General features: G+C 35.6%; 1 protein-coding gene across 1 annotated transcript; it reads right to left on the reverse strand.

Moving 5' to 3' along the window:
• Window positions 1-8125: 8125 nt before the first annotated feature.
• Window positions 8126-98616, reverse strand: LOC150099464 (acyl-CoA Delta-9 desaturase-like). Its single transcript, XM_090404365.1, has 5 exons — window positions 98605-98616; window positions 43859-44036; window positions 34438-34568; window positions 18843-19048; window positions 8126-8549 (listed from the first exon to the last, which is right to left on the reverse strand). The coding sequence occupies exons 2-5, from the start codon at window positions 44031-44033 to the stop codon at window positions 8126-8128; spliced, it is 936 nt and encodes a 311-aa protein (XP_090260491.1). The 5' UTR covers window positions 44034-44036; window positions 98605-98616.
• Window positions 98617-144179: the final 45563 nt, after the last annotated feature.

A 144179-nucleotide genomic window follows, 5' to 3' on the forward strand; every position in this document is an offset into this window, starting at 1 on the left:
ACCAGGGGAAAATTCTGGTCTTGAAATTCACGCTTGCTCTTGTTATCATTCAGGGAGTGAGAGGTGTGATTGAAGTCTGATTAGCGGAATAATGAATTACTAACCATTTAGACTATATATTTAGAAATTTTGTACATTTAATCATACAAATACAACATTTATTTTACAAATGATATTCTGTCTTTTTTTTAATTTAGCTACTTGAATACAAATTTTACCCTACGGTTCTTCTTTATGAACTGGTCAATAACATCCTCATAAAAAGATGGTTGTAACTTAATTTTCCCAAGCAATACGCACTCTTGTAAAGGCTGGCTGAAGCTCACTGGCTAAAGCTACGTTGACTGCGTATGGCCTGTGTTAAGCAACAGGGTGAGACGACGTGAAATTGGTATTCGCGCGCATGAAATCACAGTGCTGCAGCGAGGACCTGGAAGCTCTCACAATCGAGCAAGCCAATGTAGCTTTGACTAGACGAGCAAGCATCGGCCTTCGATACACAACGCAAAGCTCAATTATTGCCGCGCAAGCTTAAGACGTCTTCTGTCTACAAAAATAAAAGCCTAAATGGAATGCTTATAAATGCATGCATTTATTAACAAATAAATATTACTTCTTTCTCAATTAATGAGCTTGCGCAGCAAGCATGGAGAATTCGCCACTGTTGCACATTCACTGTTGTGCAGAATCCAGATTGCTGTGTTATAAGAATGTGAAGAATGATCTTATATCCAACCTAATACCATCCTTCTTGAACTACAAAAGATAACATTTTATTTTTTTCTCTCTCTCTCTAATTCGGTATTTTCTCGGTTTCTTCATCCCCGTCATCATGTATTGTGATCCTTCTGGACCTTAAGTCCATATCCTTAAAGAACATGTCCTTTTTAAGAATATCTAACCCACAGCAAATTTATTGGCTTTTTTTGTCTTTTTTATCATACTCATCCTGATTTGGAGACTGACATTATCGCCTTATTATCCAATAACTTGGATAACACCAAGGTCTCTCTAGAAGAGGGGCATTGGTATCATCTGGGGATCTCTTCTACCTTAGTCCTTCTTTCTAAGGCAGAACACTCCATGACTTAGCTAGGTGATAAATATTGCAATGTGTATCTCCGCAATGAAAAATAACGCATTTCTTTTTTATTCCAGTCTGCTAGCGTACTGTGCTTCGCGCAGATAGGTTACAAACCATCTTCCGATTACACTTACACCAAATGTTATTCTTACAATTTCTGTCGTAGATTTCAGCTAAGACTATTTATTGATTGGTTTTTATCATCAGCAAATTTACTGTTTTCTGGGATAGTCCCCGAAGAAAAAAATCTTGCTACCTTCGTATAAGACTGTCTAATTCACCTTCAAGTGAAAAGTCTTGAAAAAAAAAATTCTTCGCGTCCTAGACAGGATTCGAATCCGGGTCTTTCCAACCAAAGAGCATCGTCAAAACCAAATACGCTACGGAAGCTCTGGGATTTACATCAAATAAAAAAAAAAAATTTTAAAAATGAGGGTCGTTGGTGAGATCCTTATTCTTTCAGTCCTCATAAACAGTCAGTTGAAATTTAGACTTTTCTTAAGTTTGGAAATCTTTTATTGTTTCATCACGTTTCTGTAATGGCCTTTATTGTACTTTTCTTTTATTGCTTTCTTTTGCATTCTTTTATTTTTCTAGAATCTTCCTTTCAGAGACACAGTCCTGCATTGACAAGGTCAGATCATAAGTCGCACTAATGCGTTTATAAGAAAACTGAGTTCAAATAACTGTCTGATATTAAAGTCTGAACTTCAACCAGGCCTTCAGGTTTTGAAGGGCAATGTAACGTGTTCATTTCTTTAGTGAGCAAGTCACGTTACCAGTCGAGTAGGCCAATGTTAACGGGTTTGCATGAATTGCCTCCAGGTCTTAATGTAATCTAGGATGTAAGTGCTTTGTTTCTGTGCACGAAGAGAAAAAAAAAAACATTGATTATTTTGATGATCAACCCGACTTGCTTCAGAGAAACATTAATAAACGGTATGTAATTTATTTTATACTAAATGAAATAATTGAATCTCAATTATACCTTTCGTGGAACAGTTCGTCACAGTTCGATTAGATTTAAATAAACGAAGTGCGGGGAGAGAGAGAGAGAGAGAATGTCCACTAAATTTGAAGTAATTTAACACAATCTTCTTCTTCTTCTTCTTCTCTCTTTCCTCCTTCCCTCCCAACCCTTTCTTACCAATTCAGTGTTAACGGTATGACAACAAAGTTGTTTTGGTTAAACCTGTGCGGTTATTATTATTATTAGGTAACTTACATCACGAAAGCTTGAAAACCTATAGCACAATAATACCCTGAGAGAACTGAACATTTTTATTACACACATGAGGGAGAGCATGGCCCGAAAAGCGGGCCATGCTCTCCCTTGCTTTACTATCAAATTATATGTTTGGAGAATGGATATACTAGCCACTCCGCCAAACAGGCTGTGATTGGAAACAGATGTATTTAAATAGGAAGCATAGCACAGCACTGTTCCGGCATTGGATTTCTGACAGTATAACCATAACCTAAACAATATTGCGAATTTTCTTCCTTTTGTGTAATTCCCTACAATTTACTAATAGAAGAGTAGAACTTCGACATAATTAGTGAGTAACCATCTCAATCAGAGTGCATTTATGGACTCTATCAAAGTTTCTGTCTACTTCTCTCTATTTATCTGTGGTCTGTCATGACTATCCAACAGTTAATCATAGGATTATAATGGTGTTAAATTATTCTAATTGTTTTTACAGTTTGCGATAGCCCAGGTTTAAATAGCGGAAGACATCTTGACTTTTATTTCGTTTTCTTTTTATTCTGTTATTTAAACAGTCTTGTATAAATGTACCCAGATATTGAAATTAGGGGATGAAGATATTTCTAATCAAGATCCTTCATCTTTGTTTCAAGAAGAGTGTCATTAATTTTAAACTTAATAAGCTGTTCAGAGTTTCGTATCAATGTTCAGAGATGCATAGATGTAATATATTTTTATATGAATTCTAATATCTTAACGTGTCCTTCTAGTATGAGTAATAACAGAAAAGTGTCTCTTTTCAGGTGTATAAGAACATGACAAACTTCACGAATATTAAATTGTTATTCCATTAATTATTTGAATTACGATTTCATGTTTTCTCGCTACACGAAACAATTTATTCCATTAAGAGAGTCAATAACCTTACAGAAATCCATTTGTAAGGACTTTATCTTTTGAACATGAGTAGACTTTATCTTTTGAACATTTAAGAAATCCTCGGATAATAACGGCATGCATTACATACAGTTCTATGAGATTTTCATGTAGAGGATCTTACTGTAAATTTTAAAGAAAATGACTAGAGGCTGAATCTCTTGAAATTTTCTACTTGATTAAAATTTCCCTTTGTGGAATGAGATTATTAATCCTTCTTTCGATGTCTTCTGTGCGTTCATATTTGTGAATTATAAATGCTAAGCAAAATTATTTTGATTCACTGCCTACTAAGTTTTAACTTTAAAACTCGGTGGGTAGTTACGCATAAACATTTACTTGATTCTGGTTTTTAGTGTCCAGATCTTGATTATAGTTCTCTTGGTCTGTGATTTTTGTCAGTTATCCCTAGGCAAAGATTTTAAATGAATGCTTGTCCATCAGTTTTAAACAGTTTAAGTGAAAGCGTTTAAATGTTAATCTACTTATGCAAAAAATGAGTAAAAAAAACTATTCTGACATATCAACCTTCATCTGGGAGTTGGACATTATTGAGCAAAGTTGACATCTTAAAATGCACTTGGATGAATGTATTTGTATAGAAAAGTTTCACTTTAAGTCTTCTTAATTCTTAAATAATAAAAATATTTCTGTTGATTCAAATATTTCTTTATTATGATTATATTAACCAATCAGAATTAATTAATTAATTAATATTAATCAAAAATAGCAGTTTTTATCACCAAGTTTTTTTTTCCATATGTCATGTCATCATTCAAATCATTATAAAGGTGCTATGACAATATTATTTCATTTAATAAATGAAAATAATCCAATACAGTTTGACAACTACACCGTGAATGCACAGTACTGGCTTCAGTATTATTACAAAGCTACATTTAATTGCCAATTGCTTCCTGCGCACTGCATTGTGGTGCACAGGAAAATATTATCTCTCGTAATAAAAATTGAAAATATTATCTCTCGTAATACTAATGAACAAAGACAATGTAGTCAATGAAGTGACTGACCCACACACACACACACACACACACACACACACACACACACACACACACACACACACACACACACACACACACACACACACAGACGTACTCAAAAATATTACCATATGTGCAATCTTTCCTATTCGATAAATAGTAAACACAGACAATCTGTTGAGCTTCTGCGGTTTGAATTCATGTAAAAAATAATATGCTGGAATCATGGAAACAATAAAAAAACTAGTACACATTAACTATACCAGATTTCACGTTCCTTTTTGGCTGCTTCTTCAAGGAAAATAATATATAGTATAAAGTAAAAAATGTTTAAACTGTAGCCTGCTACAACATTCATACAACAAAGGTGTAAAAGGTGTTAATAGTTGAACGATTATATGCATCTAGTAATATCATTCACGTGAAATATTATTACGATGAGATCATAATGTCCATCATAGCTTAGGTTCTCGTAGTTCACATGTTTGGAAGAGACTTGGTTTTATATCCTTAAAGTGTTAGTTGGGAATACTTAACATAGTATCTGTTAGTATATGTTATGTACGTAGTCGATGACACATGGTTAGTAGATTTAATAAACTGTCGAGTGTTTGTGGAGTATGTGTCGACTTAGGCAGATTGAAAATTCAGAGACCTTGCGTACTTCGTGTTGCTTCAATATCGTTATTATCAAAAAGTATTGAAATTATAGAGACATGTTCCGTCTGTAGTCCCAATTGGGAGGCTATAACAAAATGTTTATATATATATATATATATATATATATATAATACCACCAGTTTGTGATAGTTATATTGAGGAGCTCTAGTTCTGATTTTAGCATCTTACATTACGTGTATTTTTTTTTCCTTTTGAAGAAGAGTCATATAAGGACCGTGAAACAGGATTTTTTTCATGTGACTAATTCTAGCAGATCTATCTTTAACGGCTCATGGACTTGTATGCAATGATAGTTAACATAATACCTTTTTATCATAAAAGCACAAAAATTAACAAAAAAATCTGCACAACTGGGGCGGTATAAAGGTATATATGGCCTCATTTTCTACATAAAAAAAAAGCTAAACAATTGTTGGTTTTATAGAAGTTTTTGGAGTTTCTGTTTCTTAAGAATTTGTAGCAAATGTAGATACAATTTATAAACCCTGTTTGTACGTTATACTATCTACAGTAATGTGTTGGGGGGGGGGGGGGGACATGTCTCAAAGACATCCCTACTTTTTCATATTTTACTTGACTTAATAATATAACTTTGGATAATTTTTAAATGAATTCTAGTATGGATTTTTTGCTGACTTCAAATGTATCTTCCGTTTGTTTTAATTAATTTATTATTTTATTTCATTTTTTTATGTTCCTGGAATATAAACATCAAATTATACACAAGTCAAAATTTCAAAATTTAATCAAATTCGAGTTCTCATAAAGCATTTAATGTGATATCACCATACAGTGATTCTTATAAATATTAATGATATAATTACATCATAAAATTAGATCTATTATACTTTCGTTCTTTTAATAATTCTTCTACACCTCCATTGGCTTTTGAATATGCTAACTTAAGAAGGGTTTCTTTGGTAACAATGTAATTCACTGAGAAAATCACTGAGAAAATCACTGGGGAAATCACTGAGACCACGTCTTCAAAATTTTATAGATGAATAAAGATCTTAAAGATAATTTATTATTATTATTATTATTATTACATAACATCTCCAGGTAGTTCAAGATTCATCGAGGGAGGGCACCTGCTCTACAACTCTCCGTCTCCATCACTCGACTACCTTCATAAGCACACCAACGCCATCTACCGCTGACCACCACCACTATTTTCATAGACAATCACGAACATCCATGCCCACGGCGGGAATCGAACCTGCAGCCTTTTGGCTAGAGAGCGGATCTTGGTAATCAGGCCGGCGGATTTCCAGATTAAAATGCCAATTGCCTACTTTTCCGAGGTTCATATCTTGCTATCGTGATTCTTTTATTAAGACTTTACCGCAACTGACTCACTGCAGTAATGAACATAGCATTGAGTGTCATGGCTCAGATTGAATTAGAATTGAATTTATTGAATTAGTTCTAATTCAATACAGATTGAATTAGAACTAATACAATACTAACTAGCCAATTTGACAAGTATCCTTATCGAATCGGCTAATAGAGTTGAGTAAACAACAGCATAGTTTTAAATCATATCATTTTCAAAAAAAAAAAAAGGAATCATTTGTACCTCCATTAGACTCACCTGCCTATTACGCTCAAGTAATTTAGCTTCATATAAACCTAAATAAAACTCTAAAAATACAGCTTAGTCCTATTTACATTTATGCCAGTGTATCCTTAAGCCAGCTTGTCTGGATTGAGGGATAAAAAAACCTGAGTTTCTAGAAGGAAAAAAAAAAATCCCTGCAACACTATGAGACTGACTAACTCACCTTCATTTGAAAAAACTTTATAAAGGAGTTCTTTTGGTCCTGCAAAAATTCGAATTCACGTCTTTTCAAACTAAGAACATTATCTTTACCAATTGCGCCATAAAAAACCTCGTTGAGACAGATAATTTCAAATAATTCTGTGAGGCATACATTTTTAATCTTTGGTCTACAACCTAAATCGGTGTACAGTATATACTTTTAACGATTTTTGGTGACTCGGTTCAAAGTAACTACTCTTCCATTCCTTATAATCCTGTCAAATACAATCTGTGAAGAATATATTCCTAAGAAATTCCTGAAATTTTTCTCTGACTTGACCTGAACTTAAGCGAATGTTCGATTGAATTAAAATTGAGAATCTGAGCTGGCTATGCATCCGGTTTTGTACCAATGAACACTATTAAAACGTATAGTCAAAAAGTGCATCATTGCATACGGTGGTGTTTTCTAAATTGTTCGGGTTATCGAGCTCCAGTCATTGCGCTTTTGACAAACGCATCGATCAACTTACATATAAAGAAAGACCTTTTCCATATTAAAATAATTCCAGTGTGATTCACTGTGAGTACATTTTTGAGATCCAGACACTGATCTGAAGAAAACGGTTCGTAGTAAGAGTGTTTATTCAAGAGATGCCATTCCACTATCATCTAACCTTTGAGAGCAACACCATCACCAAAACATTATCTTTTGCAATTACGAGCCTGTGGACCACAATTTATCCACAAAATTTCCATCCAAAGGCGTCCTTCCCTAACATACTCAGACCTTTCACTTTGTTAATCAGAATGTTTGTTTTATTTATGTTATTATTATTATATTTTGAGAAATTAACCTAAAAAAACAACAACATAACTCTTAATCTGAAAATGCGATACCCTACAGCAGTTCGCATTTAAACTCGCTAAATTCTGCTGTTCGTATTATTATTATTATTATTATTATTATTTGACCCCTCCACGGAGTCCAAAGACTCATCCGGGGAGGGCTCCAGCTCTGCAACTCCGTCTCTAACACTCAATCACCAACTGACCACAACTACGCTAACGCCATCTACTGCCGACCACCAATAATATTTCCACAGACAATCACAAACATCCATGCCCACGGCGGGATTCGAACCCTCATCCTTTTGGCAGGAGAGTGGATACGCTACCCAGCAGTGATGGCAGATGGGGTATGTTCTGAATGGTATTTGAAATGGGAAGGTTCATCTGTTTATGGCAGCATAGATATTACACTTTTGGAAACGCACGCATAAGAATCATTGGATAAACAGTTGATACATCTGAAGTCAGGATAAAAATATGGTGTAGAATAACTATTAAAATTTATACAAATTTCACTAATTGCTGGTTAGAATATATTTGTACTGAAAGAACTAAGCATGGGATGTATTTGGGACATTTTTGTATCACGTTTTCAATCACCAAGAACCATCTCCTGTCCTTTCTTTCCTTTTCCTTATCGTTTCTTCCGAAGGTGTTCTCAAATCATAAGCTAAACCGATACATGCCATTAAATTAATAAATGCAGTCGGCAAACTTAACTTCATTCCAAATTCACTGGATCGGTAGTCGTAAGGGAAGGTATGATGATAATTATGAAATCCTTCACCTGCTGTGATTATCTGTACGACAGAGTTATCCGTAGGCTTGATAAATCGGTCGTAGGGTTTGTATCCCCATCGATGAGCGGCGCTGTTGATAGCCCACGTAGAATTCAACGTAAGGCAATAGCGAAGTATTCCTGATACGAAATATGCATTCCAATAAGATTCATTCCAACACCAGGCAGGAATGATAGTTGGCAATACGAAACTGCACAGTATCACCAGAGGTATATAAAATCTGGAAAGGAAACAAACTGGTTTCATTTTGTTATTTGAATATAGATAATTTTTAAAATAACCTAAAAATTTAAATTATTTTTTAAAATAAAAATTTAATTTATATTCTATTTTGAATATAATAATAAAAAATAATTCTTTTTAAACTTATTTCAAAAATTTTAAATTATATAATACACCTTTAAATATTTCATATCTAATAATATAATAAACGCTAGTAAAGCATTATTAACGATTGGGAGGAATAGTCCTTTTTAGGACTTTCAGGGTAACAAATGGCAATGCTGTAGCTAATGAAGTTTTAACTGAGGCTCGGCTATTGCCGTTACCCAGCCATGACTAAGAGCTTTTTAGCTCAATAACACTCCATCCACACAGATTTACTTCATTCAGATGACGGGATAAAGAGTCAAGGACTCAGTCCATCGCCCAGTTCTTTTAAGAACTTTAAGAACTATTAACGATTGGTTGGTTGCGGTCGGCGGTGATTAATACCCTTGGAGGGTAATGGATGGCAATGCTGTAGCCAATGAAGTTCTAACTGAAGCTTGGCTATTGCTGTTACCCTCCTTCCATGATCAGAGCTTTAATAGCTCAATAACACCTTATCCCTACACTGTCCTCTACAGATATCGGGGAAGATGAAAAGCATTCTTACTTCGCTCCTTTAAGCCAGTCCTTATAAGGATAAGGACTCCTATTAACGATCGGAACAAATTAATTCTGCTATAAAGGTAGCTTTCTCCTAGAAATCTGCCCGCAAGCCAGATCGTTTGCCTGAAGACATCATGTACTTGATCAGAGACAAACACAGAGCTAGGAAAAGATTCCGTAACACGTGTGCACCACAAGATAAAAATAAATCTAAACAGATTAAATGGGGCAGTAAGAGATGCACTCAAAGCTCATAGAGACCAAGTATGGGATGTAAAGTTATCCTCCATTTCACCTACTGATCATTCCATCTGGGGACTACTGAAAAAAAATCAAAAACAATGACAGATCCCTTCCCCCAATATTCTCTGACCAAGGCCTTGCTCACACAGATGTAGACAAAGCAGAAGTTATAGCATACAACTTAGAGGAGCAATGCAGGCCTTCATATGGAAACCTTGACTTTGACCACATATATAAGATTCACAGCAAGGTCAGACAATCACTCAAACTTCCGATCACCAGCACTGTCCATATTGCACCAACATCACCTGCTGAGATATATGACATTAGTAAAAAATTAAAGAACAAAAAAGCTCCTGGGCCAGACGGCATTACTAATCGGATGATTAAACTTCTTCCCCGAAAAGCAGTAGTGCACCTGACCAGTATAATAAATGCAATTTTAAGATTTCACAATTTTCCTTCTACCTGGAAACTGGCAGATGTAATTTCTATTCATAAGCCAGGCAAACGCCCACACCTACCGCAAAATTATCGTCCAATCAGTCTTATCTCTAATCTGGGTAAGGTTGCAGAGAAGATCATCCTCTCACAATTCCAAACCTCGGTAAATGACCTAAATATCCTCCCCAAAGAACAGTTTGGTTTTAAGCAACACCACAGTACTACCCAGCAAATCCACAGAATTGTCGAATACATCACCACCAGTTACAACTGGCGCCAGTGCACAGGCGCTGTTTTCCTAGACTTATCCAAAGCATTTGACAAAATCTGGCATTTTGGCCTCCTCCTCAAACTTATCTCAGCCGGTACCTCACTAAAAATGGTTCATTTAGTCCATTCATATCTTCAGAAAAGATCAATGAAAGTAAAAATCAACGGTTCTACATCCTCCCAGCGCCACATCTTTGCTGGAGTGCCGCAGGGATCTCTATTGGCTCCATTGCTGTTCTCTATATACATGTCAGACATCCCGCACAATCCGATGACTTCCATTTTGGCCCTGTATGCGGACGATACGGCAATACTAACCAGATATCTCAGACCCCATTTCATTACCAGAAAGCGTCAAGAAAACATTCTAAAGCTGGAGGGTTGGTTCTCTAAATGGAGATTGGAAGTCAACCCCCAGAAAAGCTCAGCGTTCTTTTCTCAAAAAGCCAATGTCTCCTGTAGGAGATGTGTTACTATTCAATACTAAAATTCCCTGGCAGACAGAAAGAAATTACCTGGGTGTAATTCTTGACAAAAAAGCTATCTTTCAATCAGCACACCAAGTCTGCGTGCACAAAGGCATCTAAAGCCATAGCTCAGATTTATCCGCTAATAAATAGAAATAGCAAGCTCAGCAACAGAATCAAATTGCAACTATACCAGATGACAATTCGTCCTATAATCACCTATGCCTCTCTGGCCTGGAGCCACACCTCTAATGCCAATATTATCAAAATACAGCGAGTGCAGAATAAGTGCTTGAGAATGATTCTGAACGCCCCGTGGTATGTTAGAAACAATCAAATCCACAGAGACACAAATATTACCTATATTTTCTCTTTTCTGCATCCAAGTTTTTCCTAAAGACGTCCACACATCCCAACGATTTGGTTCAGCAAGCTGCAGAATATGATCCAACGGATATATTCAAGACCAAAAGCTATATTAGCCTCCTTTAGTGATGCATAATCTCCATGCCCATTCAGGGCGAGCAATCTGCTCATCAATTTTACCTTCACTGCAACCACAACAGATAACAGGGAATATGAAAAGCATCTTGCTTCACCCCTAAAGACATAAATGTCAATTGTCAATTAACTATCGGTGTGATCCGATTGTAAGAGAACTGTGAATAGCGAGATGGTAAGGTATTGAGATTAGAAAGGGAGAGATTGAAAGTGGGAACGAAAAGACCTACCCTGTTTTTCTTTTCAGAGGTGTTTCATGATTCTCACAATGCACTGGCACCAACCCAACTCGAAACTTACTTTCTAACCCTCTGAAAAGTCCCTGAGGATAAATGGATTGGTGGATACTAGGTTTTATGGAGGGGTAAGAAATTAGAGTTGAGGCCAAGTGGGAACACAGCTCCCCCACTTCAACACTACGCGTTTTCTGATCTATGGAATTTTGCTTTGAGGTCTTCAGAATTATTTGTGGAGCACCTCACTAGTATTTCTAAGATCGGAAAGAACTCCATCCAGACGATTCGGTATGGAGAACATAAATGATATGTTACAGAAACTGAATAGAGATCAAGCGCTTGACCTGTTCAAGAAGATGTTGAAGAAGTTAGAGTCAGAGTGGCCAGGCTTTCTAAATTTGTATGCACAGACAAATGATCCCGAAGGTGAAGACCAGGACATGGAAGGTGAAATCACAACTGTCCCACCACCTAAGAATCCACAACAGACGGACTCCAAGGGGAACACACAAATAAAAGACGTAGGACCGTGGGGGACCACATGGAGAAATTATCAATCAACGCAGGATGTCCCGAGCAACAAGGGAAGAGTCCACCAGTTAATCTATGGCACAAGTAAAAGTGGACCACAGTATTCACAGATCCTCAGGGGACAAAATATTGCCTACTCCTTGGCTAAAAACAGAGATGAGGGGGAGTGAAAATCCAAGCTACCACTGTTACCGACTATAGACATGACCAAAATGATGGATAACTCTATGTTGATTTATCATACCTTCGCTTTAACTAGCAAGAGAAATCTTAAGGTGGTGCTCCGAAGGGTTGCTGAGAGCATCACCACTGATGAAGTCACTGCAGATCTCGTCAATCAGGGCCTGACGCCAAACAAAGTAATCAGGATGCTCAGAACCGATAAAAGAGCAATGCTACTAGTGCTGATCGAAATTAGCAACGTACAGAAGCGGATTTATGAGTCGACAGCTGTTTGCGGACTTAGAATAACAACTGAGCCGCTCAGGAAGAAAGCATCAACAGGGCAGTGCCATAGATGCCAAAAATTTGGCCATGCCTAAAAATTATACAAAGAAGAACACAGTGTCTGAAATGAGGCGAAAGTCATCAAACCAGCAGCTTCACCAAGCCAAGACTCACTCCAGCCGGATGCGCCAATTGCGGACGACCTCATCCTGCCAATTATAAAGGGTGCATTCTCCATCCAAAAAACTGTGGGGCAATAAGAACTCTCCAGCCACTCCCACTCTCAATGACATTCGAGGCAACCAGGATGGTCATCCTCCAACTGAAATAAGTCGAATTATGATAACCGAGGAAAGAAAGCAACCCCGCAACCACATCCAAACTACGCGGAGGCAGTACGATCTAAAAATACAGCATCTCATGAACAAACAAACCCCAACTAAACAGCAATATTAACTGCCTCACTAGCCACCATGATTCATGAATTCAGTAAAAACAGCCCATCACCAACCTTCACAAAGAGATTCCTTCAAGAAATCCACTCCTTTCTGAGAGCTCTCAGTTTTGAATAAAAACAAATTCCAACCTAACTCCCTCCTGATCACTGTTTGGAATGCCAATGCTCTGGTCAACAAGATTCTGGAGTTGCAAGAGTTTGCACACAAGCACAATCCTGACATAATATTAGTCAACGAAACCCATCTCAGAGCAGCTAATAATCCAAAACGTAGAAGTTATTCCATGTATAGAACATATAAATTCAGCGTCAGAGGTGGAGGCACCACCTATATCAAAAACTATCTAAGCCATAATGTGATAACCAACCTACAAACCATCAACTCGGAGGTAACCGGCATAGAAGTGCACCCCCATAATGCTGCAGACTCAAAATTTATGGAGCCTACAATTTGCCAAGCAACCCCCTAATGATATCAGATTTGGAATCCATCCTCGGCTCCGCAGATTCCATTATCATAGCAGGAGACCTAAACGCCAAGCATACAGCTTGGTTTAGCACCACAGTCAATAAAAATGGCAGCACATTACTCATAACACTCAACTCAGCTCTAGTTGCAGGACCCCCCCCCCCCACGAACTCACCCATCGTAGCCCTCTAGGCAGTTCAGATGTACTAGACATTGTCATTTCCAGAAACATCAGATATCAATTGATGATCAACGAGCTATCATCAGATCTTAACGCCATCCTGCTCAAACTAAGCACGCAAGATCAACTCTTCCCCCCCAAAAAAAACTCTTTGATAGATGGGACATAGCTAAGCTATCCAAAATTCTCCCGGAGCACATCGGACCAGTACCCATCATCCACAAAAAGGAGGAGACAGACGCAGCCGTGAATAACTTAACAAACCAAATCAACAAAGCAATAGCATCAGTCACCAAAACAACAGTTATCCACTTGACTAGTTGGATCCCAGAGGATATCAAGGACCTAATCAGAACTAAAAACAAAGCCAGGAAAAGATACCACAACACAAGAGCCCCGCAAGACAAAAAAAAATTCTAAACAACTTGAACAGTCATGTCAGAGATGCTCTTCCAAATCACAGAAATTAGCAATGCCTAACAGCACTCAACCGAGAGGATCATACAATCTGGAAATTCCTGAAATTCTTTCGTACCAAAAGACAGTCCCTATCACCCATGCAGGCTAAGCACGGAATTGCACACACAGATAAGGAAAAAGTCGAAGCTGTAGTGAACAACCTGGAAAAACAATGCAGCCCATCGCTCGAAAACCTAATTATTAACCTCATATACAAAGTTCATCAACAGGTTAAGCGCATCTTCAGACAAACAAAGGACAACTCAGAATGCATCACTCCCACTACTCCAGCAAAAAAAAAAAAAAAAAATAATAATAATAATAAATAAATAAATAAATAACAGCTTTTTTGGGGAAAAGATTCCATGGCAGACAGAAACCAAATATCTCGGAGTACAACTCGACAAAAAAAAAAAAAAAAAAAACTCTGATTTACCAGCCACATCAAACTCAGATTCTGAGACATCCAAAGCCATATCTCAACTGTACACCTTGATCATACGCAGCAGTAAACTAGACATAGAAAACAAGTTGCTAATATATCTGATGATAATACACCCTGTAATCACTTACGCCTACCCAGTATGGCGCCTTACCTCAAAATCATACATTCTAAAACTGCAGCGAATTTAAAATAAGTGCTTGCGGATGATTCTGGACGTCCCATGGTTTATTAAAAACATCCAGATCCATCGAGAGAGAAGAATTCCATACTTCTCGTCTTCATGATCTAGCTGAAACGTTCTTCACTAAGGCAAGCGCGCACCCAAACTCACTAATCAAACAGGCCTCCGAATATGATGAAGCAGTCTACTGCAAACATAAAAGACCCAAGTCAGTTCTACTCCCAGCTGAACTCCCACTGTCCCAAAAGACGAGCGTAAAGCTTAAAATCACCCTATTCCCAAATTTCCTTACACATCCAAAGGGGAATATGAAAAGTTTCATTTTTTAGATATTTCCCATTAGAATCACTAACTGATTGTTGATCTGCAGAAATATGTTTCAAAATCTCCTGTGAGCCAGTAAGCAGAGATTTATTAGAACTTATTGTACCCTTGGGAAAAAAAAAATCCTTCTTTTTACATCTCCCAAACAGTCCACTAACATCAGAGAGGTTCTAGTTCCGATTTAAGAGGTCAACGTACCATTTAATATATACTGCTGAGAACTTGTTTATAAAGATTGTAATAGAGCGACAGCGAAATCTGGCATACATAATTACTGCATTATATCATTTTCACTCGTAGTTTCCTCGTTCTTGGTGATAAATCTGAGCAAGGTAGCTAATGAGGACAATTCAAGTTTTTTAATTCAGTAACCCAATCAGTTTATCTATGAAGGTAATACTAAATTGTTGGGACAACATGACAACGACATCCACACACACACACACACACACACACACACACACACACACACACACACACACACACACACACACACACACACACACACACACACACACACACACTTATGTGTAAGTTATACAGATAGCTGTACTCGTCTAAGTGCAATCAGTGTGTTGCAAACAGTACACAGGTGTGTCGTCCTTGATCAAGACATTTTTGGGAAATAGATAATGATGTCATGATCAGCTAGGCCTTTTTATTTTTTATTTTTTCCAGCCAACATAGTAAATTTAAATAATACTAGATGGATTATATGCATTTTTTGTCAATACATTGAAATGATTCTTAAATGCAAAATAATGTACATTATACATTATACATTACATTAAAATATAAAAAATATTTCATGAAACAGTATAATTCCTCCTTATTAATTTTTGTAATTCATGATATAATGTTTCTCTAATATTTTAATAACATTTTTAATAATATTCTGTAATGTCCGAAAACTCTTGATGACGGAAATTTATTATGTTATGTAAAAATCAGACTTATTGACGTTAACACACCATTTCTCTTTGTATATTTATTATATAAAATATCTAATGGGATATTTAGAAAGTATTTATTTATAAAGTAAGAAAAAAAAAGATTTTGGATATTATTATTTTTTAAATATAAAACAAGTTGCAATATTAATTTATATAATATATTATTTAAAATGTAAATTAAAATAAATTAAATTGTATGTGTACATTTGAAAGCTATGTGAATGAAATGGAGAATGAAAGTCTTCATTCAGACTAGAATTATTTAAATTATTCAGAGGTGAAGAAATACAGTAATCCGACTATCAGAAGGATGTTTAGAAATTTCTTGTACAGTAATGTGAATACAGTAATTCAATTTCAAAATAATAAATTAACTTGTAGATTTTATTAATGCCTTGTTAGGAAAGCATATAATGTATATATTGATTATCAATAATTAATTAATGAGCAAAAATTAGCTTATTATTAATTCTTTCGTTTACAGAATACGAGCTTATATATTTCACAAAGCGTTCTTAAAACATTCCTAAACTTTAATGATCTATAAGTAGTGAAATATTATTGGATGTTGCATAATATAAAATATCATACTTATATTTCTAAAATTATCAAGGTCTTTTAATTTAAAAATGAAGCAATTTTATTAACATAGATTAATCTGAAATATCAAAGGCTTCCAATAGACTAAAAAAATACCATTGTTCTTTAGTTAATCTACCAAAATAATACCCTGATATGGAAGACTCACCTACTTCTCGTTATATTCGCAGTGCTTGAAGAATACCATTGGTAGGCCAATACCCTTGGAGTGTAATGGATAGCAATGCTGTAGCCAATGAAGCTCTAACTGAGGCTCGGCTATTGCTGTTACCCTCCTGCCATGATCAGAGCTTTAATAGCTCAATAACCTTATCCCTACACTGTCCTCTACAGATAACGGGGAAGAGGAAAAGCATTCTTGCTTCGCCCCTTTAAGCCAGTCCTTATAAGGACTAAGGCAGTGCTTGAATGGGTAGAGATAGATGAGATTGAATCAATCGACCGTGAGATGCGGTAATTGATTCATTCAATCCAATACCCTAGGAGGATAATGGATGGCAATGCTGTAGCCAGTGAAGTTCTAACTGAGGCTCGGCTATTGCTGTTACCCTCCTGCCATGATCAGAACTTTAATAGCTCAATAACATCTTATCCTTACACTGTCCTCTACAGATAACTGGGAAGATGAAAAGCATTCTTGCTTCGCCCCTTTAAGCGACTCCTTATAAGGACTATAAGGCAGTGCTTGAATACTAGATGATGTCAGTTATACAACAAATTGTGAAATACGCGAATTTATTTACTCTGTTTGCTTTCTTATTTTTACTTATTTCTTTACTCTCTATATATCATTTGTTGACCACTGTAAGTGTAATTATTGGTGCTGATTTATTTATTAAGAAACTCTAACTATGTTCAAAGAACAGAGATTGTTTATCAATTCTATCATCTCATCAGTCAATGTCAAGATCTCGCTGTTTAACGAGAAATGATCGTTCGGCTTTCCAATATCGCATTTCTTTCCGTACACAGATTCCCAGTATAAACTTTATACTCGATCGCAGGTGGCAAGGCAGTTATATCTCTATGAAATATACTGAAAGAATGCATAAGAACTAAGTAAGATTATACCGAATTTTTAATCGAGACGCAGGTTACACACCGACAGAACACCTATTGTAACACTTCTAAGTAAAGAAGACTGATTGAGAATCTTTAAAAATAAATGAACCGTGCATTGATTTTGATCAACATTTTATTCACCAATAACGCTTATTATTTAACCAGGGGTGGCTTGGTGCAAGGGCACTGCGGAACTGCAGCACCCACCCCCAATTTTTCTCGATATATAAATATGTTTATTAATTAATTTATATTTTCTTTCAATATTTAATTTTTATCATCAACAATTCTATACAATTCTCTTATTTTACATAAAAAATAATAAAAATCCATCTTGTAGCACTTAGAGGAGCGAAGGACGCTAGCAGCACTGCATTTACCACAGTGCCATATTGCTACGCGCTCAAACATATGTTCGTCATAGTGAGATGCGAGCTATTAGCGTAATGCGGCACTGTCCGTCGCGCAGTTCCATTGTAGATGATGTTTATATGCAGTTTGCGCCAATAGTAGAGTGTTCGTAGTGCTTATCGTGTTTACTCCGTCTTTTTAGATATTTGGACATTACAATTAAAGGATTTAATTGTAATGTCCAAATTTTGTAAATCCATTCCTTTAATTACAATTAAAGGAATGGATTTTATTTTTAAGTAATTTTCAATTAAACTGCATAATTTTATCTATAATAAACAATATTTTTTCATGTTAATTTTTACCATAATTTTGATATTTTATCCAAACACACGTATACACTGTACTTACAGTGTGTATGTATATTTCGAAAGTTGCAGCACTCCCCCAAGATTTCAAGCCACGAGCCTCCACTGTATTTAACTTAAAAATAAATTATTTTCTGGAGTTACTGTTCGAGTTTTTGAAATGTTACAAGTAAAGCTTCAAGTATGACTTTTGAAAGGGTATATATCGAAATTTGAACTGGGTATGATGGTCGAAGCAGTTAAGGTTTGAAGCTACTGCACTAAGTGTTTAATTGAATGTGTTCTAAAATCGGAAAATTCCAATTTACGGTGCAAAAACGTTTTTTTCACCTTCGTATGAGATCGGCAAACTCACCTTCAGTTTGAAAAGTCCTTACAAACTTTCTCACTTCGTAGACTGGATTCGACCCAGGTCTTTCTGAAAGAAAAGGAAACTGTTGAGGAATCCTTAGAGTGCTTTAGGGAGACACTTATATATAGTCAATTGAGAGCACTGTTGTAAGGCATGTGTAGTCGAAAGAACTGGCAGAAATGATTTGTTATATAAATGCTAGCGGTACAGAAAGAAAAGAATCTTCATGAAAGATATATTCAACAGTTAGGTTATGTAAAAAAGTGCTTTAAACTATAGAATTAAAAGTTCAAATTTACTTTCTTTGATATCGGATTATAGGATCAGCCTTGAGATCACTTAAGTCAACAGATTTTCCTTTCCTAAACACGTCTGGGTGCTTTCTAACCAGTAACCATCCGATGTGAGCATAGAAAAACCCCCGTGATGGATTATGGGGATCGGCATCCGTCTCTGAAAATTTGTGGTGAACTCGGTGATCCCTACACCAAGTAAAGATGTCATCCTGTGAGGAAAAGAATAATAAAGCATACGTTACATCACTGCGTTGAATAACATAAAAAGTTGCAATCTATAAGTCAGAGGTAAAAAGGACAAAATCGTTTTTTTTTTTTTTTGATTGGCATGTTAGAATAATCTTAGTTAATCGAACTATACTAAAACGGAAAGTGCGATTAATGTTATTGTTAATTATTTTAAGACAGTCGAATATTGACGTTAAGCATTTATTTGCAATACTTCGTTTCACTTAACGTGATGACTGATTGACAGAATTTTTAATCCTCCATCTACACACAGAGGCACTAACCACTACCTACACACAACACCATCTACCACCCACTAGTAGTATTTTATGTCTGTGAGTTGAGCAAGTTATCTGGCCATTACGCCTATGAAGAATGAAATAACTTTATCTCGCAGAACGTTACTGATTTGATGGGTGAAAGCATATATGCTTTTCATGTTCCTCCTTTGTCTGATAGGGAAGTTCTGTGAGTGGAGAGTTATTGATCTGAAGCTTGCTTGATCAGCGGGTTTGGATGATTGCTTGTCTTGGTGAAGAACCTTTCTGCTAGACCATGAAGGAGGGATGTGATGTAGGGAGTGTTGACTTCTCTGTGAATCTGGGAGTTTTTAATAAACCATGGGGCGTTCAGAATAATTTTCAGTCATTTATGGCATTTATTCTGTACCCCTCTGCAGCTTTTGAATATTTGTATCCGAGGTATGGTTCCATGCAGGAGATGCGTAAGTGATGACTGGGCGTATTACCATCCTGTATATGAGTAGTTTGTTCCGAGTATCCAGTTTGCTTCTTCTGTTGATCATGGAGTAGAGTTGCACGATTATTTTGGATATCTTCGAGTTTATGTGTTTTATGTGACTGGTGAATTGGAGTTTTTTGTCAAGGCATCACGCCGAGATATTTGACTTCAGTCTGCCATGGAATCTTGACTCCTAAAAGGTGTATGTCCTTATTCGTTTGGACCTTCCTTTTGGAGAACAGTATGGATGAGCTCATCTTGGGATTTGTTTTGATCCTCCAGTCTCTCAGCCACTTCTCCAGTGTATGAATACTGGTTTGGAGGCTTGTGATAGCCAGTTTGGGGCTGAGAGATCTTGCTAATAAAGCAGTATCATCTGCATAAAATGCAGTGATTGTGAAGCTTGGGTTATGAGGGATATCAGCTATGTAGATCGAAAACAGCTGGGGGGGGCAGAAGTGAGCCCTGCGGCACACTTGCCAGGATCTTGCGTCTGGTTGATAGAGTTTAATTTATTTTGACCTGCATGTATCTGTCTTTGAGGTATGTGTCAATTATTTTTACTAGATTAATTGGTATATTGAATTTAATGAGTTTGTAGAGAAGACCCTGATGCCACACCGTATCAAAAGCGTTTGCTGCATCTATAAAACCGTGGCTGTGTGGAGATTCCAGTTGAAACCTTTTGTGATATATTCGACCAGTCGGTGTATTTATTGTTCAGTGCAATGGTGTTTTCTGAATCCGAAGTGCTCGTCCGGAATAATTCCTAACTTATCCGTTGTCTGAAGCCTTGTAAGGATGACTTTTTCTGCTACCTTACCAAAGCTGGATAGAAGACTGATAAGTCTGTAGCTTTCGGGAGTTGAGAGTTCTTTCCAATCTTTTTGATTGGCGTGATTTCTGCCGTCTTCCATGTAATGGGAAAATACTTGAGGATGGCATTAATTATATTGACTAGATGCGCAATGGCTTTTCTGGGGAGTAGTTTGATTATTCTGTTTGTAGTTCCATCTAGACTTGGAGCCTTGTTGTTGTTCAAATGGGTTATGACACTTATAACTTCTGCTGGAGAAGTGGGTGTGATAGGTTCTGAGTTATCTTTTTGTTGTGTTATGACTTGCTTGAGTCGGCGGTGAATCTTGTAGATAAGATTGAATTTCAGATTTTCATAAGAGGGGATACGTTGAGTTTCCAAGCTATCAGCTAGAGCTTCTGCTTTTTCTTTGTCAGTGTGGGCTACTCCCTTCTTGATCTGAATTGGGGATATAAGTTGCCTTTCAGTGCGGAGGGTTCTCAAGAACTTCCAGATGGAGTTATCCTCTGGGTTCAGACGTAAGTTTGGTTTCCCTATTTTGGTTACGATGTCTTTGCAGTTCACGGACTTGTCTATTTAGATTATTCACAGTTGCTCTATCTTGTGGGGCTCTTTCTGGCTGTGTTTTTTAATATGATTAGATCCATGATTTCCTCGGGGATACGACTGAGCGGGTAAAAGACTGTAGTTTGAGTGCCTGACTTCATTGTTTTTTGATTTGACTGGTTAGGTTGTTTACAGCAAAGTCTATCTCCTCTTTATTGTGAATAACAGGAACTGGGCCAATGTGCTTTGGGAGAATTCTAGAGAGTTTTTCCAAAGGTATAAATGTGTGTGTGGTGGAGTGTGGTTGGAAGAGAGTTCGTTTAGTGTTTCCAGCTGATACTGGTATCCAATGTTTCTGAGGATGACTATGTCAAGTACATCTTAGCTTCCAGCTGGGCTGTGATTAGTGGGCTATGTAGGTCCGGCTATAACTATTGAGTTTGGGGTGGAGAAATGGTTTTTCTGGGGAGTAGTCATTGGGGAGTAGTTTGTCATTGATTGTGGAGCTGAATCAAGCTGTATGCTTGCTATTAAAGTCTCCAGCCATAATAATGGAGTCAGTAGAGCCGAAAATGGAATCCAAATAAGTTGCCAACAGTGGGATGCCGGGTGGGTTGTATGCGGTAGATGTTGATGCTGCTGGTATTGTTAGTGTGAACTTAAGTTAAGTTGGAGCTTGCTTGCTTATGTGGGGAAATCGGAGTTCGAGCTGCCTCTGCATTTGTCTTGGTAATGGATGAAGATCGCGTGCCTTCCTGTGCTGCTGAAGCTGAGGTATTTCGAACAGGAGGGCAACCTGCTTGGTTGCTTATAGTGTCATTACGTGGAGACGCAGGGTTCACTATTGCTGACCCATGATTTTTTGAGTGTAAAATGCACCCCGTTTAGTTTGCGGGGGTGAGGTCCTCTACAATTGGCACACTAGGCAGGTGTAGTCCTTGGCTTGGTGCAGAAGCTAGTCTGGTGTCTTTCACCATATTTTAGACATCTGTAGGCTGCTCTTCACAAATTTTGGGCATGCCCAAATTTTTGGCATCTATGGCAGGACCTGGCGATGCCCTTTTCCTTAGAGGCGCAGTAGTAATTTTGAGCCTGCAGATATCTGTCACTTCATATATCCTTTTTTGAGTGTTTCTGATTTCTACTAGTACTAAAGGCATTGGTCGTTTGTCAGATCTCAATATTCTGCTGACTTTGTTTGGGGTAAGTCCTTGAGTGATGCCCTCGGAAACACTTTGGGGACCACTTTTAGATTTTTCTTGCTTGCCAGTGTAAAGATGTGGAAAGGCAATTTGGAATTGTCCAGCATTTTTGTCATTTTGCGATAACCTGAGCCAGTAGCGGGATGAATCTTAACTCCCTCATCTATGTTGCTGGCCCTCGAGAAGTTGATGTTTTGTTCACCATGATCTTCAGTGGTTCTCCATCGTTTAGTTGCCTGTGCACCATGGGAGTCGATCTGTCGAGAGTTCTTTGGCGATGGGGCCGTTGTAAATGCGCTCTCTATATCCTCTCCTTCTTGATCATTGACCTGGGCGAATATGTCTATAAATCCCGGGAATTCTGCATCAAACCTTTTTAATAACTTCTTGAACAGGTCAAGCAACTGCTGTTTGCTGAAGGCTTGAACAATATCATCCGTGATATCCATACTTGGATAAGAATCGCCTTGGTAGATATGCCTCTTGTTCAGCTATGCCTGTTTTGGCAATCCTGTAAGCTCATAGCCTACTATCAGATCCTGTAGACTCATGCAGAAGTCTACTAGCGAAGTTTGTAATGCTAAATTTCCCCCTACTAAAAGGAGAAAGGAGTGTCAAGAACTCACTTGGCCACAGAATGAAAACCTACCTCCCTAAAATACCATAAATCCACCACTGGTCCTCGTTTCGGGTGGGACCTACAGCTATCAGACTTCGTGCATATTTAACGCATAGGGGAGACAGTAGGAATCATACTGTGTCAGCGCCAGTGCAATATGAGATTGCTGAAAAACCTTGTATGAAATCTAATCAGGCTCAATCTAAATTAATACGTCTGTTCTCGTCAAAAGTCGAAAGCAAAAATCAAGTAACTTGATTTTTGATATGCTTGATTTTTCATATTCCCCGTTACCTGAAGAGGACAGTGTAAGGATAGGGTATTATTGAGCTATATAAAGCTCTGATCATGGCAGGAGGGTAACAGCAATAGCTGAACCTCAGTTAGAACTTCATTGGCTACAGCATTGCCATCCATTAGCCTCTCTGGATATCAATTTTAGTCGCCTTGTACGACATGTATGAGCTACATTGGGGTTATTCTTATCCCGGCCACCATACAGCCAAGTAACTTTATCTCTCATTATAATTTAATGCTATTTCCAAGATTTAGATTTAATATTTAGGCGTATATTGAATATTAACTGAATTTTATGTCTAAATAGGTATTTAAAAAATAAAGAAAGAATTTTTTTAACGTTTTTTGAAATCTTAAAAATTGTTTATTACTAAAACTATAAAGTTAAATTAAAATACTATAACAAAAACATTTTATTTTCTAAATGTATACATAAACATAAAAGTAGAACGTTCAGCTTTGGAGTTTGTATTTGCAATTTTTTATATCTTGGCACAGACATTGACCATATAACTCACTCTCAAACAAAACAAGTGTTAAGATTTGGGACCACGAGATGGCGTAATCTGTCTGTCATAATTTCTTTCCGGAAAGTCTTGGTTCATTGATAGCATGAGCTCACATAAGTATGAAGAATGGCTACCCACCTGCCAAAAAAAAGTTAATTAGGACAAAAGGAATTCAACTCCCTTTAGGTAATAAATCGTTTGAGAGGATCTATTTATATTTATATATCCGTTTTGTATATGAAGTTCGTTTCTTAAAATATTTATAGAGCTTGTAGTAAGGCTATATTCAACGTCTTGGGGGGGGGGGGAGACATATCGGCAAACGGTTTTGGAAGTGTAGTCAGACGGGTTATGTTGCACTCTTCTGATTGTGTAATATAGGTATTAACTGCGAAAAGTAATTTGGACTATATGTGAAAAATAAAATTAAAAAAAACCTTGATGCGTGGGAATTCTCATGTAATCAGTGTAATCAATTAAAAGAAATATGTAAAAGCGTTGTTGGTTAAATCACGTACTGTTTGTTAATCTCTTACAGACGGGAAAGCAAATAATTGTTTGTAGCAACCAGCTTCTACAACCCACTGGTTGTAGAAGCTGGTTGCGTGATCTAATCTGTTATACCCGGTGTTGTATGATTACCGTTAATCTTATCATCTAGCTTGTTATAAGAAAAGAACAATATGTCGTCTGATAAGGGAATAAAAAGGGAAATGATACAACTTATCGAATGAGATTTTAAACTGGCAATGTTAAGAATACGAAAGAATTAGTCGAAATCTCGAGCTGTCATTAATGTACATTTAGCACAGCGATTAACGATGTGCAGTGAAAGTATCGTAGAATACAAATGAAATGTTTTACATTGAATGAAATTATATTTAAACATAATAAATGCATAATACTATTTGAAATGAGCTTACTATATTATCTATGGATTATGGTAATAAAAGAAGTCAAATGTTTAAAATGTTGCATATTTTCATTGTAATAATACAGTGTCTTTTGTTTCAAATACAAACAGATAATAACTGTCTCACGCAACATAATTTGTACCTTCATACAGGATTTTATAATCCAGTTTGAGATTCTTTTTGCAATCTTCCCCACATCACTTTTTCTGCATTTTCATCCCCCCCCCGGAGTTTAGCATTTTTCTGCACTATAATTGTTTCTAATAAATACAACGAATTTTAAATCCATGCAAGGATCTCAAAAAGAAACATGCGTACAGCGCCATCTATGTTACTTATTACAATATGGAAATGAGATTGATATTTATATGATTCATACCTAACAATTGAAGGAAGGGGTTGGACGCGTAGATCCTTTACCAGTCGGTTCTATTTAAGGAAAGTAGGATAAAAAATCAAAGATATGGAGACCAATTCATCTAAATTAATGTCTGAAGTATCGCCTTGAAAACTTCTAAAAAAAAAAAAGATTCCTTTTTATACAACGGTTCATTTGTCCGTGACTAGATTTTAAACAATAGAACGCAAGTGGGTCATACTTGAATTAGGGAGACGATATCAACGCACGGATCGGTTGGTCTGACACCAGCTAGGAACGGTAGAATGGATGGACGATAAGCTATGGGAACAGGAAAGAAAGAATGTTGTACAATAACGTTACCTTCGAAGACTCTGGAATTTAAAAAGACACTTAAGAGTGTATTAGCAGGAAGTCCTACAGTAGAGGATGTACTACAGCACTTTTGTATTTTTTTTTTTTTTTTTTTTGTAATTAAGAAACTATTTTTTCCCATTTCTGTTAACTGAATAACACAAAATCCGTTTATATTGCGAAAGAATACAATTAAATCAAATAAAATAGTGCATGCATTTTACCATCATATTTCCTTATGTTTTGTTTATTTTTCCATTATTGCATCATTGTAATTATATAGGGTATTTGAATTATTATCATTAATTCAGCTCATATCTTTATTACCAAACCCTTTCTTATTTCTTACCTTCCTTCTACAAATGTACACAGCGAGCAGAGTTTGATTTAAGGTTGCTGTGGTCCCTAAGCTATAACCTTTAAGAATCCTCCACTCTACTGTGTAAATTTTAAGTTTCATAGCTTAGAAGGAAGCCCTTTTCATAATCTTAAGTGCTAATCTGTAGCTTGTTTAGCTTATGCACAAATCCGGCCATTACAATCGGCATAACTTGGACAGTACCTCAAAAATTTTCGTAAAGTAAGCGAACAGCATAATACACTCCTTAATATTTATATTAAGCTATTTTAAATAAATTTTTATAAAATTTCCAATCGTTTTTTTTTTTTTATAAACTAAGTTTTATAATAAATTTTCTGAAATTTAAAATTTTTAAAATATATATTTATATATTAAATGCACCTTTTTATTTTTAAGATAATATAAGTTATATTACTTTGTCGAGTAGCAATGTTGTAGCTTCTCAAACAGGGTGATCAAGCTGCTGCTGCCTCGAAAAGCTATAGTGCACCTGACCAGTATAATAAATGCAATCTTAAGACTTCACTATTTTCCTTCCACCTGATGTGATTCCTATACATAAGCCAGGCAAAGACCCACACTTACCACAGAATTATCGTCCAATCAGTCTCATCTCCAATCTGGTTAAGGTTGCCGAGAAGGTCATCCTCTCACGACTCCAAACCTCAGTAAACGACCTAACATCCTCCCTAAAGAACAGTTTGGTTTTCAACAACACCATAGTACTACCGCAAATCCAAAGAATTGTGGAATATATCACCATCAGCTACAACTGGCGCCAGTGCACAGGAGCTGTATTCCTAGACCTTTCCAAAGCATTTGACAAAATCTGGCATTTTGGACTCCTGCACAAACTTATCTCAGCCGGTATCTCACTAAAAATGGTTCATCTAATCCGTTCATATCTTCAGAATAGATCAATGCAAGTTAAAATTAACGGTTGTACATCGTTCCAGCGCCATAACTTTGCTGGAATGCCGCATGGATCTCTACTGGCTCCATTGCTGTTTTCTGTATACATGTCAGACATCCCACACAATCTGATGACTTCCATTTTAGCTCTGCATGCGGACGATACGGCAATACTAACCAGATCTCTCAGATCCCACTTCGTTACCAGAAAGCTTCAAGAAAACCTTCTAAAGCTGGAGGGTTGGTTCTCCAAGTGGAGATTGGAAGTCAACCCCTTGAAAAGCTCAGCCGTTCTTTTCTCAAAAAGGCCAATGTCTCCTGCAGGAGATGTGTTACTATCATCATCATCATCATCAAATTCCTGCCATGTACCTTCAAGGGGTGTACAGGATATGACAGTACTACGTGAAAAAATTACATTTTTTTTTTGTGTGTGTTACTATTCAATACTAAAATTCCCTAGCAGAAAGAAACAAATTACCTGGGTGTGATTCTCGACAAAAAGCTATCTTTCAACCAACACATCAAGTCTGCATGCGCAAAAGCATCTAAAGCCATAGCTCAGATCTACCCGTTAATTAATAGAAATAGCAACAGAATCAAATTGCAACTATACCAGATGACAATTCGTCCTATAATCACCTATGCCTCTCCGGCCTGGAGCCACACCTCTAATACTAACATTATCAAAATACAGCGAGTGCAGAACAAGTGCTTGAAAATGATTCTGAACGCCCCGTGATATGTTAGAAACAGCCAACTCCACAGAGACACAAATATTCCCTATATTCTCTCTTATCTACAATCCTTAGCTTCCAAGTTTTTTCTAAAGACGTCCACACATCCCAACGATTTGGTTCAACAAGCTGCAGCATACGAGCCAATGGACATATTCAAATATAAAAGACCAAAAACTATATTAGCCTCCTATAACGATGCATAATCTCCATGCCCATTCAGGGCGAGCAAACTGCTCGTAAATTTTACCCTCACTGTAACCACAACAGATAGCGAGGAATATGAAAAGCATTTTGCTTCACCCTTAAAGAATAATTGTCAATTGTCAATGTTGTAGCTGGGTCGACCGTGAGATGCGGTGATCAATACCCTTGGAGGGTAATGGATGGCAATGCTGTAGCAAGTGAAGTTCTAACTGAGGCTCAGCTATTGCTGTTACCCTCCTGCCATGATCAGAGCTTTAATTTAATAGCTCAATAACACCTTATCCCTACACTGTCCTCTACAGATAACGGGGAAGATGAAAAGCATTCTTGCTTCGCCCCTTTAAGCCAGTCCTTATAAGGAATTAGGGTACTATAAGTTATATTACTTTATCAAATGGCATAAGGGTACGAATGATGGTAAAGATTTAAATTAGGGCTTTTGTAAGTTATATTTGTTGCAGATGAGTTCTGAAGATCTCGCCATTTTATGCCAGTGCTTTTTATCCAAAAAATTCAGCGTTTTGCAGAAGTGCCGGCCAGGCTACAACTGCACGTTAGCGGCTTTTTTTTTCTTTCTCTGAGCTTCTGACACATCACAACATTGATAGACATGAAAAAATAAATAGATGAGACGATATTTGAGGAAGTATATCGTGAATTCATCGGACTTGGCGAGCTGCTTAACTGGCCGGGAAAGGTGAAACTTTATGATACGTTTTCCCTCGCAAGCGTCACAGGCGATGACGCTGCTGAAATGGAGGAGCAGCTGGAATCGGTGATCTCTACTCCCTCAGATTTTGAAGAGGTCGGCGCACGCAAGAAGCGCAAAACAACCGTAGAACCACCCAAAGATAAAGAAATGGAACAAGACGGTCCATTTTGGACTCCACTGCTTCTCCCAAAAAAAAGTTGCCTCCGATTATACTAAGAGAAAAATACAGATGATCAGTTCTAAGATCTACAATGTCCAGTTTACAAATTGATTACACAATGGCCAAAAATGTGGATGAAGGTATAAAGATACAACCCGCCACGGTGACAGATTACAGAAAATTAAGAAAAGAAATGGACGTCAGAGGTATTCAGTACCATACCTTCTCACTCAGTTCAGAAAAAAAAATTAAAAGTGATCCTCCGTGGCGTCTATGATGACATTGATCCAGAAGAGATAGCTGCTGATCTTAATTTACTGGATCTGCCTCCTATTAAGGTCAGCAGAATGTATAGATCTGACAAGCCTCCCGTACCGTTAATCCTTGTAGAGATCCATAACGTTTACAAAAATATTTACAAATTAAATTCAATCTGCGGGTTCATTATCACACCAGAGCCACTCCGGAAAAGGGCATCTTCTGGGCAATGACACAGGTGACAAAATTTTGGCCACTCCAGAAACTGTGTAAAACTGAGTTTAAATGATTTTGAATGGGTGGCTATCCCCACATTTCAACTCAGTTGAAATGTGGGGATAACCACCCATTCAAAATCTGTACAAAGACGAAAACCACCTCGGCTAAATGTGCCAACTGCGGTGGCCCTCATCCTGCCAACTATAAGGGATATACTCAGCACCCGAAGAACAGACGGTTAGAGACAGCTAAACTGTTCTCCTCCTCTAGTACAAGAATACCAGAGCCCCCTTTCACTACAGCCGGAGACTAGGAGGCCCTCAAAGATAGAGGGTGCCAAAGGCAAACAAGAAGTTATGCAGATGTGGCCCGCAAACAAGTCAACACCAGAACAGAATCAGCCAACAGCACGTACAAACCTGACGCTGTTATTACGGCCTCTCTAGAAAACATGCTATACTAGAATTCGGCCTGTCAAGCCCCTCAGCAATCCCCACTAAAAGATTCCTACGTGAAACACATGCCATTCTCACAGCACTTATAGATGAATTAGAAACAAATTAATTCTAGCCTCTTTCAGATCGTTGCATAGAATGCAAATGGCCTCAGAAACAAAATTTTGGAGCTCGAAGATATTACCCATACATATCAACCAGATGTTATTCTAGTACCTTCGGACAGTCTTAAAATAAGGGGTTATTTACTATACAAAATCGACAGGTTAAACTATAGAGCCAACGGCACTGTCATCTTCATTAAATATTATATCAAACACCATTCTGTGAACAACCCTCCAACCACTAACCTTGAGGTCACAGGCGTGTAAGTATTCACTAGCTCGGCTGGCAGACTGAAAATCTACTCGGCTTACAACCCACCCTTAAAACTCTACTGCATTCTGATCTAAATGCCATCTTAGGTGTCAGAGAGTCCATCATTATTGCCGGAGACTTAAACTCCAAGCACCCTGACTGGAATTGTAGAATCACCAACAAGAATGGCTGCATCCTTTCCATCTACATAGGATCAAACTATGCAGTTATGGCAGGCCCCACCCAACCAACTCATCTTAGAACGTTTGGCACTTCTGACATTCTGGATATAGCTATCCTGCAAAATATTAAACTTCAATACAGTCTAAAATAATTGAGCGACTTATCATCTGATTATAACCCAATTCTACTACAGCTGGGAAAACAAGAATACCTGTCTCCTCCCTCTCACTCATTTTTTTCGTGGGAAAAATTGTCAAAAGTACTCCGGGATTACATTGGACCTGTTCCTCATATAAGTTCCAAAGATGTTGAAACCGCAGTCACAAGCCTCGCCCAACAAATTAACTCTGCTATAATAGCAGCCATCTCCTACAAAATTGTCCCCAAGCCTGGTCGTCTGCCTAAGACATTATGAACGTGATCAGAGAAAAAAACAGAGCAAGGAGAAGATTTCACAACGCCCACACACCACAAGACAAAGCAGTTCTTAACAGACTAAATGGTGCAGTGCGAGATGCACTCAAAGCTCACAGAGATCAAGTATGGGAAGAAAATGTAGCTTCTGTCTCATCTACTGATCACTCTATCTGGAGACTACTGAGAAATATCAGAAACAAAGGCAGATCCCTTCCCCCTATACTTTCTGACCGGAGCCTTGTTCGCACAGACGTAGAAAAGGCAGAAGTAATAGCAAAAAATTTAGAAGTGCAGTGCAAAGCTTCATATGAAAACTCAGATTTCGATCACTTGTATAAAATTCACAGACAGGTCAGACACTCGTTAAAACTTCCTGATACCGATGCTGACCATATTGCACCCACATCACCTGCTGAAATATATGATGATATAAAAAAAATTAAAGAACAAAAAAGCTCTCCAGACCGCATCACAAATAGGTTGATCAAGCTGTTTTTCCGAAAAGCTGAAGTGCACCTGACCATAATAATAAATGCAATCTTAAGGTATGACTATTTTCCTCCCACCTGGAAACAGGATGATATAATCCCAATTCATAAGCCAGACAAGGGATAAACCCGCACCTGCTTCACAATTATCGTCCTATCAGCCTTATCTCCAACTTGGGTAATATTGCAGAGAAGATCATCCTCTCACGACTTCAAACTTCAGTAAATGAACTAAACATCCTTCCTAAAGAGCAATTCAGTTTTCAGCACCATAGTACTACCCAGAAAATCCTCAGAATAGTTGAATATATTACCACAAGCTACAACTGGCGTCAATACACTGGAGCTGTTTTTCTTGATCTATCCAAAGCATTTGATAAAGCATGGCACTTCAGATTGCTACACAAACTTATCTCAGTGAAAATGGTACATCTAGTTAGATCATATCTACAGAACAGAAGCATGTAAGTCAAAATCAATGGTACGACCTCATCCCAGCGCCATATCTTGGCCGGAGTACCGCAGGGATCCCGGCTGGCTCCGTTGCTGTTCTCTATATACATTTCAGACATTCAGTGCAACACAATATCATCCATCATTGCCCTATATGCGGATGATACAGCATTATTAGACAGATCTCTCCGGCCACACCTAATTACTAAAATGCTTCAAGAAAAACCTTATAAACCTAGAGAAATGGTTCTCCAAATGGAGACTACAAGTGAATTCCCAAAAAAGCTCAGCCATTCTCTTCACAAAAAGGCCAATATCTCCTGCAGGAGACGTCTTACTATTCAATACTAAAATTCTCTGGCAAGCAGAATCAAAATACCTTAGTGTCGTGCTCGACAAAAAAAAAATAACTTTTAACCAACACATCAAGACTACGTGTGCAAAGGCATCTAAAGCGATCGACCAGATCTTCCCCCTAATTAACAGGAACAGCAAGCTAAACATCAGAATCAAATTGCTTTTATAAAGCTGACGATGCGTCACATACACACTTATGCTTCTCCTGCCTGGAGCTACACCTCCATTACTAACATTTTCAAACTGCAACATGTGCAAAACAAGTGCCTGCGAATGATTCTAAACGCCCCATGGTCCATCAGAAACAATCAACTTCATCGAGATACAAATATTCTTTATATCTTCTCTTTTCTACAATCTTAATAACGTCCATACACCCCTAACGATCTTGTTCAGCAAGCTGTAGCCTACGAGGCAACGGATATATGTAAATATAAAAGACCAAAAGCCATTTTAATTTTCTGTAGCGATGCATAATCTCCATGTCCATTCAGGGCGAGCAAACTGCCCAGCCGTAATGGATAGCGGGGAATATGAAAAGCATCTTACTTCACCCTTAAAGCCATTAATGTCAATTACGATATATATGCATAAATATGTCATCTGAGTGGAACTAACGCGTTCTTACTTAAAGTAATTTCTCAAGTTATGATTTATCTATTACTAACATTGATTTTTTTTTATATCTGATGTATCGCGTTTGACATTTGCTAGCATTTAGAAATTAGAAGCTGCTTTAAATTTTTTTAAAGTCTGTAAATCTTCACGTTGTTGCTTTTAATAACGTGACTAAGATGTTACATGCTAACAGACTTAGAAATCTTCCCATTGTTCCCTTTCATAAACTGACTAAGATGTTGTATGCTAACCTTAATAATGTAACAAAATGTTTGAAATGCAACATGTGCATAAAGCACGCCTTTTTCGTTTGCAATCCTGCTTCTAGTTGTACTTGAGTTAACAGTTGCAATACATTTCGTTTGGCATTTGCCGATTGTTAATAATAATAATAATGGCACCGTAAGAACTGCATATGCTATTCAGACTGAAAATGCATTTCTAATTTAAACTAGGAAGGGTTGGCCATAGGCCATCATTAACACATAATGTAATTCGTGCAAATATAAGTATAAAAAAAGGGGGGAGGGGGAGGATTCTTCATCTAAAGGATAAAAGAAATTTTCTACCGAATTCAAACAACTGTATGAATCTGAATACCACTTTGTATCCATAGTGTTCTATAATCATGTAACTAAACTCAATAAAAACAGCAATAAGGACTTTTGACTGCCTGGAAGTTTTGAAACGTACGTGAACTGCCTCAGTGAGCTATAAACAGGTTATATAGACAACTTGCAAACAGAATCAAATCCAAGCTGATTTACTCGTTCACAATATAGAATGTTCTGCTTTTTTTTCATCTGAATAATTTAAAAATACACCTTAACCAGTTGTTCATCCTGCATTCCTCAGTAGCCAACACGTCCTCAGAGGGCCTCAGTTAACCTGAGTTTTCCCTTCGGAGTCACCTAGAGGAAAGTGTTCCAGCAAAGCTGCCCTGAAGCAAGGAATATAATGGACTACGTTCCAGATATTGGCAGATGGTCATGCTTGTATAGCGTAATGAATGAAATGTGAGCATGAAAGTGGTTAAATTGAATATGGTTTTTCCTTGAGTGCAGGAAAAAAATTTGACATTTTTCCTACTGAAAGGCAGGAGTACTGATATAACAAGTTATGTGTTTGGTTTTAATAGGTAGGATAAATTAATTTCAAAAATGATGTTAAATTCCCATTTTATCTGCCACAGTCATGATGTGGTACAAAAGACTACTAGCAAAACAAAAGACAAATGCGTATACTCACCAGAATATACAGATATATTCTAGAGAAAAAAAAACTATAATAAATATTCATTATAGTTTATAAACATGTCAAAAAAGGCACTTAAAAAGTTTCGGAAATAACCGAGAACTTGTCTGAAAATACAAACTTTGGCATGAAGATATACTGGTATTGCACTACTTAAAAGGCTACGAACTCTTTCCAGAAATTATTTATTCTCCTTTCTTGGAGCTTTTGATTAAGACTTCACTGACTTCACAGCAATTCAGAGTTTTCATCAGACTGAAGAGAAACCCAACGGGTGTAAAAATTCTATTCTATACAATGGAATATTAATTTTAGATTCTGTTTCTACCCATGATATTTGGAACGATGCTCTGCCGTCTTGTGTACGGATAAAACATCAGTTACCACGCAAAAGCAGATTCTGAAACAAACCCAACATTACAAGCAATGCCTCCATAACAGACCGACTACTAAGTGGCTAAAAAAAATAGAAATTCATAATCCCAACAACGTTTTTGAACTTTTGAATTATATTATGTTAGTGTAGAACTAGACTTGCGTTTCATATTTAAGCTTATAAAACAAAACAATTTGAATTTTTGAAAATTGCTTATAGTTCCATATGCATGGAACTCCTTTTCCCGTTATTATTACTTCTCATGCATATAGCATAACACTTTTGGAAAATCCACTGAGAATTAAAGGATCCAATGCAACTCCGACAAGACTGGCCAACTATCTATTGATATAAGACTGTTTCTCAGTAGATCAACATATATAATGGAGATATTTAATTGTTATTTGTATGCATTAATCTCTATGTAAGAATGTGTGTAACAGTACCAGTCGATCACTGTTGTGGATTATCTTCAAAACAGAATCTTACCTGAACAGCAATAGCATTAAGTAAAGCTAGTAGAAGTCGAAGAGGCCATTTTGCTTTATACGATCTGTGAGACCAGAGTCTGTGAGCTCCAGCGCTGACTCCAATTCCTGACAATAAATGTAAGATAACACCTGGGAAAACAAACAAGAGAAATTTTATTCGTATTTTATATTATAATCTTACATCATCATAACGCTACATATGAATACAGACCTTATGATCTGTTCCAGTCTAATTTAATCTAATAGCCTCTTTTGAGATCTACCCAGCCATATCCTTAACAATTGGTTCGTATTCTGTTAATTGTGTAGGATATTGGCTATTGTTGGCCATTCGTTTGCATGCGCGATCCTATTGTGTTTGTACATGTTTAGTATTAGTATTTCTTCTAATAATTTTACTTTAAGTTATTTTAAACTATCTTCATTTCTTTTTGGTCTAATAATGTATTTTACAGTTCTTTATGTAAATCTGATTTCACTCGTTTCTATTCTTTGTTTATCTTGTTTATTTATTGACCAAATTTCACACTGCTTACTTATGTTGCTCCACACTATAAATAGCTGTTGATTTAAAGAAATTGCTTTAGATTTATATTGGTAAATTAGCAAATTCTCATGAACTTTAAGAATCTGAAACTGTTCAGCCATTACGTTTCAGAACAGCATTCTATTTATTTAAATATATTTCCCCATTCCTTACTTACTTTTGTTATGTTTGGAATGTTCATTATAATCTTACTCTCATGCCACCAAAAGGTAACACATTAACAAAGACCTGTTTAAAAAAAAAAAAAAACGATGCCCTACACATCAGTATAAAGCAAACATATTAACCATTCTGTGACGGTTATCATACGATTTGGGTGAGTATGTCAGCTGTTGCGTGATAATACCTGAGAGAGGAGGCCGTTAGGTTAGATGTGGCGCACTTCGGTCATTCATTCATCTGTTGGCCTCGAGGTTTATTACAATCCAGGAGGGTGGAATTTGGCTGGAATCATTTATAGCCTTGGTGTGTTGTGTGTTGGTGACTGTCATGATCAGTAGGGTAAGGTTGACACAATATGGTGTTATGGAAACGGGGAAGTGTTGATCGTTAAAGATGGTGTGTTTACTTGGAGAAATTTGAATATTTGTGAGTAGATTCGAGAAAGGATTTCAGTGTTTGTAGATAGATAGATAGCACTATTGTCTTGAAGGATGGAAGAAGTGTTGTTTCTTTTTGTTTTTATTTATTTATTTTGTTTATTTGGTGCACCAAAACACCAGATGGACGATCATTGTGTTAAAAATAAACAACTAATGTTTTTGTTTTTTTGTTTATCCCTACAAATATTGTTCTCAAATAAATAGAACGACATAATTGATGACTTACATGAATATTTATGTGTAAATGCATTTTATTATTATTCATAAAGTGATTGGGTCCTTGAATAAATAAATACAAAACTCGTCTAATGATTTTTTTGATTAAAAGGGACCGGATGAAAAATTTACAGCCCCTAACTTTTCAAATCAGCAAGCAGAGGAATCCAAGCCAGCCTTCATCATCATTGGTAGAATTATTTCTGTTGGTAGATGACAATTTCTAGAATTTCGGTAATGTGAGTACGGAAGACAGTCTGCACTCTCATCTTCTTACTAACAATAAATAGCTGAGTGGTTGATTATTTTTTCTCGAGGAATTAAAAAAAATGGGAATTCCATGTAGGATACAAAAGACCTTTATATATCCTTTTAAAGTAAAGGTAAGTCGCAGTCTTACATCAAAGACAGCATAATTTTGATTCTGGACACACCGGTTTTCCATTTTACAAAATAGGCGAACTGTCTGAAGAATACATATAATAAGTAGATATAAATATACTACCGTCGTAACCTCAGTTACTTTGTTCTTAATTTCAAACAGCATCTAGCCACAGTAATTAAATTTAAAAAAAATCATTACTTAGACCTACCTCCAAGATCAAATAACTTGAAAACAAGCTGAAATACAAGCCTAGAAAAAGTTCATTAATTCTTTATCAGTATTATTAACTAAAATGATTTTTATCCCGTAGTATCTCCCATGATGACAGTCTAGCACAAAATCCAACCATTACCTGGATGGAATTGAAATATATATATTTCATTGCTTTCGATGCCACTGTTCAGTGAACTATGCTAGTTTAAGGGAAAACAACAGCATCATTTCATATTCAGACATTTATGAACTAGAAGTTTTAAGACATAAGAATTTCTCTTTTTTTTTCAAGTACACATAAATGTATCATGCCTACCTCAATAGCTTTCACTTTCAAACAATGGCTGCCTTCAATTTACACCACTGATTATACGTGCATATAGTTTCACACAGGTTAAACTTTACAACTGTTTCAAATTAGTATCAAATTTGCTTTGAAATATAATCATTAAATTTAGTTTTCTTCTAATTATATTTAAATTTTATCTAAAAGAAAATAATAAATTAAATTTTATAAATATTTTTAAATGAAGTCTTCTTTTTTGAAAAACAAATTTATAGAATTACAAATACACCTGTTTGAGTTTTGTATTGAAATCATTGACAAGAATCTTCTGTTCCAAAATCACTTCGTGGTTATTAGGAGAGGGAATCAATCAACCGTGAGATGCGGTAATTGATTAATTCAATCCAATGCCCTTGGAGGGTAATGGATAGCAATGCTGTAGCTAATGAAGCTCTAACTGAGGCTCGGCTATTGCTGTTACCCTCCTGCCATGATCAGAGCTTTAATAATAGCTCAATAACCTTATCCCTACACTGTCCGCTACAGATAACGGGGAATATGAAAAGCATTCTTGCTTCGCCCCTTTAAGCCAGTCCTTATTATATTATAAGGACTATAAGAATCACTTCGTTTTTTTCCCTGAATGAACTAAAGTTAGAAGGAAAACTATGGTTTATTTTTCATGCGTATATTTTTTTAACCATTAACCATAATAATGTTTATTCATATTTTAATAAGGATATTTCGCGATGATTGTTTGCGTTATTAATATGTATATTTAATTTTATTTATTTATTTATGCTTATGGCTACATGCAACTGGTTAGCGAAGAGTACAATCACAATTTCCAGCAACAAATGATGAAAATCTTAACATATAAAAGTTCATGACGTAAAAGGCAGCTTTCTAAGTCTTTCCGTTTTTTTTTTTTTAATAAAGCAAAAGTAACTTGTCATAATCAAGCCAGGGGCAGTTATCGTCCTACTGTAACAAGTATGACAAGGCTGCATGTTCTCACAACACTTCACAACATAAATGTAGCTGTATCCGAGGTTTAATTAGAGAGCAGGTGTGTCTTGTGTGAGAAAATTTGATCCATTAGAGGGGGACCCCATTTCACATTGTATCATCATCTTCTAACATGAGGAGGAGTTCTGTTGATACTATGACGAGGACAATGAGAGTGATTACGAGAATGACGTCTTCATGGTGAGACGGGACCGTGATCTTCTGTTTCCTCCATAACCACCGCCACATCAACTACATATCAAGGTTCAGGCTGGAAAGCCAAAATAAGGCCTCATCCGTCACTTTGTGGATGTCCTGTAGGCCACTACCGTGAAATTGGCGCCTTGGGTAGTCGTACACAATATGAGTAATCGTCTGAGCCAAGGGAGAACAATCACAATAAGGGTGATCTGACAGCCCCCATTTATGTAGAAGGTAACCACATCTGCCCTGACTAGTTCTGATCCTGTTTACTGATGACCAAATCTTCCTAGGATGATCAAAACCAGACAGCGGAGCACAGGGATCTTCTGCTAGGAAGCCGTTTGTGGGTAGATTGTTGGACCAGTGTTCTCTCCATATGTCAGATATTGATGGCAGCGCAGCTGAAGAGAATTCGTCCGTGGACCAGAGAGGCTTTCTAGATTTGAGGCGTAGACTAGGTGGGTTAATGAGAGTCTGATGTAGGGACAGGAGTGGGTTGCTCACTGCTTTATTAAATTCCTTAATCGAGGCTTGTCTTCTCCGTATGTGTGGTGGAGCAATGTTAGATAGAGCAGACAGCCAGGAGAGAGAGGGATGCTTCTCACTGTATAGTTCGCCCACCGTTTGTAGGTCCCTGCTTCGCGTCTTTCCAAGAATAGTCGATTCATGCTGAAAGGGAGAAAGAAATGAAGGACGTCCGAATTGGTCGCCAACACGCGAAATCACGTGCTTTATAGGTAAAATTTTCCAACTGTTATACAAGCAACATAGTTAACTACAATAATCATAAAAGAGAAGTTAGTTTTCCGACCGGTAATAATAAACAACTCATCCCACAATACGGACTGATTACCCTATTATCGGAATGGATTCTCCTTTTTCTGAGATGCGCAGAAGTGTCGAAGGATCTCTAATCGGTGGGCGAACTACACCACTAATTGTGCGCATGGTAGAGTTTAGTTGGGTGTCTATAATGTTAGTGTGTGTACCTCTTTCCAAGACAGGGGCACAATTTGAAATGATATTATTTCTGGTTTTAATTTTATTGGAGAGGTTGATGATGTGCCTTTTATAGGTTAGGCTTCTGTCCAGGCTCACCCCAAGATATTTTGGGTGAGGCTCGTGTTCTACCATATTTCCACAGAAGGAAAGGTTGAGGTGTCGATTCGCCTCTGCATTATACAGGTGGAATACTGAGGACACTGTTATCGTTGGATTTGGCTTCAAGTATACCACCGCTTAAAGTACTATTCCAAGGTGTTCAGGTCTGTATTCAAGGTTGATTCTAGGTTGGTAAAGGAGGTGGATTGATGTAAGATCGCTAGGTCATCGGCATACATATATTTGCTTGATCTGGGATGAGGTAGATCATACACGTAGATGTTAAAAAGTATAGGGGATAACACAGAGCCCTGAGGAAGACCGTTGTGAAGGAATCTGGGCCTGCTCTTTTTTCCGCCAATATGGACCCGGATCTTTCTGTTGGAGAGAATAGAATCAAAAAGTTGTAAAGTTTTTTTTTTCACTTTATAATATTTCCTAGTTTTAGGAGAAGGCCCCCTGATCTAGACAGTGTCATAAGCAGATATTAGGTCAATGAAAGTGGCGCCAGATTTAAGTTTCTTCTGGAAGCCTTAATATTTAATGAGTATATTTAATGGGTATAATAGCGGTGTAGAAAATAAATATAAAATAAGAATAAAAAAATAATTTTTCATTTATTTTATATTTTATCTTACTTCAGTATTTAAATATTTACTTGACAACTTGTAGTAAGAGATAGAGCCAAATTACAGTGATCATATACACAACTCTAAGCGTTGCGAAAACATCTCTGATTAACTTACCGCATTACCTGAAGGCTAACACTCGGTACCGCTGCTATCAACTCACTTCAACTCACTTCCTACTTTAACAAGGCAATCTATACTATCATTCTTGGTACACTCCATGATACTGAATCTCATTTATCCTTTCGTAAATGTAAGAATGAAATTAATTTGCGCATTGGATGAAACATCACCTAAACACTGATAAAGACTAATTTAAAAAGAAAAGTTTTGCCTTAGAGTAGAATTTGAGCTGCCTGAAAACCACTCACCGTATCGTAGAAATTTCACTCGGATCTTCGCTAATACAATGTTCCATTATTGAAATCTGCTTGACAGGAACCGAAATTACCTGTAATTTAAACTATACAAGGATATTATTTTCTGTCAACGGATGAATCGACGTATTCAATACGGGTTTGTTAACATCCTTCAGGCAAACAGTTTGATTGTCACTTGAACTGATAAGATCAATCAAAGACCACTTATTCAAACGAATGTGTCTTCGTCCCACTTCGATCTCTTCGAAAGGACGCATTTAAATTGATTGTTGTCAGTGGTAAAAGAATTTAGCAATAATACTTCAAGCCCCCCCCCGGAGATATGTAGAAGACTTTCCTTACACGTGACAATATTTCGCTGTATATTTCGATAGAACCAATTATGATCTCTTCTTCTTCTTCACTAAGAAGGGAGCGTGGTACTTCATTACCTTGAAAGTTAATGAAGCAGCATGATAATTGACCTAAATAATTTAATGATATGTGCTATTATAGCATCTCTCCCTCCAAATCCATCAACTTTTCGATTTTATGTCTCAGTGATTCACTTGAATTCTTTGACCTAATGAAGACATCAGTGAACGTCTCTTGGGAATTATTACGATGGCACTACTTGACCTACAGCTTTATGAATATACAATAAGAAATTCGATGAACCTCGTATTGAAGAATGACCTGAACCTTCATTAGATACAGATGACAAGATGTACACTACTAAACCATTGAAGCGTACGCCCCACTACGGTGTCATTTATAAGCGAATGAAAAATACATTATTCGTTTAAAAATTATGAAGCTTATGGGAACAAACTAATTGGTTGGCATTTGACCGACTTGGTTGGATGACCAGGGAACATTTCACTCTTCTGTTCAGACCAACGAAACAGACTGTGGACTGAAATTTCACTGGCATAAATATTTTAAATATGTTATAAGATATATAACATATGTTATATGTTAAATTTACATTAAAAAGAAATTACATTCAAATGACTTCAGTCTGTCATTTAATTCTGTTCAATTAAAAACCATTATTTATTATCATTATTTGAGTCTTATTTACATTATTTTATATAATATTTTTAAATTATATTTTATTATTAACCGTGTAAAAATAAAATTAATATTTTAATTTAGTTTTAGAAAAACTTAAAATATGTTAATAAACCAGTTTTTCTTTTGTTATTTAATTATTAAAAAGGATAATGTTTCGTGCATATACGCAAAATTAACAAAAAAAAACTATAATTGGTGGTTAGCTGCTGATAAATCATTACTGTACTTATTAATATTAAACTGGTATGCCAAATAAATATTAAAAATTAATTTGATTTTGTGGATCTCAATTACGTGCGTGTTAAATGGATTAGCACATTCCATTACATTTGGAGAATATCGATATCTTTTTCCATATAACAGTGGTCTGGAGGAAGTAGAAAATTATTATCTCATTTCAGACAAAATAAATGTCTCATTTACTCAGGTCTTAATTAAGGGAATATACAGTAATCGCCTAAGGCTTTCTAAGATCAAAAAATTTTAAAGTTTATTATTATAAGGTCACTAAACGAAACAGTTTATTTCCCGACATCACAGTTAATCCATTCTGTGCGGTGAGTCAGCGTTACATCAACAGCGGCATGACAATTAAATTATAGGCAATAAGATTCCTTTCTGTATGGAATCTGCTTTCGAATCGCTGTTCACTAAAACCCCAAAATGAAGAATACAATTGCTATAGTATTAGTAACGGGATGGGTCGATGTTGTGTTCACATCCTGTTAGAGGATTATCTGTTCATGTTTATTCAGTTCTGGTCAGTCATTTTATTTAGTCGATATATTGGGCGCGGTTAGACTACCCAGTGATCAGCTGAATAGTGTGTGTGGTTTGCAATAATAAAACGATGCATTTTCAGGTACTGAATTATGTCCATAGACTATCAAAATAATCTACTCAACCGTCTGTAAGTGTTGTTGGTGTTGGATAATATCAATAAATAAATGACACTTTGCGGATACGGTGACCTGGATAGCTAAAACTGAAACGCAAAATAATTTGAATCAAGAGGACTCTAACTTTAGTCTGGCCCCGAGCTCTAAAACATCTTAATCTGGGCCTGCAGTTATCTTAGAATACATGCTGAAATTAGAAAACAGAGGTACAGCTGCTGATAGGGGATCTTACAAATTATTACCGTAAAGGTGATAAGAAACAGGGAATGAGAGACTAGAAGAGGCCTACCCCTTAGAAGATCTGAAGCTCTCCGCCACTTCCCTCCCAAAAAAATGAGTCATTTATTGATTTATATTTATTTATTAAATATATATTTATACTTATTTATAAAGAAATCTTCCAAATAAAATAAACTTTTCGCCTGCTGAAATCTTCTTATCCTCTCTCAGTATTGCTTAAAGGATTCAAATCCTCGAATTGTATACATACTGCAGCCATTTTGAAATCCTATTGACTCAATGAATTATATTTTGAGGCTACTCATTACAAGAATTTTCATCTCTATTTCTCAAGCAAGTGAATGAACATGGCTAGCGGAAGTGGTGAGGAAGCAGTCGTCTCAGAGAGCCAGTTACATATTATCTTCTTTAACACGGGTACCTTTTACTAGTTTTTTTTAACCCTAAGATAATCTAATAACCTCATCTATTTTATAGGCAGATGAGGTTGGGGTAAAGGTCATTTTTTCTTCGATGGTTTTCTTTCTGTATCATATATTTTCGATTCCATTATTAAGCAAATATTTTTGTTAGCTTTCTTCTGAAACAAAACATTTCATCAGAATTCTACAGTTACCGATCAGCCAAACTAATAATCATAGTAATAGTTCTTAAAAGAACTGGAAGATGGACTGAGTCCTTGACTCTTTATCCCGTCATCTAAATGAAGAAAATCTGTGTGGATGGGGTGTTATTGAGCTAAAGGATTTAGTCATGGCTGGGTAACGGGCAATAGCCGAGTCTCAGTTAAAACTTCATTAGCTACAGCATTGCTATTGGTTACCCCGGAAGTCCTAAAAAGGACCAAATCCTATTCCCATTCATAATCATTTCATCAATAATAAAGCTCTGATCATGGCAGGAGGGTAACAGCAATAGCCGAGGTTCAGTTAAATCTTCATTGGCTACAGCATTGCCATCCATTACCCTCCAAGGGTATTGGATTGAATGAATCAATCACCGACTGTTTAAGTAAAGGTGAACTCAAATAAATTCGGACGATCTCTAGGCCACTCCATAGTGGGCGAAAGACCGTCCATATCTCAGCGTTGGTTCCACTTAGTGACGGGTTCCCCCACCACCGAGCAGAACCGCTCAAATTCCGAAGAAAATAATTCACCGACAAAGCCTCTCAGCGGGCCGTGCCGAAGAACACTTTCCCCGGAGACTCAAATTGCTCCGTTAAGGCAAAAACCTTAAGAGAGCGAACTCAAAAACTCTCAAATATCATCGCCCAAGGGGGTAACAGCAACAACCGAACCTCAGTTAAACTTCATTGGTACAGCATTGCCATCCATTACCTCCAAGGGTATTAATCACCACATTTCACGGTCGATTGATTCATCCTCATACCCTTCATGGTTTTACTCTCCTTGACAATATAAAAATTTTAGGTTCGCTCTTAAATGGTGTACAGTTTATTTCTGCATTTTATTTCAGTTTCAAAACAATTTTTTAAAATAACATAATTTATATTCATTATCTTTATAAAGATAACGTTTTATTTATTTACTGATATATTAAAAACAAAGGTGTTACAGATTCTTTTTTCCCCCTAAAATACTGATATTTGATACTCGATAATAAATAATCTCGACGATTTAACTAACTTACCAAACAGAAAGGTTTTGAACATGGCTTCAGTAAAAATCAAATATATTCCATATAAAGCGCCACTATGAAGGAAAGTAAAGATTGCAATATTCCTCCAGACTAACGCTTGCTTGACTTCTTTTTTTACATTTGTTATAGTTAGCGTTTCTGTAACCTGAGATGAATGAGGACTCATTTTCTAGAAAAAAAAAATTATATTTAATTGGTGTAAATATATCATAAATCATCTCACTATGGCAGAAATCATTAAAAGTTATACACATATGCTTTTATAATATAATTTCATAATATTTACAATTTTATATATATTTTTTTAAATTTTTCTATAAATTTTAAATTTTTTATATCTCTGTGTGCGTGGTGTCAAACATGCACACAAGAGATATAGAAAATTCATTGCTAAGAGAAAAGGTCGGGTTGTGACGTAATCTTGACGTATTTTTTAAATAAGAGTTCATCAGAATGTATGTTGAAGAAATATTTCCTTGGGCGATTTCATTAAGAAGGACATCTCTGATAACTGATCAGGCATACGCCTTGATATCGAACCAAACATAATGGACTTTGTTTTGATTGAAGTGAAAGAGTAAACAAAACTGTTTTGTTCATTTCCTGGTTGTTGTATTCGTATAACTTTTAAAAAATGTAAATAAAAACTAGTAAATTGCAACTAATAGTGGTAGAAACTTTCCTTGAATGTGACCTAGAACTTAGGTACCAACTTTACCCAGTATTATCATCCTAGTCGTGCGTACGTGTGGGGGAAGAAGATGAATCTGTGCTCCAATTGTTAACCCCATCCCCTCAGGAAATTGTTTCAGTTTAGGTATGTTGCGCCTTTTTAGTCTCCGGAGTTCAAATGAAATCTTTGATCCTTTTTCAATCTGTGTCAAAAATCACGTGATTTGACGTGCTGATGTGCGTGACGTCTTAAAGTGACCTTCATAAGTTGCCATTATTTTTTGAAAGAGAAATGAGTTGTACCAAATGAGTATTATTAATGCCAAGAGTAAACAGATAACCATTAACTAATAATTAAATATAAATAAAAAATTTAAATAATTGTTATTATTATTTAATAATTATAAATAAATTATATTTTTTTATTAAATTTTTAGAAAATCTATGTGGGAGAGAGAAAAGTCCTTTTTAGGACTTCCAGGATAACGAGTGGCAATGCTGTAGTCAATGAAGCTTTAACTGAGGCTCGGCTATTGCCGTTACCCAGCCATGACTAGAGCTTTAGCTCAATAACACCTCATCCACACAGATTTTCTTCATTCAGATGACGGGATTAAGAGTCAAGGACTCAGTCCATCTCCCAGTTCTTTTAAGAACTTAAGAACTATCAATGCATGTCCTTATAAGGACTACGCATGCGACAATCTATCTATGCATGTCCTTATAAGGACTATGCATGCGACAAGATGGATGGAGACGAAAAAACGAATCGACCGTGAGATGCGGTGATTAATATATACCCTTGGAGGGTAATGGATGGCAATGCTCAAAAAGATTCTTCCTTAATAGATACTCCCAGTCTTATGGATTCCGATAATAACAGAAATCCCAAAGAAAGAATACCCCAAGTCATTCTTCACGCAAAGGAGCACTGGACGGCTATAGCTACATCAATCAAGACCATGAATATAGCCTTCACAAAAACCACAAATACAGATGAAGGAGCACGTATTTTACCCAAGACAGTTACAGATTACCGAGAAATTACCAAATTCCTCGATAATAACACCATATCACACACACATGAAATCAGTAAAGATGAAACACGCATATATAAGCTTGAAACAGTCTGTGACCTGCTTATAAAAACAGAATCCCTAAAACATAAACCTACCACCATCACACAGTGTCATATGTGCCAACGGTTTGGCCAAGTCCAACGTTGCTGCAAGGGGGAATATAGATACGCAAAATGTGGAGAAAGGCATACAATTGCTTCCTATAAAAAACTAAGAACAGTCAGAAAAATGTACTAACTGCGGAGGAACCCACCCCGCCAACTATAGAGGCTGTCCTTATTTCCCACTTAACCAAAGATCTCAAGTTATGCGTAACACTGCAACAAATCCACCGCTGGAAATAAATACTGTACTCCCATCAGAACTCACAATAACCAAAGAAACAGCAACTCCCAAAGCAAGATGAACACGACCTAGTGTCCTACACACAAGCAAACCTAACAACAATACCACATGGGTAGCAAAGTTTAGTAGAACCAACTGCGCAGAAGAATGCTCTCTGCATTTCTCAATGGCTAGTAAAGATACAAGACCCACGATAATAAAGATTATCCGCTGGAATGAAAACGGTTTGAACAAAACAAAATTCTAGAATTACAAGAGTTTACTACACAAAATCAGGCAGATATCATCTTCGTCAAAGAAAAAAAAACCATTTTCCCCAGCCGATAAACCCAGAATCAGAAACTACATCCCCAATCTTAATGACAGACTGGATGCGAGAAGTGGAGGCACCGCCATATTCATCAAAAGAGATATAATCAAGTTGCTGTCCCCCCTCACCAAAAACCTCGAACCCACTGAAATATAAATCCATATGGCAAACTCAAGCAGTCTTAAAGTCTTCTCAGCATATAACCTTCCAACAAAAAAACTTATTGACTCCGACCTAGAAGAAGTATTAAGAACTTGTGAAATAGCAATAATCGCTGATAATCAGAACGCTAATAACAAAGCCTGGAACAACAGATTGCCCAACAACAACGGCAAAATTCTGAACAGATTCGCTGTCATGAGGAACATAGCAGTGGACTGGCCCGCAGAACCTACTCATTACGTTGGCACAGGCGACCCCGTGGTGCTGTCAGATACAAGTAGTTAATGACCCCAGCTCAGACTATAATCGCATTTTATTACAGTTAGGCACCGCACATAGTTTCACTGAAGATAACAACATCGTCATTAATTGGAATTATATTCCTGCAGCTCTTCAAAAAAGTCTTGGATCAGCCACAATCATAGCTTCAACTGGAAGAGAAAAAAAAATAGAAAATGCCACAAATTCTTATAGAAACTCAGATACTAGCAGCTCTGAGTTCTCTTACAGAGAACTCAGAGCTGACATTACAATTACACGCACATTCCCAAACTGGCTTCCCGACAAAATTAAACAGCTCATTCGGGTGTGTGGGGGGGGGGAAATACCGGTACCATAAAACTCTGACCCCGGATAATCGCCAAGCATTTAACAGGGATACAAATCAGATATGTTATGCACTAAAAGACTTCCTCAACAGTCAATGGCATAAAAAAAAAAATTCAACGCCGAAATATTTGAAGGCCAGTCTCTTTTGGAAAGGTATGAAAGCACTCCGAACTAACTGCAGGCTCCCCTTCCCCCTATTAGCAGAGAACGGGGAATTGCCTACAATGATGCAGATAAAGCGCAATCTTTTGCAGATAGTTTAGAAAAACGGTGCACTCTCCCAACTATAAAAATGTAGATTCAAACTTCATAGAAAAGATACACGGATACGTACAGAAATCAAAAATGCCAACCTTCTAAACAACACTACACCCATAGCACCATCCGAAGAGCAACAAATCATTGGGAAACTCAGGACCAGTCGGGATATCTAACAAACTATTCAAACTTCTCTCCCCTCCCCTACAAAAATCATCATGCAGTCATTAAAAATGCAATATTACGGTTCTTGTTTTCCTACACGATGGAAACTAGCAGATTTATTTCTAATTCCCAAACCAGAAAAAAAAATGCAATTCCCTCAAAACTATCCCTACACCTTTTTTTTTATTAATTTTTTCCTTTTTATTATATAAAAAGCTGTGCAGTATTCTTCTCCAGCAGAACAGCAAATCAGTTGGAAACTGTACATATGTTCAACAAACTTATAACCTCACAAACCTCCGCTAAATACTTAGGAGTTCAACTAGATTAAAGCCTCCACTTTTGGATACGATACTTAAATATGAACAACAGATTCTGCTTTACAAAACGCTTCACCAGCCTGGGGACATAGTACTGAAAGGAATATCAAGAAGCTACAAATAATCCAAAATAAATGACTAAGGATGACACTGAACGCTCCCTCGTTCGTCGGGAACCAATTTCATCACGATGCCAAGATACCAGATATACGTTCCGGCCTAAAAACTACCGCTGAAAAGTGTTTTACGACTACCAATTAATCCATCAAGCTGCTAATTGCAACCCTGAGATTACTCAAATTACAGAAGGTCGAATTCCATTCTAGCAGACACATCGTTAGCAACACCAAAAACTCACGAGAAGCGGGCCGAATTCTACCCACCACCTACCATTCAAAGCGGCTATTCCAGATGTAGGGATTAAGAGTCAAGGACTCAGTCCATCCACCAAAGAATAACAGTGACCGATATAATTTTAGACAACTATAAATATCACAGTGTAACGACAAATACTCTCAAAGTTGAATAAGACTTGCGTGTTTCTGTAAGTCAAGAAAGAACATATCAGCAGCATCCGTATGGCCTACAATTTTAAGTGGCAAACTCGAAGAAGAACAAAAATAATCACTTCCTTGTAGTTGTAAGTTCAGTTCAAGTATCAACAAATACTAACCTATCATTCACACCATTCGACAGTGCTTCTCATGCAATCATAATATCCTTTTATTCCCCATAAAAAGCTTTTAACACATCTCCATTTTTTTAACACAGCAATAAAATTCCATGAAGGAAATAAACCAGCGATTTCTATAATGAATATTTATTATAAAAATACGAGAAAAAAATAGACAGTTGGATAAAAACCAACTTTACAGGTCAGGATAATATAGGATCGTAATGAGGTTATGATTCATAAGGGACAGATTAATAGTCTCTGCAATGAAAGAAGAAAACAAAACGATGGTGAATTATGCAGATGTGGAACACGCTTCCTTGAATATCAATACCAATAATTGCTTTTCATGCCCTGAAAACCCAGAAAAATTTCATCAATATTTTTTGCACTAACTTTTTAGAAGTGAACCGAACATAAAAGCAATAGTATGATGCATAGAAAGACAAATACTACAGAGAAGGGGGGGGGGGAATCTCAACATTGGCGGAATATAAAATTTAAGCGTATCCTACAAATAGCATTTTGGCCAAATAATTTTATTTTGATACTTTTGTTTCGAATGATTTAAAAGTAGACCACCATAAACTACCTGGATTTCATTTTCATTGACATTTTTATTATTCCTTTAATACTTGCAAATATTTAGGAAGAAACTGGTCACAACTGATGCTTGAAGGAGCTCACTGCCAACATATCAAGAAGCAAAGTTTTGACATGTATACACATCGTCATATTCAAGAAAAAACATGAAAGATGTCGAAAGAATGGTTGCTCAAACCATCGATGAATTCCTTATTTGTAAGACCATAAATTATTATTCAAAGCAATACGTATAGGAACATACTAGAGGAGATAAGATCTTGGATTTCACAACATCAGAGAAATTAACAATGAACTACATTAATTCTTAGAACTATCTTTTATAGCGATTATTTTACTTGGAAAGAGAGTTAAGCCTAAGGAAAGAAATTATACATTTTCTGTTAAGTGGTTGAATTTCAAAAAGATAATTTTAGAAATATGATAAGACAATTAAGAATAAATAACTGGGAAACATTATTAATACGTATAGAATGACACTTATGTGGCATTATTGAATATGTCGATGATATCATTACTGTGTGCATTAATAGGTATTGAAAAAGTAAAGGATGACGAATTTGTGATCTGCATATCGGTTTGGCTAGTTATAATTAATTCAGTGTATTATTCATCTTTTTTTTTATCATTGAGTTAATTCGTTTTATGGTGTTCCTGTAAGTGTATTTTAATCTGCTGGTCCTTGTTTCTCCCTCCCAAACATAAAGCCAACTTGAACACGCTTCTTAACATTTACGAGTACATCCAAGTGCTCGTAAATGTACTAGTACAAAAAACACAGTAGAATCAGACTAAATAATGTCTAGTAAAAACCAACTCCACTATACGGAAGCGAAACATGGACCATAAAAAGGAAAGATGAAAAACGAATTCAAACAGCAGAAATGAAGTTCTTCAGAAAAACAGCTGGATATACCAAGTGGGATCACAAAACAAATGAAGAAATCTTACAATCCCTGAAAATAAAACCAATTAATTACTACATAAAACAGTATAAACAATAATGGCCAGAAGATTTAAATCGAATGGACAACAGCAGACTACTAAAAATATTATACAGATATAAAATAAGTGGAAAAAGAAGAATCGGAAGACCAAGAAAAAGATGGCATGAGACCGGAACAGGCCACTTGGCCTAAATTCCATGTTAGGAAGAAGAAGAAGAAAAAGTAGTACACGTATAAATATAAATTTGGCTAATTTGTCAGGTTCTTATTGCTACTTTAGACTAACTCTTCACGTTAAAGACCGACGATAACAACTATTATTGCATTTTGTTGTTTATTTACCAAATAAGAGTGAATTTATAGAGTTGAATTAAAGTTTAGGAGAGTGCAGGGGTTGTATTCTGTGCTGTCACTCTGAACTCAACGACGACTAAGGCTAAAGTTTGGTAGCCTACCGATTTTCCAAAGTTAGTTAGTTAGTGCCAAAAGGGTTCCTTTTGGTAAAAACATTGGCATTAAAAGATTTATTTAACTGATTGCGTTTATGTGACAGATTTTCCTGTTTGAGGGTTGTAGCAGGGAAAACTCCTGTACCTTCACCTGTGATCTAGCTTTAAGTCGTAAAGCTGTTTAGGCAGTACTGTGGTGTTGTAGCCGCCAGCATCTGCATAGAGGGGAAAATTAGTATTCACTCTAACGTTACTAGTGATTTATATACGCAATCTCACTAAGAATTTAATCACGTTGAAGCTGCAAAACCGAAACGTTGTACGTTGAGTCTGAAGATTAGTACCTTTTAGAAACTTTTTCATTTTGTTTTCTTAAATTTTTTCATTGATATTCTTAAATTAAAGAAAGGTTCCAATTTATGTATCACTTTTATGCATTTTTTAAATAAAAAGGACAGCTTTTTTTTAAATATTTCAATTGTTATTATATCATGCATGAAAGATAAGTAAATAAAATAAAATCTAGTATCTTATCATCCTAGATTTCTTCCTTGATAATTGGACGAAAAAATATCGTGGTTTTATTCCTAAAAACAACGCTAGACAGAATATTGCGAAATTTAGTAAATGATGACTTCGACCCATTTATGCAATACTCGATTCCAAAAACGGAATCTTTTTAAAGGTCACCTGTTGTTGTTTTCGATAAATTCTTTCGAACATCTCCAGATAGGCACTTTCGTCATACGATGGAAACTAGATTTGACCGAGATCACGATAAAAGCAGGAAGAAGATTTTAAGACTAACGAATCTTCCTTGTCAAGCAGCCACCTCCTGCTGATGTAGGTATTTTAATCCCCTCCTTATGTCTTCCCCTGTAGAATTTCAACATCACAGCATTCTCTCAGAGCGTGGGAAAAACTGTAAAAACTATCTTGGGAAGAGAATTTAATTTTAGAATACATCAAGAATAATTCAACAGCACTGTTTTTTTATTTGACAATTATCTGAAATACCACTGGTATTATATATTACTACTAATAATTATTATTACTATTATTATGAATTATAAACAAAGTGAAGAAATATAGACTAAACTGTAATTAATTAATTATGCAGATATTTCGATTTAAGTTTCGGGCAACTTTGTTTCTTAGTTGGTCAATTACTGGATGAAGATCGTTTGCCATGTCATTGTCCTACCATGGGTTCGAACCCCTGCTAATATATGAAGGAATTCGAAATATATCAGAAGTATATTAGAAGATTTTTTTTTCATCATACAAAAACAGGAAATAAAAAAAACAGCCAATGAGTACATGCAGTTACAATGGACCCTCACCCGAGATTTTACTACCTAATTAGTTCCTGGAAACGTCGTTAAACGAGCCGTCGTAAATCGAAACTTAAATTCACATAGACTCAGTGTCATGAATTGAGGTTATTGCTGGAAATACAGCTTGAATTATATTAAACCGTACTGAAATGGCACTTAAGTAATGAAATAATACATTTGTAATCATGCTAAAGGGAAAATGTTACAAGAGTCGCTATTTACAGCTACTTTAAATCTACTTGTACTTTCGTCTGAATTAAGGAGTGTTTTCTTTTTCTGAATAAATATTCTTGTAGCATGGAAAATGTTCCTGACCGTGACTAAGCCTTTTGATCTCCATTATGTTCAAAATCTGAATCATTGTTCCATTTTTTTTTTTTTTCAGAAATCTCTGTAATTCTTTGTAATGTTAAAGTAGAGCTGAGGCAGAGTTAGATTCTTCGGTGTCATCTTTTTCGGTAGTTCTTTGCTTCCATTTTGATAAATTCCTCAGTTTGTAGGTTCCTTTTTATGCTAGTTTGTCAGTTTATTTATATCTTGTAGTAGACACTTGTTGAAGATTTGAATCTTCTTTCAACGATTCATACCAATTTTTATTTCTCGGTTATATGCTCTTGAGGATACACATCTCAATCGCTATATTTCATACAAGCATAATAGAAAATTTACATAATAGAATAGGCCTCGCTTTTACTGTTGCAGTAAAAGCGAGGTCTACTGCAACAGCATTAGTTATTAAGGTTAATTCCAACCTACCAACCATAAGGGGAACTTCCCTCAAAATATGACAATAATTATGAGGAACAACTTGAATATAGCTTAAATCAAGTAAAACGATTTGGTCTTTGATATTTCACAAGGTTTGAGGGTTTGGGGATTGATACATCGAATTACTTCCCTATTGTATTACCATTATATGTAACTGCAACTGGAAACTGTTACATACACATTTTCTACCTGGAAGTTTGGGTCCTTTATATGGGTGGTATTATAATTAGGAATAAAATAGCAATAAAATTGTTATATAAACTAATATATCCTCTGTCTAAAAAGAAACCGAACTTTTCGAAAATAGAAGAAACTAGTGGCGCCACCTGTTGTATCTACCTTCGTTAGTGTTTTGTCAGCTGTTTATGTGATTTGTTTCATTAGAAGCCGAGTTATCGTGCCAAGAGTGACAGTGTGTTTTGACGAACGGTTGGAAAATGAGTTTCAAACAGAGAACTGCGATTGACTTTTGTGATAAACTTGGTTAAAGTTTTACCGAAACGCATCAAATGCTTCAAAAAGCACACGGTGATGAATGCTTATCCCGTACGAGTGGTTTAAGTGATTTCAAAGTGATCGTGAGACGCTTGAGAACAACGAAAAGCCAGGCCGTCAAAAAACTGGACTGAGCGAAGTTAACATCCAAAACGTGCGTGATTTCATCAAAGACAACCCGAAATCGTCCGTGAGATTGATTGAAGATGAATTGGGGATTCTACAATCAACTGCATACACCATTTTGACCAGAGTTTGGGCCTTCGTAAATTGAATTCGCGATTTCTTCCCCACAAGTTGACCGACGACAAAAAATGTATCGAATTGAACACTGCAACATTAAAACCGCTCGTAAGTACTCAAACTTCCTTGAAACGATTACTGGTGACGAAACGTGGTGTTTTGAGTATTAGCCCGAAACTAACCACCAGAGTGCTGAGTGGAGACCACCAGAAGAGGGACATCCGAAAAAAAAGTGGCTTGGAGAAGTCAAAAGTAAAGACAATGCTGATTTGTTTTCTACGATTCCAAGGGAGGACATTATCCACAAAGACTTCGTTCCGCCTGGTGAAACAGTCAATGATGAGTTTTATATCGAAGTTTTGAAGCGATTGATAGCGAGAATTCGTCGCGTACGGCATGAATATCTTGACGACCGTCCGTTCGGCAAAACACGCTGTCACTCTTGCAACTATAACTCGGCTTCTAATGAAACAAATGTCAAAAAACAGGCAGTTACATTTGTTTATTTCGTATTTCTAACAATTACTTGAAACGGATCTACTTTTCTGGTAATTTCACATTTGAATTCCTTACGTAAGTGGTCACCAGAGCTGAAAATCTTTCCGTGTAGAAAAACCAAAATCCCATTTAAACTTAATACCGTCAATCTCAATTTTCATACAAGTGATCACGGCTGATCAAGCACAATAATCGCTGTTGTACGAGGAATTCAGACCCGATCCAATAATGTAATAAAGGATTCGGAAACTTGGATCCTTTCCTGAATGTTTCAAAAAATGGCATTTAGAAATAAGTAATATAATTGTCCTTATTTTCCAATAGAAGATTGGCACATTGCGCTAATAGTTGCTTCCATCCGTATATTAAATTAAGAGAAAATGTCTAAAAAAAATATATATATATGAAAAAATTAGAATACACAATTTATAAAATAATTCGGATTATAAACCATTCTGAAAAAACACAAAAGGGAATATGAAATACATGTTTGTATTTCATATTCCCATTCAGAGTCCCCCCCCCGTGTGGTGGCCGGGATAAGAATAGCTCCACTAGCCCATGATTGTCGTACGAGGCGACAAAAATGGGTTACCCAGGAAAGATAATGGATGGCAGTGCTGTAGCCAATGAAGTTCTAACTGAGGCTCGGCTATTGCTGTTGATGCTATGATCAGAGCTCATAGCTCAATAACACCCTATCCTTACGTTGTCCTCTACAGATAACGAGGAATATGAAAAGCATTCTTGTTCGCCCATCTATCCAAAAAAAAAAAATAATAATAGTAATAATTTCCATTCACCCATTTAGTTTGTAACGTTGTTGTATACAAAAAAGTGAAACTGTGTTTCTAGTGCATAAAAAAGTATATATGAACTTTTTGTGCACTAAAAAAAGCAACATGGGGTTTATTACGTTGTAAGTAAACTGGTTATTAGTTTCCGTTACGGTGAATGAACCTACATGTTAATGAGATGTAAAGCAGCATACATAATAAGATGAATTTCTTTTTTTTTTTTTTTTTACGCTTTTACCCTTGATCTCCAGTAAAGAAGAAAACAAGGTCGCAAGAAGGATGCGGTTCGTGTTGTTTGTTAAGGCTGATTGCAAAGAGAATAAGGGGGTTCTGTCTTGTGCAATGTCGACATTAAATTCAGACAGCTGAGGGAATTATTGCCTAAAGCCACAGACACAAGTTTGTTAATTAAGAAGTTTTATTGCACTACTCGGATCATTGCTAATGTACTTCTACATCTTATAAATTTAAATAGTTAAACTACTTTTAAGTGTAATTAAAATGAAATCCCACGTGAGTATTAAAGAAGACAAACGAAGTTCTGGAGTGATAGAAAAAGCGATCTCCCTTTCAGAGAAAAATAGAAGATGATTCTTGCTTTCGTTTGCTGTTTTCACAATCAGGAATGTAAATAAGGGCACAATTAATTAATTAATTATAAAATTAGTTAATGGTAAAATTAATTATGAATGAGGAACAAAAATGGATAATTACTAAATACGGTAAAATTTGAATACTACTAAGATTTTTCTCTCAAAGTTCTAACAAACATGACGTTCAACTTGATGTTCAAACATGATGTCAAAAAATGATATTCTACAAATCTTCACTACATTCTTAGTGACAATTTGTAGAAAGCAAAGCCAAGACTTGTTTTTTTAAAAGAAACATATAACAATTTAATCAAGAGAAAAATAGCAACAAAAATTACAACAGACTGCTTTCTCAGTCCAGATATCTCTTTTGTAATATATAAAACACCTCGTATAACACTGGCAGATTAATGGAATTAGTGTAAATAGGCACTAAGGACCAATCTATTTCATGATTTTTGTGTAAAGAGAAAGGAGACAACTCACCCCTTCGTTTGATGTGACATTGCTTCCAAGGTCTTTGAAGTGTTTACGCTGGTTATAAGAGAAGTTTTTATAGTAATTAATAGACAGTGCTTCAGATCCATTTTTACGATCCTTGGTAACCAGCATTTCATTTTGTATGAATTTTGGGTGTCATTCAGAACTTAATTACACCAACAATCACCTGTACGTTATACGAAACAGTGAACTGCATATGTGATAATGCATCCCTTCTACAATCTGCTGTCAGTTTTAAAATGTTTTGAACTTTTTTCTGTGAGTCTTTGTAGATGTTTACAAATGTACTTCCTAGTTATTAGCCATATCCATTTTCATAATGCAATCAGAAAAAAATTATAGAGAAACGCATTCTTCAAATTATTTCTTTATTTATCGTATGGCTATTACATCGCAAGGAAAAGAAACATATACAGTGCAGATAAGAAATATAAAAATAAGTATTCAGATTAAGTGGATATTGAATCCAACATTATTTCAAAGCCGAATAGAGAAACTACAAGAGTGTCGTGCCGAATAGAGAAACTATAAACGTTTCGGCGGATCCAAGCGTAAGCAAACCTTTCAGGCCAGGGGCAACTCGTACTAAAAGTGGAGCAAGCGTCGATCACTATCATTAGTATTTCCCAACCTTTACTACGAGTTACTCCTGTCATGAAGGTTTGCTCACGCTTGGATCCGCCGAAACTTTTATAGTTGCTATATTCGACACGACATAATAGTTTCTCTGTTCGGCTTTGAAATAATGTTGGATTCAATATCCACTTAATTTGAATAATTGTGCATCGTCGAAGTGAAGCCTTTTGGCGCTCTTATTTCAATAAAAATATGTATAAAATTAGAATGTAAAATAAGCATGTATATATATAAAAAGTCTAAACTCGACATCTCTAAATATATGTATGTAACACAAACACATTATATATACAAACAGCACCAGTAAAAATTACAAATACGAGAAATTAAGATGCTTCGGTCAGTCAGATGTTACAAGTTATTAATCCAGTCGATGGTTGCGGATGTTGGAACTAGGAAATCTTGTTCCTCTTCTTCGTATGCTCTCTGTGGGCATTCTTGGAGAATGGTCTGCTGCTTCTCACTTCTAGTCACATTGTGGGGATCGAATTTTCTGACACGTAATAAATGTCTGCACATCGACCGTGGTTAGACCTTAGCCGGTTTAGGATAACCCAAGTTTTGCGTGGAAGGTCATATCCAGGTGGTTGTTCTTCTATGCGTGGAAGGTTCTGCAAGTCTGGACCTGCAAACGACTCCCATTGGCGTCTCTACTCTTGATTGATGTCAAAATTATTCTCCAACAGCCTTATAGCAGTACTAACAGGAGGATATATCGATTTCCACCTATTTGTTAGATTTGAAACAGTTCTATACACTGGAAGATAGGGGTTTTCCTGGATCTTTCTATACTCCCTGCATAAGGCGTTTGCTCTTCTCAACGGTGGGGGAGGAATATGGCTTAAAATAGGGAGCCATTCTGTAGGAGGGGGCTCTTAATTGACACTGAAATTAGGCGCATGGTGTTATTGATCTGTTTGTCAACCAGTTGGGTGTGTGCGTTGTTAAACCACATCCCCGCTCCGTATTCGGCGGTGGAAAATACAAGGCCGAGAGCTAAGCGTCGTTGCAGAGGCTCCCCAAGATGTTCCGGTCAGTTTCTGAATTATATTGTTTCGGGTCTTGATTTTAGCCGATGTGTTCATGAGGTGTTTTTTAAATGTCAGAAACCTGTCGAGGGTTATTCCCAAGTACTTTGGGGTACTGTTATGATGGAGAAGATGTCCATTTAGTTAAACCTGAAGTTCTCTGTTGGCAAATTTATTATTAAGGTGGAGGCAGCAGGTCTCAGACTTGTTGGTATTCGGTTGAAGACGTCAAATCTTGAAATATATGTCAAGAGAGTCCAGGTCAGTCGTCAGTGTTGCCTCTGTGGTCTCTACTGAGTCACTGCTTGTTGCCAGAACCCATTCATCTGCATATGCAAATTTTCTGGATATACAGCAGTGTCCAGCATATCGGCGATATATAAGTTGAATAATATTGGAGAGAGGACAGAACCCTGGGGAAGCCCATTAATCAGTAATTTGCATCCACTTATTTTAGTTCCCATAATGATCTGAATGACCTATTACTGAGCATATTATTGGCGCAGTTGTTGTTTTGCATCGTGTGACTTTAACTAATTTATAAATAAGGCCCTGCTTCCAAACCGTATCATAGCTGGCAGTGAGGTCTATAAAAGCAACTGACGTCTTAAATCACTGCTGAAAGCCTGCTTCTATATATGTAGTTAGAGATAGGACCTGATCTGTAGTGCTTCTGTTTGGTCTGAATCCTGCCTGTTTAATAGGTATAGGTTCCAATATATTTGGACCTATTCTGTTCATTATAAGTCTCTCCAATAATTTGAGGCACGTGCTTAACAGAGCGATTGGCCGATAAGTCTCGACCTGCTCATTTGACTTACCTGGCTTCAAAATAGCTATTATTTTTGATCTTTCAAACTCTGAAGGTAGATGTCCAGTTTGTAAAATATCAAAATAAAACTTTGATAGCCAAACACGTGCATATTTACCACAGTGGCATAAAAACTCAGGGTGCATTTATCGAACCCCGGAGCCTTACCCAGCTTCATTTCTTCCAATGCATCCGACACTTCGGTAACAAAAAAAGGCGAGAGAATAACAAGATTCTTGGTTGCACATCTCTTTTAACTTCAGTGTCATGGCTATTATTCCGGGGTGCTCTGGATAATGATAGTATTCGATTTGCAACTTGATTAGAAGACACTTTGAATTCTTGGCGTACTGTTTGAGAAACATCGCCCAGTTTTCGTAGCAAACCCCATGCTTTGCTGCTAGAGTGCTTGAAATCCACAGACTTGACAGTCTCTATCCACTTGAGCCGACGAGCATCATTGAGGCTAAGCAATAATTCATCGTCAATTTCTTGGTCTCCGCTATCCAGAAATTCTTGATAGAGGGTCTCGCTTCCTTCATCCCATTCCCGAATATACTCTTTTCTGAAACCTATATTTTTTGGCAATTGTAATAACAGCATTTACAAATCGGCTATAGTTCCTAGCTGGGGGTGGTATCCAACCGAGACATTTGTCCAGATCTTCAGTAAAGGCATTGCAGTTTGCTTTGCCGCAGTTCCAGCGAGAGCGAGGAAAAGAGATCAACGGTACTTGCAATCCCACTTCGATGAACACAGGTCGATGTTAACTAAGGGGAAAGTCCTCCAAGACTTTTCTTTTAGACATCAATGGCTCTCCGTTAATACCCTTAGAAACGAAACACAAATCTGGATTGTATTCTTGATTCCAGGCCGCACACTTAAAGGTACCCCTATCTTTTGCTTCAAGGATCAAATGGTAGTTATGATCATTTCTATCTTTCCAAGTTTCATGATGGCTGTTGAAGTTTCCTATATAAATTGAAGGGTAGGCTTGAGTCTCTAAAACATGTGTTGGCCACACCACACTCGGAGGTTTGTATACATTGATGACTGTGATTTCTCCTATTTTTATAATCACAGTATGGATATTTCCTTGGGTTGACGTTGACACAAGACATAAAATACAAAATAAATTCTTAAAAATAAAGTAATTCTAAGGAAAATTTATTTTATGCAGATTATTATAAAAATATCTAAAATCATTTGCACATTTTCAGCCAGAACTTTATTAGCTCACCATTAAAACCAGTTATGTTAGCGGATCCATTATTTAACTGTGCTTAGCTAACAACCTTCTGACTCTAACGAGAAGGTCAGCAGGAAAAGTATAATTATCTATGCAACACAACTAGTTATTATCGAACAAACAAGTTATACTGTCTAGGTTACTGGCTTCTAGCTTTCAGGTCAAGTTATCACATTCTAAAGAACAGGTGGAAGAGAAAAAGAATAAAAAAACAAGCATTATGATATTCAAGTGCAGTATCCTTGCACATGTCAACATACTTTAGCTATATTAAGGGCTCTGGTGATATCCCTTTCCGTTTGCCTTTCTGAAAAACACTGCAGGTATATACACATTCTGTATCAAGATTATTCCTTTCAACTTCGTCTTTATTACTTTATTTATTTATTTATTTATTTATTTATTTTGATAAAAGTGTTTTGTTAGCTAAAACGAATTATTTGAAAAATTTCTTTAGATGAGTTATGAATTTAATTACTTGGTGTAAGAACATCTTCTTAATTATATTGCAGATAATAATAGCTTGCTAAAGTTGATTATAGCTTTCAATCTATGTTTTTGGAATACATAAAATTAATAAACAAAATATGTTTTTAAATAATTAACTCAAAAACCCTTAGCCTGCACGGTACTTATAAATTCACAACCTTTCGTGAACGGAAAGCATAAAAATATCTCAAAGATAATATTATATTATTAATACACTGTATATTTTTCGTATGTACAAATATAGTTACTCGATAATATTTTCTTTCAGCCCAATGCTATATCATTAATGCGATCTAAATCAATCATTTTTGTATCTGCATGCTTCTGGTTCCTTACCTCTACACCTCACTTCCCAAATAATATGTTTCTGATGTATCTTTCCTCCCTGATTTCCGCGTTTGTATTCAGAAATTCCAGAGGCTAGCCTTGAAGGCAGTTTTTCCTTTCTGGAATAATTCCCCCCCCCCCCTAAAAAAAATTCCTCTTCGTCGAGAAGGAAGCTTCTTTTCTCTTTTATGCAGTTTTCAAATCCCGTAAAGAATGCAACACATAAATGAGCGCATTGAATCAATTGTATTAAAATTCAGTTTAAAATTCATTGTCAACCTTTAATTTTCGATGATAAAGAGACTTCGTTCTATTATAGTTTCAAATCTATTATATTATTATTAAAAGAAATAGTTACGTCAAAACGAGTTTTATGACTATATGTATAAGCATTATCGAGGAAAAATAATTTAAATAACTATAGTTATTTTCTTCTTTAAAATAAACCACATTATACAGTATTCTATCTCTTTTGAGAGAATTACGTGATGAATATCACGATACTTTTACGCAATTTATAAATTAAATTTTAGAAATAATAATGTATAGTATATATTATATTTTTTTAAATTTAAAATTAACAGAAGCCAAATATCTCGGTGTACTGCTAGATAGAAAACTAACCTTCAACCCGCATACAAAATCCTCATGTGCAAAGGCATCAAAAGTCATCGCTCAGCTCTATCTATCCTCTTATCAGTAGGAACAGCAAATTGAACATTAAAATCAAACTGATCCTTTACCAGTTGATGATTCGCCCCATTATCACTTATGCATCCCCCGCTTGGAGCCATACTTCAAGCTCAAATATCCTTAGACTGCAAAACAAATGCTTACGCATGATCTTAAATGCACCATGGTACATCAGAAATGTTCAACTTCATCGAGACACAAATGTCCCTTATATCTACTCTTTCCTGCAATCTCTAGCAGTAAAGTACTTATCGAAATCGTCCTCACACCCAAATGAATTAGTTCAACAAGCAGCAAATTATGATAAATTGGAATTATGCAAATATATGTGACCTAAGGCCATCCTAGTTCCTTTTCAGGACCTATAACTTGCCCAACTCGGGCTGAACACGTAGCTCATAAATTTCTCCCTACAGAGTAACCTTATCAGATAGCAGGGATTAAAAGCATTATGATTTACCCTTAAAGACAGTAAAGTTCTAGTTCTAGTACAAAAATTTATTTAGTAACTGATATAGAAGTTAGGAACGTGGAAAGCAAGGTATGTCAGATAGCTAACATCGTGTGATTTTGAGATAGTTTGCTTAACAAAGCTCTCTTTATAATATTGGTTACTTTTCGAATACTACTGACAGTTTATCAACACTTTTAGAAAATCTTAAACACGATGGTTTCAGTATAAAATTAAAACTATTTGTTACAATGAAAAAAGAGCAATGAACCAGCACAGACCACAACTTGACAAATTATTTTAAAACTATTCACTTACCTTAAGATAAAGTACGCTATATTATCGAGACAAAATCTTGGACTACACAGCTAACACAAATATATTCACAAATTCCCTGAGCAAACAATCTTCCTCGTAGTTCTGCGAACTATAAATGAAGTAATTACTACAGAAAAGACGATACTGTTTCATGAGTCTCATGCTCTACTAAATCTAGCAGTTCCCTAACACTGTAAATTAAATCGTAGCGGGATTTACTTCCTTCCATGAGAAGCGAATGGCAGCTTTTCTTTTAACAGCTGAAGGGCAGTGTGACCTACACGAGGAAGTAGGTCACCAATAAACAAGTCTGCTCGTATTCTTTCATGATGACCACACTTCCAGACAGTGGGCTCTGAGAGTTGTTCCTCTCTGTTATGTAAACGAACTTCTGATGGTCTTACAGACAGAGAGAGAGAGACTACAGCAGCTAGTTACTGGTGTAAAATATGCCTTCCTAGTTCAAACAGCACAAATGAATTAAAAATGCAACGTTAGCTAATAGCTATAAAGACAATAGTGTGGAGACAAACTGTGTCTGTGTTTACATGGTGTATTACTAAATGATTTCGCTGTTAAGTTGAACTTGATATTGCGGACATTTTCTTATTTTGATGTTACTGAGTAATAAATTTTACTACTGAGTAATGTCGCTGTTCTAGTTTCGTTTTATTGCAGTTCAGGTATTTAAATAAAAGGTTTATGAGTTCTCTCAGTATGGTTGAACGATTTTGCTGTTCCCAAAATGACGATGTTTACTACTTTAAAAGTAAAATCATTAATTCCTTATAAGGACTGGCTTAAAGGGCCGAAGCAGGAATGCTTTTCATCTTCCCCGTTATCTGTAGAGGACAGTGTAGGGATAAGATGTTATGAGCTATTAAAGCTCTGATCATGGCACAAGGGTAACAGCAATAGCTGAGCCTCAGTTAGAACTTCATAAGCTACAGCACTGCTATCCATTACCTCCAAGGGCATTAATCACCGCATCTCACGGTAAAATCATTAATTAAATGTTTAAGCTTATTTTATTCTAAATTATTTTTAAAAGTAAATGGTGTATTAAATAATTGTTAGACACCTCTATTGGTGTTTAAGAAAGAGAGATAGCAATAACATATCTAGTTTTCTGTTTAAGAATATTTTATTCATTTATTTATTCTAATTACTGCTGAAGTCGTGAAATATGAATCTACAATTGAATGGTTTACAGAATGATTCAGGTCGATTAGGGCATAAATATGTTTTTGTTACATAAACTAGGATTATTTTCCCCTAAAATAAACAATAAAGGCTGTATTAATCACTTTCTTCTAAGGACAGAAATAGCTTAGACTTAAGAAAGCAAATCATTTTCAAAATTATATGTAATATCTTCAAAAAAAAAAAAGAAGAAGAAATATGTGTCTATCTTCTTAGAATACGTTTGTAAAAGCTTTCTTTGCAACTTTTTTTTGTTGTTTTGCTTATTATTAAGACCTGACTACACTTATCATAAATAATGACATACAGTACCAATGGAAAACACGCAAGAGTTACTATTGTTTATTTTGTATTTTTATTTAAAGACAGTATAAGTAGCGAATGCCAATTACTTGAAACGGATCTACTTTTCTGGCAATTTCACATTTGAATTCCTTACGTAAGTGGTCACCAGAGCTGAAAATCTTTCCGTGTAGAAAAACCAAAATCCCATTTAAACTTAATACCGTGAATCGCAATCTTTGCAAGTGATCACGGCTGACCAAGCACAATAATCGCTGTTGTACGAGGAATTCAAACCCGATTCAATAATGTAATAAAGGATTCGGAAATTTGGTTCCTTTCCTCAATGTTTAAAAAAATGGCATTTAGAAATACATAATATAATTATCCTTATTTTCCGATAGAAGATTGGCACATTGCGTTAATAGTTGCTTCCGTCCGTATCATGCATGATTGAAACCGTGGAAATGCTCTTGGGAAAAAATCGCTCTTGCTAAGATAAATGAAAATGCAGTGGCTACAAGGAAAATTAACTAAAAAACTCAAAATATGAGTGCTTAATTGTTGAAATATTTGAGAGATCCGATTTTTGAAAAGAAAAAAAAATATTTTGAAGAAAAAAATAACCCGGATTTTGTCAACGAGTCACACAAAAGTTCGCTTCCATATCCTCCCTGATAGGGGCACTATCTTTTACACAGAAGCAATTCTGTTGTTGACTCCTAGTCGGGAAAAATCTGTCTGTTGACCTATTTTTCCATGATCTTTAACGAAGCAATTTTTATCCAAGAAATGCACAGTTATAATATTCTAGCATAAGCTTACAATCAACTTCTAAAATCTACATTCAACTTCTTCAGAAAAATGATCAACATTTCAACAAATATTATGCGCTAATAAATAAATAAATATAATACTTTATGCGCTAATAAATAAAGACAGCACGTTATTCATATTTATAATAAATAAAGATAGCACTTTAAATAAATAAAGATAGCACTTTATTATATTATATTTATATATTACTGAAAATCAACAAGAATGATTTGATTTTACATGAAGTATTGGACAACACACTCACTGATGTCCTTATAAGGACTGGCTTAAAGGGGCGAAGCAAGAATGCTTTTCATATTCCCCGTTATCTGTAGAGGACAATGTATGGATAAGATGTTATTGAGCAATTAAAGCTCTGATCATGGCAGGAAGGTAACAGCAATAGCCGAACCTCAGTTAGAACTTCATTGGCTACAGCATTGCCATATTTAAAGGTAAAGCCGTCTCTAAAAATTCGGACGATCCCTAGGCCACTCAATCGTGGGCGAAGGACCGTCCATCTCAGCGTTGGCTCCACTCAGTGATGGCCATCCACCCACACGCCACCACCGAGCAGAACCGCTCAAATTCCAAAGAAAAGCACTCACCGACAAAGCCCCTCAGCGGGCCGTGCCGGAGAACACTTTCTCTAGAGACTCAAATTGTTCCCTTAAGGCAAAAACCTTTAAGAGAGCGAACTCAAAACTCTCGAATCTCAATCTCAACGCCCCTGGGGGATAACAGCAACAGCCGAACTGTCGATGTCCTTATAGTCCTTATAAGGACTGGCTTAAAGGGGCGAAGCAATATTGCTTTTCATATTCCCCGTTGTCTGTAGAGGACAGTGTAAGAAGAAGGTGCTATTGAGCTATAAAGCTCTGATCATGGCAAGAGGGTAACAACAATAGCCGAGCTTCAGTTAGAACTTCATTGGCTACAGCATTGCCATCCATTACCCTCCAAGGGTACCAATTTTAGTCGCCTCGTACGACATGCATTAGCTACATTGGTGCTATTCTTATCCCGGCAACCACACTGGGGACTGTCGATGTCCTTATAGTCCTTATAAGGGCTGGCTTAAAGGGGCGAAGCAAGAATGTTTTTCATCTTCCCCGTTATCTGTAGAAGACAGTGTAGGGATAAGGTGTTATGAGCTATTATTAAAGCTCTGATCATGGCAGGAGGGTAACAGCAATAGCCGAGCTTCAGTTAGAACTTCATTGGCTACAGCATTGCCATCCATTACCCTCCAAGGGTATGGTGGTCCCCCGGACTGTCGATGTCTTAAAAGTATGCCTTTACCTACAAAATCATATGAAAACAAAAAAGGTGTGTTATTAAACTTTATTAAATCTTTTAAAATTTTTAATAATCATAATAAATGAAACCTTAAATGAATTTTGATAATTGAATGACATGTTAGTTTATTTTTTTTTACTTTATTGTACCATCCTGTACAGGTATGATAATAGAGTATTTTTAAAAATACACAAAGGGTGCTTCCCATTTTGATTAAAACTTTTCTATGTGACATTGTAAATATAATATACCAGAATGCCAAAATAATAATAAATGTAAAATCGATAAATTCTTTAAACTATTAAACGATACATTCAAATAAGCTATGTATTAAAATTTGTAAACAAATTTATATAGCTTATAAGTATAAAACTTTTTTTTTTTTTTTTTGGAAACAAAGAAATACTGCAATATTTCTTTGTTTATATTCGGCAGAACTTTGTTTATATTCGGCAGAACTGCAGTATAAAACTTTTTTTTTTTTTGAAACAAAGAAATACTGCAGTTCTGCCGAATACTCTGATATTCCGTAGAACTGCAGTAATAATGGCGACAAGATATTTATAAGAGAAGTCCTAAAATAGCCACTTTGTTATAAAGAATAATTTCATAACATTTAATTATTTCTAGCTTAGCTGGAGGAATATCTTTAGGTTGTATATTAATATCTTATTCATTGGTCTGCTTAGGAATATGCTTCTAGTTTACCTTTCTTTGGTGATATTGAACCATATAAAACAAAAGACAATGTAATTATTTTACTATTAGCTAAATTGTTTCTAAAATAACTACTATTTTGAAAATTAAATATTTTTTATATTTTTGTATAAAAATTTTATGCGACTGTAAATAATATTCGATTTATTCAAAATATTTTTGAATTTTTCTAATGAATTTAAAAAGTTTTTAAATTTATTGTGACACCATTTATTTTATTAAAATAATTTTTTATCTAATAGTCAAATACAGAAACAATAGGTTAAGGAGGATTGTTTCATTCAATCCAATACCCTTGGAGGGTAATGGATTTCAATGCTGTAGCTAATGAAGTTCTAACTGAGGCTCGGCTATTGATGTTACCTTCCTGCCATGATCAGAGCTTTAATAGCTCAAACACACCTTATCCCTACACTGTCCTCTACGGGGAAGATGAAAAGCATTCTTGCTTCGCCCCTTTAAGCCAGTCCTTATAAGGATAAAGACAATGGGTTAAGCATAGTCTGAATCTATCTGAAGGGAGTTAAGCATAATCGACGTGAGATGCGGTGATTAATAATATCAATCTAAAGGGGGTTAAGCTTAATAATATGCTTATTAATAATAAGCATATTATTAAGCACCGGGAGATGTGGTGATTATATATATATATATATATATATATATTGCCCAAATACGTTGCCCAAACATGAATTATTAGAATTGTTTCCTTGTCAAAAATTTGGCATTTGGAAAATTCCACCTTTTCAGTTGTCAGGTATAATGAAGATGATCTATTTCAGATCGAAATATTTGTTTATGTATATTTTTAATAAATTTTCTTGTGTTATTGTATTTCATAATTTTTATAATAGCTTAAAATAATTGATGGTACAGCAAAAGAGAGCGAAGGAATATCAACAACAAGGGTAAGGCATATGACAACAACAGCGTATAGCCATGGATCCAAAATGTTTAACCACTGCAAGGCCTGGTCGCGGAGTGAAGATTTGTGGAATATTTTCCTAGTATGTTTTCTTTACAACCGTTCATACCATTAGAGCAAGGAGTAAGTGATGCATCGTACCTGAACATCATTGTCACCCTGAGTAGATCCATGGATTTTAATCATTTACCTTACATGCGATAAACTTGCATTACAATAATGCAATATATATATATAGATTGCATTACAATATATATATATATATATATATTATATATTACAATATATTACAATATATATATATATATATATATATATATATTGTAATTGTAATATATTGTAATATATACAGGGTGTTCGGGATAAATTTGACAGTTTCGTAAGGAAAAAGAAAATCTTCTTTGTATCTATTAAATTTAATGAATTGACAAAAAAACATTACAGGCAGAGTTAATTACAATACTATCAACAAGATTTACTCAAAATAACCACCATTAGCATCGATCACAGCTTCAATTCTGCTTCGGAACCTCGAACAAGCTGATGCTACAGTCTCCCTGGGAAGGGCCGCAAAAACTGTTTTAATTTTATCCATTAACTGGGCTTTTGTATTACTGGAAGTGCGATTGGTGTCTTTTTCAACTGCGCCCCATACAAAATAATCCATGGGGTTAAGGTCTGGGGAGTTTGGAGGCCAAACATTTGGACTGGTGAAGTCGTAGAAATTTTCAGACAACCATTTTTGACTTTTCCCAGAGGTGTAGCAAGGGGCCGAATCCTGCTGCCATACATACGGCCTACCATTGGCTACCCTTGTTATCCAGGGCTTGACTACAGTTAGCAACTCCACGAACAAAGCCCGAATTCCAATGCCAGGGTTCTTCAACACCTGTTCCTGCAGATTTGCGAGGAATTCTGCTGTACGAACGCAATCAGATCGTCTGCTAGGGATCTTTCTTCTTGCTACATCCTCGTAGTCACCATTGCAAGTCTCTAGTTCATGCCTGATTGTTTTTACTGTATTCAGGGAGCATTGGGCAGCAGTCGTAATATCCTTATTTTGATGGCGGGCACGAATCATCATGATACAAGTTATTCTCTTCCATGATTCAGGTGGGTTCCAGCTATCCATCCTTTCTGACATCTTGTATATGAATGAAGAAGGGTCCAAACTTTTAAATGAAGAGAAGTGTGTGTTAATACATGTAACTTACGGAAAAATATAATTAATTATAAATATGTCAAATTTATCCCGAACACCCTGTAATATATATATATATTGTAATGCAATATATATATATATATATATATTTATATATATTGCATTATTGTAATGCAAGTTTATCGCATGTAAGGTAAATGATTAAAATCCATGGATCTACTCAGGGTGGCAATGATGTTCAGGTACGATGCATCACTTACTCCTTGCTCTAATGGTATGAACGGTTGTAAAGAAAACATACTAGGAAAATATTCCACAAATCTTCAATCCGCGACCAGGCCTTGCAGTGGTTAAACATTTGGGATCCATGGCTACACGCTGTTGTTGTCATATGCCTTACCCTTGTTGTTGATATTTCTTCGCTCTCTTTTGCTGTACCATCAATTATTTTAAGCTATTATAAAAATTATGAAATACAATAACACAAGAAAATTTATTAAAAATATACATAAACAAATATTTCGATCTGAAATAGATCATCTTCATTGCACCTGACAACTGAAAAGGTGGAATTTTCCAAATGCCAAATTTTTGACAAGGAAACAATTCTAATAATTCATGTTTGGGCAACGTAATATGACTCTATGCTTCGATCATAATATTCTGTGATTGGTGTCGACTCCGTGCTCGGAGATACCAGATTTGTGGGATTTCGTCTTACGAAGTCTTAGATTTCGTAATGCACTGAAGCGAATTTAGCTACAGAAATAAAATATACAAACAGACTGAAACTACAGCAACGAGAAGTCCACTCTCCTCTGCCTTAGCTATAGAACAACTTTATTGCTTTCATTGTCAATTGTTCTTTGTTCTGACCTATAAACCATCGGCCATCATTATGGGCGATATGCTTGTCCACATCCTCGCTGTACAGCCACATCTTAAAGCTGCTTTATCTTCATTATTACCAAAAATTAACAAATCATATTCGCTTATCAAATTCTCCATTGGAAAAAGAAAATAATATAAAAGTAGCTCTCCTTAGCATCCTGCTCTTCTCCCCACCCTGTCCACGTGATAGTAGCTAACAAATCCACATGACTTAAACCTGCTTTCCTGAGTACATGAATATGTTGGTTTACGATACTTTTAATAAGATTCTCGCATCTGTTCAAAACAGATTTTGCATCATCAAAACTCTGTTCAAGAGTGCACACACACATCGTCTCCAACTCCGATGACCTAAAACAGAGGCATAAAGAATTATACGACAGAATGGCTTCATCTCAGTTGTTAGGAACTCCTACCCTGTACTAAGAGCTCCCATTCCCTCAATTTCTGCTGAAATCTTTGAAACAATTTCAAGATTCCTAAAAATGTAACTTACTATCTATATTATTTTCTGTCAATAAACTCTCCTTCTTCTGTCCTTTCCTCCAACTATAAACGGCCTCCAATGTCCCTCTCCGGTGTTTGCGAAGTTCTTTATGACCGCCGTCTCTCATGCTTTGGACAAATAAGACATTCCATTGAGAAGAGATCTTATTCCTACATCTAACATACATTCATAAGAAATCCTATTCGTCCAATCAACAGAATATTCTTTTTGAAGATCCGCCTTCTCTCTTTGAGCACTTATTTAAAGAGAATGCCAAAGCGCTATTACATCCCACAAACTTAAATCGGAATTATTGTTTTCTCACCAAAAACATTCTGAAAATCTACTAATTTCATCCATCTTCTCTAAATATGATCTGTATGTTTCAGATATTTCTTTTTACAAGTGAAAACAAGTGAAATATTTGTTTTTGCATATCAATAAAGTTCTTGTGCTTTTGTATTTCATAGGATGCTTCCTAATGCACAGTTCCTATTTAAAACTTGAATTCCTATTATTGGGACAATGTTCGACCCAATGTGCATTCACATATGGATGAACCCTTGTTTTTTTTTTTCTCTAATACACGTCCTTGCAGTCTCTCGTTGTACTGCGCAATCATTTGGTCACTTGAAAGAGAGAGAGAGAGAGAGAGAGATCTATGGTACTTGATGGAGAGACATGCAAGAGATGTAGCTTAGCTTTTTAGCCTTCCCTTTCTTCGCCCTGTATCAAACAGCTGCCTGCACGTGCATGTTCGCTAACTGGATGTTTTAGCAGGCTATTCTTTCTATAGCGTGCTACAATAGCGTTAATACACTATTGTACTTGATCATTCCAGGAGGACATTTTCCTAGATATCTTACCATTCTATCACACTGTCATTTAAAGACAAACTATTTTAAGACCTCTTTTACGTCCATGAATGGTATATATATATATTAGTTACTCTCGAGATTTATTTTACAATATACCGGTTGAAATTTCATTTCCAATTTCAAACAAATATACACTAACTGATCAAAAGTATCCGGACACGTCAGTTTACGAATCTGTAATTCGTAAACTGACGTCCAGATGTCACTAACCTTACTTACCGGTATAAAAATATTCGCGGAGCTGTGTGTTATTCGGTGATAAGAAGCATGAGCAGAGTGGGTAGGTCAAGGGAGCTCAGTGACTTCGAACGTCGACTAGTTATTGGTTGCCACATCAGTAAGAAATCTGTCAGAGACATTTCGACGAAGTTGCCGAAGTCAACAGTTGTTGATGTGATTGTGAAGCGGAAACGTTAAAGCATAATCACAACAAAACCACGGTCGGGTAGGCTTGCTCTATTTAAAAGACACAAGACAATTTCGATTCCGGTTGTATTCTCATAAGCTCTCTGATAATTATTCAAAACTTTTAAAGTTTTTTTTTATATTTTTATTTCTATATTATAGATTTATTGGTCTATAAAATATGGCTGGATCTATAATATCCTCCACGCTTTGAACGCAAATTGTGCCTTGTTAGGGAACTTAGATAGGTATTTATTTTAAACAATATATAAACCCTAAATATGTCTAAAAAAACGTTCAAGTGTTGAGAATACATGTATTCATTGAAAATATGCAACGAATGATAAGAGAATACCCGAGATTCTAATTGCATACTGTAAACTAATTTATGACAATGAGGAATACAAACAGTATTACACACAAAAACAAACAATATTACACATTCATAATAATTTTGTAATATTATTTGCATTGGTTTTCTTAAACTTAATAATTTCTCATAAGGGAACTTCATCAATTCTGATGAAGTATAATGTAAAAAAAGAACTTCCAAGAAGGGTTCTTTTTTTACATTATTTGTAATGTAGTTCATGAACTATTTATCTTTGTGAGCCAAGTTCAGTGAAACGCAAAGATGTTGCTTGATATTTCTAGGAAATTACCTCGCAGAATGTCATGAGTCGTTTGATCACGTCCTCCAAAATCGTATAACGTATCTTCATGTTTTATGCAATCAGAACAGAAACTGATATGAATTCAGTTCATGTTCTTCGTAAGTCTCGTATAAGAAGTAGGTCCATCTACTGATATCTCTCTCCCTCTTCTTTCTAAGGCGAGTAAGAAATAATAAACGGATTCGAGAAATTTGAAGGAGTCATTACGAAATTGGAATATCACAAAAAGTCTGATACTGTTTATCGACACATACATAAAATATTAATATTCACTGAACAATAGTGATTAGGTCCTGAATTTTTTAAATTTAAATAAAAAGTCTTTATAGTCCTTATAAGGACTGACTTAAAGGGACGAAGCAAGAATGCTTTTCATCTTCCCCGTTATCTGTAGAGGACAGTGAGGGGATAAGGTGTTATTGAGCTGTTAAAGCTCTGATCATGGCAGGAGGGTAACAGCAATAGCCGAGCATCAGTTAGAACTTCATTGGCTACAGCATTGCCATCCATTACCCTCCCATGGGTACCAACTTTAGTCGCCTCGTACGACATGCATTAGCTACATTGGTGCTATTGTTACCCCGGCAACCACACGGGGATACCTCATATAGTCATTTCATTATAAATCTTAATTTTAAAATAATTTGCTGTTTCATCAAAAAAAACAGATAAAATAATCACAATTAAAGTTTTGTCAGTTTTTATTAAATTTTGATTAAAATATTATATATATAAAGTTATTATATATAAATGTGACAAAATAATATTTAATACTTCAACTATTTCATTAAGTAGATATTTACAATTACACGTTTTCATTAAGTAACTATTAAAACAAACACTATAATTACTGTAATTCTGTCAAGTATAATTCTTAATAATTATTTAAATAATTAATTAAAAAGTGCATATTTATTCTTGAAAGAAAATGACTCTGCAGTATTTTTAGACTGTGAGTTAAAAACCACCGTTCTTAATATCTCTGTTGTCTTTACCTTCGAATTATTTTATTTATTCTTTACTTCTTATATAGTCCTTATAAGGACTGGCTTAAAGGGGCGAAGCAAGAATGCTTTTCATCTTCCCCGTTATCTGTAGAGGACAGTGAGAGGTTAAGGTGTTATTGAGCTATTAAAGCTCTGATCATGGCAGGAGGGTAACAGCAATAGCCGAGCGTCAGTTAGAACTTCATTGGCTACAGCATTGCCATCCATTACCCTCCAAGGATATTAATCACCGACTATGTAAGTAAAGGTGAAATCTCAAAAATACGGACGATCTCTAGGCCACTCCATAGTGGGCGAAAGACCGTCCTAATCTCAGCGTTGGTTCCACTCGGTGACGGGCTCCCCGACCACTGAGCAGAACCGCTCAAATTCCGAGGAAAATAATTCACCGACAAAGCCCCTCAGCGGGCCGTGCCGGAGAACACCTTCCCCGGAGACTCAAAGTGCTCCCTTAAGGCAAAAACCCTAAGAGAGCGAACTCAAAAACTCATCGCCCAAGTGGGTAAGAGCAACAGCCGAACCTCAGTTAAACTTCATTGGTACAGCTTTGCGTTGCTATCCATCACCCCCAAGGGCATTAATGAACCAATCACCGCATCTCACGGTCGATTCTAGCCTTCCTTCTTTATTCCTTCTTTATTATTATTTTTGATAGTTTTCTGATAATACCCACGGATATGAAATTCAAAGTGGTATGGTAATCAAAAATGCATGCTGCAAATTATAGCAAGACGTAATATTGCAGACTTGTAAAGTGCATTATGATAATTCTCTTTTTACACGGCTTTTTTTACACGATTTCGAAATACCACGGTTTAGAAATCAAAAGCAATTCTGTTTTTGCACGGTATATTTTGATGGAACACGGTTCAAAGGGCGCTTATTTAATTTTTTTTTTAATTCAGTTGTGTTAAAAAGTGTATTTCCATTATAATTATCATTTTCTAGAACGGTACATATGTACTTAAACTTGAATTTTGGGTACCCCCCCTCGATGTTTTAAATATCAGGGATTACTCTACGATACAGAATGTAGACAACTGTGGCGACAACAAAAAAATCAATTTTTGTAATTACGATTCCCCGAAATTCAAAATTTTTTTATTCTTTTTTACACGTTTTCATTTACACGGTGTTTTTTATGGAACCAATCTATCGTGTAAATGGAGAATTGGGTGTATTTATTTATATATGCTACAATTTACAAATAAATTTATAAATTATACTAAATAATTTCAATTAACATGATGACTTCACCAAACAAAATTATCTGAGATCGTTTCCACACTTATTATTACCATCATTGAACCTTTCTATGATAGAAACGAGAAGGACAAGGGTATTTGAAATTTTCAGTATGAAGCTGAACTCTGAGCTGCTCATTTGCTTACACGAGTAACTGTTGTCAGACAAGTAGCCTACAAATAACCAATGATTTTATATGACCAGCAATCTGGTTACAGGGCGGTGTCATAACGGTGTGTATTTCTACTCTCAAACACTCAGGCTTCATTAATGATTAGCTCTTTATAAGAAATTATATCAATTTATTATATAAATATAAAATATATAAATATATAAAATAAGACACAATAAATAGTGTTTTACTACGTTTATTTCTTATGTAACTCTTTTACTAGAATTATCTAATGATATACCATATAATTTTGAAAATAATAATTATATATAAATTATTGAAAATCTGTTAGATTTAATATTCAATGATATTCTACGATGTTTTCCACCATATTACGATGAATTCTTTTATAAATGACCAATGATAAATTGATTAGATTATTTTGATTATTGATTAGACTTCAAGTTATTACCAATTTTATTAAAATTAAGAAAAATCTCTTTGTTTCTTATAGTTAATTCCCTTTGCACAGATTTTGAATTCCAATAACATATCGTAATAAAAAAAAAACAATAACATCGATGTAGAAGAAACTCAATTCTATGATATTTGTTACGTTTTGTCTTAAATGTTGAATGAACATTTATACAGAATTCATAGATATTAGAAAAAACTTAAGCAGTGTAGAGTTGAGTAGTCCAGAATATCTTAGACTATTCAGCTCTAAACAACTGTGTCAAAGAACACTGATCCCTCGTAGCCTAGAATTTCAAGTGCCCATCTATCAGACTTACCTGGAAAAAAAAATACTTACTAGTGACGTCAATAATTTCGTAACTGTCTAGTCACTGCCTCATCTAGAATTCTGTCCTTAGTTAAGGGCGTTTATAGAATTGCGTGTTTTTGTAATTTTGTTCTTGATCAAGGACAGAGATTAGATCAAATTATCTTACTGCAGTATGTTGATCAAAACGTTTGACATCAATTTTAAGATGACGATTTAGAATTATTCAGAAATCAGGTGTAAAATAAGATTATCCTTCACCACGTGTGCCCTGTTTTATTTTAGCATTTCTTTCCATGTTTTTCTGTAGCCTATATTTCTCTGACTATCAGAATACTTGAAACTGTTTATGTAAAGATCAACTCGATGTCGTTAAATTTCAGAATGTTGCTAATTTTTTGTAACAAAATAATAAAGAAACACTAGACCATATTTTATCTTACAAAGATAGCTTGTTTCGTGATTTTATGAAATAAAATCTAGAGCAGCTAGTTCGCATAAATTGCAAACTTCTGTTATTTAGGCTTTGAAACCCGTTTTCTACAAACAGTTATATAATTCAGGATAGCTGATACTCAGATATATAATTTTAATTCAAAAAAAAACATTCTAAATAGCATAAAAGACATTTTGTTTTAATCTCAAGCCAGCAATATCATTCTAAAAATGTTCACATATTGTAGTTATCTATTACTTTTAATGGATAGCGATCCTTTGGGAACATAATTCTGGGATTTCAGCGTAGCTTGAACACTTTGCACTTTATTAAGTACAGTACTAAGCTAATCGGAATATCTAGATATAATTAGGAAAAAAATAAAATTAACAGAGAACCACTCTATAGTGAGTACTTTTTTTTTCTTTTTTTTTTTTACATGGGAGGGATAACAGGTTTGACAACCTTATGCAAATCGCAGAATATCTCCGTTAGGTGGGTCACTTTATATAAGTAGGACGTCTTGTTCTGTTTAACAAAACCAACATTCAAGCGTGTGGAAGAAACCAAGATGACAGATTCGTATCAATTATCACTTCCCCAGTGAGTAAGAAGTAGTACATCTTGCTGAGTAGGTATTCAGTGATCACCTTCCTATTCAAAACGTTTTCATTACTTTATGTGATTATTCAACAGCATTTTTAATCACCAGGAGACCACGAGCAAATATTATCCCCTGCTGCTGGTTTAATGGAAGAAATAACCAGACTAGCCCAATAGGAAGTCCATTTATTCAACATATGTTTTTCTTCCCGTTTATTTTATGTGATTATTCAGTAGCATCCCCTAATCACTGAGCAAATAACGTCCCCCTGCTGATGCTTTCTTTAAAATACCAGCAGGGCATAATTATAATTCCCCCCCCTTACATTCTTTATGTTCCCCTTTTCCAACAGTCTACAAACCTAGATTATACATCGTTTCCTCTTTCACACGGAAATTTCCTCTAAGGAAGTTTAGAGAATCAGTTAACTAGAACAAGCTATCAAAATTATATTGAGAACAATAGAAGCTGATGGGAGAATTGATATTTTTATGGAATACTAGAATTCTGTTAAATAGTTGTGTTCTATTTAATATATATATATATATAAATTTATATATAATATATATAAATATATTTAATATATTTAATTTATTATATATATATATATATAATTCTATATATCTTATATATTTTATATATACTCTTAAAAATAAATTTAAGAGTGTATACATACAAATAACACACATCCTAAATCATAACGTGAGGAACCTTAATTTGGTTTGTGGAGAGTTTGCCTTTCCGAAACTCCGTTTTTTTTTTTTTTTTTTTTTTTTTTTTTTTGTCCCTTAAAATAGACAAACCATTTCCGAAAATACACATACATCTACTATAATAAATACTTGCCCTTAGGGGATGCAACAAAAGAAATGACGGGCCGGCTGTATTAATTCGCCTCGATCCCCTAATCAGGGCCTCCAACCATCCTAAGGGACGGGTTGAAGAAGAGATACAAATAAAGCTTGTGTAATAAATAAGGAACAGAATAAGATGAAGAAATTTAAATAACCAAAAAAAAAAAAATTAACCAAAGGCGATTCATTACGTCGCATCTTATTTGATTTAGTAAGGGATGAAATATAAACAAAATGGGAAAATGTGGAGTAACAATTAAAAATGAAAGATAATAGTTTTACTTGCCGAAAATAATAATGGATTACAAATATTATTAAAGAATATATTTAATAATTCAGCCAAAAAAAGTTTTCCAGAGGACCCACAAAATGTAAATTAGAAATTAAAGAGAAAATAACTGAAGTCAGTTATATTAAAGTCAGTCATTTAAATTAAAACTTTGAAGAAAAATGTTCATCCACAAATTACACGCTTCCCAAAAATTTATCTCTTTCTATATTTGTCGTCTTGGTCTGTTTCTTGTTCGTCCATTTCTTTCTGAATTTGTAAAAAACTTGATTTACTGACAATTCTTAATTTATCTTCAAAATTACTCCAGAGGTATTTTCAAAAAACTACAATTTGCATGCTTTCAAAAGAAATTCCAATGGCTTTTGCCATTTCATCTAATCCTTGACCACAGTATACTAATGCCAGTACTACAGGTTTCAACCATTACTGGACGAAATTGACATATAAAAATAAAACTGGAGACTTAATATACCTTGATTTAGCCTATCTTATAAGGAGGTAGTCCTTCTCACGTAAATTTAAGTTTTTCAACCCCCCCATGCAGGGAAATCACCCAAAAATCACAAGCAATTAATATACAAAAATATTATTAATGGGAGATAGATGGCGCGTGTGCAGATAGAGGATAATGTATAGTGGAAGACGTTGTGTCATATATATGCAGTCTTTTTGCGATGAATTCTTGGAGATGTCACATATGACATCTCCAATATATGACAGAAAATGAAAATCTGTCACTAAGACAGATTTTAATTTGTTAAATCATTGCTGATTTTTTTTTATTATTATCAATATTTTACTTCTCATTCTAATATCAAGTTTATTATTTATGATATATATTATTAACACTGTTACTCTTCCATGAATAACAAAGTGTTAATAATATATGTCGTAAATAACACTTTGCTACTCTTCCATGATTGCCTAACTTAATATAGTCCAATGCCTTCATGACTGAAGTCATCAGACTATATCTAACAGAGAATTCCCTTTCCCATCCCTCCCCAGAGTTGTTCAAGTAATTGTTACTAAAATTTATAGCGTATCCATGGCGTGAAAATTTGACATGTAAATATCATAAAAATTGGAATACTGGAACAACTTAAAACGAGCGTGTAAAATGACATTTATCGTGCTAAGTCAAATTTTTGAATTACAATCAGTAGACCCACTGATAGCATCGTTAATTAGAATTGATGAAGAATTTTAAATATGAGAAATTAAGTGTAAGAAAACTAATGTAAGCCATATTACAAAATCATTATGAATGCGTGATACTGTTTGTATTAGTTTCATGTACATTCCGTAGTAGTGCTGCTTTTTCCTCATTGTCGTAAATCAGTTTACAGTATGCAATTAGCATGCTGGGTAATCTGTTGCCATTCGATGCTGCATATTTTCGATGAATACATGTATTCTCAACACTTAAGTTTTTCAGACATATTTAGAGTTTATACTTTGTTTAAAATAAATACTTATCTAAGTTCCCTAACAAGGCAGAACTTGCGCTCAATACGGAGACGATATTATAGATCCAACCATATTTTATAGCCAAATATAGAAAAAAACTTAAAAAGTTTTGATTATTTATCAGAGATTTTATGAGAATATAACCGGAATCGGAATTATCTTGTGTCTTTTAAATACAGCAAGCTAAGGTAACTTCGATGCCGAAGATTATATTCTGATAAATTCTCTCGAAAATTTTCGAAACTTTTTTAAAGTTTCTTTCTGCATTCGGCTATAAAATATGGGATCTATAATATCGTCCATCATATTATCTTATGCCAAACTGAAGCATTTTGGTTCTATATTTTAGCACTATTATGTTCACAAAGTGATGCTTGATAGATGGCGCTGCTCGACGCAAGACGAAGTATCATAACCGTTATCTACGAATCTGAGTAACTCAATTCCGCGTAAATGGTGAACTTACTGTATTACTACTATAAAGCAGGGGTGCAAAACATACTGCCCGCGGGACAGATGCGATCCTCAGTGCAAACTGAATAAATAGAAGAATAAATATTTGCATAACATTAAATGATTTTAAAAAATCAGTAGATTCATATATTGCTATTTATGAAAATAAATATTTCATTAACGAGGAGAGTTTGTTTATTCCTTGCGCCTTAACAGAAATCAACTATAGCTCGTGTGCTAAACAAAATGTACTAAAATTTCACTGGTCAGTTTCTCAACTTCGTACTAGCGACGCCTGCATAAAATCGATGTGTGTTATTTCCTATTTTGAGAGTTTGTAAAGTAGTTACTTATAAATATTACAGATATTTTGTAATATTACTTGCAAATATTAATCCATAAAATTGTTCATTCAAAAAAAAAATGTAATGCATCATATTAAAATGCTATTTTCAATAAACATGTCATTGAAATTTATATGTATTTTATTTTTCCCTAAAAATTGTTTCAAAAAATGTGGGCCGCGCAAGTGTAAAAATTACTTTATTTCGCCGTGGAAGCATTTAAGTTGTGCACTCCTACTATAAAAGTGTAGATGGCATGTTTGATGGTGTGGAATGTCCTCCACAATAAGTATTTTTACTCCTTGGAGGTTTCACGACATCATAATAATTATTACTATAATTATACCGATATATATATACTTCAACAAAAGTGTATTTTTCCGATTATTATTGGAATTCGAATATTATTACATCATTATTCAGAACAATACTACCAAGACAAATTTCAATTTTTATCCAGATTTTTTCTAAAATATAAGTGAAAGTGATAAGTAATTTAAAAATTATTGTGAATCTTTAATGCATTCAATAAAATAATAATTTTGTTTTATAATAATGAAAGACAATAAAACAAAAAACTGGACAATAAAACAAAAAGACAAACAAAGATTAACAACAGCAGAAATGAAGTTTATGAGAAAAACTGCAAAGTATACCCCCTATTTGATCACAAAAGAAACGAAGAAATTACGAAAGAATTAAACCAAGAACCAGTAATTGAAAAAATTAAAAAATATAAACATAAATGGATGGAACACGTTCAAAGAATGAAAATTAGAAATCAGCCTGAAAGAAACAAGAAACGGAAAATCACCTGGAGAAGATAAGCTAGGTTCAGAACTATATAAATACGCAGGAACAAGATTCAAAGGAAGACTCTTATTATTTTTAAATAAAATTTACTCAACTGGTATCCCCCCAATAGAATGGAAAAAAGCAATTGTGATTCCTATCTTTAAGAAAGGTAATAGAGATGACCCTAAAAACTAGAGGTATCAGTATACTAAATTCATGTTACAAAATATACAGCAGAATCTTAAATAACAAACTAATGAAATATTCCGAAAACTTTATTCTAGAGGTACAAAATGGATTTAGAAAAGGACGATCATGTATAGACCCAGCGTTCTGCCTAAAATTAATAATAGAGAAAAGAAGAGAATATAATTTAGAAACACATATTGCATTTATTGACTTTGAAAAATCATTTGACAAAGTTAAAAGAAACATATTATTTAACATATTAAAATAAAGACAAATACCAAATAATATCCTAAAAGCTGTCACAAGTATATATGAAAATAATCAAATACAAATAAGATTAAATCACGAGCTATCATATACAAGAGAGATAAACCAAGGGGTCCGACAGGGATGTCCCCTCTCAGCAACTCTTTTTAATATCTACTTAAATGAAATAATAATAAAATGGAGTAAAAATTTACATCAAGGAATTAAACTTTCACCTACAGTGAACTTAAACACTCTCCTCTTTGCAGACGACCAAATAATAATTACAAATTCTGAAGATAACTTACAGAAAGCTATTTTAAATCTAAATGAGATATCCAAAGATTATGGTATGATAATATCAACGGAAAAATCAAACACTATGGCCTTTAAAGGACAAGATCCAGCAAGAAATAAAATAGTATTAGATAACAAGATCTTAAAACAGGTGAATTCATTTAACTACCTAAGATGTATGATCATTAATGAAAATGAAAAAGATATAAACATAAAAATTGCAAAATATTTAAAAATAACAGGAGTAATTAACTCTATATTTAAACCAAACCTAGTTCAAAAACAAACCAGGCTAAAAGTATACAATACATTAGCCCTACCGGTCTTAATGTATGGAAGCGAAATCTGGACAATAAAACAAAAAAACAAACAAAGATTAACAACAGCAGAAATGAAGTTTGTGAGAAAAACTGCAAAGTATACCCTATTTTATCACAAAAGAAACGAAGATATTATGAAAGAATTAAACCAAGAACCAGTAATTGAAAAAATTAAAAAATATAAACATAAATGGATGGAACACGTTCAAAGAATGAAAACAGAAAGATTACCAAAACAAGCCTTAAAGTACAAACCATTAGGAATAAGAAAACCAGGACGTCCTCTTAAACGATTCAACGATGACTTCTAAGGCCGGAACAGGCCATACTAGGCCTAAATCCTTGATATGTATGATGATGATGATGATGAATAATGAAAGACTCTTTTTTTTTTCTATTTCTTTTTCTTTTTTTTTTTGTCAAAAAGCAAATTTCCCCGTGTGGTGGCCGGGATAAGAATAGCACCACTGTAGCCCATGCATGTCGTACGAGGCGACTAAAATGGGTACCCAGAGAGGGTAACGGATGGCAATGTTGTAGCCAATGAAGTTTTAACTGAGGCTAAGCTGTTGCTGTTATCCCAAGTTTGACCACCACTAGTACTTTCGTACTAGATCTAGTACTTTTTATAAATTGTTAGTGTTCTAGTACATTCGCCAACAGATCTAGTGCTTTTTCTTTCCGAATAATAATAATAACAATAAGGACATGAGAGTTAGACATATGAGTTTAATATTTTTCTCTTCTTCCACCTTCCCATTCGTACAAATACTCCATTATGTGGAGCATTTGTGCGAATGCTCGATGTTGCACGAAGACAGTTTGATTTGAAGTAGGTGTCTGTTTAGTACAGTGGGTTTGAAGTCCAGTGTTTTTATTAATTTTATTAACAAAAACTTCTTCAGTTCTTCATCAAATATATTATTATTTAGATTTTCCCATTTAAACATGGACAAGTGGCAAGAAACTTTCTAAATTTAAATTAGATTCTAAATTTCAAGGAAAAAAAGTGCAGCGCATCAGTTAGTAAAGTACATAAACTACTGTTTATATACTTATATGTACATATACAGACTGTTTTTACAGTATAATGCCACTTGCTGTAAATTTTCCTAATGTTATTGAAGAAAATAGTTATGAAGAGCTTGATAGAAATGGCAACTATTGAAGACAAGACTGTAGAAGCATTGAAAAAAGTCAAAAATTCATGGTTTTTTGGAATAAAATTTTTGAAATGAAAAATATTCTAGGAGAATAAATGTTTCCTAATTTAACAACATTAGTTAAAGCTGTACTGTGCTGTGCCCCTCTCATTCATCAACAGCAAATGGATATTTTCAGCAGTGACAATAAATAAGATTAAAATAAGAAATCAATTACAAACTCTCTTGATGAATGACTTCTTTTGACAAAAGAAAAATTGGAACATGTTTCAATTTTTTAATAAATTTATCAAAATCTGATAAAAAAATAATGAATAATTACTTCCAGTGTCATTTAATGTTACGTTATTTTAAACACTAAAATTAGAATAAAAATTCTATGGTAAATTAATACGCATGTTCAGCGCTAGAGTTACAATTGGGACTTCTGTTATGATCATTGACAACTGCAGTTCTTGGACTCATAGATGACCACAGTGAGGTGAGTTTTGCATTTTTTTTTCTTTTCATATTTGTCGTACATATGTTAATTTAGCGGTTTTGCATTGAGTTCATCTATGATAATAAGATAACAATATCGTAAAATGCCCTAAATAGAGTGAAACGAAAGCAAATAAAAATTTTGTACTTTTTTTTTTCAGATTTAGTGCCTTTTTTGCATAGTTGGCACGAAATATTTTTGCTGGGTGGTCACTCTGGTTACCCGTGGGATGGGAGTAATGGATGACAATGCTGTAGCTCATGAAGTTATTTGAGGCTCGGCTATTGCTGTTAACCCTCAGATGAGATATGAGTGGCTCAGCTCGGTGGTGGGGTAAGCCTGCCACCGGGTAGAGCCAATGCTGGGAGTTCTTCTCAGTGATGGGGTAAGCCTGTTACTGAGTGGAACAATGCTGAGTTAAATTATTCTTCGGGTGACTCATTATTGAGTGATCTGGTGATCTCACGATTTTTTGGAGAGGTAACCCCGCACATATATAGGGTAGCCAATGAAGTTTTACTGAGGCTCGGCTATTGCCGTTACCCCTCCATGACCAGAGCTTATAGCTCAATAATACCCCATCCATACGTTTTCTTCTACAGATAATGGGGAATCTGTGGAGCATTCTTTCTTCGCCCATCTAGCCAAAAAAAAAAGTTCGTAGAAAAGTTTGTATAACGGTTCAATGATGAAAGTTTGTAAGCCTACCGATATCATGATAAAATAAATAAGACATCGCAATATGTAATAAATACATTGTAGAAGTCGAGCATCTCTTTTTACCAGTCCCTCGCCAAGGCCTACAAATCAATATTGATATTATGCACACTAGTGTCCAAAAGGTAAGCATTAACTACATTACTACCTGTATATGAAAAAGTTTTCGTGACTACAGCCAAATGTGGACATAAATTTATTGCCGGCATACTAATAAAATCTATTAAAAAAAATGTGTTATGAATTTCGCGCAAATTAAATTGTAATACGTTTAAGTTAAACTTTCCTTAGGACGTAGTTAAGGAATTAATGTACAGTGCTTACAGAAAAGTATGCGAACAGACATTTCATCATGGAGTATGTCCACCTCGAACTGCGATGCAGCTCTCACAACGTCGTACCATGCTTACACCAAGTGATTCAGACGTTCAAGAGGCAAACTGGTCCACTCCTTCTGAGCAAATATAAGGCCTTGTTTATTATCTTGAGAGGAATTTTGAGCAGCATGCGTCTCACTATTACGTTCCAAACGTGTTCTATAGGGTTGAGATCTGTGGGGGGGGTCGAGCTCGCCGCTCGATTCGATTAGTATCTTCGGTCTCCCGAAGTATCTCCACTGCTCGTACCATAGGAGATGGCATTGTCATCTATAAAAATGAATTCTTCGCCTAACGCACCACGGAAGAATCAAACATGCCGTTGAAGAACTCCGTTGCAATATAGTTCACCAGCCATAGACACTTTTTCCAGCACGTGCAGTTCGTTGTGTCCATCAAGCATAATGTCTCCTCACACCATGACCTCGGAACCTCTGCATCTATCCCTTTCAAGAACATTCTCGCGATGATAAGCAGTACTTTTACGCCAGTTCAAGTGTCGTCTAGAGTGGAAAGACTAAAACGACTCTCATCTGTAAACAGCACGTCAGCCCATTGATGTCTTGTCTCCATTCAATCCCGTGCTTGAATGGAGCTGACTTACAAGGTGACCTGCCGTCGTTCGTCGATTACGTTTTGCTGTGTTAAACGAAAGTATGTTCTGTCTTCATGCTCCATGATAGAGCGAGGGCGACCTCGTAGAAAATCAAATGGAACGCATGGTTTGAAACGCTGTGCAACCTGCGAATATCTCACAATGCCATGTGAGATATTCCAAACTCTCTGGTAATATCAGTAATTCTGCGGCCTTCTTCAAGTTTTCCAATAATTCTTTTTCGCGTGAAATCATCTAAATGATGTCTTTGTGACATTGCAAGACACCCAAGTTTGCAACTTTATTCCTTCGCAAAAATAGTTTCCTTCAAACACAATTCGCTTAGCGCAGCCTTTTATCCTGTTGAGTGATACCACGTCATCCCTTTGCGAGCGATTCGAAAATTTGAATGCATACCCGTTTTCTAATCGAAATCGTTAGTTATACAAATGGCCACAGGCTGACTGGTTTGAATTTGCGGTTATAATCTTCAGAAATAGTGTTCGTCTTAGGTTTTGGACACCAACGTACTATTACATGAATTTATTGAAAGTTTATTTTTCACTTGTTTAGACTATAATAAATTTAGTTTAATTCTTTATCCAAGTCTGAGCAAACAAAGTTTGCGCCTGAAAATATCTTCAGGACTGAGGTAAGGTAGTACAACACCAGGAAATAGGTAAAGATGACCTTCCATTGCTTCTGCTTGGTATCTCCACCTCTGGGCCTGGCTTTCACTGAAGAGACTTCAATAAAGGTCGAAACTAGTCTGAGCAGTGGCCCTTCCCTTAATGCATACCATGATACATATCCGCAAGGGGATGTGTTTTGCATTATGGGAGATACTGAGATAGGAGTGACGTTAGCTTGCTCCACCTTTGCTACGAGTTTCCTGGTGTTGTACTACCTTACCCCAGTTCTGAAGATATTTTCAGGCGCAAACTTTGTTTGCTCACACTTGGAAAAAGGATTAAACTAAATTTATTATACATGAATTTATGTTTTGCCTCTAATTGTTTTCGAATTCAATAGGAAAGAAATTCCATGAACTTTCGAATAGAATTTTAAGAAATATTCAATTTTTATTTATCTAAGACTGCAACTTATCAAAACGCACACACAAATAGATTGATACACGGACCTAAATATTTGTATATAAATGTTCACGTCCGTAAAGGAAACCTGTTACAACACTAATCACATACAACAAGACAGATACTTCTGTCTGTAATAGCCATATATGTAGATGATTGACGTCAATGCTTTATAAGTACAGTATTTGGGATAAAGTACCTCTTCCTGAACAGCAATAACAAAAATGGCACCCAAACAGAGGATGATGAATATGACACTATTCGGAATATATTACTGAATAAAGATTTGTGGAACAATCTCATTTCATTTCATTGTACCTGTTATTTGAATATCACCAAAGACGAACCATGGCTGATTCAGAAGTAATTTAGAATGCAATGTAATCTCGATCGTCAATTGCCTCATAAATATTACAGTGAAGTGGAAAGTAATACAACCCTTAGATTGGAGTCATTTTTGCAATAGTTCTATTCAGAATGTGAAAAGCTAATATGATGACGTCATTACCATATAAAAGTTTCTTATAAAGACCATATATAGAAAGCGCATATGAAATGTCTTCTAACACCAGTAAAAAAAATAAATGCCACTACTTGGCATGAAAAGTGTGCAGCAAAAGATACAAAAAAGATAAATTCAAAAAAGTTAAATAATTAAATTTAACTTTTTAAAAAAATTTAAATTTAACTAATAATTAAATTCAAAAAAGTTAAATAATTAAATTTTTTGAATTAAAAAATTCAAAAAAATTAAATAAATAAATATATATAATTTAATTTGGATTTCGTATATACAAAAAAGATAAATTCAAAAAAATTAAATAAATAAATATATATATATATACAGGGTGTTCGGGATAAATTTGACATATTTATAATTAATTATATTTTTCCGTAAGTTACATGTATTAACACACACTTCTCTTCATTTAAAAGTTTGGACCCTTCTTCATTCATATACAAGATGTCAGAAAGGATGGATAGCTGGAACCCACCTGAATCATGGAAGAGAATAACTTGTATCATGATGATTCGTGCCCGCCATCAAAATAAGGATATTACGACTGCTGCCCAATGCTCCCTGAATACAGTAAAAACAATCAGGCATGAACTAGAGACTTGCAATGGTGACTACGAGGATGTAGCAAGAAGAAAGATCCCTAGCAGACGATCTGATTGCGTTCGTACAGCAGAATTCCTCGCAAATCTGCAGGAACAGGTGTTGAAGAACCCTGGCATTGGAATTCGGGCTTTGTTCGTGGAGTTGCTAACTGTAGTCAAGCCCTGGATAACAAGGGTAGCCAATGGTAGGCCGTATGTATGGCAGCAGGATTCGGCCCCTTGCCACACCTCTGGGAAAAGTCAAAAATGGTTGTCTGAAAATTTCTACGACTTCACCAGTCCAAATGTTTGGCCTCCAAACTCCCCAGACCTTAACCCCATGGATTATTTTGTATGGGGCGCAGTTGAAAAAGACACCAATCGCACTTCCAGTAATACAAAAGCCCAGTTAATGGATAAAATTAAAACAGTTTTTGCGGCCCTTCCCAGGGAGACTGTAGCTTGTTCGAGGTTCCGAAGCAGAATTGAAGCTGTGATCGATGCTAATGGTGGTTATTTTGAGTAAATCTTGTTGATAGTATTGTAATTAACTCTGCCTGTAATGTTTTTTTGTCAATTCATTAAATTTAATAGATACAAAGAAGATTTTCTTTTTCCTTACGAAACTGTCAAATTTATCCCGAACACCCTGTATATATATATATAATTTAATTTTGATTTCGTATTGTTCGGTAGTTGAAAATGCAGATTTATTAGGGACGTCTCATATAATTTAATTTGGGTTTCGTATTGTTCGGTAGTTCAAAATGCAGATTTATTCGGGACGTCTCATACACTATAAATGAGTTCTCCACTGGAATGGTTGAAAGTATACATTTTTAAAGATAACAGCTGATATAAAATTAGAGCAGTAATCAAAAGAGGGTCGGCGAAAAGTCATATTCAAAATACTTTTAATGAACTGGAACGAGTTAATACTGAAGACTTTTATTTAGTATTTCTATTCTTTTATTTCTATTTGTTAATGTAACACAAATGATAGAATAAATAAATCATGCAATAAATTATCCTTCCTCTTTATTCGTTCTTTCTACTGCTATCAAGCAGCTTCTCTTATATATTTAATAAAAGAACACAATCTAAAGGTATCAAAATCTAATGTGGACATATTTCTTCATTCTCTCAACTTTCAGCCTATTCTCTATGATATTAATGTGAATAATCTCTTGTGTATAATTGTAATAAAAATAAATTCTGGAATCAACCGAAAAAAACATTACTGGATTAATATTCTGTGAGTGAAGGATGCTTCAAAAGACCATTGATATTCTTAAGTTATTGAGCCAAAAAGGTTCGGTTAACACACTGATCTAAACTTAACATTTCCCATTGCTGTATAAAAACGATACAGCATTACTGTACTTGTATCAATTGCGTCACTCCCCACCCTTTCCAAGTATTCTTGACTGCCATCGTTTCGGATGGATTATGTTTTTACTCCATTTTTCATTTTTATTAACTAATACATTGAACTCTAAGTAGAATTTTACAGATTTTCCTGTAGTAATTATTTTTTTTTAATTATATGTAACTCAAAAAGGATTCATTGTAGCTATGACTGATTGCCATAGATAATCGATTTTTTTTTATTTTTTTAACGCGATCTGCGTTAAAAAAAGTTAGTTGAATCGCACTTCCTCTTATAGACAGAAAACATATTTCTGTTCATGCGGAAAATTTAAATATAGCATTTATCCTTTTGATTTTCTTGCAGTTCTTTGATCACAGCACTCAAATTATACTAAAGACCTATTAGATTAACACAGTTACTTCTAAGTTCATTAAAAATAATAATAAAATGTACTATAATGAATGTTCCTATTCATTGTAGATATTTAATGTAATCATACGTTACGACTAAAGTGATGCATTAAATCCATTAGCACAATAATGTTTTCATAATTACATAAAATAAATGAATCAAAACGAACATGCGTCATTACTGCGCATCTAAAATTATCTCAACTAGATTATTCAAAAGCCGACGACAGAAACCTAACTCATCAACCAATCAGAGAAAGATTGCTAACGTAATATTTCAGTCTTCCAGCTGCTAGCAGTCTTGAAGTCTCATTATTGTTATATGAATGAGCTACAACATCCAATGTAACAGCCCTCAAGCTAAATGGTCCAGACAAAGCTTTTTTTAAAAAAATTCCACTTAGTGACCTACTTAAGATCAGAATCCACTGTAGAGTTATGTGAAATTTCGTAGATGGCTATTCACCTTTACCACATCAGTGGCAGACTTTACCGGCCTTGATAAGTAGGTTTAGTGCATTCCGAGGAAACTCCATTAAGTAGAAAGGTTGACAAACGATGTTTAAACGTCTCAAACTTTTTACTCTTTTCATGTCATACTTTAAAAAATTTCAGAAACAATGGCATATATATATATATGCCATTTTTTCTGAAATTTATATATATATATATATATATACTACTTTTAGAATGCAGTCACTACTATTTATTTTTTAAAAAATTAGCACATTGGAAAAAAATAAATATATATACTACTTTTAGAATGCAGTCACTACTATTTATTTTTTAAAAAATTAGCACATTGGAAAAAAATAAATATATAACAAAAAATAATTCTCATTCACTCATCTGAATTTCGGCTTCCTCTCAGTTGTTACGCTGAACAGACACATAAATTATGTACTCTACGTTCCTTATCCTTATAAGGACTGGCTTAAAGAGGCGAAGCAAGAATACTTTTTCATCTTCCCCGTTATCTGTAGAGGACAGTGAGGGGATAAGGTGTTATTGAGCTATTAAAGCTCTGATCATGGTAGGAGGGTAACAGCAATAGCCGAGCCTCAGTTAGAACTTCATTGGCTACAGCATTGCCATCCATTACCCTCTAAGGGTATTGTATTGAATGAATCAATCACTTGATTTCACGGTCGGTTGATTCATCCTTAATCCGATGTACTCTACGTTTTTGACTTCCGTTCATTATTGTTGATAGTGCATTAAATATTCTAATAGGTGTATAATTTAATATCAAAAATAATTTTAAAATCTTCAGAAATTTAAAAGTTTAAGAAGGTATTTAATTAAAAATTAAGATTTATTTATTTTATTTAATTAATTATAATATAATAAGTAGTATATTGCTATACAAATAAGAAACTTAATGATATTGGAGAATCTGTCCAAAACTTTATATTGGTATCAGGCTGTAAAAAAAAACACTTGTATATAGAGAGAAAGACTGAATGCCATGAGTTTACTGTTGCTCAAGACTCTACTTAGAAAATGCTTACGCACTGAATCGCTAATAATATAGCATGTTTCTATGTCATAAGGATTATTAAAGTAATTTTCATTGACTACTTGTTTAAAACAACGACGTTCTACTCTGTTGGTTTAAATGAAATGTATTTTTGGGTGTTTATGGAAATTTATACGCTCTGGCGCCAAACATGAAATTTATCTATCCCAGCCAAAAAAAAAAAATAATAAAATAAAATTCTAGTTTCCGGAGACGGAATCCACTTTGCCACCCAAACCCGCAAATATAGAAACACAAAAATTAATAACATATGAGAGGGAAGGAGGGTCGTACAATAAAAAAGAAATATAATTAAAATAATTAATTAAAAATAAGTAAATAGAGCTATACAAAATAGAATAACTGTTTTTTTTTTGTTTGTTTGTTTTTTCAATTTTTATTCAATATTAAACAGCCTCAGGGACTCACTTTAGTGAGTACGAGCGTGGCAAACTCGAGGTACCTGATGCTGGACCATGCCTTACTTCATGTAATATACATCTGTTATATTATCTGTAGACTGGTCCCTCCTCTTCCTCCCTTGCTTCTTTCTTTCTTCTCTTCTTGCTCCTTCCCCCGAATGCTATTAAAGTATTCGGGGGGGGGGGGGAATCTTTCCTATTTTGCTGTGTCATTTCGTCTGGTGCTAACAGGACATTATCAAACACTGTAACATTATTAGGCCACCAAAAAATGTTCATACCGCATCGTCCGTCGCGCGGGTTACAAAGGGACGCGTTCGGGTTTTAGGAAAAAGGGACCCGTTCGAAAATATGTCACAGTCTCCCTTAGGCACACTCCTCAGCAGTCTGCTAGAGGAAACTCCATCAATGGACCCGCTATCCGTTTGGGAGGTGTTTAGGGGCAGCGCAAAGAAATGGTTCTGCAAAACGACGGAAATGGCAACGACAACGGCACCAGACTATAGCTTTAGGCAACTGGAACATCTTCTCTCTGACAGGGAAGGAGTTGGAACTGGTCCAGGAAGCCAAGCGCTACCGGCTAGACTTAGTCGCGCTTTCTTCGACCAAGAGGAGAGGCACTGGAACTGTCGACCTGGATAAGGGGTGGAAGCTCTACTACTTTGGTGTGAGCCCGACAATGTCTACTCAGGCGAGTGTGGGGATACTCACAAGCCCCCAGCTATCAGACTGTGTTGCTGAGTGGATCCCATTGGGGGGGGGGGATGTGTGTTAAGGCTTCAGATGAAAAACCATGATTTGGCTGTGGTGCAAGCCTATGCACCTAATCTGGAGTCAGAATACTCTGCCTTCCTAGAGGAAGTGGACGCTGCTTTTGACAGGGTGGCAGATATGGAATCAGTCCTGCTAATGGGTGACTTCAATGCACATGTTGGAACAGATGACCAGACATGGAGGGGTGTGGTTGGTAGGAACGGCGCCCTGACCTTAATGCGAATGGGTTGAAATTATTGGACTTCTGCTGTACTAACAGCTTGTCCATAATGAATATATTTTTCTAGGACCGAGAAGTCCATAAGTATACCTGGTACAGGGATACACTAGAACAAAGGTCTCTGATTGACTTCTTTATAGTCTCAGCAGACCTATTTTCCTCAGTATTGGATGTTCGTGTGAGAAGAGGGGCAGAATTGTCAACTGACCACCACTTTGTTGTGTGCACTCTACGGCTTCAGAAACCAGATGCTACCATCAAACCTGGTAGGCCTAAGCAGCTATACCGCGTGAAATGGGAGACATTGGAAAATGGGGTTGTGAGGAGGAATTTTGCGGATGACATTTCCTCCAGGTTCAAAGAGATTCCCAAGCATACTGCATATGTTGATGAGGAGTGGAAGCTGTTCAGAACAGCTGTCACTGCTTCTGCACTCTCATGCTGTGGCAGAAAGCGGCTCGGCGTGGTGACGGGCAGCGAGAAAAGGACACCTTGGTGGAACCAAGAAGTCCAAAAAACTGTCCGGGCAAAAAAGAGTCCTATCTAACATGGCTTAGGGTCAGGTCACCTGAGATGCGTTTGCGGTATGCTGAGGCACGAAAAGCTGCTGCTGAGGCAGTAAAGACAGCAAAGCAGAAGGCTTGGGAATCCTTTGGAGAAAGATTAGACTCATCCTATGCAAATTCCAACAAAATATTCTGGCAGACCATCCGCCGCCTTCGAGGGCGGAAATCGTTTACAGCAAGGGCAATTAAGGCCTCTAATGGTGCACTTTTAACAACCGAGAAGGATATCCTCCACAGATGGAGGGAATACTTTGAGAGCCTTCTTAATCCGAGTGGCCCAGCAGTTGTGGACATCCAAGAGGTGCAGATCGGGGCAATGACTAGTCTCACAGAAGAAGAGGTCCATTTAGCAATAAAATCGCTAAAATCGGGCAAGGCTGCTGGCGATGATGAAATTCGGTCGAAATGCTAAAAGCCTTAATTCGAGACGGTGTTCTCTGGCTGACTCGAGTGTGTCAGGCTACTTGGATATCTGGGCGAACACCAAAGCAATGGCAGACAGGCATAATAATACCAGTCTTCAAGAATGGAGACCAGAAGAATTGCAGTAACTATCGTGGCATCTCTCTGCTCAGCCTGCCTAGGAAAGTGTATTTTAGGTGTTTGGAAAGACAGTGCATGAGCATAGTTGAGTCAAAGTTCCAGGAAGAACAATGTGGCTTTCGTCCTGGTAGAAGCCCAACTGACCAAATCTTCACTTTAAGGCAAGTCTTTCATAAATCTTGGGAATATGTCTACACATGTTTTGTGGACTTGGAGAAGGCATATGACCAGGTTCCTCGGGATAAGTAGTACAGGAGTATTAAGCTTTGGCAAGTAGTACAGGAGTATGGAGTGGATGGCCAACTATTAGCTGGCATCAAGTCCCTGTATATGAATTCCCAGAATTTTGTGTCAGGGTAAACAGCACAAAGTCTGAACCTTTCACAGTCTCCGTTGGACTCCGGCAAGGGTGTGTTCTGTCACCCCTCCGTTTCATATTATTTATGGACTGGATTGATAGGCACAGCCGAGGCAGTGAGTGTGTCAGAACTGGAAGATGTAGCATTGGTCTGTTTTTTGCATATGACCTAGTTCTGCTTAGCTCTTTAACAGATGACCTCCAGCGAACCTTGGATAGGTTTGTAGCTGTTTGTGCAGATGCCGGAATGAAGATCAGTGTGGCCAAAACTGAAACATTTGTGGACGCAAGACAACCATCCCAGTGCACTCTACATGTACGTGGAGTCCCAACGAGGCGAAGTTTAAATACCTTGGGTCCATATTCACGAATGATGTAAAATGGGACGTCGAGCTAGATACTCGAATTGGCTTAGCAAGCTCAATAATGCGGGAGTTTGGCCGTTCGGTAGGTAGTATTGAAGCGGGAGTTAAGCCAGAAGGCAAAGCTGGCTGTCTTCAATACAGTCTATGTCCCCATCCACGCCTATGCTCATGAGAGTTGGGTAATGACCGAAAGAATGCCGACACGAATCCAAGCAGCTGAAATGAGATTCCTTCGAGGGGTTGCGGGGCTGACAAGACTCGACAGAGTCAGAAGCTCTGCAATTCGGGAAACCCTCAATACTCAACCGCTGCTTCTCCGTGTTGAGAGATCACAGTTACGTTGGTACGGGCACCTGGTCAGAATGCCACAAGAGAGGCTTCCTCAGCAGGCCCCTCTTTGGCAAGCCAGAGGGTGGGAGGCCATGTGGTAGGCCAAGAACTTGCTGGATAGATTATTTCCAAAACCTTGGGTGGACACGTTTGGGAGTCCCACCAGAACACCCGAGCTTGGGGGAAGAGGGTCGTGATCATTGGAAGTTCCTCTTGCAGCTATTGCCCCCACAACCCAATTTGGAAAGGTGGGCCTTGAAGACGTATGTATATATGTATTAAACACTTCAACATATTTTGTTAGCCTCCCTCGATGAGTTCTTGGCTCCTTGGAGATCTCAGATTATATATTAAAACTTCTTTTGGAAATCGGTAAGGAGCGGTGTCTTCTTTTTCACATAATCGCGTTGTTGAGTTTACCTTTCCAATAATTTGTACATTTATTGGTAACGAAGAGTATGACAACCAGCTGCCGCCATCTCGCGTTCCTCCTTGGTATTAGTGTACAGTACAAACAGTCAGGAGTTCTATGGGAAACTTTTTTCATGTTTATCTCAGATTGGAAACTTACTGTCTTCTGAGATAGCTTAGATTTCTTGAAATTCCATCCTTGATTATTTGTAAATATCACTTCCTTTCTTAGTCTTAATTCTTCTTCCAAGTTCTTCCAAATACTGTTGGACATATAGGCATGGATTTGCCAATACCGACCCTCTTCAATTCCCTGCGCATAGTTCGATGAGATATGGGTAGGGAACAGCCTTCATTAAATGCTTCGATCAAACTGCGGCACACAGGAAGTTTTGTTCCGTACACGCCTTCTCAGACGATGGTTATCTCGTTCCTGACCGACTGGCTTAGGACCACAGTCACGCCTATTAGGCCTGTAAGCCAAGCAATATAAGTGATTTTTCCACTGACTAATCACCATGATATCTCACCTTTTGATAAACCAGTTTGCTCTGTTATTTTCAAAATCGTAGCTCCAGCCAGACGGGTACACACAATAAGTCCTTTATCGAACTTCGAAAGGGCCTTTGTTTTTACCATTGTGATCAACACTATGAACGGTTACTGACAAGCAACAATCTTAAATTATCTAGAACACATGGTGACGCACATAAGCAAATATTTTGCATATTAGTTAGGTTGATGTACAGTATTGCGAAAAAAATAAATAACTACAAGATATTATGGAGTAAACGGGTTTATTAACAAACAGATATATGCTTGCAGATGACGATAAGTACATTCACAACTGTCTATGGAATCTTGGTCAAATAAAGCCTTAACGACGGTAGATTACTTGCTCGGAATGGGCACCTTGTCTTTCAAGACAGGTTTAGTAACGCATGTGAAGGTTCTCTGTCATCTTGGAGAACAAGGGTTGAGACATTTACTCCCCGTATCACTCGTAGTTCATCAAGGTTTGAAGGGGGTCATGGTGGAATACCCATTCCTTCAACATACCGTAAACGAATGCAAGCGATGTGAGATTAGGAGAACGTGAAAAGTAGGGGAATTCTGTGAATCTTGAAATTAGCCTCCCGTGGAAGTGTTCTGATAAATACGCTCTAGAACCACGTGATTTGTGACAGGTTGCTCCGTCCTGCTGGAATACCTGTGCACGAAATAGATTGTTATTTGTACGACACATCCTATGCAAATCCTGGGTCAACGGAAACAAGATATTCTTGATGTAGCGTTCGCTATTCATCACGGCTACACCATCCTGTTCCATGAAGAAGGGCCCAATAATGGTGTGTTGTTTGCAGCCCATGGTCGCAAATGCGGTGATCTTCTCGCTTTGAAGAGATTTCTCTTGGACAATTTCAGGTCTCGAGAAACCAAGAAACCTGTAGGTTCATCTGTTTAAAAGGCCACTTAGATGTAAATGGACTTCTTCCGAGAACCAGACATTATGGAGGAAGAACAGATGTTCGTAGACATTGGCCAGCCAAGCATGTATTTCTGCCGTGCAGCGTGATCTGTTGCCGTTAAACACTGACCCACCTGAATGACGTACGAAACGCCACCCAGCTCCTTAAGGATTCTCTGCAGTGACTGCCTCGGTATTCCAAGTTTTACCCTTTGTGGCATGATTTCGGAAACGACGAACAAACTGCTCATAAACGTGTCGCAGGCTACGACCACTTTCTCTACCAACTCCGTGTGAACGAAAATAATGCTCAACAATAAACTTCTCTTCTTTCGACGTCAACACCATTGCTACAGCTAACTGCGATGGCGTAGACGTGCTCCTCTATTAATATGCATGCAGTCGGACGCCATAACTCATAGCGCGTGTACTGAAAGGGATGTCGAAGTTCAGTATTTTTTTTTTCTGCGCCATAGCGTACATCTGCATAAAGATTTCTAATTCAATAGCAGGTATGTTTAGAAGTAAAATTATAATAAGTAGCAAAATTATTGAACAACTTAATTCCTTTACGTGAGAATATGTGATTTCGTATTCATATAGAAACAAGTGGAATAAATTCTGTACTTACGCAGATATTATCTTTTCCGATGGAAAAGATAATATCTGCGTAAGTACACGGAAATGGAAATGGAAAGCCTACCAAAACAAGTTCTTCATTATAAACATTAGGAAAAAGTAGACCACAAAAAGAAGAGGAAATCCTGAGGCCGGAATTCTTCATATGTTATTATGAAATCTAAGCTCGTGCCATTTCCAGTAGTTCTTATGTATGTTGCTTTGATGACTATTCCGAAATTGTTTCAAAAATGTATTACTAGTTGCATTATCACCTCTTTCATTCTTTCACTAAGAGCTCCTAATTAAAATCATTTTTGTTTTTCCTTATCTCTTTAAGTGACAGGCTCACGATATTATTATTACCACTCACATGTGCGTACTCCAAGCTCATGTCACATTGGCTCGAATTTCTGTTCTGAATAAGAATTCAACGTGTCGTCGATGTGAATCTTCCCTGATAAGCAATAGCACATCTCACATCACCTTTCCTCTCTGTTCTGAATCTACTGACAACATTAAAATGACCACCGTTAACTTCGATATCAAGATGGTCATCGTTAAACCACGACACAGAAATCCCATGCAATTGCGCCTTGATTTCTATAATTAATAACTTAAACTGGAAAAAAGGATATTATTTAAGCTTTGTGTAATGGTATAAACCAACGCCGCTATATCATTCGAGATATATTGTTTAATGTCAATTTTTCCCTTCCTTAAAGCAAATGTCATAAATTTCCTTTGATATGTTACTAAATATTTTTAATCTTACTGATCTTACTCACTTCGATGGATCCATCAGTATTTAAGTGGATATCATCTTTACCGAGCCATTTGCCAGCTTAGTTATCCAAATAAATAGCATACCACTAACTCCATCCAACAGACTGGTTGAAAATCCAACTGTGGTCATGATGGATATTCATTAATGTCATTACGTATTAGATGGATTTCATCGTTTGATGAGCAAGCTATTGGAGGCTTGAAATGCACGAAGAAAGTTTCAAATTTCGCTTCTAGAGTAGGGTTCTAGATTATTAAAGTTCATCTGTTGAACAAAGCATGAGAACACAAGGATAAGGATAAATAAAGCAATCAACTTTAATAACCAAATATTTTAACTCGAAAATTATAGGGCATCATCAGTGGCGTAAGGCTAGTTGAATAAAAGGTAGAAGGAACAATGGATCATTTAAAATAATAAGACTCGCATCATGGTATACATAGAACAACGCAAGTGGATAACAGAAGAAGCATAATTAAATTATTTTAAAAAATATGTATATGAATAATTCTGATTTGGATGAGACTCTCCCATATCTTCCCTAAGGAATGGCAGTTATTTCGATTCAGTTTCAGACGATGAAACAAGGCTTCGGCGCTCTCTTTAAACATACATTCGAACTTTTGGCTGCACTAGTGGAGTAAGCGTGTTTTAGACCAGAGGATATTGTGATTGGTATCATTTCCATGTTGTGCTACTCCAGCTTTCTTAAATTTCTTATTAACCATGTAATATTGGTGTTGTTGTAATCTTTTTTCCGCAGAAAGTCCAGTTTTTCCGAAGTAGGACAGGTGACAAGGAACTTAGACGCGCCTCATGGTTCTCATCTTCTAAAGATGGGAACCAAGAGAAGAGATTTTGTTGAAAGGAATGAATGTAGCCACTATATTTTTTTAAAGATTCTTTAAATAATCCATTATTCACAGTCTACCTTGATCTTAACAATGATTGCTTGTAATTTTTCAGTTTGAAATACTTGGCTATTAAAGTTAAATACTTTATTCGTCTATATCCATATGTTATTGTATTATTTGGTCGTACATTTATGGCACAAATATCTCTTAAAAACAATTCATCTGTTGAACTAAACTCTGAGTGGAATTCACAGTTTAAAAACAATAGACTGCTAACAAACAAATTTCGCTATTTCATAATAGCACAAAGCATCAAACGGTTCTTAGCCGACTTCGAATCCAGTTTGCTATCATTATTCAGATCACAAAGCCTCCGTTGCTCAGTTCGTTTCGACGGAACCACGATGATTTGAAAAACCTTTCTCAGGGCCTTTCAGTTGACGATGACTTGTCCTATCTCATATGCAAGTGAAACGATTTTTCCCCCGAAACTCGGGTGTTTCCTCCCACAAAACATTCAAACTAGCCACTGAATACACACGGATATACAGAAATCGAATAGTATTGGACAAGAAGTCAACTTGAAATCACCTTGCTCTATAATAATTCCTAGTAAGGTAGCATTGCTCCCACATCAACCACAAGGTTGAAGGAAAACACATTCTGACTAAGAATTCGAACTTGTGCATTATAATGAAATTGATCGAAATCCTCTTAAAATCTTTAATATACATTTTTTTCTTGTATAAAATTAACCACATTATTCTAAAATTATGCTGACGAAGACAATCTCTGTTTGGTCGTTGGCCTTAACTCCTGTAAGCGCTACAGATTATTATTCTTATTATCACTAACTTCGCATTTTACATGATTGGCATAAATTTTGCATATGATAAGTACTACACACAATCAAAATTTTATCCAGAGTTTAATCCCTCAGAATGGAAAATTCAAAACTAATCTGTCTGGTTACTAATGGCGTCAGTTTAAGACGTGACATACGGAGATGCCTTTGGTACTCAGGCTAATTAACATTACAGAGTTCTCTTACATTACTTTTCAATTCGGGCTCACTTTAACTTTCCCGAATATGTACAGTTAATTATTTACCATCGGTCCTTGTTTGTGTGGCATTTCATTAACAGCAGAATGCATATGATGCAAGATAAATTTACTTACAATGTTTCGCGGGTAAATATCTTCTTCCTTCCCTGTAAAAGGACTGGAGATTTTCAGACATCCTACTAAGTCACTTTTGTCCTCCTCTTCCATATCGGAGATTTCTGATGGTCTCGAAGAATAGTAGTACTTCTACAAGTCAACAGGTTTGTTCGCATTATAAAACAGACCTGTTGAGGAATTACGTCACTCAGCTAGCTTAATGGGTGTGGATGTTCCATTGCGTGTTCTAGGAAACAACGCATGAGAAATGTGTGTTGACGCTGATGACCTCTATTATTAGAGATTTTGACTGTCTCCGAAAACAATGGTAGTTGCGACAATTAAGATACAAATATGTAAAGAGATTGATAAGATTGAATTTCGCTTGCAAAATCCACTGCTGGCTTAAGAATGTCTCATTAAAATGGTTGTAAAAACTTTCCTTTGCAGTTACAAATTTAATTTATCATATTTTCCCTTTTCCTTGTTACATTTTCCTTGAAAATTCTTTTTGATAACAAACGCCGACATTTGACACTATTGTTCACACATTTCGCACTATTGTTCTTGTGGAGTCTCACCATTCATTATCACAAAAACGAAGACGGTTTTAAATGAGTATTGCGAAATATCAGAGCTGTTTTCGTCCTTCAGCGTATACCCACGTTATTTTGGAAGTGTGGCTTCCGAAATTTGCATGAGCAAAGAGGGAGAGAATGTTTAGAAATTATATTACAATAACTCTGCTCCGGCTGCATGAAATTTTATACAAGTTTGGATTTAACATACACATCAGTGCCAGGCAGGATATTTTACCAATTATAGAAATTGCCCCACTATAAAAGGCATTTAGCCTATGAATTTGGCAAGAGAATTAAAAGCCTAGTTACGCCACTGATTTGTAGGCTCAAATATACAAATATTATTGAAGACAAAAATGAAATAGTTTTAAGATGAGATTCAAACCTTGGAGACTCGGTGGCAAACGCTAATGAAAACATCGGTCCATTTAACCAGAGAGGTATGAAGAGGGGGGGGGGTTGTCTGCAAGTACAGAAAAATTAAGTAAACTATGGAAACTTCATGGAAATAAAGTATATATATTATCCAAAGATCCTAGCATATAATATGTGCGCTCAGAAAATGCTAAGAAAAATGAAAGAAAGTGAAAACGCAGTTTAACAAAATTCATGAAAGCCTTTGGTAAAAACACAGAAGATAAATACTAAGAAGGCGCCAAAATATTCTGGAAGCTACTGATAAAGCTTAGAAATGGGAAAAAAGCAAACCAAAGATCATAACGACATCATCTGAACTGAAGATAAAGCTTCTTGTATGGAAGTATTAAAGTTTCACAGTGGCTGCTCTGCATAATCCCGTAGTTATGGTCAGTAAGGAGGTCGAATTCCTGATGATTGGTGTAGAAATTTCCTAGTACCATCTCTAAAAGATTAAATGAAACTGAATATGCGAATTGCAGAGATTTCTTTACTGAGTGTTCCAGGAGATTTGTGCAAGGGATACCATAAGAAGACGCTAAGAATAATTGAGGAAGAGAAACTTGGAGAAGAACAAATTGAGCTGTTACCCAATAGAGATTGTCAAGATAAGATTTTTGCTTTAACCACCACTAGCCAAGACGTCTATAGACTTCCATGTTATCATGGATGCGAAGTGCATATTAAAATTGTAATACCATTGATATTACATTGACATATATGATGAATACGAAGCGTATGAGGATGCGTATTTGATACACGATTCCCAGTAAGGTGGTTAAGACAAATAGTTGAGAAATCGTAGGAATAGAACAATGATCTGGGTTTGAGTTTTGTACGTCTGGAAAAGGTGTATGACAAACATGCAAAGGGAAAATTACTCAAAACGAATCATAGGGTGTAAATGGGATATTTATATTGAGCAATGAGTTTATATTTTAGTTGTAAGTCCGTAGTTAGAATTGAAGAATTGAAGTACATAAAAGTTACTTTGATGCTAAATCGATGTTCGACAGGAGTGCATGTTATCTCCACTGTTGTTCATCATATAGATGAATAACAGAATAAATTTATATGGAATAAGAGAGAAATTAGTTCAGAAGAGTGAAGTGGCTGTATATAAGAAAGAGTTCAGAAGCCAGTTTTAAGTGATGGATTGCATAGCTAGAAATAAAACACTTGATCAAAGACCGGAGACCACAGATACGAGAAAAGGCGAGAAAGATTATTTGAGTGTACAGATGACAACATTAGCAGAATCATATCAATAAATAAGATATTAGTAAACTTGACATTGCTAACATTCAAGAATGTGTGAGCAGGGCTAATGGGTAGTGGTGACTTAAAAACAAGTGGTTGCTGGAAGGTTAGCAAAACAAGCGTTCTATGCCAGGATGGCAGGAAAAAGATCCAGAGGAAGACCAAGATCTAGATGAATTGATGCAGTCAGAAGTATCTTAGAACAGTGCTTCCCAAACTTATGGATGTAAAGGCCCCTCTGAAAAAATTAAAAATTTTCACATTGAAAAAAAATCGTAATACAGACATATATTATTATAATATTTATTGTATTTATATTCAATACAAAATATATTTGTATTGAACGTAAATAAAAAATATATATATTTTTTATTTTGTGTATTGTGTACGTAATTTTATATTGTGTACGTAAGATGCTAAAATTAAAAGTTTAGCATCTTGCGTACACATTTGACATGCCATATTATCTTATATTTTTATATAGATAGATATATTATTATTGTACATTTGCAGTACAAGCACATGAAACGTACAACGATTAGTAATAAAGAAAGAATTCAAAACATAAAAGAAGTTTAATAACAATTTAATGCGGTAAATGTGTTTTGATGCGTTTCAATACTGCTACACAAAAAGTCAATATCAAGTGAATATTTGAACTGCAATTCATAGATTTCTTTCCAATGCTTCCATTGATAAGCAGGACCTTTTTTTTTATTTTAATTGCCAATAACGATGAAAATGCTGTTTCACAAAGGTATGTACGTGCGAAAGGAATTAGCCTATTTAAGACTGCGTTTGCTAATGAAGGACATTCTTTTTGTCGTCGAATCCAAAATTTGAATAAATCATTGTTAACAACTTCTGATTCGAGGCTAAAATCTGCTCTCATATCAATTAGTTCTTCTTGGGATGACCATGGACGATTGCTAAATTGTAGAGAACGAGCAAATGGTGTTCTTATCCAGTCGTATTCTTTATTTTCATTCAAATTAGGAAAATATTTTTCGAAAAAAAAACATAATATAAAATATTATTTTCTTTAACAGATTCATCAAGAGAAATAAACATTTCCGTTTTATTATCCTTAAAACTTTTTAACTCACGTAGAACGTTTACTTTGAAATGCTTGTAATTTAATGTTTAGTGTTAATATATTAGTGCTTTTTCCTTGCAGAGAAAGATTCAATTCATGAACTTTTTCTAAAAAATCCGACAGATAAGAAATGAAACACAATCAATTTTGATCACAAAAATTAGATGCTAATATGGGGTTCTTATCAAGAAGAAAACGTCGTAGTTCATCTTTCAATATTAAAACTCGTTTTAGGACTTTTCCCCCACCTATGTACGAGTACACTAGCAAAGAAACATTAGTTTAAAGCGCGAAAAGCTTGGTTTTAAATGAGCGCGAGATTTTGTGTTCGTAAGTTTTTTTTGGGCTTCTTATCAATACCTTCAAAATGAAACTTATATGAATAAGCATATATTTATATGCTTATTCATTATTTAAATACTTATTCATTATTTATATGCTTATTCATATAAGCACATAATACGCAGAAAGCAAAATTTGTGAACCAACACCAATGTGTGATTTTTTTCTATTAAAATATAAAAAAGAACAAAAAATAAATAAATAATATAAATTAAATATCTTAAAAGAAATTAAATTATTTCTTTTAAGATAAAAAATCTACTTAGTATTAAAGCATTTTAAATTAGTTTTCATTATTTCATGCCTCCTTCAACAAAGCTAACGGCCTCAAAAGTGGCCGCGGCCAATATTTTGGGAAGCGCTGCCTTAGAAGACCAAAATTATTGACATAATGATATCGCAGTGCTAAAACGTAATAGATTAACCTGAAGGAAAGTGTTCCATAAGGGCATGCAACTTTTTCACCTTTTCATGTACTTACTATTGTAATATTTTGTATACCGCTCAAGAGGGTAGATATCAGGGAATTGATATTGATGACTTTGTGTGTGTGTGTGTGTGTGTGTGTGTGTGTGTGTGTGTGTGTGTGTGTGTGTGTGTGTGTGTGTGTGTGTGTGTGTGTGTGTGTGTGTGTGTGTGTGTGTGTGTGTGATATACTCTCACGTACTAGGAATAAATTTATATTTGCGTATAATTGCATAATATTATATATATATATATATTTAATATGAGCGCATACCATCTTCAACGCCTCCTATCGGATATTGTTCTATTGGTATGCACGTACCAAAACAATGATAATCCTGTTTAGTCTGCGATGTAGATACAAAGTATTTTTTTTTAAATAATAAAGACTCTTTGAGAGATCTGGAATCTTCTCATTTTGACAATCCTTCTTTCCTTTTCCCCCCATCTTAATTGGTGATTGAAAGCCGAATGTAGTAGTATATACCAACAAACGAAATATCACACGTGTCACAAAGTAACCTAAATATTCCTTGCGTGGTTTTTATTTCTCATGAGAAGAAATTGCAAACAATGAGAAATTATTTTGAACGAGAGCAAGGTTAAGCCTTATCTTGCATATATTTCTCCTTTCAAGGTTTCAAAATACTGGTCCCTAACAACAACATCGTGTTTATCTCTAGATCACTCGAATCTATAATATCTGCAGATCTATAAATGAAAAACAGACATACTTGCAGAACCAGTTCGTTATAAATATTCAAATAGAGTGAAAAAGCTAACGTATTTTTCATTCATGCGGAACTACAATAAAACCTTAATTTTTGGAACAATCTGCAGAATCAACAAATTTGTTCAGATTTGGGCAATTTCCAGAAATTTTTAAAACTTAAAAAAAAAAAATAGGAAACTTGACAGTTTATTTTACGAGATTGCGCACACAACCAATGAAAGAAACTTCACACTGAGCATGTTGAGGTAAATACGAAGTCCTGAAAGAAATTACAAAAAATTATTATATAACTTTTTGTAACTTATGGGCCACCTAAAGGATAGACCATAAGTCAAGAGGGAAATTAAACATTTAATAACTACTTTACTTCTATCGTATAATATAAAATCATATAGAAAGAACGATAACAAGACTATATAAAATATTAAAGGATTCGTATTAAAAGACCACATGTTTAGAGTTAATAGCTTGCTGAAAAGTATACTGGGCATGCAATTTACCTATATTGCAGTTTTATTGACTTCAAATAAGCATTTTATTCCATTGACAGAAACAAAATGATAAACATTTTAAAATCTATAACGTTAGATGGAGAAATACAAACATTTATTACGAATTATTATAAAGATACCCAAGGAACTGTCAAATTTAATAAAATAAAAACAGACAAATTCAAAGTAGAAAAAGGAGTCATTTAGGGTTGCCCACTCTCACCAAATTTATTTACTATCCATCTTGAAGAAATATGGAAATCCATAGCTGGAGAGCCACGTGTACAAATAAAGGGCAGGAATATCAACCACATCAAATATGCAGAGGATATTATCATTCTTCAAAAATCGAGAGCACAATTGGAAACAAAAATAAAAAAAAAATTATTTAAAATTTTAAAAATTAAAAATGAATGAATAAATAAATAAATAAACATCTGACAGTCTCGTTATTCAACACAGAAACAGTAAAATACAGACTTAACAAAGGATAATCTAATATGAATAAATTAAACAAAATATGACAAAATAACATCATTTTAAAAATCCTGCAATTAAAACTTTCTAAAATCATTGTTATAATGCCTACAGCAACGTATGGCCAAGAGTTGGACACTCAATCAGAAAAAAATACAGAAAATCAGAACATCCGAAATCAAATGCTTATGAAAATAAGATTCACTAGTCAGCACACGAAACCAAAGAGCAAGTCAAACATGAATTAAACTAAAGAGAAGATATCATAGCTGTAATTCTTTAACAGCGAGTAAGACGGTTTTGACACCTCCAGAGAATGTCCTCTCACAGATTACCAAATAGAATGAGTCCTAAATAGATTCATTGGAGGAAGGCGATCAAGAGATAGATCAAAAAGAACTTTGCGACAGTCTTTGAAGGAAAGGTCATAATTATCGAGCTTCACAGATGACAGAAATGGCCAGAGATAGAACCAGATGACATAGATTTGCACATAGGGGACTCAACCCCTCATCTGGCGGTGCAGAAAGAACTTTTTATTTATTATTTTTTAGCCGTCCGATCTGGCTAACAAACAGATATTTCACTGTTCAAATACTTTAGCAATAAACTTTTACTTTCGAAAATGAAATCCTTTTGTTCTTGCTTTAAAGTAACCATTCCTTCAGTTTTACATTTAAACATCAGTGACCGCTGAAGCGAATCCAAATTCACTGAAATATGTGCAGTAATGGTTTTTAGTATAGAATTTTGGCACAGAATGACAAAAGATGTCCGCTTTTTAGAGGAATTCGGAAATGTGAGGATGCGGAAGTAACGCAGATTCATATACAAGTAACTTTATTCGAATTTAAAATCGGCGCATGCGAGAAGTATGTTACACGTCTGCGCATTAAGTGAGTATTTCAACAATCTTCGGCACATATAATGATTGATGAGCTAAGGTTACCGACATGAATACGTTGACCTCGATTTTCTTCCACATGGTGTTTTGTATTCAAGAACATGAACTAAATGCAGCGATGTTTCCCCGCACGTCCATCGCTAAATAAATTGTACAGTTATTAATTGCTAATAGGTACATGCTTCACATAAATGATCCTAGGATATTATACAAGAAGTAATAAAGAGTCGGTTTTTGACATGAAAAGTATAAATCAGTATGTTACACGTCTGCGCATTAAATGAGTATTTCCAGGAAGAAAAAAAAAATCTCAAGATTCTATGCAGTTTTAATGACTATGATTCTGTTTGCGTCATAATCCTTTTACTAATGATAAAACTCAGCGATTCACAAATTTCCCACGTAATTTTTGACATTTCGCGAATATTTCCTAAATGAATATTAAGTCAGCATATGATTGTCCCTCTGACTTTCAACAATCTTCGGCATATCTAATGATTGATGAGCTAAGGTTACCGACATGAATACGTTGACCTCGATTTTCTTCCATATGGTGTTTTGTATTCAAGAACATCAACTAGATGCAGCGATATTTCCCCGCTCGTCCATCGCTAAATAAATTGTACAGTTATTAATTGCTAATAGGTACATGCTTCACATAAATGATCCTAGGATGTTATATAAGAAGTAATAAAGAGTCGTTTTTTGACATGAAAAGTAAAAAGCAATTGATATACTCGTAGACAATTTACATACTTCGTCACCATATTATTTAATTAATCCAAAACATATAGAATTCCTCTGCTTTTGGTTTATTTCTTTATGCTAACTTCTTATATGGTTTACAGTTCGGCTATAGTCTCATGTCCCTGATTAGCGGCTCTGATGGATTTTTTCTGCTTTGTTTAAATTAATTTATTGCTGAATATAAATATGTTTTCCACATCACTCTTTAAAGTATGAATTGTATAAATGAATATCTCTCTCTCTCTCTCTCTCTCTCTCTCTCTCTCTCTCTCTCTCTCTCTCTCTCTCTCTCTCTCTCTCTCTCTGTGTGTGTATGTGTGTGTGTGCGCGTGCGTACGTACGTGCGTGCGTGCGCGTGTGCACCTCATCAGCTACAATATAAGTACACTGGTGTCCAAAAGCTGAAGATGTACAAAGTAAATTGCACTTTTTTGGCAATTTCTTAAGAACATAGTTAAGGAATTAATGTACAATGCTTACAGAAAACTATGCTGACAGACATCTCAGTATATTTCCACGCCGAACTACGATACAGCTCTCACAACATCGTACCATGCTGAGCACCAAGCGATTCAGGAGTTCTTGAGCCAGACTGGCCCACTCCTCCTTCAGAGCAAGGATAAGGCCTTGTTTATTTTCTGGAGGGGAATTTCGATTGCGACCCAAACGTGTTCTATAGGGTTGAGATATAGATAGGAAGCGTGCTGGCAACTCGATTCGATTAATATCCTCGGTCTCCAGGAGCATTTCACTGCTCGTGTACGGTATTGTGTTGCACTTTCATCCATAAAAATGAATTCTTCGCCTACAACACCACGGAACAATCGAACATGAACGTTGAAGAACTTCATTGCAATATAGTTCACCAATCATAGTCTCTTTTCCCAGTACTTGTAGCTTGGTGCGTCCATTAAGCATAATTCCATTCCATACCATGACCCCCAACACCGCTGTATCTATTCCATTCAAGAATATTCTCGCGATGGAAAGCAATAGCACTTTCACGCCAAATCAAGAACAGGAGAAAATATTAAAACGACTCTCATCTGTAAAGAGTACATTAGCCCATTGGTATCTCGTCCAATTTTTATGGATACAACACCACTGGAAACGTGTTCTACGATGAGCTGTGGAATAAGGGACGCAGATTATAAATTTTCGGGTATAGGCGTACTTTTCGTCTTGCTACAGTCTGTCGAGATATCCGCTTACCTGTGTTTGAAATCTTCCTGCTCCGTGACAGACGACCTCTTTGCAAACGTTTGGAACACATTGGTTTGAAACGCTGCCCAGAGCCTGGATACAACGCCATGAGGGATTCCAACCTCTCTAGCAATATCAGTAATTCTAGTAATTCTGCAGCCTTCTTTAAGCTTTCCAATAATTCTTCCCTGCGTGAAATCATCTATATGATGTCTTTGAGACATTACACACACATCAAAGTTTCCAACTTTCTTCCTTCACGAAAAGAACTTCCTTCAAACACAATTCGCTTAGTGCAGCCTTTTGCCTTTTATCTTGTAGAGTGCTACCACGTGACCCCTTTGCCCCCGATTCGTAAATTTGAATGTCTATCTTCTTTCTACTCGAAATCGTCAGTTGTACAAATTGCCACAACCTGATTTGTATGAATTGGCAGTTTTATTCGACACTTGTGTATTTTCCTTTATAATAACTGTCATTAAATCGAACAATAATAATCAACCATATTAGCAGTGCTTACCATACTTAATGCTCAATTAATAACAGTACTATAGCTGTCTCATTGCATAATAATAATAATAATAATGATAATAATAATAATAATCAATTACATCAAATGATAAATATTTAATTCAACACACTTTATAACATTTATGTAATTTATGCTCACCATATTGATATTTTCCTAGTAAAGTAGCATATTGCTCTCCCACCAATCGTAAGATTGAGGAAGAATATATTGATATTTAATTAGCAAGTTTAAAGTTGTTAGAGCAACCATTTGATTTAGAATTCCTTTAAGTCATTTAGATTTTTCTATAATTGTATGTATAGCAATATACACATTTAAAGTCTGTTTTTTTTGCGGTTATTTTTCAACTGTTATTAATTATTTGTTGATTTGAATTTCAAGCATGTTTTGCTTCCCTTTCTCCGATAAATATTACATATACGATAGGAGTCTATATTCCTTAATCTATTCTTTAGGAGAATAAAGAATATTCTTTAATCTATTTTTTAGGAGAATCTATTCTTTAATTATTTTTTTGCAGATAAATCACAAAATGATTAAAATATTGTTTAAAAATAATATTTTTTTCTTTGTTTGAAGTGATTGCGCAGTGTAGAAACAAATAATACATGAATGGTGTCTCATATTAAAATGCAAATAATAATAATACATAATTTTTGTATTATTTGTTGTAAAATCCCTTCTCCGACAAGACGTAGTTTCTCCAAACATTTACGACATTCGCATTTTCTCTCCATGAATTAAATGTCCTAAAATATGTATTACAATATTCAACATTGTTATCAATTTATTCAATTTATGAAGATGTTCATCATGCAGGACAGCTTATATAGAATAGAATATAGTCAATAACTACAAAACCTTTTCTAGTTTGTTATATTTTCATCTGGTTAATTCTCGACGACCTTTGGCTCATATTACCGATAACATGGGAACTTATACTGGATGTGTGACACTATTGAAGCGTTATAAAGAAATATTAATGTTATTTTTGATAGCAGATATCAGTAATGATGGTACGGAATACATAGCGAGCATTGCATTGAGTTTGCTCACTTTGATTAATTGTCTTTTCCTTTTAAAAAAAATCAAGGCTATAAAGTTAGAAAATTCCTGTACACATTTTATTGGATGATGTATTATTATTATTATTATTACCACTCATTTTAGGGGCGTTTCACTAAATAAATAAAGCCTTATTAGATTCATTTCTTCCATCTGTATGCATGTAAGGTTTTCTCCCCGATATGTCTTAATTATAACTGACAAGTTATAGGTCAAGGGAATTGAACAATTAAATGAATTTTTCGTTTAAAATTAATTACTTAATGGCAGGCACTATTTGTTTAACTAAGGGTTCGAATCCCGTTTAAAGTGTCAAATACGTGTGAAAATTTACTCCATACACTTGTATGGAGAATTCTGAGATTTCTAGAATGGTACCATCGTTGAAGCAGGAAATTTTAAGGCGGATAATATATCGTTAAATAGGGCGAGGCATATAAACAAAAATTATATTTGTTTTAATTTTGTATATGTATAATTCATATCATACTATATATTATATTAATATACGATATATGTTATTCAAATATATGCATATATAGTTGAACAATATTAATGTGTTCCATTAATCCGCCCTCCCCGAAACAGAGTATTAAAATTGACTTCACAGATTTTGAGTTGGAAGACAGCACTTTATGTACAGCAGATAGTGTGGAAATATTTTACCAAAATCAGAGATTAAAAACATTTTGTGGAAAAGCCAGACCACAGGATATCATATTCCCGTATAATACGCTGTCGATTCATTTCACAACAGACCTCACTGGCCATCAAAGAGGATTTCACATCCAAGCTGTAGCAACTTATGAGAAAAGTAAGTGCTCACTCATTTACGATAAAAAATGAGAAGAGAAAATATATTTAAAGCTGACTGTTGATTGGTATTATCTATATCAGTTAATATCTGGTCTGCTTGTGTAATTATTAAAGCTAGAGTATTATTTGAAGCAAGCAGAAAAATTCATTCTGACGAACTTCGCTTTGAGTAGGATATTGGGTTCGAGGCTACTTATTATTATTACAGCCTCTTTGCGAGAGTGAAGAATTCCAATGCCGGAACAGGAAGTGCGTTTCAAACAATGTCAAGTGTAACGGAAATGATGACTGTGGTGATGGGACAGACGAAGAAAATTGCGGTAAGTGTTCATTTGTGGTAAACGTTTTATTAGAATGAACTCGAAATGCGATTAGTAGGGGAAAAAATGTAGTAGTAAATAAATTATTTTGACTAATTTATTAACGCGATAAGAGCCTATACGGAATTAAACTTATTGAGCCGATATGACTATATCAAAAATTTCTGAAAGATTTCTTGTTTGGTTTATTTAGCGCCATTGAATTCAGTAAGTTGTGGAATTCCGGACAATCCTCCGCGATTTGGAGAAAGAGCTCGTATTGTTGGGGGTGAGGAAGTAGTTCCGGGTAGTTGGCCATGGCAGGTGGATATTCAGTTGGATGTGGCGGAACCCAATGGGCATATTTGTGGAGGAACCTTTTTAAATGAAAGATGGGTGGTAACAGCAGGACACTGCATTGTGTAAGTATTCCTTTGGTTTGATTTCGGGTGTCCCGAAAAAAAAAAAACTTTATAAAAATAAATTTTCCATAACAGGGACGTATAAATGAGCTAATCTCACCTTTCATTTGTTTTTTATTAGTGTTTATTAAGGGATATATCGAATACATGAGCGACTTCACTCAACTACGTTTGATTTCTGTCTTGTAGTTCCGACTACAAGACAGAAGCTATATTTTCATGGTAGTGAAGTTTTGTCCCGAAGGGGTTCTTTCAATTTATGGAATATCTCGAAGTTTGGAAAGCTCGTGTCAGGGATATTGCAATATTGTCCACCTTCGTGTCAGTTGTAAACCAGGATCTCAATTAAAAAACTGTTTGCGTGTTTTCCGTTTCTGATGTTCTGTTTCGCGATTGTTTTTATGCGACGGAGTACGTTTAAATGTATGAGACATTGATCCCATGTGGTATAACAGGAAACCATTAGAGATACAACGCCTTTCCAAGAAAAGCAATCAACTAAACGAAACTAGAAGTGGTCAGCAAAAGACTGGGGAAAAGTCGCAAGTGCTTGCGACTACAACACGAAGTACAATAACTGAAGTCAGTGGGGTGATGCCAAAATGTTTTCCTGGTACTCCGTTCGTCTCACAATGGCATTAGAGCAAGGTGGAATGATGAAGCCTACATGAGCATGTTTGTTTCCAAGTTACATCCTCTCATGTCCACTATTTACCCTTCATGTGATGGACACCGCTATCAGAATAATGTCCTAGGTCTGATAGGAGTCACACATAAACCCACACTAAACTGCTGTTAAAAGAAAAGTTCGTGATAGAAATCTACTTCCAGCAAATATGATGGAACTTCAGGAATCGCTAACGTTGGATGCCTGTGAAATGGTTCCCGAACTTAATGGCATCGATGCTCCAGTATATGGTAGTTGTTTTGAAGGCTTACAATGGATGGTGTCTCACACACTATTAGATGCATTTCTTTAAAAAGCACAGCGTTATCTTAAATGCGTTGCTAAGCTTTTTGATATTGACTCTCTTGTTTTTCTTTCCTTTTAGGATCCATTTAAAGATAAAAATGAGACTCTACTAAATGACATCGCATTGATTAAATTGAATGCACCGCTGAAATTTACGTCTTACGTAAAGTCATGATGTCTGCTGACTTCCGAGAATAACATGGAACGAAGTGTTACTGGATGGGGAACCACTAGAGGTCGTTGTTGCTAAAATTTTGTTTATTCTCTTTGTTACCAAAATAAACATAGATTTTATTTAAAACGAAACTGAATACAACAGCGTGTTTAACTGATTGATTTGGTGGGAAATATAATTAGTTGTGATTCAAAATTATAGGTTTAGTATTTTAAAAAATAAATATGGATTATACTTACTCATGTTTATGTTAATTTATTCTAATATTTCCCCTGTACAATAATCCCTCGTTATTCACTCGGTTATTTTCCACAAATATCGAGGATATGAAAGCAACAAATAGAGCGATTTGGTATCCATAAACAGTGGTTCGAAATGTGATATTTAATTCAGAATTTGTTCAGAAAAAAAAACAATTAATCTCAGTCTATTTACATACTTTTAAGTCCTTATAAGGACTGGCTTAAAGGGACGAAGCAAGAATGCTTTTCATCTTCTCCGTTATCTGTAGAGGATAATGTAGGGATAAGGTGTTATTGAGTTATTAAAGCTCTGATCATGGCAGGTGGGTAACAGCAATAGCCGTGCCTCAGTTAGAACTTTATTGGCTACAGCATTGCCATCCATTACCCTCCAAGGGTATTGGATTGAATGAATTAATCACCGCATCTCACGGTCGAATGATCCAATCCCTGGATTACATACTCCTTATAGTCCTTATAAGGACTGGCTTAAAGGGGCGAAGCAAGAATGCTTTTCATCTTCCCCGTTATCTGTAGAGGACAGTATAGGGATAAGGTGTTATTGAGCTATTAAAGCTCTGGTCATGGCAGGAGGGTAACAACAATGGCCGAGCCTCAGTTAGAACTTCATTGGCTACAGCATTGCCATCCATTACCCTCCAAGGGTATGGTGGTTCTCACCTCTGGATTACATACTATATGGATAGGGAAATATATATGTATAGTTTATAATGAAAATGCAGAGGTATTTAATATGAAATGAGATATTTATTTGGATTGTCAAGCAATACATCGATACATTAATAAACCAAGCATATTTCATTTATTTAAATAAAAGCTTTTCAATTTAAATTCAGTGCGCTCTAACAATAAGTGTTCAACACACATGAGTTCTTGCGGCTTTTCGCAAGTTTTTTTTAACTCAAACTCAGGTTTTTATTTTTGAAAATACATCGCGAAGTGCTTCACGAATAAAAAGGGATTTTGATTTCTATATAAAGTCAATTATAAAAATGATTAAACGAATGATTAGTGATTTTTTACTTATATATAGGAACTGGCTTCGACAAAGCATTAAAACAATTGGCTATGATTATCGAGCCTTCTTCAACATGTCATTATCGCAATGATTTTGTGTTTCTTGAAAGTCAAATGATTTGTAATACAAATGAAGATAAATACGGAGTTTGCCACGTAAGTAAATTCAAATATTCTCATTTTTTTTCTCCTTTTTATTTTTGTTGGATTCACATTTTTTGATATTTTGATTTTTTTTTAATGTCACACGTACCACAATAGATTGCAAGCCTATATTACAATAGTATGAATGGGCTATGATGATTTTTACTTATTTTGATTAATTTTCTGTGTTTATTTTACTCTAGAGACTAAAGATTGAACTTTTTTCAAGCCACTTGAAGTAGTTAGCATATCGGGATCTCCAACCAACAGGCTGTGCAATCCGACAATGGACTTGGTCATTTTATGAATGTCTTACTGAAGACTTGAAAGGTTCCATGTTTGTTCGCTACAACAAGTTTTCAGAATTATTTTAAAAAATAAGAAAATAAATAAATTAAAAAGGATTAAAAACAGTAAAAACTTTAGTCCAAGATGGGTGTACTACAGACTGATCTTTCGTTGGGTCCACATAAAAAATTTACCAAACATTAGCATTAAATTGTTGCAATTTTAAATAAAAACAGTCCTTGGAGTTCTACTTAAATTAATCCAATTAGTAAAGATAGAATGTAAAAAGAGAAAGATTTCTCTTGTAGTTGGCGAGCTACAAGTTTTCATTTTGTCGAAACACAAAATGAATGTGTTCATTTATTGTGTTCATTTAACTAAAATGTATACAATTTAGTTAAATAAATATAAACCAAATCTGAATGTAAACGATTTTATTTGATAAATTTAATGATATGTAAATCCAGATTTTGCTAGTATTCAATTCTAAATGTCACTAACATAAACCTTTGCAATTTTTCGTTTCAGGGAGACAGCGGCGGGCCTTTTGTGTGCTATAATGACAAACAGTGGGTGTTGACCGGTATCGTTAGTTTTATAAGTGAAGGGAATAAGTTCAGGGGTGGTCGTCTGTGTGGAGTGAGGCCAACCGTGTATGTAAAGGTACACGCCCTTACAGACTGGATTCAAGAAACGATGGTTGCTGATTCATTGATACAAAAGCCTCGAGAGTAAATAAATAGGTTATATGTTTCGATGTGCTCGAATAAAATGCGTTCTCTCTCTCTCTCTCCCTCTGACAAAATAATCTCTTGTATTATTCAATGACATTCATGGCAGTGAAGCTCTGCTGGATATGTTCATATTTACCTCATAATATAATTGAATAAGACAGTTAAAATTGTAATGAATTTCATATTTTATAACGTTTATAGATAAACGAAGATTACTTATCTTTTGCTAGGAAAGACAATGATTTAACATGAAACAAACGATTCATTGTTTTAAATATTCGAATGTGCATTTACAGATAATATTTTTGTAAATACATAGACGATCAAACTGCACTAAAGAAGTTTCTAGTTTCATCTCTATTACTGATTCATGATTTTCAAATTTCTTCTCCAATTACAAATTCCGTTCCCAGAACATTTGTTTGTTATTCTTAGGAGTCTCACGAAGGATTTGAAATTAATAATCCAAACAAAGAATAAAAGACGAATGCACTTCTTGAATATCTTTGTTACAATTGTATGCAGGCTTTAAGTTTTAAAAGACAGTTGAAAAAATGTACTACAAAAAGGTCATATGAAATAGACTACAACTTCGTGTGATAAAGATAGTTACATGCATTCTCTTAATATACACACACCATTGTGGAACCTGTCAAATTTGACAGACAAAGCCGATAAGCTATGTAACCTGAAGAGACATAATCCATTGTTATTTGTTACTCCAGAAGCAAGAGCTGTCATAGAAACAAGAACAGCATCTTCGATAAGCCGATTAACAATTGGAACTGAATAGGCACCTCAGAAAATCACTTTGGTTCGTTGAAAAATATAAAAGCAATTAAATTAATTTCCGGTTATTCAGATTACACAACTTGTTGTGATAGCCAAGTTACTTCTTTTGTACATCAGATACTTCAAGTACTGTTTTATTTTACGAATTACTTCTTTACTTACACAATATGATTTCTCGAAATTAAATTCTGATAAGCGCTGCCAGTTATTTGTTCACTGAATAACAATATTCATTGGTGTCTTTTTTTATAGCTCATTCACCGATTATCCTATTAGGTTTAAAGTTTGTAAAATTCAGTATCTTCTATAATCACAACATGAGGCAGCGCCCTTTATGAAAATAAAATAAGTCTAGTTGTATGACAATTAATTATTCATTTGCCAGAAAAGACAGAATAATAATAGCATAATGCTGAAATCAGAAGACGCAAATTATAAATGAAATTAATAGCTATTAAGAAAGGAATGAAGAGAACCAAAGGATTCTCGTGGAAGACATAAAGAGAAAGTGCAACATGGCAAGACACATATTAAGAGGATAAACAGGAAATTTTTCTCTGGAAACACTGGAGAGAAAATCAGAGGCAAGAAAACATCCTGGTAGACCAAGAACATCTTGGGTCAATAATTTAAAGAAATGGATGGGTAACAAGAGCTACACATACGGGCTACTGAATTATAACTTTTTAATACCGTGTCGGACCTCCTTTAGTCCTAATTATAGCACATATGCGATTTAGCATAGATTCATAAAGTGTGAATTGCATCTACGTCTACGACATAATAGGCATTTACCACAGTCCTTTAATTGGCTCTGATTTGACGGAAGAGGATTTTCCTCCCGAGAACACAACTCTAGAGATCCGGAAGCAAAGCATATCTCGTACATTCTGAATGGGGTTCAGACCCTGGCTTTGTGGTGTCCAGGAAAGATGTTGGTAATGGTTGTCATGCCCGCTGAGCTATTTCTGAACAATTCTTGTACGACGGGAAGTAGCATTGGCGTCCATGAAACAACCGTCACCTGCTGGATAAAAATTCAACATGGACTTGATTGGCAACAATGGTCGATTAATCCTTGGAGGACACTCGGCCTTCCAATAAAATAATTCCAATAATAAGGCATGTTCCGTACCAACAGAACATGCCTTACACCATTACACAACTCCTAGAACTTTGAGTTGTGTTTACAAAGCAAACTGGATTCATATTGACGCCCACCAAACTCTCTCTGCCTACCCTAGGTACAGAAAAAACGATGTGCTGTGACTCATCGGACCACTTTTATTTTGTTTCAGTCTTCTGGGTCCAGTCGCAGTGTTCCTGACACTACTGTAGTCGAACTTTCTGGTTCTTTACAGAAATCAGTGGTTTCCGCATAGGCCAGTAACTGCCAATACCGATCCTCTTCAATTCTCTGTGGAGAGATGTGGGTTGTGGAACAGCCGTCATTAAATGCTTCGATCGATTCCTGCACACATACGATGTTCTATTTGTCCTTACAAGCCTTAAGCGACCGAGATAAAGCAAGCAATGTGGGTTATTTAAGCCCTTTATCGAACTCCGAAATATTTTTTTTGTTTTTCCCGTTGCAATCAGCACTATGGACGATTAGTGATCAGTAGCATTCTTAATTAGTTGCGTAGAACACGTGTTGACGCGCAGCACGCGACTAAGCATTTTGCATATAGCTGCTTGAATGACGTTTACGTACAACTAGATAAAGGTTTTTAATTCATTGGCCGATATGTTGATTACGTGATTAAAAGAATGGAGGAGGAATGGATATTCAGACATACTATGATTGCTGATGGGAGAAGCTACATAAAAAGATGAATTGTTTATCAATGTAGACCTGTATAACCGGTGTTAATGGCGTTGCATATATAGTGCTACGCTGTCAAAAGAAAGATTGTTCTAAGTTCAATTCTAGTCGCCGAATCAGAGGAACGTTTTATAAGACGTTCTTCGAGTTGGTCGACACGGGCAAAAAAGATTTTAATTACCTAAATTAGGATTTTTAATATCGCAATTCACGAAAATTGACCGTATAAGTCATACTATTTTAGACAATAATATATCGTGCTAAGGACTGCGAGATATGTACATGTCTGTCTCTCATATCCAGATGCCAATTAAAATCATTGATATTCATAGTAGGTTATCTGTTTTGGGATCAGCATGGAGATATGCTGTTCCTTAGTTTCCAAAAGTTAAGGCTAAAATGGCCTGACTTACACTCTTAGGTTAGGAAAACAAAAGGCTTTAGAGGTTTTTTTTTATTGTTTAATGTGTTGTTTTGTTATCTTGTTTTCTAAAACTAGAATTTGAATGAATAAAAATGAAAAGTACGGCAGCAAAAGATCACAAGATCCTGTTCTTGTTATGACTATTTATTGACACAAATAGTCTCTATTTTCAAAACTACAATCAGTTCTAAAAATTCGTTCTCTTGACGGTTAAGGCCAAGTTTTCATTAATAATGCATTCCCCTCGGAGCCTAAATTGCTTCAGTAATTCCAAATAACTCAACAGACGACGATATTCAAAAGTGATTGGCCGTTTGCGTAAATGGTGTATAACGCGATAATTAAGAGAATCGTTTACTAGTTACAATTTGATCAAATGCAGGAGATTTTAGTGCAGGTTATCTAACAGATAGTAGAACTTGCTGCATTTATAAACCAAGTGCAGCATATTACTGCATTTGCTATAGGAACTTGCTACACTATCGAGTTTAAACAATGAGTTGTGAGCTTTACCGTGTATAAATATGTATGAAAGATAATAAGCAATAAACAACTGTTATAAAAAATTAATAATATATATTTATAAAACATAAACATTTATAAATAAATTTATCGACAACATTTATAATTGTTTATTTATAAATTTAAAAACTTATTTATCATATAAACTTATATTATAATTTTTATAAATTATAATATAAGTAACTAACATAAATTAAGAAAGGGTATATTATAAGAAGAAGAATAACTTTTATAAGTTTTGAATACAATATAAAAATAATAGTTTTTGTGGTTTATCAGTTTGAAACTTCGTATAAGTACAAACTTCTAATGCTCTTTTAACAAGTAAAAACAAGAATCATTCTAAAATTGTATACAAGAATCATTTTAAAAGTTTCTAAATAAATAGAAGAACTAAACTAAAAGAAATTAAAACACTGATCTTATATCACGTCAACGCACCCAGAACGTTACTGTCTATAATAGTAGTTCTCAAACTTTTTGAAGTCGGGGCGCATTTAAAATCCTACAAATAATTGTAGGCGCACTATATACACATTTCTGAGAAATGTGTTATAATAATTAAGTCAAATATTACAGAAAAAAATAATGCGATAAAAAAAATAAAATGAAACATACCTTAAGTTTATTCATTCTTGTGTTTATGAGAAACATGAGCTTGATGTGTCCTAGCGATTGCTTCAATGTTTGGGCATATATTTGAAACGCAAACTCTCATTTCCTCGTCAATACATTGAAGAGTTCCTCTCTTTTTACACTTAATTGTGGTGAGGGTAGAAAATCCTAATTCACATAAATGTGATGTTGAAAATTGTAGTAAAATGTTCAAAGCTTTTTTAGATATTGACACATATTCTTCTTTTATAGAAATCCAAAAGGCTTCAAGAGACAATTCCTTATGTTTAATCATCAATCCACGATCAGTGGATATAGCTGCCAGTTCTTCTTCTGTTAATGTTAAACCAAAATCATTTGAAGTTTCCATAAATGGGTTTCTAATCCAATCGTATTGTTCAGTGTTAAGTGATGGAAAATAAGAACTCAATTTTTCTTCTAAACTTGTTAAATGTTCAACTATTATTGGAAGTGTTTCATTTATGCAAGTGTTACTTACCAATGGAAACATTTCCAAATTATCTTCAACAGCTTTTCTTATCCAAATCTGTAGTTTTCTCTGAAACGCTTTCATTTTGTCAGTGGATGTGAGAATATTTTCTTCTTTCCTTTGCATGCTAGTATTCAAAATATTGAGCTGCTGAAACATATCGGCCAAATACTGTAACCTGGCAATCCAAAATTCGCACCGAAGGAGGTTACAAAAATGTAATTGTTTCATCTCTTCAAAAAACGCAAGAAGTTCTTGTCGTAGCTCGTATACACGGGTAAGTACTTTCCCCCTTGACAGCCACCTCACCTCAGTGTGTAAAAGCAGCCGTTTGTGTTGTGAATCCATATCGATACAAAGCTTTCGAATAAACGCGATTTGACAGGTCTTGTTTTAATAAAGTTTACCATCTGAACAACTTTATCTAAAACTTCTCTTAATTTTTCTTCCAATGTTTTTGCCATCGAGGCCTCCCTATGAAGAAAGCAGTGAGTTACGATAACATTCTCATTTTGTTTTTTTTACAAAAGATGTAAGGCCCTTAACACAGCCTACCATGGAAGGAGCTCCATCTGTACAAATGCCTACACACGACTTCCATGTTAACTGCCATTTATCAAGATAGCTATTCAAAATGTTAAAAACGTCCTCACCTTTTGTAGACACACTTAATTCTTTGCAAAAAAGAAACTGATTTACTATTTGATCTTCATTAATAAAACGGACGAATGCTAAGAGTTGCACCTTGTTGGTAATGTCTGTTGACTCATCAACTTGCAATGCAAAATTTCAATACTGAAGTTTATTACTGCATACATTTTTCTCGATATCAGAAGACATTTCTATAATACGCCTGTGAACTGTATCATTGGATAGAGGAATCTTGCTTATTTTCATTGCTGCTTCATTTCCTAGCATTGTCATGACGATTTTTTTGCATGCAGGCAAAATAAGTGACTCACCTAAAGTATGATCTTTCATATTTTTTGCTATCAGTTCTGAGACTTGATAAGAAGCAATTTGAGTTTTATCAGAAACAGTCATTATACTTTTAAAAGAATTTGTCGCTTTTGTTTGCTGTTCAGACAATCTCTTGAAAAAACTTACAGATTTATCTTGTAAATTAGAGTGTATAGTTTTAAAATGTTTACTCAATTTACTAGGAAGCAATGATTCATTTGCCATTCATTTTACATCCACACACTAAACATAGCGGCAAAGGATGATCTTCACTTCCGGTCCAAGTGAAACCGAAGCTTAAATAACTTTCATTATATTTGCGAGTAGGCCGCGATTTTGCTTTCTTACTTGCACTTAACTTTTTCTCACGTCCAGAATCTGATTCTTCAATATCACGCTTCTTTTTGAGAAATCTATCCATTTTATTTTGGTGTATTTATCTGAAAATAAGTAATATGCACATAACAACCACTTCCAACACTTTTAAAATAAGTAATATACACAACAAGAATAAACCATATTCTTGTTCTCTTTGCAAGAAAAACCGCTGTTAATTAACATAATGATGATGTGTTGACAAAAACAGCGGTATATCCGTAATACTCTATTATACCTTTTCAGGTATAATAGAGTATCTATATTTATTTTTATATCTGGACACATATTTCTCTGGAATACCACAGGGCGCACCCGGAAATCTTCTAGGGCGCACCAGTGCGCCGTAGCGCACCCTTTGAGAACCACTGGTCTATAAGGATGGAGCAAAACGCTTTTATTATCCTGCTATCTGATAAGGTTACTGTGTAGGGGAAAGTTTATGAGCTAAGTGCTCTGTCCGAGTGGGTGTGAGTTATAGAGCCTTGTTAAGAACCAGGATGGCCTTAGGTCTCCTATATTTAGATCTGATTCATCATAATTTGCTGCTTGTTGTACTAGTTCATTTGGATGTGAGGACGCTGTTGTGAAGGACATTACTGCTAAAGATTGCAGGAAAGAGTAGATGTAGGGGATATTTTTATCCCGGTGGAGTTGCACATTTCTGATATACCATGACGCATTTAAAATCATGCGTAGGCATTTGTTTTTCACTATCTGCAGTTTCAGGATATTTGTGCTTGAGGTGTGGCTCCAGGCTGGGGACGCATAAGTAATAATGGGACGAATCATCAACTGGTAGAAGAACAATTTGATTTTGGTTTCTAGTTTACTGTTCCTATTGATAAGAGGGTAGAACTGTGCTATGACTTTTGATGCCTTTGTACATGAGGCTTTTGTGTGGGGGCTGAAGGTTAGTTTTCTTTCCAGCAGTACGCCGAGATATTTGGCTTCTGCTTTCCAGAGAATTTTGATATTAAATAGGAAGATGTCTTCTTTAGGAGATATTGAGTTTTTAGTGAAAAGCATGGCAGTGCTATTTTGAGGGATTATTTGCAATCTCCAATTGGAGAACCAGTGCTCTAGTTTCAGCACGTTTTTCTTGTTGTTTCTTGGTGACAAGATGCTGTTTAAGAGATCTGGCTAATATTGCTGTGTCGTCAGCGTAGAAGGCAATGATAGATGACATTGGATTGTGCGGTATGTCCGCCATGTAAATCGAGAAAATATCGGTGCCAGGAGGGACCCTTGAGGCACTCCTGCCAAGATCCGTCGCTGGGCTGATAATACACCATTTAATTTGACTTGCATTCGTCTGCCACTAAGAAATGACTTTATAAGGTGGACCAGATCCAATGAAATGCCGACTAAAATCAGCTTGTATGGTAGTCCAAAGTGCCATAGCTTGTCAAAAGTCTTTTCTAAGTCAAGAAACACTGTTCCGGTGTATTGCTGACAACTGTAGCTTGTGGTAAGGAACTCAATCAGTCTATGGATTTGTTGAGTAGTGCTGTGAAATTGGCGAAAGCCAAACTGTTCTGTAGGAAGGATATTTAACTTGTTTACAGAGACATGAATTCTGGAAAGGATAACTTTTTCTGCAATTTTGCCCAAATTAGAAATCAGACTTATGGACGATAATTTGAGTCAGCTGAGGATCCTTGCCAGGCTTTTAAATAGGGACCACGTCTGCCAACTTCCATGCAGAGGGAAAGTATTTGAATCTGAACATGGCATTTATTATTGTTGTAAGATGTACAATAGCCTTTCGTGGCAGCAGCTTAATAACTTTATTAGATATGCCGTCAGGCCCAGGAGCTTTTTATTCTTTAAATTCTGTATAATATCATAAATTTCAGCTGGAGAAGTAGATGTTAGTTGACTGGTAAAGGTAAAAGACCGTCTTAGCACGTATTCCACATAGCGGCGAATTTTATAAATATGATTAAAGTTTAGGTTATCGTATGAAGGGCTGCACTACTTTTCTAAATTTCTAACTATAGTTTCGGCTTTTTCAGTATCTGTGTGAACAATGCTTAGATCAGATTTGAGAGGGGGTGAAGAGATTTATTTTTGTTTTTGATATTTCTCAGCAGCTTCCAGATGGTTTGATCACCGGGTGATATGGAGGCTAATTTGTCTTCCCATAATTTATTTCTGTGAGCTTTAAGTGCGTCTCTCACTGCGCTATTCAGTTTGTTGAGAAACGTTTTGTCTTGGGGTGCCCTGGTGTTATGGTATCTTTTTCTTGTCTTATTTCTTTTCCTAATTAAGTTCATGATATCTTCTGGTAGTCGTTTAGACATAGAAGCAGTTGAATTTGAGGTGATAGATCAAACGGCTGCGTTAATTTGATGAGTACGTTTATTGACTGCAGATTCGACTTCTTCATTGGAATTAATATGAGGAACAGGGCCAATACAGTATGGGAGCATTTTCGATCATTTTTCCCAAGGTATGAAGGTGTGAAGCGAAGGGGGCAGTCCCTTCTGATTACCCAGTTGGAGCAGAATAGGGTTGTGGTCTGAGGATAATTCGTTCAGTGATTCCAGGTTGTACTGTAATTTAACATTCTGGAGGACAACTACATGAAAGACGTCGGAGGAGCCAATCTAACTGTGATCAGTTGGTACTGAGGGGCCAGCCACAGCTGCACAATTGAAACTTGAGCAGTTAAACAGGATGCGGCCATTTTTGTTGGAAAATTTACTGCTCCAGGCAGGATGTTTTGCATTTAAGTCTCCGGCGATAATGACCGGCCCTTTATCGAGGATGGCATACAAATCTGAGGTCAGAAATGTTTTTGATGGTGGGTTGTAGGCAGCGTAGATTTTTAGGTTTCCGAAGGAGTTTGTGATGACATTAATACCTGTGATTTCGAGATTAGTGGTTGTAGGGTTGGCTACAGAATGACGGTTCATATAGTTTTTGATGGGGATGGCTGTACCACCACCTCTATATTCAAGTCTGTCATTCCTATAAAGCTGATACCCTCTGTTTTTGGGGTTGTCAGCAGGTCTCAGGTGCTTTTCATTAATTAATAATATATCCGGATTATATCTATTGAATCTAACATATTATATCTATCATTGAATTCTTGGATTTCTAGTATTTTGTTTTTGAGACCGTTTACGTTCCAAGCAATAATCTTTAGAGAATCTGGGCTGAGTTTTTCCTATACATCAGATAGTGCTGATAAAATGGACTGGGTTTGCTGTAAGAACATTTTTGTAGTGCTTAGTGATGGATTAGAGTGACTGAAATCCTGTAGCATAATTGCAAGAGAAGAGGTGATGACGGCTGTTATATTCGAATGTTGATTAGGCAGATTCTGGTCATGGACTGTCTTTTTTGAGCGGACCACGTCGGCATATGTCCTTGCTTGATGTTGAAGGTTCATCTTCTTGGGGGGCTCAGTTAATGGTGGATGATAACCTGTCACCCTGTTCAAACTAGTGGAAAGGGGACTGCTGAGCTTGAGTTTCTGGAGCTCTCGTTTTAGATAACGAGATAGATTGACTGTTTGGCTCAGTCTGCCTGTTTTGGGGTGGTAAATACACCCTCTGTAGTTAGCGGGGTGAGGGCCGCCTCAGTTAGCGTACTTAACCGGGATGGTTTTTGACTAGGTGCAAGTGTTTATGGGGTGGGTCTCGCCAAATTTTAAACATCTGCACTGAGCTTTGCACAACTTCTGGGCATGGCCAAACTTTTGCCCAGAAGAAGCTCTTTTCCTCAGTAGCTCTGGCAAAATTTTAAGCCCACAGATTGACTTTAAGTTGTGTTTTTTTTTTTTTATAAATATTACGGATCTCCAGAAGAACTAGAGGCATAGGGGTCTTGTTTGATCTATACATTCTGCTGACCTTTATAGGAGGTAGATCTTGTAAACTGAGGTCAGTAGCTATTTCATTTGGGTCAATATCTTCGGATAGTCCTCGGAGCACCGCTTTAAAATATTTTTCGAGGTAAGTGAGAAGCTACGATACTGAATACCTCTGGCGTCCGTTTCCTTTGTTAAATTTCTGTAGTCTGTCACCGTGACGGGCTGAATTTTGATGCCCTGGTCTACATTTTTGGCCGTGAAATAGTTTATCTGCAGGTTAGCCCTAATGCGCTTAAGACTGTCCATCTCTGCTTTTTTCCCTTAGGATGATTGGGGGCACCTTTTCATTGGGGGAGGCAGAGGAGTCTGAATTGGGAGCATCTTCATCCATGCCAATATCATTTGTTGGCTCCGAGGAGAGAGTTTTGCGCTTCTTGTGTACGTGGGTCTCTCCTTGATCAGAGGGAGTAGAGGCAAAAACCACTAGATTACGTTTTTCCTCCATTTATAAGTGCAGTGACTAGCAGTAGAAAATAAACGCGTCCGTCAGTGACTAGCAGTCATCATCATTTATTTATAATTTTACAATTATAAATAGGGAAACCAATCAAAACAAATAAGTAGTCTGTGTGCACTAAGATAGGCCTTGGAGATTGTTATGACGTGAAGGAAAACTAGGCTTCTCTGTCATATGCTAATTGACGGATCTCTGATGCAGAGAGTTTGGAGGAAAACGGGGAGAATATTGCTGATGATATTTTTTTAAATAATATATTGGAAATACATCAGTATAATGACTGGTAAAAAAGTTGAAATTTCATTACCAGTCCTTTAAAAAAAATCATTTATTCATTTCATTATTTGGATTTCTCTCCTATTGCTGTTACTCTCTCGGGTAAGTTTTGCATGGTTCAGGAAACTAGACTGCGTTTGTTCTAATAGTTATGCAAAAGTTATACATTGTGTGAAGTACAGATATCACTGCCATCTACTGTCATATATTGTAATTATTCCGCAATACTAGTTGCTGTTGTTCTAAATGCGACAAGGTATTACTGCATTTATAGCAAAAGCGACTACATTTAGAAGTAAAATCCAAAAATATTCCTGATCTTAAGAAATAATCATTAGATGTTTTTGTAACTCGAGATGACACGTTAATAAACGCACATTTTTAAATATAGTAATTCAGTGTATAGTCGCTGGCGTTGTGGTAGTGAAGGAAGTATAGACGGTCAGTCCTTGGAAGTTTGACGTAATTATAATAATAATAATAATAAATTATTATTATTATTATTATTATTATTATTACTCGCACTTCACTTATTAAATATATTAAATATATTGCGCAAAGGAGTAGAGGATCATTTTAACTTTAACTAATTTTGGAAATCAGTAGGCAGTCCGTCTCCATCCTAGTTGGCAACAACAGTTCAGCCTTTTGGTTATTTATTTATTCGTATGGGGTTCCCCCGTTCCTCCACTGTCTCTTAGGACTGCTTGAGTCCCACACAGGGAGTTATTTAAGATTGGAGGTCCGTGTGTGTTCTCGGAACCAATTTGCCTGTTCTGAGGGTCGAAAAACCCGAGTTTCCTGGTGAAAAAACCCTCTACCTCCGTATGAGACTGGCTAACTCACCTTTAGTCGAAAGACACAGTATAAAGGTTCCTCATATCATGTGACAGGAATCGAAACCAGGTTTTTCCGACCAAAGGGCTTCGTCTATACCGACTGAGCTACAATGGCTCAAGCCTTTTGTTGGTGACCCCCCTCCTTGATTTCAAAAGCAGGAGAGTGCATAGCAGACAACTACCTCCATCTGGTGAGTCTAAACCTTAACACTCGTAGTCATAAATAGTTTACTTTCTAAGGTCGAGTGTTTTGAGATGCAAGGCAAAAAATCAGCATTTCCTGGAGAAAATCCATGTCTTTCCTGTGTGTCTCTTGGTCTTTCTCGGAGTCTGTTTTCCTGCCATCTAGTCATCATGCCACGGTTTTTCTAACTTTTCTCTCTTATTCTCTTTTAAATGACCAATATCGCCTCAGATTAACTCTGCTCGCAGATTCCTAACTGTTGCAGGATATTTTTATGTTTTCCCTACGATGATGCCACCGAAGACATATGTTCTTTTTATATTTTTTTTACTCAAAACTGTCATGTCTGTGGTCTCTGATCATTGATCAATTATTTTATTTCTAATCCAACTGTCAGATTCATAAGTTAAAATTGCTTTGAATACCATTTGGCATACTGCTACTCTAGTGTTTTGGCTAATTTCTCTCTTTTTCCATGTAAATTTATAAATATCTTGTTTCAGTTTTACTTATTCTGTTGTTTTCATATTTAACTTACAATCGTCACTAAAAATTGTGCATAAGTAGGTGAAAGAATTTACTTGTTCTACAGGTGTATCCCTGAGAATACCATTGAAGTGTTCCTTCCTGTGTTTGTGTTTTATTTTATTTTTTTCCTTATTACTGCTTATTTGCATGCCAAATTTGTTACTAAAGTTATTAGCATGATCTGTAGAAGGTAAAATACTAAACGAATAGATGCCTTTCTGTCAAACTCTCAACCTCTCATCTGATACCACTAATCGACCAATAACAGGTTGAGCACTGTTTCCATTCTGCCTTACAAAAAAACTGATTGATTTTATCACTTAAGCAAATAATTATTTCTGTAATGAAAGCGTTCTCTTACTTTATTCAATATTCTACACCAACAAAACTTTTTTTTTCAACAAATGGGCTAAAATGGTCCATGAGAGGGGAAAAAATTACATTTGGCTGAAGAAGATAGCATCACTCTCAACCGACACTGCAATTGGCAACCATGGAAAACGAAACAACAAATTCAAATTCGATTTCGACAGTTTCTATTCGCAAATATAGAAAATTCTCCTCTTCAAAATATATTTTACTCGAAGACATGCATTCAAAGCTTTTATTTCGACGTTGGATAATGCAACGTTAATATTAAGATGTAGTTGCCTTTGTATGGTTCATACTAAGGCAACTCGTGAATGCTGGGGAATGTATTCCCGTAAGCTCTCTGGTGAACTTCCTTACGAAACTATCACAGTTTGTACATTCGTCTTTGAAATAATGTTGGATCTAATATCCACTTGACTTATATAATCATACAAAATACGTATCTCTTCATCTACCTTAAGACAGCGAACCCTGCGTGCGTCATTGTTGAAAATGTTTGCAGAAGTCCTCTGTTTTGTGATGTACGATTCCGTTCATACCAAAATTTAAATTAAAAAGAAAAAAGAAACGTCAGTCAACTCCACTTTGGATTTCAGAAAGTTAATTAAATGTTTAAAACGTTAAATAATAATTAAACCGAGAGGTGGCGCCATTCCAAACGACGAAAATCTATCCATTCGAAACAATTTTTCTTCCGGTTAGTAAGGAATGCCAAGCTGAGCTTTTCCAGAAACAATTTCAAGAACCAACAGCTTCAGAAAAAGAGGAATGAAATTTTTAAAAAAATTAAAAAAATAAAAATAAATAATAATAACTATAGTTCATTAAAAATAATAGAATTAAATGCACTTCACGAGTGCATTTAATTCTATTTTCGGTTAATATTGCTTCCAAATACTCTACAATTGCGTCGTGTTTCTCAAACAAGCCAAAGCACAAGCCCAACAATATCTTAATCTTCTGATCTTTTACTAGCTCATGGTTTTTTCGAATTCTAAAATATTAAATTATTCCCAACGTTTGATCTCCAAATTTATTCTCCAATTACAAGCCTGTTTCCATAGCATCGGTCTGTTAGGAGCAGCTTAAGGATCCTGGAATTAATAACTTAAAAAAATGAAAGAAAGAAAGAAGAACAAGTGTGTTGAATATCTTTTTTTGTGTGGGTGTGTGGATTGTGACAAAGATACAAATAATAAAAGGTCACGCGAAGTAGACCGTAACGTCGTGTGATAAAGATAGCTACCTGCTTTCTCTTAAGACAAACTTTATCTTGTGGACGTTCTTTAAAAAACCTTCAACTTTTGACAGACAAAACGCGATAAGCTCCTTTAACATTGAGTTCCACTCTGAAGCACACAAAAGAAACGTAGCAATCCATTATTATTTGTTAGTTCAGAAGGGCAGACTGTCATAGTAACTATAGCCGTCGATAAGCCGATTAGCAAATGCAACTGAATAGTTCCCACAGGAATATCGCTTTTCTTCTTTTGTAAAATATACTTTTTTTTTTAACTTCGGTGAGCAGTATATATTAAGCTTTTATCATTCTTATTTATGTCCATTGATGCAGTACGTGAAGACGGATTATAAAATGGTAGTTAAAAAATTATCAAACCAATTATGTTCATTTCAGATTGTTTATATGTCAGTTGCATCAAATTTTATTTATTTATTTAATGAGAGTGTAGGGCAATTAGTTCTTTACTAACGTCGGTGATTCTTCGAAAATAAACCGTTAGCAGAATATTTTTTCTCTCTTATCTCATTCTTGCTTTCCCGATTATTATACTCTACTAATTAAATCAAAACTTTTGCGCATTGAACAGTAAGCTTAATTAATGTTTTTGTAGCTCATTCACCGATTTATATGATCAGGTTCAATGCTTGTATTTTCAGTAAAATTCAGTATTTCGTATTATTACAAAAAGCGATAGCGCCCTCTAGAAAAATAAGAAATGTCGATTGAAATGAAAAATTAATTGCATTTATTGTCCTGTGAAAATAAATGCAATTAATTCGTTTTTCCTTCTAAAACTTGAAGCTAAATGAATAAAATGATATGTTTTGATAGCTTATAAGATCGTCTTTATGTAGTTAATATTTATTTTAGCAAAAATCATCTTTTAAAAATAACTCCCAATTCTACTTGTCTATCAGTTTTTTGTACAGATAACTTGCATTGTCCAGGTCTTGGGCTATCAACAACTCCGTCATTAGCAAAGAATGAACTTCACCATTCTTTTCTCACTGGATTAAGAAAACAATAAGAAATCCAGTTTAAATAGCAAAGAAGATCGAAACGGACGAATATACTTTTTAGCGTTATCATCTCTGATATCCCGTAAAAATAAACAAGACTTACAAATATTCAAATAATATTTGTGAATAAAAATGAATGAATTATGAAGATGCTATTATTTAAAACTCATAAAGAAGGATGAAGAATTGTTCACGGAACCAAGTATATCTTCGACTCCTAAAGTGTCAAACTGCAGTCTCCAAGTAGAGAGAACAATCAAATAATCTCAAAACGATGCTGTTTATAATATCATAGTTAAATGTTTCTTTAAAGTGATTAGTCCATATTTATTTTATTGTTTCACGGCTAGTTGTTGTGGTTCCATCTTTTTGCAACATCGAAAAAATATTCTCAGCTCACTCAATTTCGACTTAGCATTTTGGGTTGGAAGCACCAGGGTTCAAATCCCTTCTACAACTCGAAACCTCTTTCAAGACTTTTCAATGAAAGGTGAGTTTGCTGCTCTCAAATGGAGGTGGTAGTTTTTTTCTCCCCGAAACTTCGCTTATTCATGCGCAATCAGGCGATCTAGTCAGAAGACTAGATCGCCTGATTACATGTGCAAATTACGCACGTAATTTCTTAAAATTATACAATTTGGCATACGACTAGCCATCTTAACTTAAAATTGTTGTTACGAAAGCAATCTTGGAAAGTTTTGGCGGCTCAAAGACCGGTTTGTAACGATTAATGTCTTATTATTAATATATATAATCATTACAATAACAATGTTACATTTTTTTGCATATTATGTATAGTTAATCAGATGAAGTTTTTTTTTTTTTTTTACCAGTGGAATCGTGAAATTCTCGTGCACATGTGTTTCTTCTATATAATGAATTTCTTCGTGATTCTCTTCAAGGAATTTGCCATGATTTCCTAAAAGCAGATGAATGTCGTCTGTACCTCTATAAATATATGTAGAAGAAATCTCGCTATACATCAGCGATTAGCATTTCCTCTCTCCAGCCATAGGGCTGCGGGTTCGAATCCTGCCGTGAGCATGGATGTTTGTGATTGTCTGTGAAAATACTAGTAGTGGTGATGGGCGATAGAAGGCGTTGGTATATTTGCAGTTATTTGTGATTGGTTGATCGAGTAGTGGAGACAGAGAGGTGTAGAATAGGCGTCCTCCCTTGATGAGTCTTTACACTCCCTGGAGGCGTCACATAATCATTTTTTTTATTATTACATTACATACATTTGTTTACATATAATTCATACATTAAGCTCATCTGAGGATGACACCAGTTGATTATTATTTTTGGTTTGTTTGCTGTGTTCGGAAGCTACGAAATCTGTGATTGAGAAATTCGCGCACGCACGCACGCACGCACGCACACACACACACACACACACACACACACACACACACACACACACACACACACACACACACACACACACACACACACACACACACACACACACACACACACACACACACACACACACAATAACTTGGAATGTATTGATGCGTCGCTGAACTGGAAGCCTGAAAGAATATTTTATTGTGTTTCATTAAGTTTGTATGGTATTTTGGGTGCGTGTTTCTTGTTCATAATATGTCCTTGGAGCTCATTTCAGGCTATTGTAGTAAGGTTTCTGTAATATAAGGTTTCTGTATTCAAAAGAAAATTTTTTTATCATGTCTGGGATGAAGAAGTTTCGTGTGCCTTTCCGTAGTGATTATTGTATTTATATGTGATATAATTAGTAGTCTGAGGTCTTGTTATACGGTATGTATTTCTGACTATCCTGTAGTTGGCATCGAAATAATGTTTTAGCAAAGCTGCATAGTGACATAAAAAATTTGCTGTCAGTATTTTGTGTTCTGACATTGCAATGTATATAAGGTCGTTATTTTCTCTTTGTTCCCAAAAGATCAGTTTTATCATTTTGTACTGTAACGACATTAACTTATTTAGTTTGTAGGGTGCACAGAAAGCATACGTTGTTATAGCGTAATCTTAGTATATTTTGGCATAGTGTTTTGTATATTAGTGTTTTTAGGCGTATGGGAACTATGTTTTTTAACCTGTAGAGTTTGACAGTTATTGTTCGGAGTTTGTTGATTAGATGGTTTATGTGGCTATTCCAGTTCATAACTGCATCGAAGTAAATTCCAAGGTATTCTATTGTTTCAATCTGAATGATTGTAGTGGTTTCGCAGTTCTATGTGATTTTTATGTTGGAGGGTGGAATTTGGACAGTTATATATTTGTTATCAACTGGTCGAGTCAGTGGATTTCTGAATATCCTTAATTTTGTCTTTTCTGAGTTTAGGTGTATGGAGTTTTTCGTGAGCCAGTCTGTGATCAGATTTATGTCTTGTTTCAGATTTGTTTGGGCTATGTTTGTGTTATTATGGATGGATATTATGGCTGTATCGTCTGCGTATTGGAATATCTTACCTTTTAGAGGAAGCTGATTAATATCGTGCGTGTAAACTTTAAATAGAGTTGGGGAGAGTACAGCTTCCTGTGGAACTTCACAGTTTACTAGTAGCTCTCTACTTCGGTTTGACCCGATAAGTGTGATGTGCTTTCTATTTCGGAGGTAGTTTGTAAACCACCGTGCAGATCCCCGTCTATTCCAACATGCCTCAGCTTTTCTAACAAGGTTTGATGTGGGAGTGTATCAAATGCTTTAGTTAGATCAATAAAGACTACTATGGCAATTTTGTTTTTCTCTAAGTCGATATTAATTACATTTGTAACGTCTTCCAAGAGAGATGTTGTTCCCTTATTTTTCTGAAAACCATATTGAGTTTTGGAGATAATATGAAAGGTCTCTGTATATGCTGTGAGTTTCTTCAGTATGATCCGCTCCATAATTTGATTGATAATTGGTAATGTAGCTATGGGTCTGTAATTGCTGATTAAATTTCTTTTTCCATGTTTGTATATGGGTGGGATTATGGCGGTCTTTTGCATACTTGGTATCTGTCCTGTTTTAAATATTTTATTTATTAATTTTAGTAGGATAGGAATTAAACTACTTGCATGTTGCTTTATATCGTTAGGTCTTATCCCATCTATTCCTGGGCCTTTATTTGGTTTGATTTGCTGTACTGCAGAGAGAAGTTCTGCTTCTTTTATGGTTGGGATCCATAATGTCTGTTTTGATTGTGGTCCAAGTGGAGGGTCACGTTTTGTGATTGGGGGAATATTTCTGTGCAGTTCTTGGATGGAGTCAGCAAAGTATTGGTTAAAGTCATTTGCTAGTTGTTGGATAGGTTTTGCGTCTTTCATGAAGCAGTGTTTTATGGTTTCGTAGCGGTGGTGTTGGGAACAAAATCTAGCATCTCGTTGATCAGATGCCAAGTTTGTTTCATGTTGTTTTGTGCAGAGGTTAGTTTGTCTCTGTAGTAGCTTCTGTTTTGCCTTACTGATTTGTGTTCTAAGGCGATTCGTTGTTATCTTATATTCAGTTTTTAAAGCTGTGTTATTTGGATATCGCTTTAATTCTTTCCATAAAGCGTCCTTTCAGTGTATTTCTAGGATTAAGTTTTGTGTTATCCAAGGATTTTGTGTTGTTTTTGAACGAATTCTGAATCTGATGCCAGGTGTTCCCAGTCTGTGTTTCTTATTTCGTGGTTGACTATTTCTTCGTCTATTATTGTTTTCTGTCGCTTTTCTTCTGTGGGACATTGCATGGATATTGTCGTGGTGTGCAGGTTTAGAGCGGTGAAGTAATGGTCTGCTACTTTTCACGTTATGACTGATGCAGTGTAACTGTTTGGTGGTTTTCGGTCGTTTATATGATCTAGACAGGAGGCAGTGATAGCATTTCCGAATATTTCTTCTCTATATAATAATAATAATAATAATTTTTTTATCATTATTATTTTTATTATTTTTTTATTACTATTTTTTTATGTCTCAGATAAATTGCATACATAGATGTTGTAATAATTATATATATATATATAATATTTATAACACATTACAATTGTGTATAACAGATACCTGCAAGTTAATAATTTTCTTCCTCGAAGCTTAGCTGAGCTTATCTGAGGAAGATAATAGATGATAGATGGTGGTAGTTTCATGGTTATGTTCCTGTAAGGGTCACAAGCCAGGTATTGATTTTACTGTCTGATGGTAAGTGCTTGGAAGACTTCAACTGCTATTACAGTTTAACTTTTTTTTTTTTTTTTTTGTGCAAATAGGGTTGGATTTAGACATGGTGTGTTTGTTTCTTTGTGTTCTTGTAGTGATAGTTTTTGAGAGGGGGTTTGTCATAGGTATATGTGTGTGTGTGTGTGTGTGTGTGTGTGTGTGTGTGTGTGTGTGTGTGTGTGTGTGTGTGTGTGTGTGTGTGTGTGTGTGTGTGTGTGTGTGTGTGTGTGTGTGTGTGTGTGTGTGTGTGTGTGTGTGTGTGTGTGTGTGTGTGTGTGTGTGTGTGTGTGCGCGTGTGCGTGCGTGCGTGCGTGTGCGTAAGACACGTGGCGATAAAATAGTAAACACTTATCATATTATTAGCAGAACAATCATATTTGAAATCATATTTAGTGTTAGTTAGCCACTAAACACAGCTGTATATAACAAACGTATATGCCACCATCTAATACAGAAGATGAGGAATTATGCAGAGGATATTGGAATAAAAGACGATTTGATAGAACAAGTGCGAAAAAACACACGATGCGAACTTGATATTAATGGAAGGTTTTTAAAGTAGAAGTAGTCAAGGAAAATAAGAAAATAAGTTTGGAATTTTGTAATTTGTGTAAAAAATCAGAGGTGAAAACTTAGAAGTGTTTTTGAAACGAGAAAACTAGTTATTCAGAAAAATAAATTATATAGTTAGGATCAGGAACCACGAGATGGCAGCACTTCTCAGCCTCCTCTCTTCACCAAATTACTAAAATTGTTAGTGATAGTCTTTAGCCAGATATTTCTAATTGGTCTCCGGTGGAGATTGAACTGCCCCCTCAGTCTCAAAAAGTTAGATAAGGCTAAAATACGGCCTCGCCTACTTCCTGTAAGGGAATCAAAGCCGTATTTTTTTTTTTTTTAGAAATTTAGCAGAAAATTTTAATAATTGTTTCGTCGCTGTCAATGAAAGACTTGCGATTATACCTAATACTCCATCAGCAAATTGCACTGTCTGAAAATAAATGAGAGTTCAGCGTAATTTTTTCCTACTTGTGTAAATGAAATCAAAAATATTATAATGAGACTTAAAATCTCTTCCGCTCCAGGTCAAGATGGTACTAATGTCACCATTGTGCAGGAGTGGAAGGAATATCTGATAGATACTTTGGGGACTATCTTCCATTTATCACTGATGACTGGGTTTTCTTAATAGAATTTAGGAAAACTGTGGTAATTCCAGTTTATAAAAAAAGATGCGAAAATTATCTTTAAAATTATAGGCCGAACTTTCTACTTCCAGCTTTCACCAAAATATTAGAGAAATTAGTAAAAAAATAGATTAGTAAATTTTTTAGAAGCAAAATCGCTTCTCTAAGAATATTATGGATTAAAACAGCAACTAAGTACTGGCCATGCGCTCCTGAACTTTACAAAATTGATTTACTCGTCACAAGATCAACCTCTTCAGAAGATTTAGCCGTTTTTCTAAACCACAAGAAAGCTTTTCAAACAATCCGACTATATTTTATTAAAAAAAAAAAAACTGGAGGATATAGGAAACTTCTGATAGGTTAAGTGTAGAGATTGACTGCCCCTCAGCAGTCAAAAATTACATAGGGTTACAACCGGCCTAGTATATTACATAGGGTTACAACGATTGAAGAACGTTGTTTTTAAAGAACTGAAGAACATTAGTTTAGCCTTCGTCTTATCGTAGTGTTCAATACACCATCTTCACTAAAGTTAACAATTTTAATCTTATCATGTAATTAAATTCCTCTTGTTTTCAATGGAAGCAACAGCACCTTTACTTCGAATTTCTCTGCCATTGTTAACAGTCAGTTAAAATAAAAGGATATTTATAAGCAGTTTAAACTTCACAGAGAAAGACTGAAACACAATACTTACAATATTTTTATTGTAAGCTTCATATTCAAGTACAAAATTTTGAACAATCATATGCGTAGCCTAAGAGCAACAGCTCGTCCAGGTTACAATATGCATAAAGTTACCAAATATATAATATATATATAAATAAAATATAAATAAAAATAAATATAAATACAAATATATAATATACATATTATATATTATTATAATATAATAATAATAAAATCACAGGAGATGTACTACGATTTACAGAGAAAGTTGCATAACAATTAATTAGGAACAAAATAAAACAAAACAGTTAAATAGCATTTCAATTTTTTACATTTTACACCTGAAACTCGATCTTTTTAATACCGATATGCTAAGACCAATCATTCATACAATTATTTTGAACAGAGCTTCCTCATTTCTGTCCGAAAATAAATATTATTTCACTAGAGTTTTGCATTTGTTTGGGTTAGTTTCATTTCTTATTGTGAAAGGTAGTATAATGAATATATTTGGGGCTAAATTAGTATAATATTTGTGTACTTTATTTTGCTACTTTATTTGCTTTAGGAACGATGCATCTTAAGCCCTTATATTTACGAGGCAAAACAACTTGTTTGATATTTACGTATTCGTTATCTTTTTTTTTTAAGAATAGCAGTACCCTATAAGCGTATGTTTAGTATGATGTGTTTATTACACTATTCAGTATCCTTGCATTTGTTTCTAGTTAATATTTGAATTACTTTATTTTGATTCGAAACTAAAGGTTTTAGCGTAGTGTGATAGATTCCTCCCCAGCTTACAATGCCATATTGTAGTGTGCTTTGAATCCAAGCTGAATAAAATATTTTTAACATATTTAAATTGATGAATCTAGTTAGGTAGTCAAGTCTGTTTGACATAATCCTTATTTTATTTACGACATCGGTGATATTCGGTTTCCAGCTTAAATTACCGTCGAGTTATAATTCCAAGTAAGTTATTTCATTGCCATTTTCATTTTGTTCACAGTTGCAATTTGAATGGGTCCTGCAATTCCAATTATGAAAAATTAATTCTGCAGTGGAGTTCATTTTTCCAGTTGTATTTCGCAAATTAAAATTTACATATTTAGTTTTTGAGACATTAAAACTGAGTTTATTTGACTGAACCAATTTGTTATTTTTAAAAGATCAACATTCACTATGGTTTGCATTTGTTCGGCTGTGTCCGAAGATAAAATTAGCACCTGCAACAAAAGTATTTATTTAAATATTTTGTTTAAGATTGCGGAAGTCATTGATATAAATGTTAAATAAAATTGGTCCTAAAAACAGATCCTTGTGGTACACCACAGTTTACGGTTTTGGAGCTGCTATAGCTGTTGTTTATTTTTTACAATTTGTGATCTGGCATTTAAGTAGTTTTTGAACCAGTTTATGGCAGTACCTCATATTCGTGTGACTTATAATTTTTTTTATTAAAATTTCATGTGATACAGTGTCAAAGGCTTTGTATATATCTAAACATACTGCTAATGTTAATTTATGTTCATCTAGGTAGGTATAAATTGTGTCTGTGAAGTTCAGTAAAGCATGTTCTGTGCTAAACTTTTGCCTGAACCTAAATTGATTCTTTGACAATAAGTTGTTTTTGTCCAAAAATTTCTGCGTCTAATTTTTACCAATTACTGTAACAATTTCGTAAAGACCGGTCGAAGGGAGATCGGCATGTAATTTTTCCAATTATTTTTTTTCCCTTTTTGTAAATCAGTTCAACTATGGCCTTCTTAAACTCCGATGGAAACGTGCCTGTCATCATTGGTAAGTTACAAATGGTACATTAGGGGTTCCATAATGCACTTTTGGCGCATTCTTTCACAATGCTAGTTTTAAGACCATCGTATCTTAAAGTTTTTGTTGTTTTTAGGCTAGCTATAATACTTTTGATTTTGTTTTCACACTTGGAGAAAAGATATGTAGAATTATCAATTCTTTTGGGAGTGCAATTCTGATCGGTGGTTTTAGCGTTTTTCAGAATGCTTTCACTGACCGTGGGAAAGTGATTATTGAATTCTTCAGTCAATCCTCTGTCTCCCTTTACTCTATTCCTATCGATATCTTCAAGTATGGGAAGGGTTTTTTGCGTATATCTTTGCCGATTAATTTATTCACAAACTTCCATTATTTAATGGGGTTTCCTTGGCATTTTAGGAATTCATTTCTAGTGGTCATGGTGGGCGGTAGATGACGTTGGTGTAGTTGAGATTCGTTGTATTTGGTGGATTCAGTAGTGGAGACAGAGCTGTAGAGTAAGTGACCTCCCTCGATGAGTCTTTGGAATCCCTGGAGTTCTCACGTGATAACAATAATAATGGTAATGATAAATAGGCAACAAAATAACTTAGTTTCATTATGAGTGACAGTGGCGCACCCAGGGGTGGCGGCCAAGGGGTCCCCGGCACCCCAAAGAAAAAGGAAAAAAAAAAACACTAGAAAATTTTCCAACAATCTTTTCCTAATTAAAATTCTTTGTTGTATTTATGTTGTGTCGCATCTTATATTTCTATACTACTTATGAATCAGCGGTCACATAACGTGGGAATACCCCATAGCTCTCGAGAATCACGGCCGCTGTGAACACAAGGCGAACAAAGTAGTGCTCGGGCTGACCGAACGCTACTTCGTTTGCTCGAGCTTGGCCAGAGGAGATCACGGTATCATGTATTGCGATCATTGCAGATTCTCAGGCATAGGTCGCATGCGATGCGTAGTCTGTATTCTCAAATCATGTACTCATCTGAGGCCACTGCCCCAAGATTAAATCCTGAGTGCCTCGCTGATGAGCAATACTGATTAAATATCATTTAAATGTACACGAAGACACAAAAATATGTAGCTAATAATATATTCTAATCATTTGGTGAGTAACATATATTGTGAACTATTTTGATGATTGCCGCATGCGAAAGAGTGCAAACCAGACATGTGGTCAATGGGATTTTTCTTTTATTTTGTAATGTTTGTAGTATTTGTATATAAAAATAGAAATCATATAAATCTTCTATCGCTTTTTTTTATTCCGGAAAGAGAGTAATAGGATCTCTTATAGTGCTGAGTATTTTTTTCAAAGACAGATGACCAATCAAACTGCTTCCTTCAGCATTCACTAGTAGTGAGCAATAGCTATCAAAGAATCAAATCTTTTATAAAAGAGTGCGCGACAGATAACTGTCCAATTGGTGGTACTATGCGCCCTAATACTCATATTATTTTTCTTTAGAAGTGTGAATTTATAATCACCTTGTCATAATCTTAGTAGACGTATTCAGACTTATAATGATCCTACCACCCTCAATGTGTATGGTATTCCCAAACCAATGAGTTCAAATGAACAATGATCCCTTTACAAATCAGTGGCCTGTTAAAATATAAGTGGGATTAATATTTATTTGAATCCTATTTTCTAAATAAAAATCATCCCGAATTATTGTTGTTTCTTGATATTGAAGAGGACTTTCACAATAACAAAATAGACTCAAAGAGATACAACAGTGCCACATAACTTTCAACCCTATTTAGGTATTATGGAAATCTCATGCAGTATTTTTCTGCATTCGGCTTCTTTATATTGAATGGGAAATATCCAAACTCCTTACACTGCCAAAAGCGTCTGTCTTTCTTCTGATTAATACGTTCTTTATTTGCAATGTTTAAACACAAAGTAAGAACAAATCCTATACTTTAGTTAGGAATTTTTTAAATATTTTGGGTTTGATTTAACAGTCATCTGTCAGTTATCGAGAATGATATAAATAAAACTTTATGTTCGTGAAAATGAAAACTTTATAAAAAAGCTTATTCAAGAGCACGCAAGCATTAATTCTAGAAAGAAATTTATTCATCTACTCTACAATCTTTTCTTTTTCTAATTTCATTCAGCATCATGGATTGTATCACGAATCCAGTCCAAAAAGAAATGGACCTTCGTAAATACAGTGGGTACTTGTCCACACATGGCGCTCAAGAAGTTAGTGTCAGTTATAAAGCTAGTTACACCGGCAACGACCCATTGAGTACCATTACGACATACAAGAGGACCTCCACTGTCTCCCTGAAATGAAACGTCATAAGTTAGAAGTTGTTCGTTATCACCAATACATTCAGGCATTTATTTATTGAAATAACGAAACTTAAATTTATTACTACTCTATTTTATAATAGAGTAGTAATAAAATTTCATAAAACGTACTAAGAAATACATACGTGGCTGAGTTTCGATATCTTAAATTAACATCAATAGCATTCTACAGTATAAATGAAGATTCCACGGAGGACAGGTTGTTAAAAAATAAAATATAAAATAAAATAAAATAAAAAACAGACCTATCTAATAAGATTCGCAGGTAATGTTCTTCTTGACCAACGTTTTTGGTAAAAGAAAATATATAACAATCGTACCCTTTTGGTGAGGACATTATCACCATATAGAATAATTTCAATATCCTCAGCCCCAGAATGAATGAAATTTGTTATAATCACCAATCACCTGTTGAATGCTCTTATGTTATGACATCTAGACAGTTATAACAGTACTGTGATGGATCCCGAGATGTTGTTTTTGTAAATTTCTACAGCAAGCTTCTTTGGTACAGAAGCCATTTTATTTATTAAACAGTGTAGCCCAGAATCGCTGCAAGCTGGCTTCAGGCCAGGAAGAAGTTGCTGTGACCAGGTCCAGGCCCTGATTGAGGGCACTGATAGCATTGATTGGGGCAGGCTTCCAGAAGAAACTGAAATCTGGAGCCACTTTCATTCACCTAACATCAGCTTATGACACAGTCTGGATCAGGGGCCGCCTCCTAAACTTAGGTAATATAATAAGGTGCAAAAAACTTTCCAGCTTTTTGAATCCATTCTCTCCAACAGAAAGATCCTGGTCCATATTGGCGGAAAAAAGAGCAGGCCCAGATTCCTTCACAACTGTCTCCCACAGGGCTCTGTGTTATCCCCTATACTTTTTAACACCTATATGCACAACTTACCACATACCATCTCGAGCAAGTATATATACGCTGATGACCTAGCGATCCTACATCAATATACCTACTTTGCCAACCAGGAATCAACCTTTAACACAGAGCTGAACATCCTGGACGAGTACTTCAAGCAGTGGTACTTGAAGCCAAATCCAACAAAAACTGTGTCCACAATATTTCACGTGAACAATGCTGAGTCGAATCAACACCTCAACCTTTCTCTCTGTGGAAAAATGGTACAACACGAGCCTCACCCGAAATACCTTGGGGTGAGCCTGGACAGAAGCCTAACCTATAAAAGGCACATCACCAATCTATCCAACAAAATTAAAACGAGAAACAATATCATTTTAAGTCTTGCTGGAACAACCTGGGGTTGTGGTGTAGAAGTCCTAAGGTCGTCTGCACTAGTCCTCGCATTCTCTGCACCAAAATATTGTGCCCCTGACTGGGAAATAAGTGCACACACTAGCATTACAGACACCCAGCTAAACTCTACCATGCGCAGAATTAATGGGACAGTGAGAAGCACCATTCTCTCCTGGCTACCTGTTTTATCTAACATTGCTCCACCAAACATACGGAGAAGACAAGCCTCAATTAAAGAATTTAATAAAATAATGTCAACCCACTCCTGCTTCTGCTGCACCAGACTCTCTCATAAATCCACCTGGTCTTCGCCTAAAATCTAGAAATTCTCTCTGGTCCATGGACGAACTCTTTTCAGCTGCTCTTCCATCAACACCTGACATGTGGAGAGATTAGTCCAACGATCTCCCAACAAACGGCTTCCTGGTAGAAGATCCCTGTGCTCAGCAGGTTTTGCTCTTCCTAGGAAGAATTAGTCACCAATCAACAGGATCAGAACTAACCAGGGAAGATGTGTCTACCTACTGGATAAATGGGGGCTGTTAGACCACCCTTATTCTGATTGTTCCACCGTGGCTCAAACGATTACTCATATTGTGAACGACTGCCCAAGGCCCCAATTTCACGGTGGTGGCCTACAGGATATCCATAAGGTGACGGATGAGGCCTTGGATTGGCTACCCATACTGGACATTGGCCGGTAGTTGTGATTATTCTTTTTTTTAAAAGAAGACTTGGAAAGCAGCTTGTGCCTTTTATGTAATGAACTTTTACATGTCAAGTTTTTTTCATCTGTTTCTGGATATTTTGATTGTACATTTCACTTGCCAGTTTCACAAAGCCATATGCGTAAATAAATAAATAAATAAATAACAGCAAGAATAAGTATTCACCTCAGTGTTTTAGCTTGTTTTCCTTCTATTATATCCTCGATAGCCAAATCCTTATGACCACTGATAGTAACGTTACAGAGAAATTTTGGTCGAGAAAACCGCTTCAATCATTTTGGAATTATTTCCACTAAACCAGGATCGGTGTGAATTCTGTCCAGATGATGGAGATACCAACTAATCAGATTCAGGAGTCAGTAATCAGTGACCAAGAGAGACTCTGTCTTTGTTCTGCAATCCGGAGAACAATGCGGCTACGGGAGAACGATAAATACTTGTATTTGCTCTTCTGGCCTGCTTTCCATAGCAGGTTAGAAGAGCCATGCTGAAAGAATGCAAATCCATCGCACTACATTTTTCACAATGTAGAGAACTAGCAGTGAATATGAGGAGAGGACTAACTTATGACCATAGGAAAAATCCCATTAACAGGATACTGCCACACTCACTCTGCTTCTTTCCAACTTTTTGGTCGGAAATAGAGTGAGCATAAACGTTATGATCGCTCGTGAAGAGCGATACACACAGTTTTACACGGATATATTTTTAATGTATTGAAGCTTTAGAATGTGGAAGTTTCAAACTTGACATTACAGAAAAGAAAAATAGTTTACTTTCCGATTTTTGTTTCCAGTCGTCTCATGCCAACTGTGATAAAATGGACGAATTAGCGCTCAATCTCCTAATCAACCTTAGCCATTTGGCTTCCCCGGTGCCTCTCCAGGGTTAAACAATTCCTAATCCTTGAGTAACGCTTAAATAACTTGTGAAAGAGAATTATATTATCATCCTTCCTGAAACCGTCAAATTGCAAACAGGCTGAAAGATAGACTTTTACAGACAATCTCACACAAATTGTCCACATGCCTAGCAGAATACCAGGCAATTCGAATCACCTTCCCCCAAATAAAACAACTTGAACCTAACCAGTGACCCTTCAAAGTAGACTGTGAATATTATCTGTCCTCTAGGCAGCGCAGACCACACCGTAGTGCAGATCTCTATCCTCATGGAGCAACACACATTACAACCACTCCTTCATGATTTTCATGCCATTAGATGTAAGCCGAAAAGCAGGGAGAGCTGAAAGCAGGAAACTTGCATCTTATCCAAATGGAAGTAGTGTCTTTTGGTCCCTAGCCAACGCTGTCAGCATTAACTTCCTACTAATCCTCCAATTCTTACATAGTTAATTATTATAAATGTCTCCCAACGATTCCAAAGACTAAATACTCAATGCTGTGTTTGACACTTCACCAGAACGAAATCAAAGCTTTTTTTCAAACTGCATACAAAAAAAAAAAAAATATTTATGCCGTGATTGCACCCCTCTAATTGTTCTAAAGGTGTGTGCCTCAGAGTTCAGAACCATTTTATGCAGCCTTTTTACTTTCGTGTTCCACTGGTATCTTTCCTACAGTTTGGAAATTAGCCCATATACAACTTGTTCCTAAGAGGCGTGACAAATCTTTACGTTCGACTTACCTTCCAATTACTTCCACTTGGATTCATTCAAAAGTTATGAAAAGCAACATCAACAGTCAACTCCAACGCCACTTTGAAGACCCTCATCTAATAAATGACGGATACTAGGGATTCCGTCACCTGTCCATCAAAAAAATAGTTCTGCTAATCTAGGTCACTCATCTCTGGACAAACAACTTGGAAAGGTTTGACGAATATCACGTTTGCCCTTAATATCTCCTTGATATCACTTGATATGGCTTTTGACCGAGTTTGACACAAAGATGTATTAAGAAATCTCCCATTATTCGATCTCTCGCTCATTTCTGAAATTCGATAGCCATATTTCTGGCCAGATGCTCACTTTCAGTGATGGTGGATGTTCCTTATCTTCTGTCTACACAATATATTTTGGAATACCGCATAGCTCTGTTATTTCGCCTCACCTTTTCTTTCCAAACAAACAATGCACTCCAGCTGACTGCCAATCCGGCACACTGCGACAAATCTTGACATTTGGGGGGGGGGGGGAGGTGATTCGGATTGTCTGGTATTCTGGTGGGCATGTCGACAATTTGTGTGAGATCGTTTGTAAAAGTCTGCCTTTCTGCCTGACAGCAAACTGCACTCCTCCTTTTTGTTTGATAAGTACTATAAAGGACAAAGCACAAATTATGAATACCTCCAGAACCCTAACCTTTACTACCTTAAATTCTGATCGTTGAAACACTCCTCAATTGGGTTTGGATAATATTATCGACTTCAGAAATACACAAAGACATATCTGCATTATTTTCCACAAAACAAGAACCCTATTTGTCCAATCCTACCCTTAGTAATACTAAAATCTATATTCAAGATAAGATTCGTGTCGTCGGAATAACGCTAACCTCAAATTTCTCTCTCTTTCTCTCTCTCTCTCTCTCTCTCTCTCTCTCTCTCTCTCTCTCTCCCTGAGCAAACATATTACTATTATTATTACATCACACCTCCAGGGAGTCAAAGACTCATCGAGGGAGGACATCTACTCTACAGCTCTTCGTCTCACTACTCCACCAACCGTCATCATCGAACACCAACGCCATCTACCGCCGACCACCACAACTAGTACTTTCACAGACAATCACAAACATCCATGCCCACGGCGAGATTCGAACCAGCAGCTTTTTGGCTGGAGAGCGGATACGCTGACCACTCGGCCGGCAAACTATTAGATCACAAAAAAATTAGGCATTCTCTTTCGCGCTAGACGTTCATTTTACTCGATATGAACCGGTGTTCTTGACATGAAACAACTAATAACAGTATACAAATCACAAATCTGTCCGACCATTGAATACTGTTTTCATATCAGGGAGGGTCTCCTTAAGAACTCAGTAAAAATAATGGATTCTATATAGAAAAGAGCAGTAAGTTTGATTGATGATCCCTCTGTCACTAATACTCTCGGTCTGTGGAACGCACATCTTCTATAAATACTTCTATCTATTCACCACAATTCGCATTAATAATTCCCAACTAATTTGCAAATCGTCCAAACGCATGCGACAGCTAGTCAACAACCGCCCACCTCCCAACCGT

The sequence above is a fragment of the Typopeltis vanoorti genome, chromosome 14, assembly GCF_054136105.1.
Source record: "Typopeltis vanoorti isolate ZY-2024b chromosome 14, IOZ_Tvanoo_1.0, whole genome shotgun sequence".
Lineage (NCBI taxonomy): Eukaryota > Metazoa > Arthropoda > Arachnida > Uropygi > Thelyphonidae > Typopeltis > Typopeltis vanoorti.

Bases quoted from the DNA above. Each gene is read 5' to 3' on its own strand.
- LOC150099464 (XM_090404365.1), bottom strand. From the start codon at position 44,033: ATGAGTCCTCATTCATCTCAGGTTACAGAAACGCTAACTATAACAAAT. The intron at 19,049-34,437 runs GTAAGATTCTGT...TTTTCCTCACAG, and splicing joins TTAATGCTATTGCTGTTCAG to GATGACATCTTTACTTGGTG. The intron at 8,550-18,842 runs GTAAATTTGAAC...TTTCCTTTCCAG, and splicing joins ATAATCCGATATCAAAGAAA to ATTTTATATACCTCTGGTGA.